This window comes from Danio rerio, chromosome 14 (genome assembly GCF_049306965.1).
Source record: "Danio rerio strain Tuebingen ecotype United States chromosome 14, GRCz12tu, whole genome shotgun sequence".
NCBI classification, from domain to species: domain Eukaryota; kingdom Metazoa; phylum Chordata; class Actinopteri; order Cypriniformes; family Danionidae; genus Danio; species Danio rerio.
Genome location: NC_133189.1, coordinates 49,343,673 through 49,487,851, shown reverse-complemented (window position 1 = coordinate 49,487,851; position 144,179 = coordinate 49,343,673). Strand labels below are relative to the sequence as shown.

The window sequence follows — 144,179 nt, the reverse complement described above, 5'->3', positions numbered from 1 at the left end:
GTGTATGAGGTTGCTCACCTTATTGTGTTGACAACACTAAAGAAACAGTAAGGTTGGGCTTCAGTTTCAGTCTGTTATACACGGTGGCTTCCTGAAGATAAATTACACATGTGAGACTTGACTTTGTCTACTATGTACCGTCCATACTGAATCTAATAAAGTGAGGGAGACTCCCCTACTTCCTGACTGCTCAAAGAAAAATACACTACCAATTAGCATGCAAAAATAATTAAACAATTTATTTTTAGTTGTGTTTGTGTGTATATGTCTTAGTTGGGTAACTCAATAAAATTTAAATAAATGTACCGTCTCTGTATACTTCTTAAATTTCTCTAAATAACCTCTAAATTCAACAGTTGAACTATATAGATTAAGATAGCTTACAACAAACCCTTTAAAAGAAAATCAGAAAATCCTTTTTACAATTCACTTTTTTTATTCACCCATATGACAATTTCTTAATTGGCAATTTAACAACTTGTAAACCCCAAAAGTGCTGAGACCAAAACATACACATTGTTACTCAATGTTTCAGCAGAATAAACACTTACATGAGCAGTCCCTTTAGCTGTTTACTCACAGTTTTACTCACAGTTCACATTGTTTTGTGGCCCACTTCACTCACCACAATTCACACTTTTAGTTCAGATGCAAAAATAAAATGAAAAAGAGAAAAATATCAGCCTCAAAAAATATTTAGGGTGCGTTGTCACGACGTAGGGTGCGTTGAAATACTAAGATGAGGAAATATCAGCCGTTGACTTCCAATTAATAAAATATATATATATATATATATATATATATATATATATATATATATATATATATATATATATATATATATATATATATATATATATATATATATATATTGACTCAGTCTCTTGAAATTTTCCAAATAAAAGTGTATATGAAAAAAATAAGCTTGAGATGAATCAAGGAGAGATGTCACTTAGATGACAGGGTATATAAAAAAAACTATTTGTAATATCAAATCTTCGTCGTTCTGTTTTACATCATTCTGCAGCCATTTCAGTCTCACATGCTCGATTACGAGCAAAAGGGTAGAAAAATAACACGTGAGCAGTGCTGTAGTTAGTCTCTGACACGATTTCTCACTAGCAAAAATGTAAGGATCGCAAAAGGCCAAACCAAACTAAAGACAGGCTGTAAACGTTTGCAAATTACAACGATATTTGCACTCAAAACGTACTCACGGCTTCAGTGGCATTCACTCTAACTAAATATAATGTATATATTACTACTAGGTATTGGATGATAACCAGTTTCAATGTTTACCGCGGTTTGGAAATGTCAAGGTATTAAAACCGCAAAAATGTTTTGTTATACCGTTTCTAAGGTATGTAGAGGGTTATTTTTAAGTGTTTGTGTTGCAAGGAAATCTGTGTTTTTAAAGTTAATGAATACAGTAGAAGACAATGGTTTTAATTATGTAGCCAGACATGTTTACTTTTCCAAAACATTGTAAAAGTTTCATAAAAATGTGATGTATTGTGTTAAATGGAGAAAAAAAATTGTTACTTTTACTAAGACATATTAAAATAGCATATTTCACAGCAGTAAACAATACCGTGATACCGTGCAGCCGTGATATTTTGATCCAAGGTTATCATACGGTCAGAAACGTACACTGGCCCATGCCTAATTATTATGATGTTAGGTCTCGGCTGTGTAATTAAAAATGGCATCTATTTTGTTTTTATTCTGCTGGCTTGTGCACGAACCAGTGACACTTCCCCATACACCAATAGCATTCAGCCGCATGTGTAGCTCTGCCTTTTGGTACCCTTTTGTTGTGCTAGGTACCTGTTCTAAAGGGTACCTAAAAAGTGGTACAGTACGGTTCCCAATTTGGTACCTTTTGACAGTGGAAACGGCCATAAAAGCGTACCAAACCGTACCACACAGTGGAAAGGGCAATTAATGTTCCACTAAGTGATGTTTTGTAAACAAATTTCGGGAGGAGCACGCGCAAAAGTTTCAGTATCAAATAAGTCATTGACAATTATTCTATTATCCAATCAGTTCTTGACCAAACCGCTATATATTTACCAAAGCTGTCTAACCTGCAGTATCTCAGGACTTTAGCATCCCTCCACCACCTCACCTCTTAAGCATTACATTCCCAGGGGGAGTGTTCTAGGGGCCGGGCTTGATACTTCGCTCGAATCCCAACTCCTCTCTATACCCTGGTAAGGGGAATAACATGAGTTGGGGTGTCTTCCCCGAGCTCAGAGCCCTCCTCCCAGTCAGTACACCAAATACGTCTTATTCTTAAACGTTTGCAAGTGTGAACTCAGGGGGAAAAATTTTTTTTGAATGAAGTATCCCTTTAATTAGTTAAAGAGCCTGATTTGTTTTGCTCAGAAAAGGAGACGGCGTGATGAGTGACATTTGGTCCAGCTATGTGCATTAGTACCAAATCTGTCTTGATGCATTTTCCTCAGCATGCACTGATGAATAGGTTAAAACGTCATGTGTAAGGGTTGGTGACTGCGTGCGTGCTTTCAGTATTAATAAATCCATACAGCCGATTCAAATAAGCCATCTCCCACCATCTGCATCATTCATCCCGGCTGGATTAATATTTCAGCACACTGTATAATATGCATTCATGAATTTGTCTTGAGAGAGGATTTAACTCCTCCATGCACAGGGAGAGGATAAGATGACTAGTAACTGCTGATTATGTGCATCCACGGCTGAATTAACAAGGGTCAAGAAGGAATGAAGGTCCAGCTTCCACATCCATCGTAGAGCAGCGAGAGCAAGGCGACAGAATAATGATTAAGAGCCAGAATCCCTCTCTTCGCTCACTCTGTTCCCTTGAGGCTGAGCTGAAACTAACTAGGACTGTCTGAGAGGAGGGAGGAGGGGCGGAAATATGAAGGATTAACATGGTGATCAGTAAATGAAGGAGAGAGAAAGAGAGAGATAGAAAGAGTAGAAAAAAACACTCTACTGACTTATTCATGAATGATGAAGCAGATTTTATGCACCATGTGTATGATCCGTTCATAAAAAAAAATTTAAAAAAAGGAAAATGGGAAAAAAACACTAGACCAGATTCTCCACACACAAACATGCATACACGCAATCCCTGCCAAACAGTCTCTTTCCCTATCATACAATATTATCAAGAATTAAAACGGACCAAGTCTAACAAAAAAATAAATAAATAAAAAATAATAATAAATCAATCTTATAATAGGCAAGGCATCACAAGTATTTAAATAAGCAGGATTCCTACGTATAAATCTATCTTACAGTAATTCTCTGAAAAAAGTAATAATAAATACATCATGATAATAATAATAATAATAATAATAATAATAATAATAATAAAAACACTGAAAATTTTATTTAACAAATATATAGATTTTCAAGATCAAAAATAAGATTCTAATACACACAATAATAATAATAATAATAATAATAATAATAATAATAATAATAATAATAATAATAACAACAACAACAACAACAACAACAACAATACTATAACATCTTATTTGTAAAATCTTGGGAGGACAAGGAGACGATTTTACATAGAAATCATGTTAAAACCTAATACTAAGTTTAAAAATGTTCTGTCATTTAGTGTCAAAATTATGTAAACATTAAACACTGCTTGTATTCTGACATGATCATACTATTTTCTTTTAAAGTTACTAAACGCTTCATATTTATGCACAAAATAAAATCATACAACCACAAAAGTGTAGAATTATTCAGTACGGTAAAGTAATTCAGCCATGTCTACATTATTCGGAAAGACCAACTAAACATTTTTTGATCCCCTCAAAGTTGCAAAAATATAAACTGCCAGAAAAAAGCTATTTTATTTGTAATTAAAAGGCAAATTCAAAGCAGAATATAGGCAAATTACCGGTTTGTAAACATAAAGATGCGCGTGCATCGAGGTTGCAGAAAAAAAAAAAAAAAAAAACGGGAGCGCGAGCATTTACAGTGAGGAAATGACATTGATGCGTTCCATGGTTTGTTGTTGTATTAAAGATAACTTATATTGATTACATATTATAGATATTATTTACATAATGCTCTAGCGTATTATAACAGCTTGACACCCAGTGATAAGCACAGTTATTTGGCAAAATTAACATTAAAGTGAGCCATGTTCCATGATTACCAGATTCAAAAGTTTGTAGTGCTAAAAACCGAGGTTCTGCCTAGCCAAAGACAAGGAATGAAGACGGAGCTATACAAGGCCTGGGTAATCATCAACAAGCAAAACAACTGTATTCTGACAGTGAACTGCACCTGTACGCAGGGTATGTCAACTTACATTTTTACATTTCATTCTAAGCATTCAGTGTCCAGTTTAATTCACCATTTTAACAGTTTTTTTTTTTTTTTATAATTATTTTTTCGGGGTTTTCACCTTTGTTTTTGACAGGACAGTAAAGAGAATTGACAGGAAAGCATGGGGAGCAGAGAGAGGGGAAGGATCGGCATAGGACCGCGAGGCGGAATCGACCCCAGGTCGCCGCGAGCACTGGAGTGCATGTGTCGACGCACTGACCACTACACCACTGGCGCTGACCATTTTTGCTGAAATCATTGCTGCAATCAAAAACAACTAATGCATCCGATTCAGCATAGCGTGAACTTACCTGATATAAAACGAGAACTGTCGAGCATTTTTAATTAGCTCCTCACTCCATTCAGCTCTTCTGATGGCTGTTAGCCGAAGACGTCTGTGGTTGGCATTAAAAGCAGTGTGGTGTACGCTAAAATTTAAGTTTTCTATTTTTAGACTTTCGATTTTGGCATTCTAACAACATGACATGTTTGCTATTGCAACCAGTCCTTTTTTGTGCAACCGTATATGCGGTTGAACCCCTCTGAAGTCATGTGTGACGTAGGTTGGTAGTTCCCCTATACAGTAATTATTAGTTTGCATATGTTTAATTGCTACTTGCTTACACGTCACAGTCCATCACAGCATCTGTTTCTAAAAAAAAGCATAACAACGGATCCTTCACGATGATTTGCAAGCCCATAAAGCCATCACATTTGAGACACAAACTAATAAAGTCAGTGATCACACTATGTGGCCGTTCCACACACACGGCTTTCATTACTGGGAGTGTAAATTGTCAATACGCGGTGGCTATTTCAGGAGGCTTGAACGAGGGATCACTAGAGGTACTGACAGATCTGACACATCCATCTTCAGATGTGTCAGGGTAAAAATAGCAAACCAGCGTGTCTGCGGGCACAGAAGATGCGACTGTCTGACACCAGCTCTACAGCCATTCTCTACACAAATAATGAACGTACTGTAACAAGAAGCACATTTCACTCTATTTCATAAGTTTGCATCATTTCAAACAGTAAAGTGCATCAGTTTGGTGGAACTAAAAAGAGAAGACGACTCACAAAACTGCCTTGCTTTTGGTCATTTATGCTTTTATTTGGTACAGAAGTATTTTCAAGGCGCTATACAGTATGCAGAGACCCCAATTAGGGACACTGGTGGTCTATTCAGACACATGATGAAATGTGAAGCAATGGACTGATATATTCCTGATAATGTTTTTCATTCTTTGATTAAAAGTAGGGCTGTGCAATATATCGAAATGATCATACCGCACATGCATATCACAATTTACATAGGGCTGCACACAATACTGGAAAAGTTTGCACTATTGTTGTTGAGTGCAATTTTTACTACTTATTACTACAATATAACTTATAGGGCTGGACGATATTGCAAAAAAAGTATCACGATATCATGTTTCATATCATTTGATATTGATATCGACTATTTTTAAACAATACATTTAGGAATATTTTCTAACCACTTTATTTTAATTTACCAACATTACTAGGGCAAACAGTTTAAGTGAAAAATGTAAATATATAAACAAAATATCTTTTTTGATTTTTGTAAACAAAATTTTTCTCTTTATAATAAAATAAACGTAAGTGTAAAGAGACTCTTACACGTGATAAATAAAATGTTACAAAGTGTGTGCAATGGTTAAGCGTAAATACTGAACAATCAAAGCAAACTTTAAAATGTGAATATTAATAATACAGTAAACCTCAAACTCTGTCAACAACACAAGTTATGATAATCCAATCTAAGCTTTCAAGTAAAGGAACCAACCATCATTATTCAAATACATACTGCAACAAATTGTTAAGTTGAAGGGGTGTTATCCCTACGTTAAAAAATCTTTCAGATGGGATGCTAGTGGCTGGGATGCACGAGAAAAGAAACCAAAAAGCCACTCTGGCGACATCCTTACATCCTTTTTTTATTTACAAACTCCTTGCTGCTATACGGCACTCATTTTCGCATTTGTTGTTATTCTGAACTGAAGTGACAAGTGCGAGTGCGTCGATTTTCTAGCCCATTTACAATGGACTATAGCACATCATACCAAAAATACCTTTTTTTTTTTTAAGATATTGACAATGGTACTCGGTCAATAAATATCGATACCGGATTTATTGCCCAACCCTAATAGCTAACTTGCAAAACAGTACTTTATCAGCAATAAGCTATTCATTTTAAAATAAGCAGATAATAGATATTTTTCTAAGCTAATTAAAAAAAAAAAACTAAAAGTCAAGGTTCAAACATTGGCTTTGGCATTTTCCTAGTAAAGGCCTCATCTGATTGCCCAGATTTAAAGAAACAATCTATGCATACAGCCCACAAATTCTTGGCACATAAATTAATGTAATTTATTGCACTTCTAAGCGATATCCATATCATGATCACAAACATTTTTGGGAAACTGTAAAGCCTAGAGCTGCACAATTAATCAAAAAAGGATCGCAATCTCGATTCGACCCCCTAGACCAGGGGTGTCAAACTTAATTCCTGGAGGGCTGAAGCCCAGCACAGTTTAGTTCCAACCCTGCTCCAACATACTTACCTGTAGGTTTCAAACAAGCCTGAAGGACTCAATTAGTTGGATCAGTCGTGTTTAATTAGGGTTGGAACTAAACTGTGCAGAGCTGCGGCCCTTTTGGAACCGAGTTTGACACCTGTGCCCATGACGATCTTAATCCAGCATTTCTACGATTCTGCCAATCATATTTTCAAGTTCAGGAGAGAACTAAAGACAGCTGAATGAGTCTTCACTGTTTCACACACGTTGCTCAGCGACATGGACACCTTTAAATTATGTTAAAAGACTCTTATACTGTATTTATAAGGTATTATTCACCTAAAAATTTCATTTTTGTCTTCATATAATGCTGTATTCGCGGCCGGGAAAATCACACGTGACATGAGCTGCTGACCTGCAGCCTATAGACACGCGCGCGTCTACTTTAGTGAACAGAACCTGCAAATGCTGGGAATAATAGTAATAAACTTGTAAATAATATTCAGTTTGTGGCACAGAGTGATCAAGTGCGAAGTATGAACAGCACTTAGCAGTGAAAATAAAACCGAAAGCGTGCACATCATTTAAATAATCATATCACATTAGAGTTAAGATTGCGACAAGCATTTAATACACTGTAAAAAATAAATCCGTAAAATTTATGGTAAAAAACGGCAGCTGTGGTTGCCAGTACTTTACCGCCAAAAACACGGTACAAACCGTAAAGGTAACTTCTAATGTTTGCGGTAAACTACCGTATTTAATTTATAGAGGTAATATGTCTGTATTTTGAATGACCAACATCTACACATCTTTTGTTACACAGTTAAACACGTTAGCACACCCACATGCAGGTGGTGATGAGTTACAAAATGAGCCAATGCTCATCACAATCAGAAAGCATTTCAGAAAAGAGTATCAGCTTATAGAAGGTGCTCAGTGTCGTTCACACAGCTACTAAACACCAGTATGGTAACACGCATAAAATTAAAGTCATGAAATAAACATTGTTTATCAACATTAGATGCAACATAAATCTCTAAATGTACATAACTGATGGGGAAACAACTAAAAAGATCCTTAGTAATGTCAACAAACAGCATAAAAAGTGATGTGCCATGCAGGGAATTCTGGGAAAGTCAATTTACGGTTATTCGCCATGTATATTAAGGAAACAAAGTTAACCAGATTACGGATTTGTACTGTAGCATTTTTACAGTTTTTTACCGTTAAAATCACGGCCAATTTTACAGTGTATGTTTTTTCTTTCATAGCGAACACACAGTTGTGCATGAAAATAAATATTTACAGTGTCAGTATAACTACTCTAGCCTATATAATGTTGATTTTACCAGTGAATTAAATGGTCTGATAATGTTCTCAATGACAGATTGCAAGCATAGGCCTATCTCAAACATAATTAAACATCAGAATTATTTTAAGTAGAATATAATTATTTATAGAAATCAGTAGACCTACACATAATATTAATATTGTTGTTTTACCATATGTTTGAGAAAAAACAATCTCATATTAAGCTTTATTTTACATCTACAGAATCGTGATCTTTTAGGCAAAAATAAAAAATTTGCGATTCTCATTTTAGCCCGAATCGTGCCGCTCTAGTGAAGCCCTATAGTTTGCAATAAATAAGCAAGTTAATACAGATGTATTTTTGTGTTACTATCATTAGCACGCCCTCTAAAAAGTCATTAATTTTCTTGTCGGCTTAGTCCCTTTATTAATCCGGGGTCGCCACAGCGGAATGAACCGCCAACTTATCCAGCAAGTTTTTATGCAACGGGTGCCCTTCCAGCCGCAACCCATCTCTGGGAAACTCTAAAAAGTCAATGCACTGCAATGATTTAGTGAACAGTAGAACGTGGCTGTTTCAGAAATTGTACTGCTGCTTTCTTTCCCTCAAATAACATGAAACATATCTGAAATAAATGCATTTTAGTAACACTTTATTTTAAGGTGTCCTTATTACACGTTTCAAACTAATCACCCAAACCATAAAAACACATTACTTTAAAGGAAAGCAATAACCGTAAAAAAAAGAAGTGCTGTTAAAGTAGCTAAACAGGTTACTGCTTCCTAAAACACACTTCACTATTTCATAAGAGTGAGATGCGTGACTGCTGATCCATATAAAGCGAGGTCAATGATTATCAGAGCAATCCCTGGTGCTTTGATAACCCAAACAGGTTGAGTGTGTGTGAATGAGTATGTCAGTGTGAATATTTAATAACAATACTGTGAATCACACTAATGGCTCCACTGAGAGACACGGAGAGATACATTCAGGAGGTTAGATGGGACACTCGCTGTACACTAGACAGTAGATTTAACACGACTTAGCAGCGCCATGGCAATAAAACACAAAGAAAAACAGTGTGCCTCGACCCCAACATACACACAAGCAGAAATAGACTCATAATAGACATCTAGCACAGTATAGTTGAGACATAGAATGTGCCTAGACTTTGATTACTGATTGGACAAAATTAAGTATTATAAACTACAAAAGTGGTGCACATGAATTTTAGAATTGTCCAATAAAATTAATAAAATAAAAATGTATAGTTCAATATTAAATATGTTATAATAATAATAATAATAATAATAATAATAACAATAATAATAAATCTAACAGTCAATCTCAAAGTATTACTCCCTTGTAGCATTAATGTTTTTAATTCTATTTCACATTTATTTCATATTATTAATTAAAAATTCATTCAGACGAAATAGTGTTAAAGAGCCCATATTATACATGAAATAGGGTCATATCTTGGTTGTAAGGGTCTCCAACAACAGTCTAATATGCATGCAAGGTCAAAAAACACTTTCATGGTCTTATAATCTGCATTTATTTTTACCTAATTATCCCAGCGACTCCCGTATGAATCGTCCAGTGATTCATTTGTTCCCAAACCCCTCCTTAGCGCGAAGCTAATCTGCGCTGATTGGACCGATGACAGTCTGTTGCGATTGGTCGACTGCCTTCAGTCAAGAGTGAAATGCCCAACAGCTAATCAGCAATATAAAAGTAATCACAGTTCATACACGCTCGATAGTGTAGGCGTGAATTTTAGCTGCCAGTGGGTCAATGTAAATACAGACGATGGACTTGAAAATACAGACGACTAACTATTTTGAGCAAAAACTTCAAAAACTGTCTAGGAGATTTTCTAGCTTGTCTCACTCTGCTCTTTTCACAGACACACACACACAAACACACATATTGCCCTCGTCCTTGCGCGCGCACACACACACACAAAACCACACACACGCACGCACGCACGCACGCACCTCCGGACGACAGCGCACACGCACACACGCACGCACACACTACCCTCGTCCACGGAGCTCCGTAAACAAAGCAGCACGCGTCGCGTTTTTAACATGACTTTGCACGCGATAAGACAATATAGCCAGTTAACCTGATACAGTACACGCGGTTAAAAGTAACAAAATCACAGCTAAATACATTTGCAAGCTAGAGTAAACGAGGCAACAACTTTAATCGCACGTACTTACACTTGAGAAATGAAGGAAGAAACCCATCCTGACGTCCATCAGTAAGTTACTCTTTACTGATCCTTCCTTTAACAAACGCCGATGACGTATTCTTTGTAGCATGTAGTTTCCAGAAGTTTCCAGTAGTTTCCAACTGCTTGGTTATAATGCTGAGGTTTCATCTTTGGGTAGAGACTCGATAATATCCATCTGCATTGTGACTTCAATCGACCGGCATGTTTGTGTGTGTGTGTGTGTGTCTGAGTTTCTATGTCAGAGGGCGGGGCCACAGGTTTCAAATCTGTGCGTGCACGTGAATAACTTGGTTTCGTTCGTACGTCATGGCGAAACACCTAATGACTCGGTATCAAGGCGACTCGTTTGAAGCACTATGAGTCGACTCTTTTATAGATGAATCAACCGTTTTAAACACTGTACTCTTACAGATTTAAGCCTTAGCTGGATACTTCACTTCACTTAGAGCTGTATTACACACTACATGGAGGGGAATTTTCAAAAACCCATAATATAGGCTCTTTAAGTTTTAAAAAAGGACATGTATGATAGGACAGTCACAATAATCAATATATTGACTTATCGTGCAATACATGAACATGACTTCAATCATTTTTGGTGGCGCAATATATAAAGTCCATCATATTTACATACAAATTAAATGCCTTCAACATTTTGGCTGAATGTGCAGCTTGTCACCTCATCTAATATCCATTGGAGGTGTCAGCGAGTTCAACTCTTTTACAAACAATGCTTACGAACAGGCGAAGACCAGGTGAATTTTCACATTTTCCTGAAAACTACGGACATGTTTAGGAGGTGTCCAAATGTCTGATTTGTAATGACATATAATCTGATCAGTGATATCATATCAGACCAGTTTTAGTCTGGTCTTTATTTGAATAACATATGTACTAATCAATAATATTGGTCATTAATGTACAACATCTGATCAATAATATCTGTAAAATACTATATTTTAAGTACTATATTAAATTTCTGGGTACTATATTTTACCCAGACATTTAAAAAGAGCATATTTTAGAGCTATAATCACAATAACGTGAAACTGTGATATTTTAATCCAAGGTTATCATACAGACAGAACCATATACCGACCCATGCCTAACTGGGGGTGGGGAGCTATAACTGCATTGCAGATCCTGGTTCTGGATCATAAAGGTTCACTGAAAGGGAGTTTGACAAGTTTTTTTCTGAGGTCTCAGCAGGCCTGCCCACTCCCAGCGGTGTGGGCTTCACTCTGTGATCTTTGCCTCCTAAATCCGAGAATCGTGCCACCTCCGCTTACCGACTGACGGACCACTACACAGATAAGACTGCTTTGGCAACCACCCCAGCCTGATCTGGCAGGCGCTCTGATGTACCCAAAGCAAAGAGAGACACATGGAGACTGAGGAGGAGGAGGAGGTGAAGATGGAGTAGGTGGAAGGGTGAAGCTGGGAACTGTTAGACAGGGTACGAGTGGATAAGGCCAAGTTCTGCCAAGGTGCCGCCCTGCCCGGTCACAAGCCAGCCTGATGCACTGCAGTGATTACAAAACAAAGCAACACACGCGCACACACATACACTGTGCCACAGAGCAAGGTCTGTGGAGAAAGTGAAACCGGTGCAAGCACCAATAAATAATGCAGTTCAAAACAGGTCTCTTGCTTTCATTCAAACTGGTACAGTGTAGGTCACGGGGCTGATGGGACATGCAGGCATATTGATCGTTTAGTGCTGGGAAGTGCTTGCACTGACGAACAGGATACTTTTCAAACACTGTAAGTGTGGCGGCAGGAGGCACGGCGTACTCCAACACCAAGGTTAAAACGGTTCAATTTCTAGAACGCTTTTTACCATGTAGGTTGTGCCAATGTAGCTTAACTTAGATGAACATAGCCATAACAATATTTAACAACACTTCAGCAAATCAGGCAGGCAGGATAATAGTGGTAATGCTGGAACTAAAGCTAAACTAAAACAGATTCAATTTTTTTTTATTTAGCTTAAATGTCACTGTTTTTACAGACAAATGCTTTTTTTATATAAACAAATTAAATAAATTATTAAATAAATAAAGCAAAATAAATCAATTAAAAGAATTAAATAAAAATTATAAAAATAAAAGTGAAAAATTAAACAATTAAAAAAGGTAAACAAGAAAAATGTGTATATTGATAAAAACCAAAATATTTAAAAAAAAATAACTAAAAAAAGAATGAATAAATTTAAATAAATAAGGAATAAAATACATTACTAGAAAAAAAATACATAAATAACTTAAATAAAAATAATAAATAAAATACTAAAAATAAATATCATATATAAAAATAATAAATGAAAATATTGATAATTAAATAACTAAAAAAAATGCATAAAAAAATAAATAAATAAAAACATAACGATAATTGAATAAATAAATATGTATATATGCATATAAATGCATAAAAAATGAAAAAATAAATAAATAAAAATAAATATTAGAATAAATAAAAGAATAAATAAAAAACAAAATGAAATTTAAAAACAAACAAAAATAAATATAAAAATTAATTAATGAATAAACATGAAAAGAATGAATAACAAAAATAATAAATAACTAAATAGATTATATAAAAAAAAACAAATAAAGAAAATAAATAAATAAATAAATAGAGCAGAATGAGAGCTGGGTTTTGGTCCAACAGAATTGATTACAGTCAAAAGCAGAGGAGAAAAAAGGCAATAATCCAGAGCCTAAAATTAAATTAATGTAGAGTGCACAACCTCTGCAGAGATCAAATCCAGACAACAGCCTGTGCTACTTTTCCCAACTAAATGTCCCCCGGTATCAACAAGTCAATGAAATGAGGAAGTACAATTGTTTAAATATCCTGACATGTCAATAAGCACACACCGTTTCTTGTCAGCCTGCTTTGACTGCAGATCAAACTCAAACACATGCGAGCCGGCAGATTCCTGACAAGGAAGGTCACTGGATGCATGACATTATATCCAGAATGCAGACAGACGAGCATAGAGAGCAAGAATGATCAATACACATCAGACTAAAAGCAACCGCCCTTGCAAATCTAAACAAATGAAACAAATGCATGAGTGGAAGTCTCTGCCTTACCCAAATACTGCAGGTGGATCACATCAGAGCCAGCAACTTGCTGATGCTGATTCATATTCCGTTCACTTCAGCCCTTCCCCTCCAAGTGCGAGACCGCTGTCCTGCACGGCTAAACCTACTAAAACACGAGTCAACAGAATTCGAGCGCGAGTTGTGAAGGAGCATTTCATTGGCTGGAGCTATTAAATGAACACACCCCCCCAGTGAACAAGTCAGTGTTTTAAATCAGAACAAGACTCTGAGCATTACTTAAAGGGGACAGTTTTTACAAGATGCAACGCAAGTCTCTGATGTGACTAAAGCGTGTATGTGAAGTAGAGCTGCACAATAAATCATTTCAGCATCGATATGGCAATGCGTGCTCTGCAACAGTTACATCGCAAGACATGTAATGTTGGGTCTAGGCATGGAATGAAAACGGTTTTCAACGTATACAGTCATTTGGAGAAGTCAAAATTTTCTGCTATAGCGTTCCTATTAGTGTTGGACGATATGGCACATATTTCGATATAAGTTATTAATGCTTCCAGATTTTAAAAGAGTATCCCAATAATGACTGAAGCCACAAAAATTTGAGGGTCTAATAAATGGCATAACTTTCACCTGATAAATTTTCAGTGGCCGAAACTTATCGTTTATCGACCCAGCCCTAGTTTAAGTGTTAAGAATTTTTTTTTTACACAATTTTTTATTTATTTTTTTCAGACAACAGTCTCTCCAGCAGAAAAAGATATCCAAAGATGCCAATTTAAATTGTAAAAATGCATTTTTTGCTAATTTAAACTGCATTTTTGCAATTAATGAAGACAGCAGGAGTCAAAGATTCATTTTAAATATTTGGCTTGACAAGTTTACAGTTCCAAAATATCTTAAATGTTTCTCAAAATAAAATATTTTGTGTGTTCAATGGGGAAATAAAGTTGTTGTTTTTCATCCAGACATTTAAAAAATATATTTTAGAGCAGTAATCACAATACTGTGAAACGTGATATTTTTTTATCCAAGGTTATCATAACTTCAGAATCATATATAAGCCCATGCCTAGTTAAGTCTGAATTACAAATGACCAGGAACTACAAAATTGTGTTTAGTTACTGTATTTATAAAAGTTTTGGGAAAAAAGTTCTCTTAATTTAAATTTTTTTTTGTTTCTCATCCAAATATCAACATTTCAAAACAAAAAAACAAGAATATCTTACATAACCCCCCTGACAGATAATTTTGCTTGTTTTAAGAGAAAAACTCTTAATTTTGCCTTATTTCTTAAGTTTTTAGTTCTTAAGTTATCTCAAGTTGAAAACAAAACAATATTTTACTTTAATCATTTTTAAATATTTGGACATCAAACAAGACAAAGTAAGAAATGCATTTTTTGCATTGTAATTATTTCATTTCTATACCTGAATACTGTTAAATAGTGCTCCCAGAAAGCAGAAAACTGTGAAATAGTGCAATTCAAGTTTTATGAAACTGTATTCATATTATAGTTTATAAAGTTCTGTGATATAAATATCAATATTTATATAGATGTTTTAAGGCTGTAAAATCCCTCACTACACTCTTTATACACTTTCCTCTAGCAGGCATTAACATTTTCACACTTTTCTCTTTTGTTATCACACTCATGTAACTTCTACCTTTAGCATGTCTAGAAGTCCAACTTTTTGCGCGATGGTTGGCATCTTCCTCTGCCTTTTAGGTGCGACTGCAGGTGCCTTTGGCGGTGCAGAATGTTTAATGGACAAACAAACAGCACTTCAGAGTAGGTATGGGGCAATAACTGTTCAAAAGTATATCGCGGTTTGGAAAAGTCAAGGTTTTAAAACCATCAAAATTTTCTGCTATACCATTCCTAAGGTAAGAGGAAGATTTTATTTAGGACAACAGTATTTCTAGCAGAAAAGATATCTAAAGATGCAGTTTTAAATTGTAAAAAAAATCTGTTTTTGAAACAAATGAAGACAGCAGAAGTCAATATTCATTTGAATTATTTAGCCTGACATATTTCCTGTTTTAAAATATTTTAGAAGTTTCTCAAAATAAAATATATTGTTTACAAAAGGGGAAATTGTTTTATTTTTTAACCAGACATTTAAAAAGAACATATTTTTTTATATCCAAGTTTATCATACCATCAGAATCTTATACCAGCCCATGCCTACTTCAGAGTCACACTGCTAGCGATCAAAGATTTATTTAAATTAGGATGCAGGACACAGCGCTGTAAAAAATCATGTCAGATTGCACAAAAAAAAAAAATCTGCGAGACCGCAAAAGGTGAACCGCGTTTTGGCAAGGGACCACTGTATCAGATTTTCCCAATTTCGTGCAGCCCTAATTTCAAGTTTCACCAGAAAAATACTATAAAAATAACCTTTTTTTTTATTTTTTATAAATAGCTTTTTAAAACTGCCCTTATGGAGGCTTGATACTAATTGTGCCATTTATAATACATATATACTTTAAATTTAAAGGAAATTGTGGTTTTTTCAAAACAGGGTGGAGCTACAAATGCTTATGTGTTAGAAACAAGATTAACATCCTATGCTAATGAGGAGATATCATCGCTAAGGGTCGGGGCTTTCCCTCTCTGATGACATGTACGAGGGAAAATGTCAAAGTGTTTCTAAAGACATTAAAGAAATAACATTCTTTTTTTTTACTATTAGCAGCAGGCTATATTTGCAGACTGGTGCCACAAAACTGTTTAAACACCCTATAAAAGTGATTTTTGCACAACAGGTCCTCTTTAATGAGTCATGAATGAGAATTAATTAACTGATATGCACAACACAAGGTTTTTCCAGCATGGAGAATTACAAGATGGCCCACCTCCATTATATTTTGTACATTTTAACATAAATCAGGCGCATATACGGATAACAACAGACCACAATTGATGCTCAAGCACATGTTGTTTATTCAATTAGAATTTGACCTTCGCCTTTTTTTTAATGATTTAAAAATGTGTTTGTTTCAAGTAGCAACAATTTCAACCAACTCTGCCTCATATTGAGTCAGGAAAAACCTTACAACACATGATATATTATCTGTCAAATATTTATGGCACAAAGACTCTATCTGGTACATTTACATAACGCAATTGTCATGAATCTTTGTACAGGTTCCTCATTTAAAACAAATCAGTTGAGTGAATGACTGAGTATCATGTTCAGGAGGTGACCAGGTTCAAAAGATCTGAATCACAGACCTTCCAATGGATAATTCATCGCAAAATGAAAACCATTTCATAAAAATGTCATTATGCAACAGAAAGCTCAAACATTTGCTTTCTTTAACAAACCGATAAGATCTCAAAGGGGACAAGAGTCACAGATACTATTTTGGCTTTGTCTGCATGTTTTTCACTCTGAGCACCTGTAGCTGATTTTCTGAATCACCAAGCACCAATGTTTTGCCTAAAATATATTTAATGTCAGAAGAAAGTCACATTGACATCTAAGATGGCTTTTTAAAAAAAAAAGATCCATCCCTTTAAGTATGCAGAAAGAATCATATTTAATACACTTGCTTAATTAACGCTTGACATCGTAGATGTGTGCACATACAACAAAAGGAGCATCATCTTCGTTGCAGAGCATAAACAACATGCAATGTAATGACCAGGAAGAAAACTGTTCATCAAAACAAGAGAAAACTAATCTGATATGAAACACAACGTTTGTTACAACGAGTCCTGGCCTACTTTTTATGATCACAAAGACCTTCATAATTACACAAACCATCCCGATTTACCCGAGCCATTATTGCATCCTTGTATTCAAGAAAAGGAGGATGACAACCAAAAGTGAAAGCTGATGACAGTCCAAATAGAAAACGATCTCCTAAAATGTCCCATTTTGCATCTCACGTTTACAAACACCCACATCCAAACACCAAACATTGCCACTGCCTAGAAAGCAATTGGGAAACAACTTATTAGCAACGGGGTGAAGCCCAAAGCTGCTGCAAGTGCTCTCGCAACAGTTGTCGAGGGCGAGAAAGAAACACATGTCAGGAAACTCGGGATGACAGGTTACAGATTGACACACATCCGACATTAAAAAACGCATTTTTACCGTCTGCTCGGGTCCGGAGATCCGACATAGTTCTCTGAACGGGCGGCATCGGTCCACCAGTCAGCCGAACGCTCAAAACTCCGCGTCGCGTTTCTCTTTTCAGCCGCCTAGGGATCTTAAGCGCCGGTGACCGTCACCAAAGTAGCTTTCCCACAACTCCCGTGATCGGTAACCATTCACTTAGAGTACGGATTCATTCTGTTGATGATGAATAAAAGTAGTTCCGCCCTCAATAACCCGCTCCAGCATCCGCGCGGGGAACAGCACGCCAAATCTCTCCAGCGCGCGCAGAAATCGATAAGCGCTTGAACACTGAATGTGCGCGACCTCTGCCGCTTCACAAATTGGACTGTACCAACTAAGAGCGCAGAGGGGGGGGCGAGTCTAAATTACGCACATAGACTAGTGGTTTAAATACTGAAAACGACAACGCTCTTTAATATACAATATTTGATTAATTTTTATTAAATTAATATCTCCGTATATAAAGAGTAAGATTTATAATATTCTAAATAGGAACTGCAATGAAATGAAATCCCCTAATTAGATGCGAGTGTGGAAAGGCCGTCTGGAGATTCCCTGCTGCAGTTACTCGCATTGTTTCGAAGCGGGATTGCAGAGACAATGACAGCCCACTGTTTCTTTATTTTAGGCCCTGAAGCGATCACGACTCTGCAATTGGCTCTCGTATTTCCCTTCAGCCGGAAAACATTATGGCTTCGCTGATGTGCTGAGGGTTTGCTCTCCTCAAGCCACATGTTGATGGACCGAAGGCTCCGCTGCGGTTTCTTCATCTTCCTCCTTTTGCTTCAGGCATGCTGATAATAATATTATAGCTGTTGCTATAATTAGATAAACGAATGACGTAAAAATTCTAAAGATCATTTAAATGGTTGCATTATTTTATCATAAAAATTAATGCATTTATAATATAACTACCTCAAACTGAAGTACTACCTCACATCCATTTTTCATTTTGCTGTATTGTAACAGTATGAGAACTAATCAAATTGAACCCACAATTAATAACATTTCAAATGTTATTTCCTATTCTACATCTGTCAACAAAGGTCGCTCAGTTGGCTAGAATTGCAGGCTTGTTATAAATATGCATTTTAGTAACTGTCATAAAACTCTGAAGTCTCACATCCATTATGTGGTACCTTAAGCGACAGTTCACCCAAACCTTTTTGAACTAAGGGTCCTAACTGAGTTTGACTATTGCTTGTAAATCAGATTCATGAAAGGAAATATTTGTGAAATATAAAAATTGCAGTGTGAAATGTTCAACCTAGGCTTAATCTGAATACGTACCCCTACATATTTTTCTGGAGAGCGCCAAATATGTCCCAGGAAGTACTTTTTTCTTTGCTGTTTTTGCTTTCGCAAATCACTAGATGTCACTGTGTATGCTTTTTGAGATCTCAAATTTCTCTCACGAGTGCCATTCGAGCCTGCTGTTCTCGCGGAAATCCCCCAGAGGCCGCAGTCGACTGACTGACTGACTGACTGACCGATCAACTGACCCAAGCTCCTCCTTCCCTAAAAGCACCGATTGATCAGTGCCCACCCACTTCACTAAACACAACCGACAGTGTCAATCCAGACAAAAAGAAAAAAAAAAAACTAACGCAGCAGCCTGGCTTTTACCACATTTTCAGATTTTACCACATGCTCACATTGTTATTTACTTCCCTGCTTTCTGGAACCGTTCTTCAGACTCAAATCCAGTCATCGCGGTCAACTCAGCTCAACGTCACAAGTCCGCCAATGTACACGGCGAGCCAATGGACATACTGGTAACAACGAGAAAGCTGTCCACATGAAGGTAAGCGGTCAGCTGGTAAGCTTGAAAATGAACAGCGCCAAACCCAGGGATGAGCAAAAATACATTAAAATGTATTTTAACAAATATGTTTTACAAAATAAACTACAAAATACAGCAGCCACAAATGTATCAAAATAAAATACTGTTTTTTTTATGGCAACACGGTGGCACAGTGGGTAGCACGTTCGCCTCACAGCAAGAAGGTCCCTGATTTAAGCCTTGGCTGGGTCAGTTGGCATTTCTGTGTGGAGTTTGCATGTTCTCCTTGTTGTTTCCCCTACAAGTCCAAATACGTGTGGTACAGGTGAATTGGGTATGCTAAAATTGACCGTAGTGTATGAGTGTGTGTGTGTTTCCCAGTGATGGATTGCGGCATCCGCTGCATAAAAAGTGTGCTGGATAAGTTGGCGGTTCATTTCGCTGTGGCGACCCCAGATTAATAAAGGGACTAAGCCGAAAAGAAAATGAATGAATGAAAGCTGTATTACAATCTTATTGTTTTGATGCTTGAAAGCTCCATTTTAACTTTGTCCCTTACATAAATACAGTGTTATTGCAGTTTATGTATTTTATTTGGAAAAAAAACTATAAAAACACAATATTAGTTATTCATATGACATGAAATGTTATCTAAAATCGATGTAAAAAACAATGTACAGTTGAAGTCAGAATTATTAGCCCCCCTTTAATTTTATTTTTTTTAAATATTGCCCAAACGACATTTAACAGAGCAACGAAATTTTCACAGTATGTCTGATAATATTTTTTCTTCTGGAGAAAGTCTTATTTGTTTTATTTTGGCTAGAATAAAAGCAGTTTTAATTTTTTTTATACATTTTAAGGTCAATATTATTTATTTATTATTTATTTTTTAATAATTAAGATATAATTTTCTCCTTAAATACTAATATTAAAAGTGACATTTTGGTTGCAAATATACATCATGTAAATATACAGAGTCAAAGCGTTTTCCATATTCCAAATGCATTGTTTATTCGGTTTTATCCCCCAAATGTTTGTCTGATGATTTTGATCAGCACAGACGGAGGGTTGGACATTGGTGCGTGTTCATGTTCAGAAAGCTGATCTATTAATATCTGTCTGTGAATGAGGAGCGCGTGTCTGTGTGTCTATCGAGAGCATGAGTCATTATTTCGACTGATATGTGCTCACAGATAAAGCTACGGCACACATAATCAAAGAGGCAGGCATCCTGTCACTGTTGCCTAGCAACCGTAGGAGCAATAGAGCCAAATCCCTGTGCAGGCGGGAGGATGCTGAAGAGAGAAGCTGAAAACCGATGGAAATGACTTGTTATTGTGGGTTACAGTTTTATAGATCACATATTGACATAATGCAATACAGCGTCTGCAATAAAATGAAATCTGTAATGCTTCGGTCTCCTTATAGACGTTTTCATCTTGACCATTTTGGCTGTCAATCAAAAAATACAACTGTTTTGGCAGTAATTTTAATGAAATGTTCATATTTCCAACATATAGGCTCATTCTGAAAATGTAGCCCCTATATATATTTATATAGATCATGAATTATGTAGCCAGAGGTACATTTCGTCTTTAAAACTAACGCTACGGGTCAGTATGACCAGGTATAGGCAGTATTTATGATACAAGTATTTCAAATACATATTTTAAATAAAAATAGTATTTTGTAATTTGGGGCGACGCGGTGGCGCAGTAGGTAGTGCTGTCGCCTCACAGCAAGAAGGTCGCTGGTCGAGCCTCGGCTGGGTCAGGGGTCGCCACAGCGGAATGAACCGCCAACTTATCCAGCATATGTTTTTACGCAGCGGATGCCCTTTCAGCTGCAACCCATCACTTGGAAACAACCATATACTCCTATTCACACACGTAGACTACAGCTAATTTAGATTACCCAATTCACCCATACCACATATCTTTAGAATGTGGAGGAAACCAGAGCGCCCGGGGGAAACCCATGCCAACACGGGAGAAAATGCAAACTACACACAGAAATGCCAAGTGACCCAGCCGAGGCTCGAACCAGTCACCTTCTTGCTGTGAGGCGACAGTGCTAACCACTGTGCCACCCCAAACCAAGATAATGCACCACTGCACCACCAGGCTGCGTAATACAGCTTAACATTACATTATTATTATTTTACAAAAATCATACATTTAACTTTGTTTAAAATCTTTACTAAAACCAGCTAAAACCAGGCTGGAAATGGCTGGAAAACAGCCAAGAATGGCCAAAACCCCTCTAAAACCAGGCTGGTCGACCAGCTAAAACCAGCTAACCATCCTTGGCTGGTCTAAGCTGTTTTTTTTTAGCAGGGGGGGCCGATCTGAATCGGATCAAATAAGGTCCAATCCCAATTTTACCCCTTAGCCCTTTCCCTTACCCCTTGTTTTGAGTGTTCACGTAAAGGAGTGTCCCAATTCTCTTTAGCTTGAAGGCATAGGGCTAAGGGGAAGGGGTAGATAGCTCTTCTAACAGAGATTTTTCAGGACCACACTCGAAACCAAGGGGTAAAAAATTTCCCAGAATACACCAGCCACAACAGCAGTATGGCTGAACCCGGAAGTCAGGAGATCTACAAATTAGTTTTTTTTTTTTTTTTTACAACAAACATGTTTTATTACATTTATAACTGTGCTCATGCTTAAAAACTTCTTCTTCTTCGGTCTTAGTCCCGTATGGTTGCTGGGTCGGCTCTTTGGAACAAGTCCTCCATTTTAGACCTGTCCATATGATAGCGACTTTTTTTACACATTCTGGCCGGCCTGTCGACTGGGCCTGTCACCCTCATACACTACAGACAATTTAGCCTACCCAATTCACCTGCAGCATGTCTTTGGACTGTGGGGGAAACCGGAGCACCCGGAGGAAACACACGCGAACGCAGGGAGAACATGCAAACTCCTTACAGAAATGCCAACTAAGCCGAGGTTCAAACCAGCGACCTTCTTGCAGTGAGGCGACAGCACTACCTACTGCGCCACTGCATCGCCCCTGTGTTCATGCTTAAAAACAAAATGCTAAATTTCTCCATTTTTAATCTTTAATAATAATTCCTGTATAGCAGTTCCACAACATTCTGACACTTATTGACACTGGAATACACTGTCAGAAAAGTCTAGTGGCTGAGAATGAGCTTTTTACAGTGTCTGCTATGATGTTAATGTTGTTTTTGGTTTGTTTATATTGATGAATATGTCCATTGTGTAAATATACAGTATAGTTATGATCTTAATGCCACATTAGATCGTTATGATAACATAATATATATGCCTTCAGTGATTTCCTGAAGATTCATTCATTCATTCATTTTCTTTTCGGCTTAGTCCCTTTATTAATCCCGGGTCGCCACAGCGGAATGAACCGCCAACTTATCCAGCAAGTTTTTACTCAGCGGATGCCCTTCCAGCCGCAACCCATCTCTGGGAAACATCCAAACACACACGCATTCACACACTACGGACAATTTAGCTTACCCAATTCACCTGTACTGCATGTCTTTGGACTGTGGGGGAAACCGGAGCACCCGGAGGAAATCCACGCGAAGGCAGGGAGAACTTGCAAACTCCACACAGAAACGCCAACTGAGCCGAGGTTCGAACCAGCGACCCAGCGATCGAACGACCTTCTTGCTGTGAGGTGACAGCACTACCTACTGAGCCACTGCCTCGCCATTTCATGAAGATAAATACCAAAAAATAAGACAACTGGAATAACTAAATCTGTCTGATCGCATATGAAGCAAGAGACTGCAATGACATCTGATGACGTGTGCAGGGGCTGTAGCGCTGTCCCATTTCTTCGGGATAAATTTTGGAGCCCTTCCCCTTCACCCTCAGTTTCAAAGGCCAAGGAGAAGGGGTAGGGCTACAAAAATAAAATTGGGATTGGGCCTAAATGTACAAGCTTACCCGTAACTGACAGGGCATCACCAAGCTGCTGCAAGAAAACATCTTCATATGATTTTCTTCATTGTTTGTAGCGTGAGCACTTACAGTTTGCTGCTGATAAGTGATACAACAAATCTATAGAGATCAATGGAAATCAGGCACCCAGAATGCATTGCGTTGCTTAAAACATGTTCCCAGGCTCTATTAGCCACTTGACAAAATGTAAAATAGTTACTTTTTTTCTCGTGAGATGAGGATGAAGGAAAATACAGAAGGCAGATAAATGAGTCATGATGTATGAATGCAGACACTGTTTTACTACACTGTAAAAAAAATCAGAATGTACTGGTATGTTCATGCCAAGATTTGTGCTCCCACAATGCAATGCGTAACAAAAAAAAACACCCCTAAAATTGAAATAAGGAAAGGTCCTTCAAAATGCTACAAAACTTCAGTCCTGTTTGCCATGAATCTACACAAAGACATCTTAAATAGGGTCTAGACGCCACTGTTCTGGAATCAGTGGTCAAAGGCCATTTCTGAGATAAAGAGCCTACAGAACGCTCTGCTCCTATCAGACCACACAAGATCTGGGTGTGATATCGACAGATGCTTTGTGTAAAGCTGTTCTGAAATGATATGAACTTTTACTGACTTACTGTAAATATATCAGTAAATCAGCAGTTTTCCGTAAGTTATTCGTGTTTATTTATGCTTTTGAATTGCATTATGGGAGCTTGATCTTTCCCACAACCTTGAAAAAGTGACTTATTAACATTTTTAATAGTTTAAAGTGATATATTGTCTGGATTGATGTTGTATATACTCTACAAACCATGGTAATAAACTGCCAGTACATTTCCTGTTATTTTACTCATTATTTCTCTATATATAGTGTCTTATTATTATTTCAAACCACTAAAATGTCTATAAAAGTCACTTTGTTAAACTGTAGAGTTAATTAACTGATTTTTTTTTACAGTGCGAGAAGAATGCTTATAGTATTATGTGGCTGCATGGACGCAGGCCCGGATTAAGAATTCAGGGGCTCCTGGGCACAATGTCTTGTAGGCCTCTTACCTGGCCACACCTTTATAGTTAAAATAAAAGATAAGATTAATATAAAAAATGTAAATAAAATTAATCTTTAATGTATTGTCTGCATTTTTTAAATAAATGATATACAGTACATACAGTTGAACTCTGTTAGCCCCATTAGCCCCCCTGAATTATTAGCCACACTGTTTATTTTTTCCCCAATTTCTGTTTAACATAGAGAAGATTTTCTTCAACACATTTCTAAACATGATAGTTTTAATAACTCATTTCTAATAACTGTTTTATTTTATTTTTGCCATGATGACAGTAAATAATATTTGACTAGATATTTTTCAAGACACTTCAATACAGCTTAAAGTGACATTTAAAGGCTTAACTAGGTTAATTAGGTTAACTTGGCAGGTTAGAGCAATTAGACAAGTTATTGTATATCGATGGTTTGCTCTGTAGGCAATAAAAAGAAAAATTAGCTTAAAGCGGCTAATAATTTTGTCTTTTAAATGTTTTTTTTTTAATTAATAACTTATTTTATTCTAGCTGAAATAAAACAAATAAAACTTTCCCCAGAAGAAAAAATATTATCAAGGCATACTGTGAAAATTCCCTTGCTCCTTTGAAAACAAAAATGTAAAGGGGGGCTAATAATTTTCACTTCAACTGTATATTTCTAGATTTAACTTATTTTTTAAGCATTTAAAGCATAATTTGAAAAAAAAATATTAATACTAATAAACTAGTGAAAATTAATGGTTTTTAGTATCCTTGTTCAAGTTCACTGAAGCAGTACTAAAAATGCTGATTTAAGGGTATTTGTAATGTATAACTTCTACAAACTTATAATGCATATGATTTGGATGTTACACCTCTCCAATCCAGTTCTATGAATCCTCAATAATACACACACTTATTAATGATTCTTGTCTTCCTCGTGATGAAGAGTAGGCCAAAATCTGATATGTAGTAAGGAAAAAAAGAAGAACGTGTTCATCAGACGCTGGATTCGAACTGGGTTCATGATCGATCACGCTGTCTGTTGCGCTCTTAAGTTATCTTGTCTCTGTCAATCAAACGGGGATAGGCATCAAACGCTTAACTAGCTTATTCTAAGGTGGGCTATTTGCACTTAGTCTAAATAGACACTCAGGCATTTTTACCCCCCTCGCAGGGGCCCCAATTGTGCACTAGCCCCTGGGCCTGTGCCCATAATGCCCATTGGTTAATCCGGCCCTGCATGGATGACATCAATATTTGAGTCCTGGACTACAGTAAAAAAGAGATCAGCCAATACTGCTGTGCGCTGACATATAGCACCAATGTACTCACGGCGACCCAAATTCGATTCCCGGCTCAAGGTCCTTTGCTGATGATCTTCCCCCCTCTCTGCTCCCAATACTTTCCTGTCTGAAATCTCTACTGTCCTATAATAATAAAGGTGAAAAAACCCTTAAAAAGAGATCAGTAGGATCAGTAACTGTTCTAGAATCAGCACCCGTCAGTCAACAGTTGAAATGCTAGAAACCGAAACCATCAGAACTGACGGATCTGAGGATTGTGGGATGAAATAAGACTGTTGGCCTTACATATATTGATAGAATCTAATTAAATTATTAAAATGCCATCCATGACAAACTATGCTTGTCTTAACATAATTATGCAGAGTGATGGACACTAAAGAATTTTTTTTAATAAAAAAAGCTATTAAATCTATCTTATCTAATAAAGATGCACTCATGAAATTGCTTCTGTTGTGTTGGGTCGAGCTGCTGCCGTCTTGGATGTGTACTGATTAGCAATGAGGTACACTGTAAAAAGTGCTAGCGCTGCTGATAAAACATGTTCAAAATATGCATCATTATGGCAATGTTATTTTCAATTGTTACAATACATGTTATAATAGCCAGCAGTGACATTTTAAATGTTACCAAAACAGATGTTCCAGTTACAAATAAAGCATCCCCCTTTATGAAAGTGCCAAACATTCATTCATTCACTTGTTTTCCTTCAGCTTAGTCTCTTTATTCGTCAGGGGTCACCACAGCGGAATGAACCATCAACTTATCCAGCATATGTTTTACACAGCGGATGCTCTTCCAGTCAGAACCTAATACTGGGAAACACCCATACACTCTCATTCACACACACACACACACACACACACACACACAAACACTACGGCTGATTTAGTTTATTCAATTCACCTATACCGCATGTCTTTGGACTGTGGGGTAAACTGGAGCACACAGAGGAAACCCACGACAACATGGTGAGAACATGCAAACTCCACACAGAAATGACGGTTTGCATGTTCTCCCGTGTTCGCGTGGGTTTCCTCTGGGTGCTCCAGTTTCCCTCACAGTCCAAAGACATGCGGTTACAAGTGAATTGAATAATAGTGTGTATGGGTGTTTCCCAGTTCTGGGTTACTGGTAAAAGTGGCTCCTTCTGTAAACATATGCTGGATAAGTTGGCGGATCATTCCGCTGTGGCGATCCCTGATGAATAAAGGGTCTGAGCTGAAGGAAAATGAATGAATGAATCTATTAGTAACTCAAAAAACTTTCCTGATAATACCTGCAACTATTAGAAAACTCGACTGAATCCATAAAATGAGGTAATTTGTATACAATATATGTTATTACAGATTACATTTTTGACTAATCAAGCAGCTTCCATCGTGTTACAGTCATTTTCAGAGAGAAGCTTTTAGGGTAAAGTTGAGATGGGATACAGCTGCGGATACTTCAATATAGCATTGTTTATGTGACACAGTACAACAATTATTCATATTTTATGTGATATAATGTCTTTTAATGGTTAATTTAATAAACAACATAAATAATACTCGTCATATTTACCGTTTCTGCGTTAATGTGATGATTGGGTTTAGAGAAAACGTTAATAAAAACAATAAGTATTTTCAAAAATAGTTCTCGTTAACATCCGGCCGCAGCTGTATCCCTTCACATTGGTCACATAATCAATCCAGCGTCCTTGAAAATCACGTTTATTTGGCTAGTTTTAAGACACTTATAGGTAAATGAATCAATGAGTATGAATTTTGCTTTATAAAAAAGTATATGTATTTGTATGAAAACGTACTAAAAATAGTAATGACGAAACAATCTGTCATTACCTGAGGACTGCTGTTATTCTGGGACGAGTGAGATGAGACTCTGCCCTCTGCTGGCGCTGGACCTTCAGTGAAACAACATCTTTTCAATCACACAAGAGTTATTAACCCATGTTTACCACTAATTTATCATTCATAAACTTTGGTAATCCTCTTATAAAACGGTGAACCACAGGTTATGAATAACTGTGAAGTTCATTCAATTAGTTGATTGGAGAATATGCATAAATCGCCTGAAATACTCCATTTAATCAGTGGGTTTAAGCCAAATGAATTCCTATAAACAGCATGGAACTTTATTAATCTGAATTGTTCATAACATGATGGGATGCTTGAGTCAATCGTCTCCGTGACTCTTTTTGTATAATGTTCAATATTATGCAACCAAATTTAAAATATTCAGAATTATCAAATGAACTAATGTGAATTTAAAAATATCTATTTCAAAAATGCTAAGTAGAATTTCCATGAGTTAGACATTGTTGATGCATTTACATTCTAGAGAAAACCTTGAACATGTACACACACTCATAAAAACAAACAAAATAAACAATAAAAGTAAACATTTTTTGCTTTTAGACACTGTCTGCAGGCCTTATATTCATTCATTTTCCTCCAGCTTAGTCTCTATTTCAGAGGTCACCACAGGGGAATGAACCGCCAACTATTCCAGCATATGTTTTATGCAGCAGATGCCCCTCCAGCCGCAACCTAGTACTGGGAAACACCTATACACTCTCACAGTCACACACATACATACATTACGGCCAGTTTAGTATATTCAATTCACCTATAGCACATGTATTTGGACTGTGGGGGAAACCGAAGCACCCGTTGGAAACCAAAGTGAACACGGGGAGAACATGCAAACTTCACACAGAAATGCCAACTGACCCAGCCGGGACTCGAACCAGCGACCTTTTTGCTGTGAGGCAACAGTGCTATCCACTGAGCCACCGTAACCAAAATAATGCATCAAAATGAATGTTTATTTTCTAATTGTTAACTTCATTGCAGAGACATTGATAATAAAGACAGCTTCATGAATATGGAATAGATTGTATATTTAAAATTGAAACTACAAAGAGCAATGATATCAAATAATTAAATGCCAAACCTAGCTGCTAACCATATTAACCAGTCTAACTGGTTGGTTAGCAATGTTCTTCCTTACCCAACAAGGATGTTGATCCAGGAACATTACAGTTTTTTTACAGACACATTTCTCAATACTTAGGTCACCTTTTGTAAAACTCTTCACACAATGAGCACAAAAGAAGTCTGTGTGGGCTAAACTGAGGGTCAGTTATTATTGTTTTGGCACAAAATGCATTCAATGATCTCCCAAATTTCTTGAATTATAATGCTAAAAATCTTTGTGCATACAGGACTCTTTGCACATGCTTGCGGACTGTTTTCAAAACTCATTCATGCATTTTCTTTTTGGCTTAGTTCCTCTATTAATAAGGGGTCGCTACTGCGGAATGAACATCCAACTTATCTAGCACATGTTTTACGCAGTGACTGCCTTCCAGCTGCAACCCATCACTGGGAAACATACATACACACTCATACACTACAACTTAGCCTACCCAATTCATTAGTACCGCATGTCACTGGACTGTGGGGGAAACCAAAGGAAACCCACGCGAACAAGGCAAACATGCAAAACTCCACACAGAAATGCCAACTGACCCAGCTGAGGCTCAAACCAGTGACCTTCTTGCTGTGAGGTGACAGTGCTACGGTAACTACAGCAACACAACGTCGCCGTTTTCAAAAATGTTAAACTTACGTTCAAAACAATAACATAATGCAAAACTGAATAAGACAGCAAAATTCAACAGCAATTATTTATTGAAACATATTTCAAATCCACAAAGTGAAGTTTATTCATAAACTAATTTCGAGAGGATCACGTGATTATGATTGAACACGGCTGGCTATGCATTAGCATGCATGATCCACCAATCAGGCCATTCCTAACCCACTATAAAGAGCCAGGGTGTTTTCACTACTGTCATTTTCGATTTGAAGAATCCCCCCTTCCACCCCTACCTCTTCACATTTCCCTCCATAGGGCGGCACGGTGGCCCAGTGGTTAGCACTGTTGCCTCACAGCAAGAACGCCACCGGTTCTAGTCCTTAACAGGCCGGTGGTCGTTTCTGTGCGTAGCTTTGCATGTTCTTCCCGTGCTCGCGTGGGTTTTCCCCGGGTCCTCCGGTTTCCTACCACATTTCAAAAACATGCACAACAAGTGAATTGATTAATCTAAACGTTGCACTACAGTCAATCTCTCACCCTGCAGCATATCTTTTCATAGCTTTTAATTTTTAGTCATCAGTATTATCAAGGGGGATGTGTCGAGATCTACCTGAACTCAAGGCTCCCCTCTCGCCCTGCAAACGGGAGGGAGCCCAGGGCTCAAGGACCTTTTGAGCTCAGGGCTCTTTCCCGGGACAGCATGCCAAACTTGCTTATAATCAATCATCAACTAAGTGTGAACTCTTGAAATTAAGTTTACAGTTTTTTCACAATTCACAAAACCACTCACCCAAACTGCAAAACACCTCATAGAGACAGTGAGAGTGTGTGTGCTCATGCGTTCACCAGTAGAAAGCAACAGGTAAGACCAGAAGTGCAAGGGTGTCCGAACTCGGTCCAGGAGAGCCAGTGTCCCTAAGAGTTTAGCTCCAACCCCAATCAAACACGCCTGAACCAGCGAATTAAGTTCTTACTAGATATACTAAAAATGTCCTGGCAGGTGTGTTAAAGCTAGTTGAAGATAAACTCTCCAGGACACCGGCCCCCGCGGACCGAGTTTGGACACCCCTGAAGTAGTGAATAAAGAACAAGTGTGTTTACCTCTATTGACCGAACTGTCTCTTTAAGAGCAGACGCGCACACCCTTGAGCTCTGATCACTGACAATCACACACTCTGACGTGACAGCATTTAGAGAAAGATCAGCCTGCTGGAGAGAAAACACACACACACACACACACACACACACACACACACACACACACACACACACACACACACATGCAGTGGTGTGATCTGAATTACAGATGAGGCACAGAAGTGCTTCAGCATTGATGACTGATGAGGGCACTGATCACAGACCTGCATCAGCACAGTCTTGAGGAAATGAATAAACAAATCTCTGAATAGGAGACGCCTGTACGGCCAGAACAGATGATTGATTGAACTCTAAAGTGAAATGCAGCCCAATATTAATCAGGCACCAGCAAATCAGTGGATGAACACACGGCAGTGACTGATTTAGCAGCAGGCTCTGAATTATGCTGAGACTTTGCACTTAATTTGAGATGCAGAAATGCAGAAAGCGTCAGATGTAATGCTCTGTTTAGTTCTAATTACTCCTTGATTTGCTTGAAAAATGACAGACCACAAAAAGGCCTTAAAGAGTACCAATTATGCAAAATTCACTTTTATAAGGGGTCTAACCACAGTTGTGTGGCAACAGGCTGTAAATGTAACCAGCTTCTAATGATAAAAATGTATTAATTCTATGTATTTTAATCACAATTGATAGTTTCTGGATGCAGATGCAGGCTGAGATTGCATCGCTCAGAGATGCAATATCAGACACAATGCACTCAATGGAGCTAGTGACATCACTGTGAGGGGTAGGGTTAGGTTAGGTGAGCACATTAAAAAAGCATTGCATGCATCTCAGTTTGCATCTGCACCGAGTCTGCGTTTTTCACTTTGTACGTGTCATCATAGGAAGAAAGCCCCGCCCATTAGTAACGAGCTCTTTGTCATTGATTTTGAATCTGGCGATATCCGATTGTTAAGTCGTGACGTGTCGGTGATGTATGGATTGCCAATGCAATCTCATGGCAATTCGTGACTTTTTGATTTAGTGGATAACTAGTATGATCTAATTCGTACAATTTAGTACGATTTGCTCATCACCCAATGAAGGTTGGGGTTAGGGGTGGGGTTGTATGCCACACCTCCTTTTTAAAATCCTACATTTTTGTACGACTTAACTCGTACGAATTTGTAAGAATTAGCGACTAAAATTTAAAATACTTACGTTTCCTTGTGAGATCAGGCTAGGATTACTGTTTGCGGGTCTAAGCAGCCACTCATTTGAATTGAGAAAATATTAGTTAATGACCACTGTTTAGTCCTATCACACATTAATTAACAAGTAAATTTTATATAAAATCATGGTGTACAGATCAGTCTCTGGATATGCCAAACATTTGAAATATTTGATTAGACACAAATGTGTATAGTGAGTAGCTCCGTCAAATAGATGATTTCAAAGCTAACTGACATGTCTGAAAAATATACAGAGGGGGTACTTGGACTAGTACACACTGAATACCGACCGAGAAAGGGACAGTCTATAAACACCTAGATTCATGTATAGATATTTAGCACATTTCTCTTAGCTGTGACATAAGATGTGTTCAAGTGACAAGCGGTTCAACACAAACGAGTCCTATTTATGGACCCTGTTTAGGGCCCTATAAAATATCTTGTATTTTTTCCAACAATACAAAATGACCTAAGTACAGCAAACAGACATTAAAGAGCAAAAATACTGCACACTCAGTTCATAATCAGTCTTTTTAGTGCATAATTAGTTAATTTGATGCAGCAAATTGACATTTTTTGCATGCTCCTGATGCTGTAAGTACATTGCCAAATAATTTTGAGTACAGTCTTGCTGGCTTACAATGGCCTTGTTGCACTAGAAATTTATGTTTTGTCATCATTTACTCACTATTCACTTATTCCAAAAGTTTTTTTCTGTTCAACAGAAAAGGAGATATTTTGATAAATGTTGGAAAACAGTAGCCACTGACTGCCACAAGTTTGCTTTTTGGTGTCAATAGGCACCAGTTTCCAGTTTGCGCTCAACAGAAGAGATTTGAAACCACTTTAGGGTGAGTACATTTTAAGTTTTGGGTGAACAATCTGTCTCCTGTTTTCAGAATAAAAGTCCCACATACATAGTACTGTAAGTTACATATACAATTAAAAATAACTAAAGGAGAAAACTAACATCTCACTAACAATGTGGCTTATCAAACACATCTTGATGTATGCAAATTAATAATCCCAGAGTAACATATCAGTTTGTGTATTGGCTAGAGATCTCCTCCTGATGTCTGGATGACATTAAAACATGACCCAAAGTCATGGAAATGCTGAAGGCATGCCCTGTGTCACGCAACAGTCTGCTTTGGGTTCTGATTGGCACTTTGTCCATCTGGGATTTACATGGAGTTTACATGAGAACAATGAAACAATGGTGTCTGAGGCTCACTGTATGCCCATTTCTATATACTGATCTCGTATTAATTGACTATGCCTAGGTATACCCAGATTTTCTTTATAGGATACCTTTAAGTTCACACATACAGTTGATGTCAGAATTATTAGCCCCCTGCTATTTTTTCCCCAATTTCTGTTTAATGGAGAGAACACTTTTCTAAACATAATAGTTTTAATAACTCATTTCTAATAACTGATTTATTTTATCTTTGCCATGATGACAGTAAATAATACTTTACTAGATATTTTTCAAGACACTTCTATACAGCCTAAAGTGACATTTAAAGGCTTAACTAGGTTAATTAGGTTAACTAGGCAGGTTAGAGCAATTAGGCAAGTTATTGTATAACGATGGTTTGTTCTGTAGAATATCGGAAAACAAAATGCTTAAAGACGCTAATAATTAATTATTTTGGTTTGTAAAAAATAAAAACTGCTTTTGTTTTAGCCGAAATAAAACAAGTAAGACTTTCTCCACAAGAAAAAATATTATCAGACATATTGTGAAAAAATCCTTGCTCTGTTAAACATCATTTGGGAAATTAAAAAATAAATAAAAGAAAATTCAAAGGAGGCGCTAATAATTCTGACTTCAACTGTATGTTGGATTTTCTATTGACATTCAGAAGGGTGCTTGACAGCGCCCCCTATTGGGCCACTTCATCCTCAATGACCTCTACTGCTTAGACCTCAATGAGGAGTTTTGAGCAAATTCTGACTATAAGTCAAACCGCCATTAATTCACAAGTATGTAGTCAGGCAAAGGGTACCATATGGGAGAGGGCCTTCTAAACACAACAGATTTGTGTGCATTAAAAACGTACAGCACATTTTAATGTCTATTTATAAGCTTAAAACCCTAAACCAATACATGAAAGCATGCAAATAACACATAAACATATCTGTAAAAACATATCTGTTCATTAACAGTTTCCACATTTTGTGATTCACAGGTGTTTTCTAGTAATTTAGGGTTGTAAATTGCATTGTGGGACGTTGATCTCTGCTCAGTTGACTTTTGATGTTGAAAAACAGTCTAACAAAGTGACTTTTATTGACATTTTAGTGAAATAATATAATGTAAAGCAGGCGATGCAGTGGTGCAGTAGGTAGCATGTTCGCCTCACAGCAAGAAGATCGCTGGGTCGCTGGTTCGATCCTCGGCACAGTTGACGTTTCTGTGTGGAGTTTGCATGTTCTCCCTGTGTTCGCGTGCGTTTCCTCCAGGTGCTCTGGTTTCCCCCACAGTCCAAAGACATGTGGTACAGGTGAATTGGGTAGGCTAAATTGTAGTGTGTGAATGAGTGTGTATTTTTCCCAGAGATGGGTAAAAACTTGCTGGATAAGTTGGCGGTTCATTCTGCTGTGGCAACCCCGGATTAATAAAGGGACTAAGCCGACAAGAAAATGAATGAATGGATATAATGTAAAAATATAGAGATAAATAAGTCTGTAAAATAAAAGCAAATGTGCTCGTTTATTACAAGGTTTTTGTACTGTAATATGCAACACCAACCCAGACATTACATCACTTTAGGCTATTAGAAATGTTAATAAAAGTCACATTTTCAAACTTTAAAATTTGTTGAAAGAAACATCAAGGTCTCATAATGCAGTTCAAAAGCATTAATAAGGAGAAAAAAAAACATGAATAACAAAATATGAAAAATTAATTTACGGATATTTCTTAGTGTCTATAAACAGTCAAAATAATGGCAACCATGCCATAAGACTTCCATTCTGCAGTGCTGCAGGCACAGAGCAGCTGATGTTACCTGCAGCCCCACTGGAGGGCGAATGGGTGCAAATGCCAGCAAACGACAGCTGAGCTCCATTTCCCCTCATGCTGTGTAGCACAGCAGGTGTGTGCATGCAGATCTAATGTAATCTTCTAAGTGGCTTCAAACGGCAGAACATTAGGAAAGATGCATAGGGAACCAGAAGCTCCAAAAATAGCAAGGAAAAGTCTCCATCTTGCTGACAAGAAAGCATAAAAGACTTTAACTCAAACAATTTTCAGCTTCAGATCAAAGCAATGTTAAATCAAATCAAACAAGTGCTCAGATTATAACTGTAAAAAAGCAGTTAGTACTTTAAAAAGTGAGTAAACACATTGCCTCACAAGCTTAAAAAAGTGAGTAAACCCTTTGTAACTTGGAACCATTAAGTTAATGATTTATAATTTTTATATTTATGGTTTACTCTATTTTTTTAATGTAAAGTAAAGAATTTTAGAGCAATGATGGGTTAACTCACTTTAGGTTGACTAATAGCTTTTTACAGTGCACTGCATACAATGCAGGGTTCCACACAATTCACTCATGTTGTCCCAACACAAATATATTAAGTTAGCTTTATATTTTTATATATATATATATATATATATATATATATATATATATATATATATATATATATATATATATATATATATATATAGAGAGAGAGAGTTTTTTTTTCAAATTTAAATGGATTGAACATAAAACAATTAAGTTGTCCTCCAAAAAACTTCAAGAATTGTGTTTAATCAGCTCACTTTAAGTAAGTTTTTTTTTTTGAAGCAGCAAAAATAACTAAATTGTATACATTTCAAGCTTTGGCAGTGTAAATATTGTACAGTCGTGCCAGTAAAGCAATTTTGAATTTAATAAACGACAACCATGACTTCTGAAGTGAGGGAGCTGCTTACAGTATATGTCTTTGCCTGAGTGTCATTGCAATAACACGTATACTGGTAAAAAAAAACAAAAAAACAATTAATCAATTAGACTGCATAAAACTAGATCTACAAAACTGATAAAAGTCAGTCAGTCAGTCAGTCTGTCAGTCAAACAGTCAGTCGACAGAGGCTTCTGGTGGATTTACGAGAGAACATCAGATGCGATAAATAAGTCAGTGAAGATTAAGTCAAGCGGTGGCGCAGTGTGTAGCACTGTCACCTCATAGCAAAAAGGTCGCTGATTCGAGCTTCAGCGGGGTTAGTTGGCATTTCTGTGAAGAGTTTGCATGTTTTCCCAGTGTTTGCATGTTCTCCCATTGTTCTCCCAGTCAACAAAACATGTTTGCATGTTCTCCCAATCTCCCAGGCGTGGGTTTCCTTCGGGTGCTCCAGTTTCCCCCACATGTCCAAAGACATGCACTACAGGTGAATGGAAGCTAAATTGTCCGTAGTGTATGAGTGTGAATAAGAGTGTATGGTTGTTTCCCAGTGATGGGTTGCAGCTGGAAGGGCATACGCTGTGTAAAAAAAACATATGCTGGATAAGTTCATTCTGATGTGGTGACCCCTGATTAATAAAGGGATTAAGCTGAAAATGAATGAATGAATGAATGAAGATTAAGTTAAAAAGAATAATACAAAAAAGATTAACAGGGCACATTTTAAAACCTGTATTTTTTCTGCTGTGGAACTTTACTGTATGTGTAGTTCTGGTTTTGAATAATTATACACAGTTGTATAATGGCATGGGTATACCTATTACAATGTTGAGGTGGTTTTTAAGACATGCCGTTTCCTCGTATTCAAAACTGTTTGAATCATAACGGGTATTTACGGGTATTAACGGGTATTTTTATATTCAAAACTTGGCACGTTCCCTACAGTATGAGGATTGGGTTTATAGTTAGGGTTAGGATAAGGTGATATAATAATACATAATGCCAATGGAGAACCCTCATAAACCACCATAACAAGTGTTTATGTGTGTGTGTGTGTGTGTATACAATGGAAACCAATGAGTTACATTTTGTTTGTTTCATACACACAGGTTTGGAATGTCATCTGTGTAAGTAAATGACAGAAGTTTGTCCTTTAACACCTAAAGCTTGCAAAGAACTTCCAGTCTATGAGTCAAGGCTAGAAAAAAATCTATGGTAAGATAAATTATTTAAAAACACTATCAGTTTCGTCATGGTCAGTGTTCTCGGTAGCCATGGCAAGTCCACATGCATTATTAACATGTGCAGGAACAGTGGTGGCGAAGCTGACGGTACTGCACAGATCAGCCTCTATCCGGCTCTGGGCTTCAAGGGAATTATGGAGCGATCCTGGGGCTAATCATGCTCAATGACAACAAACGGAGGGATTAAAAAAACAAATCACCTTTTTTATTTGGACCATGTAAGTCAACGCAATGGAGGAGTCTTTGCTGACACCGGAGGATGGGAAGAGGCAGAAGCGGGTGAGATTCCGGGTGGCCTCAGGAAACAGCGGGCGGGTTTTGAAGGAGATGTTTAAGGATGAAGGCCCGACTGACTCCCTGGATTCGGACTGCACCAGCAGCTCTGAGGCGGACCGGGCCAGCACTCCATCCACTAGCGGGGAGGCCAACGGACACCTGTGCGGACTCCTGGGCTCCGAGTTGGATGACAGTGGGAGTGAGCCTGATGATTTACTCATGTTTGCTGGAGGAAGAGACAAAGTGTTGCGCACCAAACGAGTCAATATCCTCAGTAAAAACGGGACGGTTCGAGGAGTCAAGCACAAAGTCAGCGCAGGCCAAATACTCTTTGATAACTTGGCTAAAAACAATGGGGTAAGTTATGTGAATTGTGAAAATCTTGAATATTTGCGCTGGCATGTTGTAACCAAACATTGGGTCAATTATATGTAGATTGTTGGTTAAAAAGGGTATAAAGCAAAAACCGAACCCAAAAAAATTAACATGGGTTTGCCTCAATCCTCAGTAAAAACAGGACAGTTCCAGTAGTTTAGAAAGTCAGTGCAGGCCAAATACTCTTTAATAACTTCGATAAAAAATGGGGTAAGTCACTTTTTCAAGCATTGTGAATATCTTTAATATTTGCATTGGCATGTCGTCACCCAATGTTGGGTCAAATATATGGAGAAAACCAATTGTTGGGTTAAAAAACAAAAATGAGCCCAATATTATGTTCGCCCCAATCCTCAGTAAAAATAGGTTGGTGTGAGGAGTCAAGGACAAAGTCAGCGAAGGGCAAATACTCTTTGATAACTTGGGGCAAGTCACTTTAGGGTTTTTCAAGCATCATAACAATCTTAAATATTTGCACTGGCATGTTTTAACCCAACACTGGGTCAAATATATGGAGAAAAACAATTGCATTAAAAAAAAAAGAATAAAAAAACAAAAAAATAAATAAAAACAAATAAACCCAACATTGCGTTTTGTCCTAATATTTAGTAAAAATGGGACAGTTTGAGGAAAAGATGAACAGTTGGGTCAAATATATGGAGAAAACCAATTGCTAAGTTAAATAGAGTATTAAAAACAACAACAACAACAACAAAAATCAACCCTATATTGGGTTTTCCCAACCCCCAGTAAAACAGGACATTTTTAGGAGTCAGCACAAAGTCAGCGCAAGCCAAACTCTTTGATAACTTGACCAAAAACAGTAAGTCACTTAGGGTTTTCAGGCAGCCTGAAAACCTTTAATATTTGCACTGGCATGTTGCAACAAAATGTTGGGTCAAATATATGGAGAAAAACAATCGTTGCGTTAAAAAGAGTTAAAAACAAAACAAACAAACAAAACGGGATGGCCTGAGGAGTCAAGCACAAAGTCAGTACAGGCCAAATACTCTTTGATAACTTGGCCAAAAACACTTAGGGTTTTCAAGTACTGTGAAAACCTTTAATATTTGCATATTTGCATTTTGTGAGCCAACATTGGGTCAAATATATGTAGAAAACCAATCTTTGGGTTAAAAAGAGGTTAAAAAAAAAAAACAAAAAAACAAACTAATCCTCAGTAAAAAAGGATGGTTCAAGGAGTCAAGCACAAAGTCAGCGCAGGCCAAATACTCTTTAGTATCTTTTAACAACTTTTAAAACAATGGGGTAAGTCACTTTAGGGTTTTTTTGAGAATCGTAACAATCTTTATTATTTGGATTGGCATTTTGTAACACAACGTTGGGTCATATATATGGAGAAAACCAATTGTTGGGTTAAAAAGAGTAAAAAAAAAACTACAAAAACATAAAACGAACCCAACAATAGGCTTGTCCCAATCCTCAGTAAAAAGGGACGGTTCAATAAGTCAAGCACAAAGTCATCGCAGGTCAAATACAGAATGGGGTTTTAACCACTTAGGGTTTTTCAAGCATTATGAAAACCTTTAATATTTTGTGAGCAAACGTTGGGTCAAATATATGAAAAAAAAAAACAATCATTGGGTTAAAAGAGTTAAAAAACAAAAACAAAATATGAACCCAATATTGAGTTTGTCTCAATCCTCAGTAAAATGGGATGGTTCAAGTAATCAAGCACAAAGTCAGCGGAGGTCAAATACTCTTTGATAACTTGGCTAAGAACAATGGGGTAAGTCACTTTAGGGTTTTTCAAGCCTCGCAACAATCTTTAATATTTGCACTGGCATGTTGCAACCGAACGTTGAGTCATATACATGGAGAAAACCAATTGTCGGGTTAAAAAGAGTAAAAAATGAACCCAACATTGGGTTTGTCCCAGTCCTTAGTAAAAACGGGACGGTTCGATGAGTTAAACACAAAGTCAGCGCAGGCCAAATACTATTTGATAACTTGGCTAAAAACAATGGGGTAAGTCACTTTAGAGGGTTTTCAAGCATTGTGAAAATCTTTAATCTTTGCACTGGCATGTTGTAACCCACATTAGGTCAAATATATAGTTAAAACTAACCCTAACCCTAACCCCCAGCCCCCCCCATTCATCATTATTATTTTTTTTTTTTAGATTTTGCCATCAGTGCATGATATGCATGTTATGCATGTTACTTTTCAACACAATCAACACAATCAGTCAGTCAAAAGCTTTGAGATGTCTCTCGTGTCCTCGGTAGGGTCAGAGTCTCTTTTTACAGAGTCTGTTCTCTTCTCTCAGGCATTGGCCAGACAATCGAGAAGTCCCACTGAGTGAGATCACTAAACAATTAAAGATTAATGGTGCATTTCTTTAAGTGTTTAGGCTGAGCTAATCATCTTAATGTATTCCCAGGACCTCTGTTTTGTAGTTCAGGACTAAAACAGTTGTTGAAAGTTTATTTCTGATATCAAAGGTAACTGTATACCTTTTTTTTTTAACAAAGGGTAAAAAGTAATGGGTGGGCTTTAAGAAACTCAATGAAAACTGCTTCCTTACATAACTAAATGTTAACGAGACAATGTTAATTAGTTAATGTATAGACAATCACTGAGCACAAATACGAACGCCAAATAAATATTTTTGTGGTCCAATATAAAACCTTGTTAGAAAGAAAAGTTTTCAACAAAGCAACCAGTTTCTTGTTATAAAATCTATCATTCTTGCATTGTCTCATAAAATGTTTCTGCTCACTCCAATTTACTCATAAATGCATTGAAATATAGTTTTCCCCTCCATAACATTATTTCGACCACACATTTTATTACGTTTTTGGGTCAGGGACTACATTTTTTGTGAAATTTTTTTGAGACATACAGTTGAAGACAGAATTATTAGTCCCCCTAATTATTAGTTTATTAGTTAGTTTATAGTTAAAAAATGTAAAACTGCTTTTATTCTAGCCTAAATAAAACAAATAAGACTTTCTGCAAAAGAAAAAAATATTATCAGACATACTGTGAAAATTTCCTTGCTCTGTTAAACATCATTTGGGAAATATTAAAGAAATAAAAATGAATGCAAGGAGGGGCTAATAATTCTGACTTCAACTGTAAGCATTCATAAAATATAATTTTTCATTACTATATTTACCCTTAGGCTAATTAAGCAACCAAACCAAGTATAACATTGTTTTTATAATGACAATACATAAACATCTCCAAGCTTAATTTAAAGGTTTATATAGACAAAGTCCACACAGTTGTAGACAGTTTTTAGTCTTGCGTAGTTTTAAGTTAAAAAATGTTTGATAGTCATTCGTTACATACAGAAAAAGCAACTTGTGTTAGATTCTTTCAATGGCAGTGAGAGTAAAAACACCTTTAATTACTTGTGAACTTGAAACTGACTTGACCTTGACACCAGGTGGGGTCAAGTTCCCCAGTTCTGAGAACAGGTTTAGCATCATCTGTTTGGGAATAACATTTTTGTAGTATATAATATTTAATTCAGACACTTTAACAGTCCTAATGTGTGTGCCCAAATGCATGCAAATTAATTATTAATTTATCAATGATTTACTAACTTTGAATTTAGAATTTATTTAACAGGGACAATGCTCATTAATAAACAGTAAAACTGTAAATAAGCCAGAGTTAGCCACAAGGGCTAATTTTCACCTGTTGCCCACTGCCAGGGGAAATGCAGTCTTAAACGATTTTTAAGATGTCAGATTGGCATTCATATTCCCATATTTTGACATCTGTATTCTGCCTTCTACTTAAATTTATACTTTAAAATAACCACTTGACACTTGTACACAATTAACTTTTAGAGTGTATTTGATAAAAAGGCATTTTCAAGCAAGAAAGAAATTGAAGAGAATTAAAAGAATGAAACTGTGCTTTAATTTTTTGACCATTTGAAATTGTGCCATATAAGTGTATTTTATATTATACCATGGTTTACACCATGGTTTAAAGTGTCAACAGTTTATATAAATATTGTCATTCATATTATTTAGAACAGCAATCATTTGATAAAATATTAAGATTGAGGATCATATTGCATGGCCCAAATTAATCCATCATCTTTGTCTCCACTATTTTAAAACACATGTGGTTTTGCCCATTTGTCAGTAAGACATATTTAAACATATATTATATGATCAGATTTGGTATGACTACTTATCATTTAATGTTTCTAATTTATGTCAGAATAAGTGTTTCCTTCTTGCTTAAATATATGTTACACTAAATAATTCAATCAAATTAATTCAAATCACAGGAGCAAAAAATTTATTTGTAATGCTTTCCAATTGTATAAAGTTACTTTTAACCATTTATAGAGTACTCTGGTTCTCATTGAAATACTCCTTGAAAAAGACCTGGGAATAATACTAGGGGTTATTACAAGACTTTTGAACTTTTATAAAAATTTTTATTACATAATCATTGTAATTTAAACGGTTAACAAGATCCTATAGTAACTTACTGGCAGCAGTTCACCAGTAACTTACTGTAAATCAATTACAGCAAAGATACTGTATTTACATTTGCAGCACCTTTTATCCACTTTATATGTATTTTCAGTATCTACTTTATCTTTACTGTAAAATATACAGTAATTTTCACAGTCAATTACTGGCAGCAGTTTGCCAGTAACTTTCTGTACTGTAAATCAATTACAGTAAAAATACAGTATTTTCATTTGTAGCACCGTTTATCTTGCTTTATATGTATTTTCAGTATCTATTTTATCTGTACTGTAAAACAGGGGTGTTCAAACTCGGTCCTTGAGGGCCAATGTCCTGCAAATTTTAGCTCCAACTTGCCTCAACACACCTGCAAGGATGTTTCTAGAAAGCCTTGTAAGAGCTTGATTAGCTGGCCCAGGTGAGTCTGTTTGCGATTGGAACTTATCTTTGCAGGACACCGGCAGTTTAGACATGCCTGCTGTAAAATGTACAATAATTTTGCACAGTAACTTACTGGCAGCAATTCACCAGTAACTTACTGTACTGTAAATCAATGACAACAAAAATACTGTATTTCTATTTACAGCACTGTTTATCCACTTATACGTTTTTTTTCAGAATCTGTTTTATCTTTACTGTAACATATACAGTAATTTTCATTGTGCAACTTTAAATACAGTGACATACTGCATAACTGTTCAACAGCATACTACAGTTACAGTTAAATACTGTGTAATTAAAAAAAATTGTTAGCAGTGCACCAGGATTTATGGTTCTTTCTCTGATAAAGTGTTAAAATCAACATCAATCAGATGTGGGCAATTATTATTATTAGTAGTACACTTATCCCTCAACCAGAAACATCTGAGTTGCATGTAAAATCGAATAAACTAAATTGTAAATGTTACAGTTGCATAAGACAGTTCCAGGTCCATCCTCTCATCTCACTTCTACATGTGTGAAGGTTGAGTCTATTTCTGTTCTTCGCAAAGAAAGAAAATAAAGCCCATTTTCACACTTCATGAGAGCTGCTTTTCTAAGAAAGCACTGAAGGTCAATCTCAAGAACACTGACTCACAAAATCAATACATGCAGTTCAGCTGCTGCCTCATATTACCTGCTGCAAACCCTGGACAAATACACACTTTGAAGACTAATCGTTTTGCTTTTCCCTTGCAGTTGAAACAGCATTTTTAAAAATCTGATAGTTTTTTTTTCCTCCAATTGTCAGAAAAAAAGAGCCTCTCCTGTCTAACACAAGTGTTTTCTTTGTGTCTCTCAGCCAGAATTGACTCTTGAGTTTGGCCGAATCGTCATCTACACTACCAGTTTTCGAGTGGTCAGGACTACATTCGAGCGGTGTGAGTTAGTCCGCAAGATCTTCCAGAACCACAGGGTGAAGTTCATGGAGAAGAACATTGCTTTGGACAGTGAATATGGGAAGGAGCTGGAGACTCGCTGCAAACGAGTGGGTGAACCTCCCTCGCTGCCTGTGGTCTTCATTGATGGACACTACCTAGGGGTCAGTGCTCAAACTATGCACTTGTCGTGACCTTTGCATTATTGTTTCTGGGTCCAAGCCTCTATTGATTTGAATAGAAAAGGCTTAATAGTCATTTATGGTCACTGTTTAGTCATAACACACATTACAGTCTTCGAAAATATGGCATATACAGGAATCGGAGAGTGAACTTCAATACCTTTTAAGAACTTTAAGACTCTTTCCATTACATTTTAAGACCTCATAGGCTTGAAACTTTAGGTTTCAACCGGTAACATTGCTGTTATTTATTGATGTATAAACTACACAGCACCTCAATAATCGCAGGTTAAATTCAGGAAAACTATAGCATACAACTATACATTGTACAATCAAGAATTATACAAAACGTTATTTTTTATTACTTTTTTTATTACTTTTTAAGGGCTTTAATTACTCTAAATAGTTTAAAAATGTTTTGGTACAGTTTAAGACCCCGCGTACCAGTGGCGGACTTAGGGCCTATTTACACTATGCCATCCGTACCGTGCCCAGGCCCGTTTCCCAGATCGTTTGAGAAGTGTGAGTGCGCTGAACTGGGCTCAAGCATTGTTAACTTGGGGGAGACAGGAGGGGGTGACAAGCGTGCTTTGGCCCAGTTTGAAGCAACTGTACTTAGTGTGAGTACGGCCTTAAGCAAAGGCAGTATGGGCAATCACCTATAGGGCGGCATCTTGCTTTGGGCGGCAAGAGGAGATGGTGCACATGTCCCGTAGTAAAAACACTGAGATATGATTTACTTTATGCAGGTGTATTAATTTAGAGTGGCAATCGCAGAACAAAGACGTTAAGGTCTATTTACATTTGTCGTCTTTTGCATGTGCAAGGTTGTTATTCTCTATATGCAACAAAAACAATGCTGCTGAAAGCAAACTGACGCATACGTGTAGAAAGCCTAAGACAACAGATAATTCTAAAAAACATTTATTTTTTTGTATTCTATAGAATTGTCATGATTAATATTCATGCAAAAGATTTAAGTGATCTTAGCATAACACTCCAGTTGTAACATTGTTTTCCAGTAACATTTAGAATTGATTTTTGTTATTTAATAAGTATTATAATATTATATAGCATATAATAATAATTTTATAATATTTATTGAAAAATAACTATTACAACTGGCGAGGCAGTGGCGCAGTAGGTAGTGCTGTCACCTCACAGCAAGAAGGTCGCTGGGTCAAACCTCGGCTCAGTTGGCGTTTTTGTGTGGAGTTTGCATGTTCTCCCTGCCTTCGCGTGGGTTTCCTCCGGTTTCCCCCACAGTCCAAAGACATGCGGTACAGGTGAATTGGGTAGGCTAAATTGTCCGTAGTGTATGAGTGTGTGTGTGGCTGTTTCCCAGAGATGGGTTGCGGCTGGAAGGGCATCCGATGTGTAAAAACTTGCTGGATAAGTTGGTGGTTCATTCCGCTGTGGCGACCTAGGATTAATAAAGGGACTAAGCTGACAAGAAAATGAATGAATGAATGAACTATTACAACTATTAATAGCTATATATAATTTTGGGAGGGGGTGGGGGTGGAAGGGGGTATGGAGTGGTTCGCCCAGGGTGCCATTTAAACTAGAACCGCAAATGCCGCGGACACCCTGTAAAAAAATCATGGTGTCATTACTGTCTCTGGACTTGCTTCATCTCAGACAGTGATAATTGAAAGATTTATAAAAGATGAATCATTGTCTGACTGACCATCTGTGATTAGGCATGGATGCAAACATTACAGCACACTTTGACTGTAGGCTATATTAGACTCCTTCTAGAATTTTTGGTCAATTTCAAGCACTTTACACTCATTTTCCATAAGCTGGAATGACATACAACAAATTTATAATTTATGTTGAACTGAAACAATTGTTAATATAAACTAATATAAAATGTCAGAGGGAACATTTGATTATGTTAGTTATTAGTTAACTTATTATTGAAAATTTAAAACCATAAAAGTTGACATTTTCCACCATATTGTACCTTAGCTCAAAATGCAAACCAGGTAGCTACACGCCATTGTTAGAAGTATTTTATGCATTTTCATCATATTATAGTTTTTTTTAAGTGAATGAAAAATTCACTGATATATCACAATAACAGAGTTGACGTAATTAATCTACTATCGCTGTATCCTAAACATTTTGTACAAATTTGCCGCCAGAAGAAGTGATATCACTTGGAGCCAGTCACATGCTTTTTTAATCAGTGCTTTACAGATAGTTATGCCATTTAAAACCTACTGCATTTAAAAAGGTTGACCAGCACAAATTGACAGAGACAAAAGGTATTTATTTTACTACTGGAATTACAAATAATTGAGAAAATAGCTGTTTTATAGAAATGTTTGACTAAAGACACCAAAAAGATAAAAATTAGACATAACAATTCCATGAAAATTGAAGCTGAATGCATGATTTAGTAGGTTGAGAGTCAAAAATAGGTATAATGGGAGTCTTAAAGGTAATTTTTCATGACCACTTTTTTTTTTTTTAGTTTCCTTTGTTTTATTATTCAAAATGGTTTCATTAAAGTTCTTGTTTTTGAAAAATATTAGTTTTTTTTTTTGGAGACTCAAAATGTACCAGCAATACTACAATAACCCTTTAGTACCATTTGCTGCATCCGATAAAGCGTTTGGACTCAGAAACCTGTGACATCAGATTTAATGAAGAATTGCTGCATAACCATTGCAAGATTCACCCAATACTCAAATCTGAATAATCTGATTTGCATGTTTTGCACATTCAGGGTGCAGAGAAAATACTCGCTATGAATGAATTAGGGGAGCTTCAGGATCTCCTCACCAAAATTGAGGTAAATGTTGAACATTTTACATCAGTGCACTGTAAACTAATAGCCTACATAGATGTATTTTTTAACCTTAGAAAGACACTGGTTGCTCAAATGAAGTATAAAAGATTAAATTTGGACTGGTATATTGTCAGTTTATTCTGTAAAGGAAAACAGAACCAGTTAGGATAAAGGTCCATCATTGCAGCACCTTAACACTTCACATCACACACATAAATATGTCAGCCATTATTATTATTTATATTACATTTCTGAATTTGAAAGACACTGAATTTTCTGGTTTCTCAAACATGTAGTAAAGTTAGTAATAATCTATAGTAATATAATAGTAATATGTACACTATGTACACTGGGAGCTTCTGTAGCCAAAACAAATTCCTTGTGTTTGTGAAGCACACTTGTGAACAAAACTGATTCTGATTATCTATAATTAATAGTAATAATCTAATGGTAATCAGTAAGTAATATGAATAATGAATTTATAATGTTTAATGTTTTGGCCAGTTTGTGGCTAATTTATATTAATGGGTACAATCTCATTCAGGTTGGAGGTAAAGCTTCATGCTAACTTATAATAATTTCTTGTCAAACATTTTATTATTTTTGTAAACTGTATAAATCCATAGTAAATGTCTCATTTACATTTTCCTGACATTGGGTTGATAGTTCACACATTTATTCCCATAAAAAATAGTCATACAAATTTAATTAAACAAGAAACTAAAGTCGAAAGTATTATTTATTTAAAACACTTCATCATCTTCTTACCATTTACACTGTATAAATCACCACTGTGTAGATACAGTTTCCAGAAACACTTGGTTGAATATTTACACATATGGTCCTATGAATAATTACAAATGCTTAATAACAATAAATTAAAAAACAAATAGAATATTTTATTTTTTAAACAATAAATTTAATAATAATAGCAAAAATAAAAACAATTTTAGTACAACACTTGGTTTATAAATTATGCTAGGCAATTTTATTTATATAGCACATTTCATATACAGTAGTAATACAAAATGCTTTACATAAATAAGAATAAAAGAAACATAACAGTCTGAGAAATAAAAACAACAATTAATAAAAATGATTAGTGCATATTTACATATATTAGAAAAGTATTTACATAAAATACATTTTACAATTCAAATTTCATATACACATTTTACATACAGTTGAAGTCAGAATTATTAGCCCCTTTGTTAATTTTTTCCCCCAATTTCTGTTTAATGGAGAGCAGATATTTTTTTCAACACATTTTTAAAAACAATAGTTTTAGTAACTCATTTCTAATCACAGATTTCTTTTATTTTTGCCATGAAGACAGTACATCATATTTCACTAGATATTTTTCAAGATAAAAGTATACAGCTTAAAGTAACATTTAAAGGCTTAACTAGGTAAATTAGGCAGGTTAGGGTGATTAGGCAAGTTATTGTATAACAATGGTTTGTTCTGTAAACATTCGAAAAAATATTGCTTAAGGGGACTAATAATATTGTAAAAACGTAAAATGTTTAAAAAGCCAAAATAAAACAAGACTTTTTTCAAAAGAACAAATATTATAGGAAATACTGTGAAAAAATTCTTGCTCTGTTAAATATAATTTGGGCAATATTTGAAATAAATAAAAAATATCACAAAAGCGTTAATAATTTTGACTTCAACTGTACATTGTAAACATGCAGAAGCAGTGTGTTCAGGTCAGGGTTTTATTCTCTGTGTCTGTGTGTGTGTTGGCAGAGGGTTCAGCACCTCGACACATGCCAGACGTGTGGAGGATTCGCCTTCGTCCCGTGTCCAATGTGCCATGGCAGCAAAATGTCTGTGTTTCGCAACTGCTTCACCGACTCCTTCAAAGCGCTGAAGTGCACAGCATGCAACGAGAACGGACTCCAGCCCTGCTCCAGCTGTTCTCACTAAGATCCTCTTCAAGTGCCTGCAAACCCCTTCTCAGCACCACCTCCACCCCATAAGCCATGTAGAAAACAAAGAACTGCAATTTGTGAATAAACTTTTTTTTATTTGGAAAACTCAATTGCGTGTCCACAGATGTAGTTTGTATCTTATTTGTTATGATTAATTATTACAGCGCAGGGTTTTTGTCACATGCCAACAGATGTCTGGCAACATTTCTCAGTCCGACAGCATGGACACTGTCTGTCACTGTAAATAAATACAGCAATTAATTAAATGAACTAGTGGTTCAGAGAGACATATCATCTTTCTGAGCCCTATGATCTCAGCATGAGCCAAAATTCAAAGTGTTATCTGGTGAACATCAGAGCAAGCAGAGCTGTTCCCGATAGAGAAAAGCTCAGGAGTGACTGCAAAAAATTTTATAAAAATAAATAAATAAATATACAAATAAAGGACAAATATGTGCATTTTTTTTAAATACATAATATCATATAAATATTAAAAAACAAATTATATGAATAATGGAAAATATGAATAATAACATTTTTAAACACAAATTCTCACTCTAAATGTCAGAACATGCTATAATGTTTAAAAATATAATAAAATGAAGAATTATTATTAATTTAAACAAAAATTGTTTAATAAACAATACCAGACTCATTTTAACAAAAATATTTTTACAAAATTAATAGGCTCAAATAAAATATTGAAATAAAAAATTATCTAAATCTACACAATTTAATTGTTTGTAAATATATAGTTAAAAAATTACAAATATGTAATAACTTCAAGAACGATAAAAGTATAAATATTAGTTTTATTCAAATTTTGCAATAAGTTTGATAGTAATGTTGTTTTTGTTGTTGTTAATGTAATTACATACATACATACACAACCACAATATATTTATATTTAATTAAATAATGTATAATATTAAAATTAAATATTTTGATTAAAAAAAACAATTACAAAAAACAAATGATAAATAAATTGATAGATAGATCGATAGATAGATAAATAGATCCATTCATTCATCCAACCAATCAGGGATTTCTAGTTATGTATAGTATTTAATTAATACATAATATCATCCAAATATTGAAAAAACTTAAATAAAAAAATAATAAATAATACTATAATTGTTTTAAAATGTAAATTATTTCCTAATTTAAATAAATGTAATAAAAAAATATTTGACTCATTCCAAATGTCAAAATTTTAGCAAAAATAATTTACAAAATAAATATGCTTAAATAAAATATTTAAATATACATAAATCTAAATCTACACAATTTCTTTGTATTATATTGCAAAAAATATGTAATAACTTTAGGAACGATAAGAATATAAATATTATTTTTATTCAAAATATGCAATAATTCTATAATAATGTTGTTTATGTTGTTGTTAATGTGTATACATACATACAAAACCACAACATATTTATATTTAATTAAATGATTTATAATAATTAAATAAAATATAATTATATAATAACAAACAACAATTGATAGATAGATCTTTGTACAGTATTTAATTAATACATAATATCATACAAATATTTAAAACAAACTTAATTAAATCAAACATTTATGAATTTTGTTTTTATCTTTTTAAATAAAAATTCTCTCTCAATGTCAAAACTTTAATATTAAGAATACTAGTATTGTTTTAAAATGTGTACATTACTTCCTTATTTAAACAAATATCATTTAAAAATAAATATTCGTCTCATTCCAAATGTCAAAATTTAAAAAAATAATAATATGAAATATTATTATATATAATAAAACATATATATAAAAACTTATATATAAAAAACATATATGCTTAAATAAAATATTTACATTTACATTCATATAAATCTACACAATTCATTTTTGTAAATATACAATTATATCCAAAAAATATATGTAATAGCTTCAAGAACGATAAGAATATAAATATTAGTTTTATTCAAAATATGTAGTTATATTCAAATTTTATTCAACGTTTTAACAAAAATAATTTTACAAAACAAATATGTTGAAATTAAGTATTTAAATAAAAAAATTATCTAAATCTGCACATTTTTATGGAAACGGAGTGGATATAATATAATTATAATAATAATATATTAATTTTAAGAATAATAAAAATATAAATATTAGTTTTATTCAATAAATTCTATAGAAATGTTGCTTATGATGTTGTAAATGTATATACATCCACAACTGCAATATATAATAGACTAAATAATGTATACTAATTAAATTAAATATGTTTGTGCATACAAATTGTACATGTATATTTATAAAAAAAAATTATAACAAAAACAAGTGATAGATAGACAGACAGACAGAGAGATAATGATTTCAAACACTTACTTTAGATTCATTCCATTCCAACCAATCAGGGATTTCTCGTTGGTTATAGTGTTTAATTATTCAAACATATGCAGGAATCAGATAGCCTGACATCAAAAGATGACCTAATGTCTGTATACGATATCGCTTTCCAGTTCAATTACAGGCCTGATTAACAAAGCTTCACATCTATTAATAATTGAAAGCGTGTAAATATGCATATCAATGAGAGAAAAATAATGTGCATGCGGTGGTCAGAAATCCTTCACAAGAGCCGGTCTGATATGGAAGTGTGTCTCTGTGCTTTCATAGCCCTGTACAATGCTGCTTGATTCTGGGTCTACAAGGCAGCATTGTAAAGAGGCTCAAAGCCAAGAGTAAATCATCTGTGCATGATGACTACTGAGGGCACAAAATCCACTGGCTGCGTCTCAAAATCTAGTGAACATCAGGCGCAGCCTCATAACGATGATGTCTAGGTTTTCCAGACACAGCCAATGTCACATTAAGGTTAGCCAAATGACAATACTGACAGGTAAATTAACAGAGACATAAAACTGAAGTACTGAATTAATAAAGAAGAGGATGTGGTTATTAGGAAAATGCAGATAGCGCCACCTATTGGCGTGTTTGTTATGACAAAACGTCGATAACAATAGAAAAAAAAAATCACACGAATATCAAATAGCTATCGACAGTCGATAAACAATTAAAACATGCTAACACGTGATATATCATAATAAAAATCGAATAAAACAATACTAGATTAATGTATTGATATATATATATAACAATATATATAGCAAATATCTGAAATATCGAAAGAAAAACGCTAATTTATCGTGTTTGTGGTTTAACAAACCAAAAGCAAGCTGATTAAAAACCGCGCGAAATACACAAAATCAGATATCACAGTAAGTTACCTCAGTGGACTCGGTGGTTTATTTAACGGTTATATTTTGAAGAATCTCATCGACAATGTCCGTTTTCCTCGCATTTTATCGAGTAAATATAATTTATATGAATAAAAGTTAAAACATTGTACCTCTTCGGCTGAAATGTGAGAGAGAAAAGCGCTGTGGATCCGCGGTGTCTCTACCTTTTCTTCATGATCACCATCACAGATGCGCCACACGTTCCTCATGTCCCTCCGCGGCGGTGACTCAATCCGCAGTGTGCACCCTACATAGACAGCATGAGCGGAAACGGTGTCAAACGCGTACAGATGTTGTCTAGCCAGGACGGTCACTAGATTTTGAGACGCGACTTATGTACAATGTCCCTGCTGCTTTAGATTCATCATGTACACTGAAATCACGGCTGCCATTGACCGTATAGACTCCTATATGATGCTAATTTTTGAGACGCAAATAAATACGGTTGTATTCATTTTTGAGAAAGCCTTTTATCGTTTAAGTGGAAGTTTATGAGCCAATTAACATCAAAAAGACAGAATTAATGATATTTTTCAAGGACATGGCAATTATTTTTATTTGAAGAAATGCACACTACATTTTTAGCATGTTTTCCACTAAAATGTAATTTAACACACCAAAAAATGTTGCATTTACAACACAAATCATTTGAGGATACATTAAAAGACTATATTTAAGTATTGTATGCATCTTCATGCAGCTTAAATACTAAAAAAATATAAAAATATGTAGCATAATTACATATTATTTGATAGATTTTTTCAAAGTACATCAGAAATGGTTAAAAACATATTTTACGCTGAAAGATGATGGGACGTTATTTCATAATTTCCCCCACGCATAGGTTATTTAAAACAAAAACACTTTATATTCATTCAATGCATCTGGAAAGTATTGATGGTGCTTCACTTTTTCCCACTTATTCCAAAATGAATTAAATTAATTTATTTCCTCAGAATTCTACACACAAATCCCCATAATGACAATGTGGAAAAAGATTTTCTGAAATTGTTGCAAATTTATTAAAAATAAAAAAACTGAAAAATCACATGTGCATCAGTATTCACAGCCTTTGCTCAATACTTTGTTGATGCACCTTTGACAGCAATTACAGCCTAAAGTGTTTTTGAATATAATGCCACAAGCTTGGCACACCTGTCTTTGGGAAAAGCTCTATCTGGTTGGATGGGAAGCGACAGTGTACAGCCATTTTCAGTGCTATCCAGAAATATTCAATAGGATTTAGGTCTGGTCCACTCAAGAACATTCACTGAGTTGTTGAGAAGCCACTCCATTAATATTTTGGTGGTGTGCTTTGGGTCATTGTCCTGCTGGAGATGAACCATCGCCTCACTTTGAGGTCAAGAGCACTCTGAAGCAGCATTTAGGATGTCCCTGTACATTGCTGCATTTATCTTTCCCTCTATCCTGACCCTTTAAGTTCTTGCAGCTGAAAAAAAAAATTCCCACAGCAAGATGCTGCCACCACCATGCTTCACTGTAGGGATGGTGTTAGCCTGGTAACGAGTGGTGCCTGGTTTTCTCCAAACGTAACGCCCGGCATTCACTCCCAAGAGTTCAACTTTAGTCTCACCAGAAGAGAGAATTTACTTTCTTATGGTCTAAGAGTCCTTCAGATGCCTTTTGGAAAATTCCAGGCAGCAAGTAGCTTCCGTCTGGCCACTCCACCATACAGGCCTGATTGGTGGATTGCTGCACAGATGGTTGTCCTTCTGTAAAGTTCACCTTTCTCCACAGAAGAACCCTGGAGCTCATCGGGTTATTGACTACCTTCTGACTAAGGCTCTTCTCCCCCGATTACTCAGCTTAGATGGCCGGCCAGCTCTAGGAAGAGTCCTGATAGCTCTAGGAAGAGTCTAGGAAGAGAGCAGCAGAAATTTTTCTGTAACCTTCCCCAGCCGTGTGCCTTGAGACAATCCTGTCTCGGAGGTCTACAGACAATTTCCTTTGTCTTCATGCTTGGTTTGTGCTTTGACATGCACTGTCAACCCTGGGACTTTATATAGACAGGTGCATGCCTTTACAAATCATTTCCAATCAACTGAATTTACCACAGTTGAACTTCAATTATGGGGTATCGTGTGTAGAATTTTAAGGAAATAAATGAATTTAATCTAGTTTGGAATAAGGCTGTAACAAAAAAATGTGGAAAAAGTGATGCGCTATGAATACTTTCCGGATGCACTGTACATTTCTTCATAACATAAGCAAAAAATAAATATTAAAACAATAAAAAAGACATTCAGTGGTGTAATAAATTAATTGCAATTTATTCATCCATCTTCTTCGGTATCTCCTGAGATCTCTCCAAATAGCAATCTGGCAATAAACATATTTAAAATATATAAGCCTTTTCCAAAACCATTATCAACTTCATTTTTGACCTTGAATGCGTTTCATCCAACCTGCATTAGAAACGACTGAGAGGAACTGAGCGAGTTTTAAAGCTCTGATCACATTACAATGTTAATTTAAAAACCTTTAACAGGCTAGATCTCAGCACAGGAGAGCACAAAACTACACAATGAACTGTCCGCATGTTTATACAGAGCATTTCAAAAGGATGAACGCTGCCTTTTTTCAAATATCAAAATCTAAGTGTTGTATCTTCACAGTCAGGAATTATTTACAATGGAAAAATAAGGGCTAGTGTTCACAAACTAGGCCTGTAACTCAACAATGCCAGCCCAGAATGTGTTTTTAGTGACTTTATACGAACACAAAAGGGTTTTTAGAGATCTACAAATGCCTTCAACATTCAGTCACACAAAAATACAACACAACCAGATGAGTAGCAACATAACCTTAGCTCAGGAAGGGTTTTAGAGACTTGCACTTGACACCATGTGAATCTTTAGGGCTAAATTTCTCTTTTTATGCAAGCAATGGGATATAATTTATCAATAGAGTTTAGAATACATGATAGTAGCACTACTTTATCCAAGTGTAAATTACAAATCAATCAGAAAAAGCTCAAATATTAATATAAAAATTAATTATTCGCAGTAGAATACAATTACTGTTCAATGTTTTCATAATTTCAATAAATAATCAAATCAGCTTATATTATTTAGTGATATCGGCATCATTTAAACATGCCATCATGTCTAAGCATCTGAAAGACATCTTAGTATTATAGGAAAAGTTCTAAAATCAACTAAACCTGCGCTTTCACGCAGCAGAATGAATCCTTTACCCTTCAAGTGAACTATTTCCAGACATCCTCTTCAGAAATAGTCTGGTGTTATGCAAGAACTCTTGTGAAATGCGAGTGTTTATGCTGCTCTGCTTGCAAAGAGCCAAATGAAATAAGACCGGTCCTTTAACAGTGCATGGACCTGATTTTAAAGCTCTGATGTTACAAACTACCACTGAACCAAATATCCAATGACTGCAAAATACAAGTTTTCCATGTATATGGAGTTTCATCTGTACCGGCTTTTAAGGTTTTGTTGTCTTATGTGCTGAAACCATGTACAGGACAGTGCTGGAGCGTGGGGTAGGTGTGATGTAAGACCTCAGCTGATTGGCCGGATGGAGAGAATGGGACAGGAAGGTTTGATTACTTCTTCAGCTCCATTCTTATTCTCACACTTCAATGACATTATAAAATCTCCAGGTCCACATGCCGAACCTCAGGATTGCGTTGCTGTTGGAAAAAGTAAGAGTAAGAGTCAGTAATGGGGAAATTAAAGAACTAATAAGCTCTAAAAGGATAGTTGAGCCAAACACTGCTAATACAATCATTCATTTTCCTTCGTGTTAGTCTCTATTTCAGAGGTCGCCACAGCGGAATAAACCGCCAACTATTCTGGCATATGTTTTACGCAGCGGATGCCCATCCAGCCGCAACCCAGTATTGGAAAACACCTATAAACATCAACCACACACACTCATACACTACAGTCAATTTAGCTTATTCAATTCACTTGTAGCACATGTCTCTGGAATGTGGGGGAAACTAGAGCATCCGGAGAACATGCAAACTCCATACAGAAATGACAACTGGCCCGGCCAGGACTCGAACCAGCGACCAGCTTGCTGTAAGGCGACAGGTGTTAACCATTGAGCCACTGTGCTGCCGACTACTAATACATTGATTAGGTTCTTTTCAGATTAGTCCCTTTATTAATCTGGAGTCGCCCCAGTGGAATGAACCGCCAACTTATCCAGCATATATTTTATGCAGCAGATGCCCTTCCAGTCGCAACCTATCACTGGGAAAACTACTAATACATACTAAACTAAGTTGTTTGGGAATGCCATGTATTATATGCCTTTTTAAAGAGCACAAATTCATTGTTGTAAATTTAAAAGAGATGACAAATAGGCTTAAACGCTGAACTTTGCTGCTGTACCAAAGTTATGCTTAAGCAAAGTTCTTTGGTTATTATGCCAGAATGAAAGCATAGTTCCTATATTGGCTTAGAAAATTGCAGCTTTTCATTTTCCGTTGGTCTTTGTACATGACGTAACAACAGCAGGGTTAAGCTTTAAATAGGAAAATTATCAAAATTATTATTTTTTTGAGCTAGATGGTAATGCGTTTCAATGTCAATGATCCATGCTAAGCTAAAAGTGCTCAACAAGAGCTGGGGATTGGCTGAATGGATACAGTAATGTATGGTAATATGGTACCAAAAAATGTTAATGGTCAGTGGTAAAACTCATCTCTTTGAATCTAGGGGACTTTTAAATTAAGCCTATTCCTTAAAGTGGGGTGTTCCTTTAAAGTGTGGTGCTTGCTGAAAATCATGTTGAATTCATTCTGACAACCAAACATCACACATGTCTAAAGAAAGTCACAGTGGTGAGTTTTATCAAAGGAGACTTTGAATCACAGTCTTATCAGATACCTTGAGTTCTTTCTCAAGTCGGTCCACTTCAGCTCCTAAGGTGTCAATAATGTTCTCTCCATGCTTTAGCATAAAGTTCTCCAGCTCCTCTGGTGTCTTGACCTGCTGAATTTCCTACAGGCCAAACATTAATAAGCGTAAATAGCAATGCAAACACTTGTTTTTCTTTTAAACTAGAACTCAATGCAAGGGTACATTAGAGAAACTAACACTGTTCTTACTGTTTGGTCGAAGCTGTGGCTTGTTAGTAAATTATATTGTAAGCACAAGAACACGATTTTATCAAATTATTAGAAGCTTGTGCCAGTGAAACCACCTTCTTGCATTTCAAACAAAGGCCAAAATGACAAATTCATTGAATGTCTGACTGAATCATCCATTCAAGTGATTTGTTCAAAATAGCTGACTCATTTAGAAAAAAGAAAGTGACTGTGGCCTTGTCCCGAATTGCACTCTTCATATGTGCTTTGCAGTTTTGTGAACTTACAATACTTCAGGAAATATTTTTCATAAAGTGATTAATAGGGATGTAACGGTATTGTAAATACCGCAATAGCAATTTTTTTTCAATATTACCAAAGTCGCATGACTCGATAAAACTATAGGTCTTCTGAGAAAATTTGCTCAGGCGAATGAAGCAAACGGGAGGTAGCGGAAACTACAACTCCCATCAGCCCAGGCGTGGCCATCATCCTTTGCGGTCTGGTGTCGCAACAGATCCAGTAATGCGGAAATGGAGTGTGCTGCTAGTAGCGGGGATGAAAAAGAGCTGGAAATGATCGAACCTAAAGCGGGTTTTAAATCGGATGTGTGGAAGCATTTTGGTTTGTCTCTAAAAAGATACGAGAAAGGAGAAAAGGTGACAGACAAAGAAAAAAAATGGTATGCAGGCACTGCCAGACTGTGGTGAAATACAAGTTGGGGAATATGACTAATAACAGTCATGGGGACTGCAGAATACAGCACACTTGTTAGATTGATGCAGACATTGACTTGTACCGCAAAGAGACCTCTATCTCACTCATGGCTTGTCCTCTCAAGTGGGGGAAAAACAATGCACAACGTTACCCACTGCTGTCAACCTGGGCCAAGTCATATCTCTGTCCCAGGAACCTCAGTCCCAAATGAGAGGTTTTTTTTTCTGTTGCAGGGGACATGCCCAGAGATCCGAGCTTTTACCAGATTATAGTTATATGATAATTTTCCTTAAAACCCATCTCTATCTAAGTGAGTGAGTGAGTGATTAAACGTTGAATGTGATGAGTTTTCAACAATACTAAATTAAAACTTTATTTTTTTACATGGTTTAATAAATTTTTTTTATTAAAATTGAAAAATTGAGGGTTCCTGTTTCAAAGCTTACTGATAGATGGCTAATTTTTATGTCATTGACACTTTTGGCACTTTTTTGGAGTATTTTCATTAGTTTTGTTTTTCCTGTAAATTATTCAATAAATACCGTACCGTGCCATTCATACCGAGGTATTACCGTACCGTGAAATTCTGATACCGTTACATCCCTAGTGATTAATGTAAAAAAAGTGATACATTTTGCAGACCCCTGCTCTAGATAGACCTGAAACCGACATTAGACTCATGTCAGATGATCTACATCAGATCTGAAGCCTCGCCCCACAGCACGTACGTTGAGGATCTGTTCAATGTCCTGCTTCTCCAGGTATGAGCGCGTCACCACCCGTCCATCAAAGTCCACCTCCGCCTTGAAGCGCACTTTGCTCAGCCCCATATCAGTGGCTTTGACATCATGAATCGCCCTGGAGACAAAATGACCTGCGGTGAGGACAACAAATCTAATTTCATCAAGACAAGGAAAACATTCAGCGATATAACGTCAAAGCCAGATTTTATTTCCAGAATGTAATGCTTGCCTGAATTTGACAAGCATTTGTACAGGGTGCTTCTGCTTTTCTGTTATGATCAGTAAGAAGGCAGCTTGTTGGCTGATTAAGCTTTTATTATGCAGACAGTGGAGGACACGTGCAGGACTGACCTGACAGCGGGGTCGTTTTCCAGAAACTCTGTGAGCTTCTGCATGTGCTCAGCCTGGATGGAGCGTCCCAGCAGAGCCTCAGTGTTGGTGTAGATGAGAAACGCAGAAACCGTTCCTAACAGAGTGCCTACACCGAGAGAGCCCAGACTATCATAATAGGGGTTACCTGCAAAGAGAAAGAGAGAGAGGATCAGTGCAGATGAGATTAGATGAAATTATAGTTTAATTCTTTAACTGACTGCTCTATCACATGGTTGACCATTTTTTGATTGTTTTAATTAATGACTGTTAAATTAATTTAAAGAATGAATGTTTTAAATAATGGTTTACACAAACAGCATTGTTGGTTTACAAATAAATCAAACAAATATAATACTGTCGCCACACTACACTTGATTTTGGTTTTATTGTGAAAAAAACAAACAAGAAAGCATGTTAAATGAGTATCTGAAATATTTCATGGCATACTTCAAAATAAAGAAGATTTAATATTCAAAAATGTTTCATTTTGATGATTTTTTAAAAATAAATTGGTCTCACACTTTATATTTTCTGATTTTCATAGTATATGTATTAATTCTGGTACTTTTACCATAAACCAACATATCAACCATTTAGTAGAGGCTGCAATTTTAGGAATTATGGGATGTGTTGAAAGAAATGTATTGAGTGTGTTAACTAGCATCATTAGGAGTTAAGACATGCAATGGGCAGTTAAAGGGTTGAAGTGAATTAAAACAGAAGATCAATTTTACAATGCAATTATATTGTACTTTTTTCATCGTTTTCCAATCAAATAAATTAAACCCTAATAAGAAGATTCTTGATTAAGAAGTAAATGCACATAGCTGACCCCAATTGGAATAAAGCAGTCTTTAAAAGCACAACAGAGACCTCTAGTGGTCCAGACAGAAAGTGGCATTTTTTCTTTTCATGTCCTGCTATGTAAAATAACACTGCAGTTTGTTTCATGGTTGATTACACTTCAATAGCACACAACTGTAGTAAGCGCCAGATAATAAACTGAGCTGAAACTGCCATCAGGGCTGTTCTCAAGCATGAAAGAAGGGTTACTGAATAGAGCATTATCCAGATCTTTACACAGATTTCCACGGAGCCATGAAAAACACACACCAAAAAAGTATCTTCTGGACCGGCATAGGTTTTTACTTTCTGAGTATGCAATTACAAGATGTGAAAAGAACTGCTTTTTCCAACAGACAAATCCTAAATGTTGATTAAAAGAAAATGAGAAATATCATCAAACAGGGTGCACATGTATGGTGACACTATACTGACATAAATAATGTGTCATTTATCATTTTATTCACAGGGGTTCTGTCTTTCTATAGAAATGCTTTGTGTCTCCCCCTATATCAGGAGTTTCATTTAGCTGATGATTAATAATAAATCGTGTTAGGCATGCTGTGCTGGGAGAGAGCCCTGAGCTCAAAATATCCTCGAGCCCGGGGCTCCCTCTCGTTTGAAGGGCAAGAAAAGAGTTTGAGCTCAGGTATGTCTTGAAAACTCCCCTGCTAGTGAACGTGTTAGGAATAGCTGAGATATAAAGGGTTTGTCTTTAGATGCTACTTTGGAGTAGTCAATTTACTTATGATGGACGGTGGGAGGAAACCAGGGAAGCCGGGAAAAATATGCAAACTTCACACAGAAATGCAGACTGGTCCGGTGGGGGCTTGAACCAGTGGGTTTTTTGCAGTGAGGCAACAGGGCCAACCACTGGGCTGACGTGGTGCCCAATCAAGAGAAGGGGAGAAGTTGGGGTAAAGGGGAGGCATATTCATCTGATGCAGGACCAGCCGTGATCAATCATAAGCATGTGATCCTCTTGAAATTATAAATAAATCACACTTAAACTGACAAGACTTTACAATACATGCAGATGTTTTGCTTGTTGTCAAAGTAACTGAGGCAGAAGCTCTAAAGGTTCCACCCTCTTCTAGAAAGGGTACAGTGCAGAGCAGCTGATTTGGATGTTTAAGAGACCCAAATCGCATAGTTATGCATTATTCTACTCCATTTTGCAAGTAGTGCACTTATTAAACCGTTAAAAACAAATATTGAATGTTGGACATTTGACGCATTCGCCAGCCACAGTTTTGCTCATGAAGAAGACAAAACAAAATTCTCCTACGCGTGTAATATACCGCCTTCAGATGGTCAATGCTGTTATACTCATGGCAGGTATTATTTGGTAATTTGGTTATTTATTTCACTGATTTGGCAACTGTCAACATCATCTGGGAAACGGTTTTAATTTCCGTTGGGTTAAAAAAAAAAGTTAGTGTTTCATTTTCCTATACTCTGCTGTTGAGTGTGTAAGTGCAAAGTTCATAAGTGCATAGTGTATAGTGTGCCATTTGGGATGCAGTGGATGTTTTTAAAATTAAAGGAAGTTTTAGCATTTTCAAATTGATTAAGCAGATCTCTCGATCTGGTTTGAGCCCTTTTAGCATAGCTTAGCATAAACTATTGAATTGGATTAGACCAGTAGCATGTTTCTCAAATTCAGTTTTGATAAATGGCTATAGCAGTTACCTAGTTGAATAGCTAGGGACTTTTTTCAGGTGCTGCAAAATAATATTGTGCCTGGTTTAGCCATGGTACAGCAGCAAAGTTCCTTGATTATTACGCCAGAATGATGCTGCGTTCACACTAGACGCGGCACGCGCGTCAAGCGCGAGTGATTTACATGTTAAGTCAATGCAAACGCGCGAATAGACATCCTGCGACGTGATACGCGCGAATGACGAGAATTGCGCGGTGCGCATGGCGCGAATGGCGTGGCGCGAATTGAGCGTTTGACGCGCTTAATGCACGTTTCGCGCAAATCACTCGAGTTCGAAAATCTGAACTTCAGCAGACATTCGCCTGTTGTCAAACTGGGCTGGGCTCAGTCAGAAGCACCATTGAAAACCTCCATCAGCCAGGTTCAGTTTCTGGAGGAGTCTATGAGCTTAAAGCTGCTGGATGCACCTCTGAAAGGATGTAGTGGACTCAGACACGGCTCTAAACGTATCGACGCTGTTTATCATCCTTCATAAAGCACATAAACACTGTTATTTTTGTCATAAAATCCATGTTAGCTCTTTGGCTATGAAGCTAGAGTCACCGGGCAGACAGAAGCCCTGCCCATCACGCGAATCCGCATCTGTTCTGAAGTGAATTTGACACGCGAATGAAGCGGGGTTTAACGCGTGAATGAAGCGGGGTTTGACGCGCGAATGAAGCGAGTAACCTTAAATGTTCACGCGGCTATTTACGCACGTTCCGCGTCTGGTGTGAACACAGAATGAGAGTATAGTTCCTAGCCATATAGACCTCATAAAAACCTAGCCATATAGACCTTAAAAAACCATTCAATTTTCTGTTGATTTTAGTACACAATGTAACTACAGAAGAGTCAAGTTTTAAACATAAATATTATTAAAGCTCTTTTTTAATTGCTAATGGTCTGATCCAATTCAATGATTTATGCTAAGCTAAGCTAAAAGTGCTCCAGCAAGGCCCAGAGATTGGCTTAATGGACTTAAAAATGGTAAAACTTAAATGTTTAACTCTAGGGAAATTGGAAAATTAGCCTATTTTCAAAAAAAAAGTGGCGTGTTCCTTTAAAAAGAAACATGGTATAATAAAAATGCAATACCTGTAAGAGATGTGAGTCCCATACATCCAGCTGCCAACACCACCCCAAGCACAGCAGCAGCGTCCTCCAACAGGACCACATTAGTGCTGGGGTCTCGACTTTGCATTACTGTCACATACAAACAAGCAAGCATGATCAACTGGTCGTCTCCAAACTACAATTACAATCAAATACTGTAACAGTATAGGCTGATAGAAGGTACTTACCGTACTCGTAAAAGGACAAGCCTTGTGTACGTGCACTCTTCTTGATCTCATTAATGGCCACTAACAGTGTAGCTTTAAGTAAATCAGCAGACAGATGATGTTAGTGATGTGTCAGACACATTTGTGAATGCTAATGAAAATTCGGAAGAAAAAACAAATCTCACCTCCTTCAGATACCAGAGATCCTGCTAAAATACAATATGCCTGAAAAATAATATATACACATCTAATAAATACACAAGGATTGTTTTTTAAAGATGTTGTAACTTTAATTCAGAAGTAATGTATTAAATTGGTCAAAAGTTACAGCAAATTTATTTATAATTAAAAAAAAAACTATAGTATGAAAAGTTGCAGTTCTTTTGAAATGTCTAATGAACAAAGAAATCTAAAAAAACAAAACGTAATAAAGTATAAAAATATACCTTCACAGCAACAACACAGTGATTATAAAGAACAAATATTTATTGAGCACCAAATTAGTATATTAGAATAACTTAATGGAGAATCACGAGACACTGAAAACTAAAGTAATGGCAAGAAAAAAAAACTATTTAAAAGAGACATTCTGCAAGAGTAATAATAAAAGTGCAATTAAAAAAATAAATATTTTTAGAATATTGGAGTTTTTATTTTCAAATCAAATAAAAGCAGGGATTAATAATTGAGGCAACGAGGCTTATCCATGCCTTTATCACATCACGTCTAGATTTCTGTAAATCACTTTTTGAGGGTGTACCAACAAATTCTCTCAGAAGATTACAGTATATATTAAAAATTCTTCTGCACGGGTTCTGACACACACTTTATCACGTCACCATTTTACTCCTGTACTTCAACAACTACACTGGCTTCCTATTAAGTCACGGATTGATTTTAAGGCTTTTACCCTTTAAAGCAGGGCATGGGCTAGCACCTGGTTACATTTGTGATTGACTCTCTTGACACCTGGTGACTCTCATCACTTCAGCCTGCAGTCTTTGTTCGGCATTGGGAGTTACCCTGTATCAGCAACGCTGTAAACTCAAGACCATGGGTGGTAGGGCTTTCTCATACAGTGCGCCTAAGCTGCGTGATGCACTACTCAGCAGCATTAGAAATGCTGCATCTCTGGACTGTTTTAAGAAACGTCTTTAGACTCCCCTTTTTAGCACTGCTTTTAACTCTGTTATTAATTTATTATTCTATCTTAAGGTTGATATTTTTATTGTTTTGTTGTATCTTTTTATTGTAGTGCTGTTTCTGCTATTGTTAGTATTTTGCCCTTTAGCACTTTGAGTCTAATGCCCCGTTTACACTGTCAGGTCTTGATGCCCAATTCCGATTTGTTGCCTATAGCTGATTTTTTTGCCTGTCCATTTACACGTTCTTTTAACTGATATATCTGATATCTGATTCATGTGTTTACACTTTCCATACAATTTACAACGTCATACATGCGTAAAGGGAGGTTCTAGCATTTGCAGCACACTAGCCACAATGGAAGAAATTGTCTTGCTTTTAGCTCTGCGAAATATGTAAAGTTCGCCCAACTTTAAAATGATTTTGAGGTGGAGGAGGAGGCAAAAGGGCCATCATCGCAGCTTGCACCTATGGTTTATAAATGGTGTCCTCCACCATTCAGAGGAAATTGTGGGTAGGAGAGAGATTTCCGGTCTGGTGGGAAAAAAATAGTGGACTGGTCACTTTCGTTCTCCATGTTTCCTCTGTTATTGTTGTTTACCATGTTGGCGTCTCCACACACACACACTCTCCTCCTTCTACATCATTAAACTGCGGAGAGGTACCACATAGTCGCAAGTTTAATGATGTACAAAATGAAATGCCTCAATAAATCCGATCTGCCTGTTTTCATGATAGTCGCATTGTCACATCTGATTTATATCTGATTTGTTTCCACATATGAAGGAGGCCTGAAAACAAACTCTGAATATCAAAATGCATGCGTTTTTTTGGGGTTTACACAGTTATAGAACAGATCCGATGTGTCACATATAAGCAAAAACCAGAATTGAGTCACATTTAACTGGCAGTGTAAACAGGGCCTAAGAAAAGCGCATTACAAATAAAATGTATTATTATATTATTAAAAATAACTTATCAATACCAGTTTTTTTTGTGTGGTTGTGTACCATCAGATTTCACAAGATTTTGCAAGTTCTAACCGAACACTACTAACCCAGAGCAGTGATTCTATTGGCTGAGGATGCAGGAGTCCCATAATACCATGATACCAAGACAAGCCAGCACCCATCATGAAGATGCCCACTCCGCTGATGAGAGAGGCGATGTAGCGCATGTTGGAGAAGCCGTACCTATAATAAGAGAGGACAGCAGGTTTAGGGAGAGAAGGAGGGTTCAGTTTGTATAAAGGATCAATCTATATGAGCTATACATACGGATGGATGGCATCTGGGTTGCGGACAGACTGACTGATGCCAAGTGCAAGAAGAGCCTGTAGGGGAGAGACATATCGTATGTTTACATGGACACCAATTCTCTGATTTTAATATGGTTAAGTAAATACTCTGATTAAGAGTCTACCATGTAAACACTGATTTTTGATTACCTTAATCTGACTAAAGTCATAATCGAACTAAACAAAAATCGAAATAAGACATGCGGAGTGTGCCGATATTAATTGTATTATTAATGGCAGTACAACCATGTTAACACTGTAATCAAACTATTACTGTTTTGTAATATTTTCACTACATTTCGCGACAGGACGATAGCTGCAAGCAGAGATTGCAAATATTTGGTGTAAATGAGAAAAGGATGACTATGCTTTCATCCAGTACCTTGAGTTTGTCGTGGGGGGATGAACGAAAAGTTAGTGAATGAAAAGCCAGAAGTGGCTGTTGGTTGAGAATTTGTATCCGTCATCATCTGCTTGCACGCATGGAGTGAGAAATTAACTGCAGTTGAACTTGTCGCAAAATTAAAAACTAAACACTTAAAATCACATATAATGCCATGATGAACATGAACTGTTGTGTGAAACGTCTGAGAAAACTACCGTTGAATGGTGACGTAACGATGTTAATTGAACTATTAATTACAACATATAAAATGGGAACATGACAGGAACATTTAAAAAGAAACTCATTTAAACACTATCATATTATTGTTTTATTCAGATTAAGACAAATAATTAGATTACTGATGTCCACATAAACATAGTCATAGTGTAAGAGACTAAATAATTTTAAAGTCAGAGTGAACCGGAAGTTGCAGAAACTTTCATTTCATTATGTTAATGCTCTTCCAACTGTAATGGAATATTGTGTAGGGGTGGGGCTTTCTTTTGCACATCATTCCCTCATAGCAAACTAATGATAAGAGAGGGTATTAATATGCAGTTGCTATGGAAGACTTCAGATTGTCAACAGAAAGACGCCACTCAAAATACAGAGGCAAAAGGTCAGACTCTGATTAAAGATTATCAAAACAAGCATTTTTTTTGTAGATTAACTTGTATGGATTCAATATTAACCTTAAGAATAACAACATGAGCTAGCAAAATTAACATTGTAAATTTTGATGTCATGCAGACTTAAAAGGGGTGGTCCACTACAATATCATATTGTAAACTTTAGTTGATGTGTAATGTAGCTGTGCAAATATATACAACATATCTAATGCCCCATTCACACGGGGCTTCAGCGTCAATGCTTGACAGAGGGCGTGTCTGAAGTTGGGGCTGTTGCGATCATCATAGCAGCATCAGCCAATGATTTTAGTCAGCAAAAGGGCACTATCAGAGCTGGTGTATTTGCATACAGTGATCTGATTGGCTGACGCTTCCGTCGGCGCTTGAAAAGTTGAGCAAGTCCCAACTTTTGCAGCGAGCAACGCCTCTGAAATGGCGCCGATGGATCCACAATGCAATTCGGCAATGCCTGATGTCACCCATTCAAAGTGAATGGGAAGCGTTGAAGCTGACGCCCTGTTTGAATGGGGCCTAAATGTAAGATGCTCAAAGTTCAATGCAAAGGGAGACATTGGCTTTTAAAGAGTTAGCTTAGCAATGCCTACAGCAAACAAAGTTTGAGGACTACAAAAAACAAAACAAAAAAACAACCGGGTTAAGGATGTCATAAACCCTTCAGGTAACGAGCATACACTCCACGCAGCGAAGGGCATGGCCAGATAGGCTGTATTGTTTTAGCAGAGACACTTCCTGGTGACATGGAGCCAATCTGGGAATCACAGACCATTAGCACATGTTAGCTAACCAATCAGAGCCTCTAGAGGGCGGGCTTTCAGAGAAACTAGGAAATATGATTGTCGTTTTCATGTTCACAGAGTATATAATCGAAGTAAGATATATGGAAAAATAACGCGATTTTTCACAAGTGAAGCATGAGCACATATTGCTTTGCATCTTATAAACACAACCAAGCCTTAAAAATACACTCTTGACCACCCCTTACACATGTCTATACATATTTAATTGTGACAACACTAACATGAATGGCACCTCACCTGATTGCAGGTATCAGCCAACGAGTGGATGGCTTCAGAAAACATACTGGCAGATCCTGTATAAACCCACGCCAACAGCTTGAAGAAAAAATTCAGTCCATTTCTGGAGATGACAAAATTTGAATTGTATAATTATATTTTAAACTAATATATACATATTAGTGTTCAAAAAGTGGGGTCAGTAAGTTACATTTACTAAATGAACGCATTTATCCAAAAAAGATGCAATAATAATTTTTTTTTACTGTTCTATTTAGATAATGCTTTTGTTATAATCTTTCTGTTATGCAAAGACTGAAAAAAATTCACAAATAATAATAAGAAAAGTTGAGCTCATCATATCAGAATGATTCCTGGGGTCCGTTCTTCGTACCTCGCTTAAATGAAAATTTGGCACATCCTGGATCTTTTAATCTTGATAACTGATCTCTCGCTAATTTGGTTCTTCAAACAAGTTCGCGAATCAGATTAGAATGTCTGGATGAACTGATCTGAGATCGCTGCGTGTGTTGTGAAGGACAGATCTATCGATCCTTGAAATCATGATCAGCAATGCAACGATTGGCTGGCGGCACAGCAGCGTAATGACATCATCTGATTAATATTCAATTAACCATGTAAGCAAAATTACATCAAATGAGTAGTAAACAGTTTGTTAAATATGACACGCAATAACTATCCACATTTGTTGTGAGCTGCAGGCTTTACACTTTCATGTGTCAAGTGTATTCATCATGTATTTCAATGCAAATCAATGTATTTAGTTCTACATTTAGAAAAGATTTTCTTTATAATAGTATCCGTTTTTTTAATCGGATGTTTACGAAAGTATTTTGATACTGGTAAAGGCGTCTGCAACTTTGAAACTGTGAAGCATAATCACTGGCATATTAACTGTCAAAACATGTTTATGACTGCATTAATGTATTATCGCTTTTAAAAAAATTTTTTTTATTATACACAATTTGTACTAAAGCGATCTAAAAAGTTCATATCAATAAGTTTTCTCTTTGCACCACCAGTTGGCAGTCATTGTACTTTCATTTTGAGAGTGCAGATTGCATAAGTTTTATAAATATGTATAACTTTATTTATTTTATTAATAACTATAACTCTATATACATAGTTTAAAAATATTTACCATTTTCCCAAGTGTATATAACTACTACTGTAAGAAAATATCAGAATTCAGAACATACTTTCTGTATTATCTTTACTTGAACTGACCCGATCTAATCCTGTTTATATGAATTGAACCTGCTCCCGATCAGGCTTGATCTACCAGAACTGTTGCCATGACAACAACTCTCGGATCAGCTTTGAAGAACGAAACAATCTTAGATCGTGTCAAATCGTCAATATCCAAATCCAGCTAACTGAGTAATCCACGTACGAAGTAGGACCCCTGAACGATTCTAAAAATTGTATTTATGATTTTTAAATATTTAAACAAAAGCAAATCTAAGTAAGTTGTAATAATATTTTCACAATATTACTCTGCTTTTGATCCAATAAACAGCTTTAAAGAGCATCAGAAACATCTAAAAAACTTTCCAACCTCGAATTCTGGTAGTGTACACATTATATGGTCTAATGTAGAAGACATAGATCTGATTGTTTAAAGGCTAGCAGTCCGTCAAAGGCCAGCAGTCAGACCTTATGTGAGAGCACATGCCTTATAACTCAATATCTTTAATTTAATAGAGGGATAACATGCAGTTGAGTTTTCTTTTCTGCATAGAAGTCATACGTTTCCTATTAAAGTAAGTCTTTAATTGATAGACATGTAGCAAACTTGATGCTTACATGCATATAGCTACCATCACCACTTTTCCCGGTCCTTGCAGAAATGTCGCCCTCTTTCTAGACCGAGGCTACAAGGCACACACAACAACAAAAACGCACTTAGTGTACACGTTTTGAGGTAAAATAAAAGCAACACAATCATGCAAAACAAATTTTTAAAATATTTTTTAAAAAAAGACAGGCATACAGAAGCTGAGGAATATCCTGAATCATGAAGACTGGTTACACCCATCAGCTGGTAACAGAACAAAACAATCATGTTGACAAGCTTACACTTGTCCTTACCTTTGTGTTTCCCCAAAAGTCTTTGTACTCCTTCAACAGCTTCTGATTTCTGAATATGTCTTTTGAGTGAAAAGACAAACTGTTATTTATTAAGTCAACATGAAGACTGCAGAATAAACAGACAATGCAGAAATGAGGAGGGAATTTCATACTTTCTTGGTACTCTCTTTCCACCTCTTTCCTCTGATCTCTCTCTCGAGCAAGTGCCTCTTGACTTCCCCATACCTCCAGTGCTCTAAATAATAAAAATACAGAAAAAAATGCTTAAGAATTCCTTATAAGTGCTTTTACGTGATGCCATAAATGATCAAAAAATTTAGTGTTAATTTATTTAGTCATTTATGCTTATAAAGTCAGCCATAACGTGATAGAAATGCAGTTAATAATACAGTTAACATACAGTTTACAGTAATGTTATGACATTTTATTAGAATTTAAAATATAACTATATTCCTGTGGCAAGCTGTAATATCATGATCACATGATCCGACAGAAATTATTCAGGTTTGGCTATAAAAAAAAACACTTTTTATTAGCGCTTCAATTTATTTATTTTTTTTAGATAAAGGTCAGAAGAACTGCATTTTTTGGAGTAGAAATCTGTAATAAATTAAATTTGTGATCCTTTTAGTGTGTAAAGACAGTTGTATATACTTCGCTTCCACATCTGATCGCAGAAACACGGTGAATGCTTCAGTGTCATCATGGGGACTACGCCGACGGATTTTCCTAAGATGCTCTAGGTCACTTTAAAAACACAAGAACACACAGATTTACATCATGTTGGAAGGCTTGCAAACAAAGCCACAGTGAACTACAAGTCTCAGCGTTCTTATACCTGGGTTTGAGGCAGAACTCATTCATAGCTCTAACAGCGGTGATGAAATTATTCTGGGTATATTTGAGGCCATATTCTCTTTTCTTCAGGACGGCCCGTACTGAGAACACAACATGAAGTGTTAGTTAAATTAAACAGAACCACAATATATATTCTAACTGTATGTGTGAAAAGCAAGAATGCACTACCTTTCACTTGAATGCTCTCTGCCTTCGTCAGACCTTGTGGTTTGGAACCTCAAATGTAAAAAAAAAATAAAAAAAAATAAAAAAAATAAAAAACATTTACAATTTTTTTTAGGGAAGCAAGAAAAAATGACCACACATATGCATCAGTAATAAAGCAGAGCATGTTTGTTTTCTTATCTTATGGGCTTACATTGTATTTAGTAGCCCCAAAACCAACCCTCAGAGAACAAGTGCCAGTGATTAGATACTAATAAAAACATGCTCCAGACAATATATAATCATTTTTAATTAGGAAGGATCAGAAAACAATGTCCTAATAAGTGAGTTGTTTTCACATTTCACTATATAAGGGAGCACATTTGAGCCCTCACAAGTATAGCTAAACCAGTACACACACATACACATGTTGGTATTGTTGGTTTATGAGTTCTCTCTGTAGCTGTAATGTATTTTATACTGTAAAAAAAACATTTAATATTAAGGCTAATACCCCTATCCCTAAACTCGACCTTCAGGAAACATGTGACAAAATTTGAATGTAAAAAAACCCAGTTAAGTATGATTTTGAAATGTAAAAAAAAAATTAAATCACAAGGGACATAAGGCATGTCCTTGTAAACCACTCTAATAGAGTACAACTTGGGTTGTTTTAATATTTCACTATACAAGTACAACTAAGCCCTCACAAATATAGCTAAACCAGAGCACACACATATTGGTATTGGTGATTTGCAAGGACTCTGAATAGCTGTAATGTATTTTATACTGTAAAAAAACACTTTAAGTTATTATGTTAAGGTTAATAACCCTATCCCTAAACTCGACCTTCAGGAAACCTGTGACAAAATTTTAATGTGAAACGACTTCGTTAAGAATGATTCTTTATTATTTTTAAAGCATTTTGAAATCAAAGGGACACAAGGCATGTCCTTGTAATCTATTCTAATAGAGTACAACTTGGGTTGTTTTCATATTTCACTATACAAGTACAACTAAGCCCTCACAAATATAGCTAAAGCAGTACACACACACACAAACATTTTTATTGGTGGTTTGCAAGAACCCTGCATAGGTGTACTGTAAACAGTAAAAAACACTTATTATAAGGCCCTGCTTCTAAACCCTACCTTCAGGAAACCTGTGGCAAAATCTGAATGTGAAATGTGAAAAACACCAAAACACATTTTTTGAGCTGTTGACAGTTTTATATGTGTCCCACACTGCTAAAAAACACTATTAGGACACCTATTTTTCACTAAAAAGTGTAAATTGGTTGTTTTTGCGTTATTTCAAGCAAATTCGTACTTCCGGTTTGAAGCGAATTTTTGAAGCTGCGTCACGGTCATGACATAATAGCGTTGTATTCCAGCGTGCAGACTGGGCGTGACCTCTCCCGGAGGTGAATTAATTATTTATGAATAAGTAATTAATTCAAAACGAATTGATTATTTGTAGCTTACCATTTCAACTACCTGACCCGCATGGTCTTTGTTTTATCCATTTACAAATCATAAATAAATAGAAATAAGTTGCACACAAATTACCACCTGTCAATCACTTTTTCCGTGGAAGGTTGATCGGTAAAAAAGGTGCCCAACCAACAGTATCTGAGGTTTTCACTAAAATTATTAAGTACAAGTGTGAAAGTAAAAGACTGAAGCAGTGTACTGATGCTGTGACACGTTATCTGATAGATTCACAAGGCCAAAGAGTCGTCAGATAGAGACAAGATCAATTAAATATTACGTTTAACAACTATAGTGAGACGCGATCCAGCGGTACATTCTTGATAAACTGTCCGATGTGCACTGCTCTCTGAAGCTACGAGAGCATGACAGTGTGTGTGGCTGTGTGTGTGTGTGTGTGTTTGTGTGTGTGTGTGTGTGTATGTGGTCACATGATGTGCATTTCAGCGCATAAAGGGCTGTTCAGAAATGCTAGGTAAAACACGGTGTGGATGTGGATCCTTTTCGTTTTAAAATGGCAATTTAATACTAAGACGTATTAGTGTAAACGAGGCCTAAGTGTGTATTTTTCACGAGCAAGTTTGCGACGGGGGCGGGGCGGAGAATCAGCGATGCTGGCTCAGCATCGTGTTGTCTATTGGCCATTGGCGAAGGACGATGGCATCGTCTATTGGCCCAACCCTATTGGTATTAATACGGGCTTTGCTCTCTCGCACTCTCTCTCCTAATCAGAAGGGAGATGAATAATGAATAATAATATTAATATTTTAACATTCTTGTTTTTTATAAGAAAATAAGATGAGATTGCACTAATTTAGTTTTTTTTTTAATGTAATCTTTTACTTAATTTGCATACTTTCTTAAATTTGTTCTCCACAGTACCGAAAATGGTATTAAATATCGATCTTTTTCAATGAAATTCCCCTACTGTGACAACACTAATGCAAAGTCAATGTGAATAAAGGCATTATCACCAGCTCCTTTTGCAGCAGGTTGTGCAGCTTGTGCTTTCTCAGTAGTCTTTGGTTCTTCGGGTCTGGTTGGAGATCCATCTTTACCACTTCCTGATGTTGAGCAATTCTGGACCTGTGTCCATGTTAAGGAAGTGACCCTGAAATCCGGAAAGCTAAACCAGAGTTTGTGCACACCTCCTCTACTTTGCCAACCTATTAAGAATCAGAGAATCATTTGTGCATCTGGTTTAGAAGTATTGAATTAAAATAAACTTTTTTCACACGACAGATGGAAATCATAGTGCGTGAAGTGCTTACCAAAACAGGGCTTTGAAATTTTGGAGGATCTCTGAGACAGAGGGGCTCGTTGTTGCAGGTAGACCCGGCAGAGGACTTGCCATGGTCTGTGGGCCAGACAGGGGAACATCCTCTCTGTGTCAAGTCCAGGAGACACACACTGAATTCTGCTGGACATTTACAATATACTGTATTAGGAAAATCAGACTGCACTGAAGCTTATTACAGGAGTCACGTTAACTGGTCATGTGACTGTCCACACTGTCGGCTGACTAATCACATTTCTTCCAAGTACAAAAATACATCTACTCTGCAGAAATAAGCCACAATTTAACTTCAATCAATCGTTACATTGTTCTATCAATCCATCATTCTATCTATCTATGAATCAATGTAACATTTTTTTCTTTCTGTCTGTCTGTCTAATTTATTCATCCTATCTGTTTATCCATCCTTCCATCTAAATACCAATGTAACAATTAATCATATCTATCTACCATCTATGAATGACTGTAACAATTTATTCTTTCTATCTATCTATCTATCTATCTATCTATCTATCTATCTATCTATCTATCTATCTATCAATTCATTCATCCTATCTATCCATCCATCCATCGTTACTTGGTAAATAATTTGGTTAGATCTGTCTGTCTGCCTCTGTCATTCTTCTATCTATCTATGTATTCTATCTATTCATTTATCCTATCTATCCATCTTTAGTTGGTTGATAAATAGCAAACTATTTGGTTAGATACTGTATGTATGTCTGTTTTTCTGTCTCTGTCATTATCTATCTATCTATCTATCTATCTATCTATCTATCTATCTATCTATCTATCTATCTATCTATCTATCTATCTATCTATCCTAAATATTCATAAATGCATCCATAACATCATATTGGTCAGCTAATAAGCAAACTAAGAAAATATCTCTGTACAGTAAAATAATCATAATAACATCAAATTTCATCTCAATTAATGTATTTATTACGACAACAGGCAAACCCAGTTTTGACAGTATGAACACTTGTTTGTTTTTTAGACCATGATAAGCTTAGAATTAGCATTCAATGGTCATTATAAGGCTTTAAATCCCTCCACTTCGTCCCAGGACCAGACAGGATGTGTCTAAACGAGGGACTGCTTTATTTTCAATTTACAATCAGATTAAGCGAAAACTGCCGCTCCGTAAACAACACACTGCTAACTGTGTCTGACTGCAGCCGGTGTCTTTCAGTTAGCCTAGCCTGACAAGCTACAGCTTAGCAAGATGCTACAGATGAATGAGTATTAACATACACTATATATATGAAGGATGAAATAAATGAAGCTTAGTTATTCTTTACCTTCATGAAGCTCAGTCCATTGTTCACGGGTGGTCGACAGCTAACTCAACAGTCGATATCGAGTAGCACCAACAAAAAGTAGTTTAGATGAACAGCTCGCGAGATTGCGAGTCAACGAACGAGAGAGCGTCACCGCGTCTGCAGACACGCTAAACAGCCTGATAGTGGAGGAGCCCCTCACTGGAGATGCTCAGGATTTAAAAATAGCTCACGTTCTTAATTTTACAAAAACAAACAAACAACAACAAAAAAATTAATATTAATAATAGATGGTAGTAATAATAATAATAATGAAAGGAAAAAAAAATATGTATCACTATGAATAAAAAAATCCCACATGCGCAAAAACATAATTATAAGCGCGTAGATAAACCTAATTATGCACTAAAATGGTCTCTTGGTGCCAAAAGTAATACCTGTATTGCTTGTACTATACTTTTATCTGTTGTATTTACATAGTAATTGGCTTTTGTTGCTGAAAATATTAAATAAATAAATTAAATTATAAACAAATAAATAATGATTTACATAAAAAAAGATAAACCTATTTTTTTATTTAAAAAAAACGAAATAAAAATTATATTAGTGTAAGTTTTTGTGGATAATTAGAACTAAAACTATTTCTGGTACTTAAAATTAAATAAAAGTCAACTGAAAAATAATTGTAAAGAAAATCTTGATGTCAAGAAGTTATATTTATTTTTATTTTGATTGAATTTGATGTACTAAACTATAACCAAAATAAAGTAAATACAAAAAACTATGTACACATTTACTAAATATATACCAAAAACTTGTATACTGCATATACATAAACATATAACAAAAACATAATAAAAGAAAGACACAAAGACAGCAAAATACAAAATAGAATATTTATAAATAAAATATAAATATTATAATGTTTATTTAATTTGGGATTACTTAGGTTTATTAGTTTACTACTCGTTTATCGGTCTAAAATATGTAAATGGCTTTTATGGTCTTGGGGACACGAACAAAACATTGGAAAAAAAGTCATCTCAAATGCCTTTTCTTTAATCCCATTCAGAAAAGTTTTCCAGCTCTTGAAGCCACTGCTCCTCCACCTTCAAAAACATAAAAAAAAAACAGTTCAGACATGCACACAACACACATATTTTTTGACAGAGCTGGGCTACAGATTAAATGTGCGTTTTACAGCATTTAATATACAGTTGAATTCACAAATATTAGCCCCAGGACTTGGAGTTATAGTGTTCACTTTATTTTTGATCACTATATTTCCTAAAAGATGGTTAAAGATGCAGTATGTAAGTTTGACAACCAGTGGTTTAACTAGATATTGCATTCCTGGATCAAAACAAACGCAAGTGCAGGTTGCCAGATTGAGGACCAAAAAACAAGTCAGACGACAGAGTTATTAAACTATTATGATTAGAAATGTGTTGAAAAAAAACTTCTCTGGTTTTATGCTGATTTCATACTCTAAATCCTTCAATTCTGTTCCATTAAACAAAAATTGGGGAAAAATATACAGGGTGCTAATAATTCTGACTTAAACTGTAGCTATAGATGTATCAACCTGTTCATTTATCAGTTTAACTGAGGGTTTGTCTTCAGTCATTCTGGCTTGTTGAATCTGAGGAAGATGGACAAGAGAAAAGGGACTTTTCTGGAAGTCTGATGTCTCATTTGTGTCTGAATCTTCAGAGAACGGCTCTGTGCATTGCCTCTTCTCAGAGATGAAACTTGAAGATTCAAGATCGCAGTGAATCCTCTTAGAAGACAGTAATGGGGGATTTTCAAATGCTGGAAAACATAAATCAAAACACAATAATCTCAGACAACTATAAATGATGTGTGTGCTGCTTTAATGTCAATAGCTGCCGAAAGACTTGAATTAGGAAGACAAATTTTCATTCATTCATTCATTTTCCCTCGGCTTAGTCTCTAATTTCTCAGAGGTCGCCACAGCGGAATGAACTATTCCAGCAAACGTTTTACGCAGCGGATACCCTTTCAGCTGCAACCCAGTACTGGGACACACATATAGACTCATTCACACCATTGCCAATTTAGTTTATCCACTTCACCTATAACGCATGTCTTTGGACTGTGGGGGAAATCAGAGCACTCGGAGGAAACCCATGCCAACATGGGGAGAACATGCAAACTCCACACATAAATGCCAACTGGCCTAGCTGGGACTCGAACCAGTGACCTTGTGTCTTGCTGTGAGGTGACAGTGTTAACCACTAAGCCACCGTGTCACCCAGTAACTGTAGTATGCTGAATTATTGACACATGAACATTAAATTAATATAATAATATTAACTATTCCTTGAACTAATTAAAACTTACCCTCTTCCAAGATGTCAGGACTCCTTTTTTGAGAGCAAACAGCCTGTGTCACCTTCTAAACACATTACAATCACAAACATTCAGTAAGAAGGTTAACTGATGAATGCAGAAATGAAAGAAACACTTGTGAAAGCACCTTTTCTTTTCTACACTTGGTCCTTGGAGTAAATCGCCCATCCACAATGCTTTGAAGAGACTGTCGCAGTGATGTCTGTAACTCACAGGTGCTCTTGACCTAAAACAAACCCATTTTTTTAAACAAATGTCACAAGTTTCAAAAGCACCTCCTTAAGAATAAGTGAAATGACACATAAAAGTGTGTGTTTTTGGAGCCAGTATGAATTATAGCCATATAACATACCCTCATGCTATCAACGCAGGCTGTTCGAAACTCTCCATTGCTGCTGCCGGCAATGATACTGTTCACTGAGCTCAAGACAATGGGTATGGTAGAATTCAACCTTTGCCTGCCCTTAAGGACACACAGAAAAGACGCATGCTTCAGTGCTGTTTAAACAATGACTAATAGCTGTGGTGTCACAATTGCTCCATTTAGACTACTGTTCAAAACTTGGGGTCGCAAAGCCTTTTAAGGGTTTTGGAAGAAATATTTTATGCTCACCAAAGGCTTGTGAGAAAAGAAGGTGGTAAAAATACATTAAAACAGTAATACTGTAAAATATTATCACAGTTCATTTTAAAACATGTTATCAGTATGTTAAAACATGTTAGCATTGTGCTTAATCATGCTAGTAACCTTATAAAGCTTGCTAGCATTGTTTTAAATCATGTCTCATTGTTTTAAATCAGGTTATTAGTGTATTAAATTCATGTAAGAAACATTAACAAGATAACATCTATCTATCTATCTATCTATCTATCTATCTATCTATCTATCTATCTATCTATCTATCTATCTATCTATCTATCTATCTATCTATCTATCTATCTATCTATCTATCCATCCATCCATCCATCCATCCATCCATCCATCCATCCATCCATCCATCCATCCATCCATCCATCCATCCATCCATCCATGTCTTGTTCTGAGATGTTATCATTATTTATTTATTTATTTATTTTTCTGGATTCTTTGATAAATTAAAAGTTAAAAAGAACCATTTTTGTGACCCTGTGGCAAAAAAATCTGTCTTATATTGCACATTGTGTCGGTCAAAAACGAGAGATATTTCCTTTTATGCCAAAAATCATTAGGATAATAATGAAGACATACCATGTGTAATATTGAAGACATTAAAAATTTACTGAAAACATATTAAAGCCTAATTTTTGATAAACAATATGCATTGCTAAAAACTTAATTTGGACAACTTTAAAGGTGAATTTGTTTTAGTCTTTTCTTTTTGGCACACTCAGATTGCACACTTTCAAATACTTTAAAATATCTCAGCCAGATTTTATCCTAGCTGAAAAGCTTATTCATTCAGCTTTCAGATCATGTATAAATCTCAATCTTACAAAAATGACCCTTATGACTGATTTTATAGTCCAAGGTTACAATTATTAACAGCTAAATGTGCTATTATTAGGCAGCTAGCATTATATATGTCTTTACTGTCAATTTAATGCATGCTTGCCACATGAAAATACTAAATTCACACTTCTGAACAGCAGTGTAGTAAACTCAATGACAACAACAACAAAAACAAATCTTACTGCATGTCTTTTCTGAAATCTCTTCAGTGTTTTTTTCATGGTAGACTGAAGAGTCGCCCTCAGTTGATCTTCGTTGTACCAAAGAATTGCATCCAAGTGTCTCTCAAAAACCTCCTCGCTGCCTGACACATCCAAAAAGAATATATTTAAACCATTAAATGGATTATTCATACAAAAATACAAACTTTGTCACCATTCGCTCATTCTCTTCACTCTTTTCTTGAAACCCAAACATATAAAAAAAAAAATTTGACCTCAGTAGTTTTTTTTCTATCGTGCATGTTTACAACCAACTTTCTTCAAAACATCATCTTTTGTATGAAGAAACTTATGAGGGTTTGGAGCTTCTTGAGGGCATAAATAGTAAGTAAATTTTAATTTGTCGTGAACAAACATGCGGCAGACTTTTTATTTAAGTACGATGACAAATTTCCAACTGAAATGCAATATTGGGTAGCGGGTTGGGGTTAGATTTTTGTGCTCGTCCTCTCATCAGCAATTTAACAGTTGGAGGGGAGTGGCTAAGCATATTTCACCCAATCCGTCAAACTGACATAATCAGAGAAGGACTGCCGTTTCAGAGTGGAAGCAAATGGTTACATTTTCCAAACAGTTTTGTTCACTGGATTAACACAGATTAATTGTTTACCCTAAAGGGCACACATTATTCCCCTTTTTACAAGATGTAACACAAGTTTCTAATGTCCCAAGAGTGTGTATGTGAAGTTTCAGCTTACAATATTTACAAATAATGGTTTATAACTCTGTGAAACTGGCGAAGCAGTGGCGCAGTAGGTAGGGCTGTCGCCTCACAGCAAGAAGGTCGCTGGTTCGCACCTCGGCTCAGTTGGAGTTTCTGTGTGGAGTTTGCATGTTCTCCCTGCCTTCGCGTGGGTTTCCTCCGGGTGCTCCGGTTTCCACCACAGTCCAAAGACATGTGGTACAGGTGAATTGGGTAGGCTAAATTGTCTGTAGTGTATGAGTGTGTGTGTGAATGTGTGTGTGGATGTTTCCCAGAGATGGGTTGCGGCTGGAAGGGCATCCGCTGTGTAAAAAACTTGCTGGAAAAGTTGGCGGTTCATTCTGCTGTGGCGACCCCGGATTAATAAAGGGACTAAGCCGACAAGAAAATGAATGAATGAATGAACTCTTTAAAAACTGACCCTATTAGGCTTTGGATCAAAGGGTGCTTCTTGGTGACTGTTGCTTTAAATTCAAATGAGATTGTGATCTTTTTAGAGGAGCGCTACAAACATCTATGTCTCAGCATATTGGCAGATTCAAAACAGGACTAACATCCTCTATGAAAAATGTCAAAAGAAGTGGCTCAGAGCAATTATGTGGAGACTAGTGTTTTTTCATTTGTGCATCCAAAACTCCACATTTATAATGCTTCTTAGTCACTGAAATTATCTTCAGCAGGTACTGTGTAAAAACTCTAATGGCAGACGGCTGCTTCTCACTCAGAGCTGTCTATGCTAATGATGGAGAGATTGTCACTAATGGGTGGGGTTTTCCCCCTCTGATGGCACAGGGAGAATGTCAAAGTGCTTTTGCAGACTAATAAATAGAAATAATTCATTTTTAACATTAAAATGCTGAATATAGTCACACACTCTTACCACACAACTGTGTTTAAACCCCTTATAAATGTGATTTTTGCAAAATAGTTAAAACTAACAATGTGTTCTAGCAAAATAAACATTGTAAATTCTTAAGTTCATGGGGACTTTAAGACAAATCTAAATACATCTATGTAACAGAGCAATCAAAAGGGGCTCACTTATGAAGTCTGTGATCTGGGAGCGGAAGGGGTCCGTGTACTGAGCAAAAATGAACACAGTTAGAGTCTGTTCTACAGCGTGACTGCATTCTGGCTCATTGTTCTGTTGTACAGCATCCCAACATCGTGGTTCCTGACTGCGTTTGATTTCAACTGAGAATTCTACATCTGAACACAGAGAGCCTGTAAAGAAATACATAATTAAATGATATATACACTGTCTGAACAACTCTAGCCTCAAATCCAATGTGATTTGTAGCACATTATGCTTTGCAGCAAGGCTGCCATCCATAAAATTACAACACAGTGAGAGAACTTGCTCTCAGCAACCCCAATTTCTTCCCATTTAGACCTGTCATTTACCCTGGATGTTTTGTGATTCTTTACAGCAGACTTTGGAAAGGCCGAGATCCGCCCAGGACAGTGAAGTAGCCAAACTCTGGAGGAAACTCATCTGTGCTTGTTGCATTAGAGGCAGGCCACATGGACTATACACTAATATGTGTGATGACTGTTAAGTAAACCAATATTTTAACTTTTTTTTATAATAATACAGCAAATAACACCACTCATAAGACTACTACTGTAACCATATGCATTTTTGGTGCCACAATGTTTTTTTTTTTTTTTAAGTTCCTTGTTTTGTTTAAAAGGCACCTATTTTACCCCTTTCTCTGGATTTAAGATAAGTCTTTTGTGTCTCCAGAATGTGTCTGTAAGGTTTCAGCTCAAAACACCCATCAGATTATTTATTATAGCTTTCAGAAAGTTGGAATGTTCTGCTTTAAACACTATGTAGCTGTTTTTGTTGCTTGTGCCTTTAATACTAGTTCTCCCTGCCCACTGTTCCCACGTGCCTGTCAGAGTGTGCCTCAATCTCCGCCTTGGCTGTGGCGGATAACAGACAGACATGAAGAAAGCAGATCTCACGTAACGTTTGTGAGAAATACTATGAAGTATGAAGTTTCCCAATGATTATTTGATGTATTTGTTGTGGAGTTAATTTAAGCTTTTCTGCGATGAGTCACACACAACATTGTTACAAAGTTTACGCACAGACACAGCGTGCAAGTTAACTTTGCAATATATAATATTTGCACAGCAAATATGACAGGATACACTGTTGTATGGATATCCGTTATGTTAATGTACAAAATAAACCTGATTTATCGTCCACAAACTGGGATTGAAGCATCTTCTTTTATAATTGTACTGACATGCGGCTGTGCTGATAAAGACGAAAAAACAACAACGCTGTAATTCATTACAAACATGCACTGTTTTAAAAACGTTTTAAACTCGTAAAACTCATTCTTGATTTGAAAATAATTGATGATCATAGAGAGCTGAACAGATCTTTTAATCCCAGTTGCTTTGCCCATGTCCTGTCAAGTTGATATGATTATATGCTGTACTATGGAGACACGTTGCGGTACTCCTACGTCACGCTGCAGTCGGCCTCAAAATGTGAGGGATTAAGATCCTATTTTAACATCAGGAAATTTTAAAAAAGAGACTTATTGTCTTTATATCACCCCAATATGACTGTGGACACACTATACCTACACACAGTTCTGTCCAAACAGCTTACAAAAGATTATTTTCCATCATAGGTGCCCTTTAAGTTCTAAAATATATTTATATAATTATATTAGGCCAAAACACTTTCATTTTCCAAACAATTTACACACTGTGGCATCAGTTCTTGAAACAGTTGGTTCAAGGATCAGCTCACTCTAAACCCTGTCCTCTGAGTGTCGCTCTACTCTGATTGGTCAATGTTAGAAACAAATGTTTATTCCCATATCTCAGCTCTAGAAGCTTCTTCAGCACTTGTAAACGCAGTGATATGAACAGCAATTATTGTGTTGGCTCTACAGCATCAATTTGAGTCCTCATCCTCTGGAGGTTTGTTTTTTTCAGCAAAGAAAACAACATCTAATTGACATATCGACAACACAAACCAAACTTTTCCAGGCCTCAATACAACCACAATGTTTGATGCTCAATGCCGATGACTACAGACACCCAATTAAGTACATTTATTAAGTACGCATTCATTCATTTTCTTTTCAGCTTAGTCCTTTTATTATTCAGGGGTTGTCACAGCGGAATGAACCGCCAACTTCTCCAGCATATGTTTTACGCAGTGCATGCCCTTTTAGCTGCAACCCATCACTAGGAAACACCCATGCACTCTCATTCACACACATACACTACGGACAATTTAGCTAACCCAATTTACCTATAGCACATGTCTTTGGACGGGAAACCTACACCAACACAGGGAGAACATACAAACTCCACACAGAAATGCCAACTGACCCAGTCGAGGCTTGAACCAGCGACCTTCTTGGTGTGAGGCGACACCGCCCCGCCCCATGTCATTAAGTAAACGTGTTAAATATGTAGGCTTGTGAAACTTTGCACACCTTTCACTACTAGAAGTTATCTGAAAAAGCATAATAGCTGTACATTTGAATGACAGGCGACGCAGTGGCACAGGAGTGCTGTTGCCTCACAGCAAGAAGGTCGCTGGTTCGAGCCTCGGCTGGGTCAGTTAGTGTTTCTGTGTGGAGTTTGCATGTTCTCCCTGCGTTCGTGTAGGTTTCCTCTGGGTGCTCAGGTTTCCCCCACAGTCCAAAGACATGCGGTATAGGTGAATTGGGTAGGCTAAATTGTCCATAGTGTATGAGTGTGAATGAGTGTGTGTGGATGTTTCCCAGAGATGGGTTGCGGCTGGATGGGCATCCGCTGTGTAAAACATATGCTGGATAAGTTGGAGGTTCATTCTGCTGTGGCGACCCTAGATTAATAAAAGGACTAAGCCAAAAAGAAAATGAATGAATAATTTTGAATGACAAACAGTATGAAAAGGATATCCGTATGCATGAGAGGTGAGTGGGCCAGTTGGCATACTGATCCATACAGGGTGCAAGTGTTGCCATGGTAACTACACTCATTTCTCCATACAGTCCAGCCTCTATTGTGTCCGTGGGGAGCACAAAGCTCAGCGGGTCTCCCAATTCCTGATGAATTTCTGGACAGGATTGCAGACTCCATTTGGAGAGCAGACTCCTTCAAAATCACAGAAAGACAATAATCATGACAACTGTCATTGAGGTTGAGTTGTACTGTTTAATACAGCATTGCAGAAACTGACTGTCTGTATGAAGCAGTGTCCATAGAAATGTTGTAATCCATCACTGAAACTTTACTTTTCTCACCACTGTAAAGGAAAAAATAAAGACTATCACACAAAATGTATTTTTAAATAAAACAAAAAAAATAATGAAATAATAATAAGCAAAGTAAAATAAAAATATATGTATTACTGATGTTTTTATTATTTACACTATTACTCAAAAGCTTGAATGTGAACACAAGTCCTTATTTTTATTTCAGCTAATAATTTAATTAAGATGCAAGACCTGAATATGTGCTTGTGTGTCACTGAATCTGTCTTAATCTCAAAGATGATCTTCACCTAAAATAAACAAAACCAGAGCAGTTTTCAATCATGATTAATTAAAAAAATTAAATAAGCAATAGTATTATTATGAAAATACACCCTTATAAAACATTACTTAACTTAAGGGTAATGGTTTTGGCTTATTTCAATGTAATTAAAAATAAATGTCAATGGTTTCACCTGTGCATTAACCAGACTGAGTCTGTGCAGAAACCTCTGGATCTTCATCTGTTCAGCCTCCACTGACTGACTAGAAGTGTTTCCGACCTTTTAGAAAAGGCCAGTTATTCATACTATATGCCTACCGGTAATATGACGAGCGCAATATTTCTTCAGTATGAGAATAAGACACAAACTAATTGTTAAACACAAATTTCATATGATTACCCAGGCACTTACATAGCAAGAAAAGCTGAAAAACAAACGTCCAAAATTGTCAATAAATGTCTGAAGCTCTTCCTGATGACCAGACCTACAAGGTGAGACCTGCAAAGACAGCCTTTCCAAAGCCTCTGAAAAAGAATAACAACCAATGAGAAGCTGAATCTATTCACAGCTGTGTATACGGTATGTGAAACTGGACCACAAATCCATTTAAAAATCTATAAAAACACACCATTAATTTATTATGCTGAATGAGTATATTTTGGGCAATAGTCAAAAACACATTGTATGGGTCAAAATGATAGAATTGTATTTTATGGCAAAAATCATATTATTAAGTAAATAACATATATGAATATTATAAAAAAAATATAAAAAAGGTAAATTAACTATTGTAAATAGATCAAAATTCTATTATTCATTACTAATGTGCACTTCATTTAGACCAGTGGTCTCAAAGTTAATTCCTAGAGGGCCACAGCTCTGCAATGTTTAGCTCCAACCAGCTGCAACTCACACCAGCTTAATAGTTCCGAACAGTCTTATGCTGCATTCACACCAGACGCAGAAGAAGCGCCAAGTGTGAGATTTAGGGCCTACTCACACTATGCCATCCGTACCGTGCCCAGGCCCGTTTCCCGGATCATTTGAGAAGTGTAAGTGCGCTGAATCGGGCTCAAGCATGGTTCACTTGGCCGGCCCTGGCCCGGTTGGAAGAGGTGTGCCTGAGCGCGGTTCACTTGGGCTTTGGCACGGTACGCTTGTGTGTGAGTGCAAAATGCGCCAAAGCCCGAAACTGAAAGCGAGACGTGACTTTTAAGGGGCTGTTTCATATGGATTTATTAATCATTCTTACTGTTCAGTGAACGCAAACTGCCGTAGTTTATTAAAGACGAGAACTCCTCACAGCACGACAGCTGCGCGGCTTCAGCAGACCTCCTCATTCCTGCAGCACGAGGGCTTTATGACTGTTTATGAGCGCCAAAAGTGGTGGATCTGTTGGGCGAAATATCTGACTGCGTGTCACCGCATCCCTAAGGACTGTTTGGCGAAATATTTGACTGCATGTCACTGCATAACAAACGACTGAAACGATATAATTAGAGAAATCTCCACTGTGCTACTGAGTGAGAGAGCGCTTCTCACTGAACAGCGCAGCAGCGATGACGTAAGCGTGCCGAGGCCTATTTGTGGTGTGAGTGCGGGCCGTCGGGGGAGACGGGAGACGGGACAAGCGTGCTTTGGCCCGGTTGGAGGCAACTGTACCTAATGTGAGTACGGCCTTACATGTCAAGTCAATCCAAAGGCACGTATAGACATACTGCGGCATGAATGGTGCGGTGCGAATTGAGCGTTTTGCACGTTTAACGCACTTAATGCGCGTTACTCGAGTTCGAAAATCTGAACTTCAGCAGACATTCGCGCCGCGTTAACCAATCATGAGCTTGCTCTTGTGGGGGCATGATTATGACGTAGCGCCAACCGGTTGTTGGTGTCCCGGGGGAAAATCCTCCTGCTGACACAGACAACAGTTGATCAAACTGGGCTCGGCTTAGTCGGAAGCACCGCTGAATGCTTCCATCTACCAGGTACAGTTTCTGGAGGAATTTATGAGCTCACAGAGCTGGGTGCACCTCTAAAAGGATCTAGTGGACTCAGACATGACTCCAAATGAATCAACGCTGTTTTTCAAGGTTCATAAAGCACAAAAACACAGATATTCTCTCAATAAAATCCATGTTAGCCATTTAGCAACGAAGCTACAGTCACCACCAGGCAGACAGAAGCCCTGCCCATCATGCAAATACGTGTCTGTTCTGAAGTGAATTTGACGCGCGAATGAAGCAGATTTTGACACGCGAATGAAGCAAGTAAGCTCATATGTTTACGCGTCTATTTACACACGAATATCGTGATTTATCCACGCGTTCCGCGTCTGGTGTAAACACATTAGTTGGATCAGATGTGTTTGATTAGGGTTGGAGCAAAACTGTGCAGAGCTGCAGCCCTCCAGGAATTGAGTTTAAGACCTTTGATTTATACAAGGGGTGCCGGGAGGGTCGATGTCCCACATGGTTAAGCTCTAACTTCCTTCACCACACCTTCCTGGAAGTTTCTAGAATACCTAGAAAGAGCTTATTGAGCTGGTTCAGCTCATAAACTGTAAAAATAGGGTTCAGTTGTGTTTAATTAGGTTATGAACTAAAATATGCAGGACACCGGCCCTCCAGGACTGAGTTTGGACACCCCTGATTTAGACCCTCAGATTCCAGATTTGTAATAGTGTTCAGCCAAGTATTGACTCATGCTAAGAAACATCATTCATTCAGCTTCCATATTATATACAAATCTCAATTTCCAAAAATGTACACTTATGACTGGTTTTGTGGTCTACTAAGAATACACTCACCGTTCAAAGCAGGCTTGGAAAGTTTCTTACACCAAGTACCAGCAGCAGATACTGTAAACAACAAATTGAGGTAAAATTGGTTTTATATTCACACATTATGACTTTCACCTTTTCACGATTTCAGAAAAGTATTCTCTGCAAATTAGGGAAATCATATTAGGGGCGACAGAGTGACTCAGTGGTTAGCACTGTCGCCTCACAGCAAAAAGGTTGCTGGTTTAAGTCCCGGCTGTCATTTCTGTGCAGAGTTTGCATGTTCTTCCTGTGTTGGCATGGGTTTCCTCTGGGTGCTCCAGTTTCCCCCACAGTCCAAAGACATACGCTATAGGTGAATTGGCCATATTTATGTGGTTGAATGAGTTTTTATGGATGTTTCTTAGTACTGGGTTGCAGCTGGAAGGACATCCGCTGTGTAAAACATATGCTGGATAAGTTAGCGGTTCATTCCGCTGTGGTGACTCCTGATGAATAATGGGATAAAGCCAAAGAAAAACGAATGAATGAAATCATATTAGCAGCCAATGGAGTACAACATTCACAGTCAAATAAATAATAATAATGTTAAATAATAATAATAAAGTCTTACTACATACTTAATTCATAGTCTCAAGCCATACTTACATGTGATTACAGGCCATTGATATTCAAAGTATCATAGTAAACAATATAGGCAGTGTCTGGGTTTTGGCCATTTCCAGGCTGGTTTCCAGCCATTTCCAGCCTGGTCTTAGCTGGTCAGACTGGAAAATGACCAGCTAAATCCAGGTAAAACCAGCTTGACCAGCCTGGTTTAAGCTGGACATAGCTGGTTTTGGCTGGGCTCCCAGCCTGGCTAGGCTGGTCACGCTGGTTTTAGCTGGTCATCTCCCAGCCTGACCAGCTAAAACCAGGCTGGAAATGGCCAAAACCCCTCTAAAACCAGCCTGGTCGACCAGCTAAAACCAGCCAACCAGCCTAGGCTGGTTTAAGATGTTTTTTTCAGTAGGGACAAGTTGTCACTGAACGAATTTGTGAATATAAAACAAACTTTACCTGACAGCACGTGTCATGATACATGTAATATAAATACAAACAATTTAAGTCACTCAAAAAGCTTACAGAACGTACTAATGTCTAGTAACGTTAAGTAAAGTTTGACTGTAGTGTCTTCGTGTTTTACCGGTTAAAGTCGCAGGTGATTCACGCAGAGCTCTCACGACAACCAGCAGTCCACCTGACCGTTTGCACTGTCCACATTCCCGCTGCACTAAAGCAAACAAACACCTCAAAACCTACAAAAAAATCAGTTAAAAAAGTAATATGTTCAGTATATTCACAGAAGTGTTTGCGTATAATATACAGTCACAGTAACGTAAAGCGACACAAAGGCCGAATAAAACATTTTCAGAAAACCAATCAAATAATCAAACAAACAAAAAATAAATAAAACACATAAGGAACTTATAAAGAATCCCACGTCAATAATACCTGTCGTAAACCACAATACATTTGTATTTTTAATCAAAATATCATCCTTCAGAAAGCAAACTTGTACTTGTGCTGCCCACCCGATCCACTAGATGGCGCTAAAGCCTGCTGAACGGGACTCTTTACAGCCCACTGTCATGCACTTTTTTTAGTGCTTCCCAGTTCCCACATTGTAAATAGGGAAGTCTATCTGTGTTTCTGCGAAGTATTATCTACATTTATTCAATTAACGTTAATCAGTCGTTTTACTTTAATCGTGCAGGATGAGCGCGCACCAGATGCTGAAAGTGTTCGTCACGAGACGCATTCCGCAGGAGGGCATGAAAATACTCCAAAAAGCCAGCATGTACGGCGATTTATACAGTATTTTATGCAATAATATGTCTATTTTGTGTGTTTACAATGTTTGAGATTCTCTTCTTGGAGTGTTAATGAGGTCAGGTAGCCGCGCTGTTTATTTTTAGCAGGTGAACATAAACCCCTTCCTTTAAATTATTGTACAGTAGAAATGTCAAATGGTCACACTATTATGTAATAAGACTTATTGAACACTTGGATATTTTAGGAAAACATGCATAACTTGTTTTAAATTACTGAAATGACATTGCACAAACTATTTAACTATGAGCACATTTTACAGTTTTTTTTTACATTTAACAGACTTGTCCAAATCTACTTACAATTGAGATTGAGGTACATTTGGTTTTATATTCACACATTCGGACTTTCTCTAATATTATTAATTTCGTTTTCATACAAGTATTCTTTGCAAATTCTAAACAGTGAAATCATATGAGCAAACAATGTCTATCAAAGTACAACCATGTTCACAGTCAAATATATAGTGCTAATGTTGTTTTAAAGTCATTATTTACATGTGATTTCAGACTGAATATCAAAGTACCATGGTAAACAATATAGGAAGCATGTCACAAGTTGTTACTGAATAAATGTGTGACTATAAAATCAGCTTTACCTCAATACAATTGAGGAGGCATTCAGCGATTCAACAAGAAGAGACAATGCACACAAGAAGCGCTCCTTATACAAAGGAACTGTTTTACTTAGAGTATTAAGTGCTCGAGTTAGGAGGAGGGAGTGTTTATTTTATTCTATTGGGTTGTATTTATTGTTTTAGAGCGAGAGAGAGAGTTTGACAGGTGGTATGTCCAGCCCACGCATCTGCATGAAGCACACATGTCTTATATATTTTTTATTATTATATTATTTATTTTCTTGCAATGTTTTATTCTCCGGAATGTTAATAATACAATAGTAACGAAACACTTCTGCATGTATAGTTACTAAATATCACATTATGGTATGCATGGTCTTACACACTTATTTAACTGTGCATTTGAACTCATTTTAAATAGCTGAAAAGATCCCGCATAAACTTTTGTATAAGGCATTTGTTAATGTTTTGCATTTAATATTATATATTTATATGTTTCTTACTCGGTTCCCTTTTATGTGCAGGTGTGATTTGTCACTGTGGGACTCTGATGAGCCTGTGCCCCGGGCTGAGCTCCTGAAGGGGGTGGCAGGTGCTCATGGACTCATCTGTTTACTTTCTGACAAAATTGATACCGAGGTTTTGGATGCAGCGGGTAAGGTAAACTTCAGGGGAATGTACCATATAGCTGGATTAGCTGGCTATCGAGTTAAGTTTCAGTTTAGTTTCCACCAGGATGCGAATTACAGGGGGGTTCAGAGGGTGATTGATTTCTCGAGAAGGGCATAAACAGAGGTTGGAACCAGCTCCAAGGGAGTGGGCCCTGAGTTTCAAGTGGGCTGTACAAACCTGGAGTTTTTATTTATTTAAAGTTTTGTACATGACATTAGTCCAATATTGGGATTTATGAATGTCTATACCTACCTCAACCCTAAACCCAACTTCACAGTAACCTGTTGTGCTTTATCAACGTCTACTCCACCTACACCACCTAAACCCAACGTACTTGTGGCATAAGTCCCTCCCACTTGGAGGTCACCCAACCCACTTGCAGTGTAATCCCTCCCACTTGGAGGTCTCCATGCTGCAGCGATACCCCTAATTAATGCTTGATCCCCCTGAAGGGCTTCAAAACAATGGACCATTTTTAAGATTTTTTACAATCCTATTTGTGTAACTTACATATGTTTCATTAATAAATTAAATGTAATTTCAAAAGATTCATAAACGTGATTTACTGAAGCATTACACAACACTGTAAACTTGAAAAAGTAATGTTCATTCATTCATTTTCTTGTCAGCTTAGTCCCTATAAGTTGGCGGAATGAACCGTTTTTTTACGCAGCCGCAACCCATCTTTGGGAAGCATCCACACAGACATTCACACACACACTCATACACTATGGACAATTTAACCTACCCAATTCACCTGTACCGCATGTCTTTAGACTGTGGGGGAAACCGGAGCACCCGGAGGAAACCCACACGAAGGCAGGGAGAACATGCAAACTCCACACAGAAACGCCAACTGAGCCGAGGTTCGAACCAGTGACCCAGCGACCTTCTTGCTGTGAGGCGACAGCACTACCTACTGCGCCACTGCCTCGCCCTGAAAAAGTAATGTGCAATGTATAATTCCCACCGTGGTTTTCACCAGTTCTGGATTTTAGGCACTAGAGATGCGCGGATGGGCTATTATTTCATCCGCAACCGCATCACAAAACTCATCATCCGTCCGCCATCCATCCGCACTAACATTTTTGACCAATTTTTAAAACCGCACCCGCCCGCCATCTGCTGACTGAGCTCTTTATTTGAATGGCTTATTCCTTTTTATTATTAAATGAATGTTTCTTTATTGATTATTAGAAAATAGAGAATGACTTTAATGACATGCAGTTAATTCAAACGTGCAAGTCAATGGAGCTCAGCTCTCCACAAATGGCTCTGCAGCGAGCACCACTTGGGGGTCAATGCAGAATTAATTGACGCTTTGAAGTGACGCTAAACAATACGAGGACGTGTCGTTTCACTTGATTCAATTCCTCGGTCCTTGAGTCTTTTCCTTGCGTCCTTCCCTCGCATCCTATAGGGGTGGAAAGACGAGGAAAGAAAGCAAGGAAGGGAAACAAGGATGCACAAATAAGAAATGAGAAGCACCCCTATAAAGCTCTCAGAATATCAGCAGTGAACTCCGTCTCCAATTGGCACAGGGACAAAAATAAATAAATAGCCTAAATTAAACGCACTGTACTATACAATTTTTTACTATTATTGTAGCCTAATAGAAAACGCATTTTGACACATCATTTCAACATTCAGACGAGAGCGCCTGGCCTCAATGCGCCCTGCTGCGCTGAAGGAGCGCTCGCTCGCAGCACTTGTTGCTAAAATGCATAGAATTCTCTTGGCAAGGATCTGTAGTCGTGGGAATGACTGGCCTTGTTTCTCCTAAAAGGAAAGTAGATTTTCCTCTGCTGATCCGTCTATACGGAAGTTTGTAAAGGAATACTTCTGTACTTCATCCAAAATTAGTGTATCCGATTCCTCCTCTCATTCTTTGAAGTCAGTCCTAGGCTTTTTCGTTGGTGCGCCAGCTATGTGTACAAAAACAGTACAACCGCCCACCACCCGCCCAAATTTAATTAAAATTTTATTTGTCGTCACGTCATCCGCCCGATCCGCGGTTTATCCGCGGATTCCGCGGCTGTAACCGCCATCCGCGCATCTCTATTAGGCACTATGAAAGTAGCTCAGCACATCTTGTTTGGCAGAGTGATTAAAGTCAAGCAACCTTCTTGTTACCTAAAAACAAATATTGGTGCAAACTAAACTAAAACTTAACTAGCTAGCCAGCTAATCCAGCTTCATGGTACAGGTATTCCAATACTTAAAGGTAATTTACAAATGAAATAACATTGTGATATCTTCCCTATTAAACACATCCAGGGCCCAACCTGAAAGTGATCAGCACTCTCTCCGTGGGATTTGACCACCTCGCTATTGATGAGATCAAGAAACGGTGAGTATGTCTTTCAGTAAGCCATCAGACTTTTAGAAAAAGAGCAGTGGGTGTCTTATGGTTGGTTGCGTTGTACAATTTAAATGCATGTGCTCTCTCTTTCTTGGTCTCAGAGGAATACGAGTTGGCTACACTCCTGATGTTTTGACGGACGCCACTGCTGAGCTGACGGTGGCTCTCCTTTTGGCCACTGCCCGACGGCTTCCTGAAGGTGTAGAGGAAGTAAAAAAGTCAGTCGTCGATGCCTTTTCTGCTCGTGTGATATATCAGTTTTGTTGGGAGCGTTTTCAAGTTTATTTAACAAAATGTTGATAATGTTAAAGGTCCCATGAAATTAAAATAAATTTTTTTTTAGATGTATCAATATTGTTAGTTTTTAAGATGTCTATGAGCTAGTGTGCACCAAAACTGTGACAAGATTTGTGTTTAAAAGGTTTAAAACTGTTATAAACATTTAAGGCTTGCAGTTTGTTACTTTCGTCTAAATAGATCAATGGTTTTATTCACGTCACCCCATACTAGTTTCTCATGAAATGTTGACCAATCAAATGCACTCTAGTATCTGGCCTGCCTCCTTCAAGATGCTTCACATTTGATGTGCTTGATCTCAACCTCTCTCTCTGGCAAAGTGGTGATAAAAAACTGTATTGGCTATTTTTTTTAAAAGGGGAGGAGCTACTCTGTCGCACCCTCTCTTTATGTATTGGTCGAGATTGTCAAACATTGAATAAAAATACATATTTGGATAAGTTGGCGGTTCATTCCGTTGTGGTGATCCCTGATTAATAATGGGACTAATCCGAAAAGAAAATTAATGAATGGATTTCTGAGGACTTCACAGGACTTTTAAATTAATTTGAAAATTATTTTTTTGTAATGAATGGATTTTGTTATAAATAACTTATCTGTGATTTTCTTTTGGTTCGTGACAATCTTTTGTAAAAAAATATTTTCCCTCCAACATTTATCTTTTCTGATCAACGAGGTTGGGATCTTGTCAATCACGCAAGATGCACGAGTTATGAGTTGAGTGCATTAATGCTGACCACTTTTTTCATTTCCAAATTATGTTTTACAGTATTTACGTTTTTTTTTTTTTAATTGCAGTTGAACTCAAAATTATTAGACCTCATGTGATTTTTTTTTTCTTTCTTTTTCGGATATTTCCCAAGTTATGTTTAATAGAGCAATGAATTTTTTACAGTATTTTTTAATATATTTTTTTTCTTCTGGGGAAAGTCTTATTTGATTTATTTTTACTAGAATAAAAGCAGTTTTTGAGTTTTTAAAACATTTTAAGGTCAATATTATTAGCCTCCTTAAGTAATATTTTTTGGTCTACAAAACAAACCATCATTACAATGACTTGCTTAATTACTTTAACTCGCTTAATTAAACTAGTTAACCCTTTAAATGTCACTTTAAGCTGAATACTAGTTTCTTGAAAATATCAAGCAAAATAATTAAATTAAATTCAATTCAGCTTTATTTGTATAGCGCTTTTACAATATAGATTTTGTCAAAGATGCTTCACATAAATGGTCATAGTAACTGGAACAGTGTGGTTCAGTTTTTAGTGTTTAAGTTCAGTTCAGTTTAGCTCAGTTCAGTGTGGTTTGAAGTCATTATTGAGAGTCCAAACACTGAAGAGCAAATATATCGATGCCTAGCACTACCAATCCTGAACCATGCGAGCCAGTGGCGACAGCAGAGAGGGAAAAAAAACTTCACCTGATGGGAGTGAAGAAAAAAAAACCTTGAGAGAACCAGACTCAGTTGTTTATATTATTAATATATTTATATTGTTAATATTATGTACTCTCATCATGACAAAGGTAAAAGTAATCAGTTATTAGAAATGAGTTATTAGAACTATAATGTTTAGAAATGTGTTGAAAAAAAAATCTTTCTGTTAAACAGAAATTGGGGAAAAATATACAGGGGGGCTAATAATTCTGACTTCCACTACTGTATATCACAATAGGGACGAAAAAAGAGTCAACTTCCATTTTATGTTGACTTCATGTCAAGCCTATGAATTAGAGCTTTAATGTATTACTTAAGATATTAAAGACTCTTTAATATCTCATTTGTGCAATTATTTAATATAAATAATTTCCCCGTCCCTCTCAGTGGTGGCTGGAGCACATGGAAGCCTCTGTGGCTGTGCGGTTATGGTCTTTCGGGCAGCACTGTTGGGGTGATTGGACTGGGACGCATAGGTACAGTACATAGATTTTTCCCCTCTTCAGTATAATTAATAAACAACCTATGCATCTGCTGTGTTACAGACACCATCTGTTGTTGTTTTCACTTAAGTGAAATAAATAGTGCAAACCAGTCACTTCCCACTGGATCACCTTGTTACAATATGCATTGTGATCTTTCAGCATAAACAAAGACGTCACCTACTGTATGTTGTTAAACAATGTTAATGAAAAGTTTTCAGGAAGACCTTATCATTATAGTGAAAACTATGAACTATTAATAAAACAATTTGCATTATGGATTCTCAGTTTGCTTTATGATTTATAGGTTTGGCCATTGCAAGGAGACTGAAACCTTTTGGAGTGAAGAAACTTTTGTACACGGGCAGAAAACCCAAACCTGAAGCTGAAGAGGTTGATGGAGAATATGGTAGGAAGAGAAGCTGCTTTCTCTCTCTCAATTATTTATTCTTTCATTTTCTTTTCGGCATAGTCCCTTTATTAATCCGGGGTCGCCACAGCTGAATGAACCGCCAACTTATCCAGCATATGTTTTACGCAGCGGATGCCCTTTCAGCCACAACCTATCACTGGGAAACATTCATGCACACTCATTGACACTATAAACATTTTAGCTTACCTAATTCACCTATACCATGTTTTTGAACTTGTAGGGGAAACCGGAGCACCCTGAGGAAACCCACGCGAACATGGGGAGAACATGCAAACTCCACAAAGAAATGCCAAAAGACCCAGCCGGGGCTCGAACCAGTGACCTTCTTTCTGTGAGGCGATTGAGCTACCCATTGTGCCACAGTGCTGCCCTCTCTAAATTAAATTTAAAATGTTCAATCTTGCTTTATTGACATGTCAAACGGATGACAAAGAGGGCCCTATCATACACCCGGCGCAAGGCGCGGCGCAATACTCTTTTGCTACTTTTAGCTAAGTGCAAGGTTCATTTTGAGGTGTTGCGCCACGCTGTTTAAATAGCAAATGCATTTGCGCTTAAATGTGCGCCCATAGGCGTTCTGGTCTAAAAAAGCAGGCGTGTTTTGGCGCGTTGCTATTTTGAGAAACTAAATAGTCTGATCTTTAGACCAGAACAAAGTCGGTCTATTGTCTGGCGCAAAGTGCGCCTGGCTTACACACTACAAACAAGATGCAGAGCAATACGCAAATATCTTTACATATGAAAAATATATAATATCTTAAGGATATATATATATATATATATATATATATATATATATATATAAGGATATATTCATGATATAAATATAAATGATTAAAATTTTACAAAACATATTAATTTCTATCCTACATGAAGATTTAAAAACCACTGCCTTACTTTCTTCATCTCGGGAGGCTTTTTCAGGTTATTTATAACAATTTGCTTTTGTATAATGTTGTTATTATTAGCAGTATTATTTATTATATCCATATTTATATTTGTTTTATTAAAAACAAGCTTAGATTTGTCCACCTGTCAAATTTTAGACCATATGGCGCATGGCAGGTGTATTTGGAAATAACTCAGGGTTTTGAACACACTTCGTTAATATTGTTCATTTATTAGTTTGCTAGAAATTAGAATTGAATTTAGAAATAGTTTTGAGACAAATCTTTGCGCTTAACAAACGAAATTAATTATTTATAGGCTAACTGATGTCTGTGCGTAAAGGTTTCCCTATCCATGATAGCAAAAGCGAAAGTGAACTTACTTTACGTCAAAATGCGCTTATGGCGCGACGCAGCTGGCTCTTAAAGGGAATGGGAGATGAGACTCTAATTGGTTTATTCTCAAAACACACCTATAACTCATTAAGAAAATAAACTCAACCCTTTTAGACCATGGGCCATGGCGCAAAGCAGATTTTCCCGTCCGTAAATTAGCAAAAATGCATTCTGACACGCCCTGAACCGTTTGCGCCCTGCGTTTTGCGCTCTGCGCATGGACCATCAAAATAGAGCCCAGAATTTGCGATGTTTACATTAAAACAGATCATATGAAAACAAATCACATAGTAATGATTAACAGTATACAAGAGTCAGGGTGGTTAAGTGGTTAGTACTGTTGCCCTACTGCGCTGGTTCGAGTCCCGGCGGGACCAGCTAGCATTTCTGTGTGGAGTTTGCATGTTCTCCCCGTGTTTGAATGGGTTTCCTCCGGGTACTAAGCGCTTAAGTCCAGCATCTTCACGTTGGCACACTGTCTTGACTAGTGCGGGTGAATGACATTTGTGCTGGGAGCGCTTTACAAATGTGGCGGCGTTATTGACGCATGCTCAGGGTCTGTATGCAATATCTAGTGTATATATGTCTATGGTCAACAATAAGAAGAGCTTGAAGGCGAAACAAGCATTGCAGGCTTTGTTTACTGCAGCAAGTTGACATGTCAACTGTTTTAAACCATTCATGAGCACTGCGTTTGGTGTTTTTAGCTGCAAAGATGCTTAATGCATGAATGTCTTCTAAATCTGCGCATGAGGAGAACGTTTTGCTGTGAAAACTGGTCAAGTTTAAACACTCGCACAAATGCTCCCAAATATATTTTGAGGTCGCATAGATAAAATTTGAGGTGCAATTTCGAGCCCTGGTAAACATGTTGGACTAGACCATTTTGAGAGGATGTGTTATGATTTTATGTTGACCATCTTCTCTCCATCTTTCAGTGCCTTTAGACACTCTGGTGAGAGAGAGCGATTTTGTGGTCGTTTCCTGTTCTTTGACTCCTGACACTCAAGGCCTTTGTGACAAAACCTTCTTTGGGAAGATGAAGAAAACATCAGTGTTTATCAACAGTAGCAGGTATACCACAACAGTGAAACTTGCTTGATTATTTAAGGCTTTTCACACAGATGATTAGCAGATCACATTTGATGGGTTATGCTTTTTAATAAAAGTTTTGTACTTAGTTGTAAAAGCAGGGCTTTTGGATCGTTTCTTTCAACAATGACTTCCAAGAATGAACAATGGACTGGCAAAGCCTGTATTCTCTCTCTTTCTCTAGGGGAGCCGTTGTGAATCAAGAGGACTTGTTTGAAGCCCTCAGCAGTGGTCAGATTGCAGCAGCGGGGCTTGATGTCACAAGCCCTGAACCGCTGCCAACTAACCATCCATTGCTGACGCTTAAAAACTGTGGTGAGTAAAATTTGCTTTTTAACCTTTGTGTGCTGTTCTAATTAACCACCATTTCATTATGTTTGCGGCTGTTTTTGCCCCATTTACTTCAAATTGTAAGCCATGACAGCATATAATTTTGCATTCTTGATTGTTGGTGGCACTACATCGCCATTTTGTCATGATCACATGACCTAGTTGTCAATTGCATCGCTTCACTCCCATTTATGAATTCCCTCGTGGTGCATCATGAAATAGCGTAGCCAATTGGATGCGCACTTCAGAATCTTGCTGGAAGTAGTTGGTCATCGGGGTACTTCTATGAATTCCGACATACTACTCGGCTCACATACTGTCTTTAGCGTACTATATAGTATGGAAGTATGCGATTTAAGATGCAGCCATTGTGTTCACGTGCTCAACAGAAATGACTGTGATTGGCCGTGAAGGTTCAGTTCACCAAACTCACCACTGTCAAAGAGCATCCGCTTGTTAAGTGGTGACGTGTTTGTGACGTATGTAATACTGTTTCCGGGTCCAAGCTGCCATTCATTTGAGTGGAGAAATCATTCGTTTATGATCACGTTTTATTCCTATCACACATTAAAGTTCATTTTACATAAAGTCATAGTGTACACAACAATCTCTGGGCTTGCTGCATAACAAATACCAAAAATTTTACAATTAATAAAAAATTAATCACTTTCTGGCCATCGGATATCAGGCATGGACATATATACTGCCATCATGATTTTCGAAAGCATTAAATCGCTTTGTAAACATTTATTATTACCATTTTATGAGTCTCCCCATTCAGTTGAATAGAGCACTTGGACCCGGAAGCCGCTTCGCGCGACGTCACACTTAACAAGTGGATAGAATCACCAAGAGGTGACATTTTAGTGCGATTTTGGGAAACAGCCACAAGATGCCGCTAGTGTCACACGGTGGCCATTTTGGAATGAAAATTCCAGTAGAACAACAGCATATTGTAAGTCTGTAAAATAAACTATTTAAAGTGCTGATGATTGTGAGAGTAAGTGTTGTATTGTCGTCTTTCAGGTTGTATATCAACTTTAATGTGCTTTTTAAATAAATAAATAAAAAAAACAAAGCAGCTGCTTGCCATCGCGACAGCAATAAGATTCAATGGACGGCTGATCGCTTTTACTTTAAAATGGCGGAATCGCGCGGCCGTTGCTGGGCACTGCTGTTGCACTCCAGTGTCCCAATATCTGTATTTACACTCACTCAGTAAACAGTGGTGAGTTTGGTGATGACCTTCACGGCCAATCACTGACATTTCTGTTGAGCATGTGAACATAAATGACAAATCAGTGCTGTTTCAGATCGCGCTCAACAGCGTTTAAATGGCAACAGGAAATAGACATTTTTAAAATTCCAGTATCGATTGGTACCGAATTGTTCCTTTGCTAAGCCACACCTGAAAACTGCCACACACCAACCATAGCTACATGCAGGAGGTCTGTCAAGCTTTTGAATAAAGGAAACAAGCCAAAGCGTTGTGCATATGGATTGTGCAAATCTGATACCCAGTATCTTTAAAATTTGAACAGAGTTTCAGAATTTTTTTCCCTTTCCAAAGTCTAAAACCCAAAGGGAAAAATGCCAGCTTGGATCAAGCTGTGTGAGGGGTCGTAAAAGAAGCACAATTCAGTCATATTTCCATCTGTTTCAAGCTATGAATATTAGGATTACAAATCAACAAAACTAAACAGAGATATGGTCACAATTAGCACTTGCAATCAATATACTTCACCTGTTTCTCAGTCATTTATAATCTCCATGTCTATGTCAAAGCTACAATTCACTGATGTTTTCGTCCGTCTTTTGGTCATTGGTGACGGTGTTAAAGCGGGTTAGTGTCTGCTTTTCTATTTGATGTTGGATTAATATTTGCTGGTAGGGAAAATCTATTTGTTCACTTGTGCTATTTATACTTTGATTTGCATTTCAATTTATTTATTTCCACTTAACTGCAAATTAGAATAGAAACGGTATAAAAAGCACACAAACATGCTGACAGTTATAGCTACTGTACATTGTTATGGGTAAATGATGCTAACATTTGGCTCAAATCCATCAATTTCCCCTTTCTGGCCTTTTCTTTCTATGAATGAATTGTGTAGAAGCACTGCCCATGCGTGTTTCCTCGCCGGTTAGTAACGCTATATTTCATTGCACAACAGTAGTCCATCATGCTTTTAGTTTTTATCTAAAAAAAAAAAAATAAATTCAGGGTTTGATTAGTTATAAGATTATTTTTAAATTTGACCCTTTCTGCTGTGTATGAACTAAGCTGTTGAATGGTCAGCGTTTTAGGCGGCTAGGCTAACCTAGCTTCAATTTTGATTTTCTAATTTTCTAACCAGTTGCATTTTATGCTGTGAATTTACCCCTGTAGGGCATACTGCAGTCCTTTTTTGTCTGGCTTTCTCGGATATCTCACCTGTTCGCCAAAATGACTAATTAGGTCCCTGGGAACATATACCGGCGTTTACATATTATAATAGATGGCCAGGCACGAAAGCTTGACAGGCATAACAACAGTAAAGCTATGGTCACAGTAGAGTTTGTGTGTGCGAAATTCTGTCGTGCGGTGCTGCGAAAAGGGGCGGGAATAAACAAGATTATTAAGCATTAAAAAAAGCGAGCGATTGCTCTATAATTTAAATTTCTGTCCAGAGAGGCAATGTTTTGATCCTCGGTTGGTCTCACGCAGTCAAATGATGCGATTTCGCAGGTCAGAATTCACCAAGCTTGAACTTTGCACCGCAGCAACCTGCGAAACTCGACGCATGACCCTGCGTTTCCAGAATTGCAGGGTCGCAGGGTCATGCGTCAAGTTTCGAGCTTGGTGAACTCTGACCTGCGAAATCCCATCATTTGATTGCGTGAGACCAATCGAGGATCAAAACATGAACTCTCTGGACAGAAATTTAAATTATAGAGCAATCGCTCACTTTTTTAATGCCTAATAATCTTGTCTAATCCTGCCCCTTTTCGCAGCGCCGCACGACAATATCGGACACACAAACTCGTGTGACCGTAGCTTCACTCAGTGGAAAGGGTCATAAGGATAACGGGGCTTAGCGAAGGGTCAATTTCAGTATCGTGACAACCCTAGACTGCATAAATACATTTACTGTGGTCTGAGAGCTGAGCTGCTTATTTTTATTTTCTCAAACATATCAAGGTAAGTGCACAAAAGTCTCTCTCAAACGCATTATTCTCCATATAACCATATCATTTTACACCAGAAACAAAGCTATTTTTTTTGCACTGCAACTGATGATCAACAGTAAAAATGTAAAATTGTACCTCTTCCCAACAGGGAAAACCAGCAACAATCAAGAATGCATGATTATATGGTGTCATGACTTTGTAATAATAAAAAAACTTTAAATGGAAGACAATGGGGCAAAAACAGCCACGAACATAACGAAAGGGTAGTACATTTCCCAGTGTTTCAGAGTTTCAATTTTCAAAGCATTTTCCCAAAATATGTCTCATAATGAGAGTAGTCACCAAAAAAAACTCCATTTGCTGAAACACAGAGAAAGCTGTGGCCCAATTAAGACGCAAAATCATCCCAGAGTGGACGAAAACATCCCCAACAGCACACAAGGGTTATATCTCACTTCTACATTGTAAATGCACCTCAGAGAAGCGATCTGTCTTCAGTCTTTACCATTGAAAACCTTGATGTTATTTTGTCTTGCAGTGGTTCTTCCTCACATCGGCAGTGCCACTTACTCTACCCGCGGTGTTATGAGTGAACTGACGGCAAACAACTTACTGGCAGGCCTGACGGGCTCTGAAATGCCCAGCGAGCTGAAAATGTAGCAATCTAACTCGTGCCTTACACTGACAGAAAACCAGTCTAACCTAACAACTGAATGCACTACATTTACCATGAGATTAGATGGGATAAAACATGTATTAGATTAGGTTTATTGGATAACCTCATTCCAACACAATGATTTAATACACTCATTTGCTCTAACTGTGAAATTCGAGATTCATTCAACACTCAACTGTCCTTATACACTCCATGATGCTGATTAAAGATGCTGAAGAATGAATGATACAGAACAATAAAGGATTTACTGAAAAGTCTGTATTTGGTAGTTGAGTCATGAATACAATGAAAACAAAGAAAGGTACAATTTCTGCAGTGCATTAACAGAGTGTATAGTATCCTCGAGACACATGATTTTGGAAATACTACTGTCAATATAAATGGCTGAAAGGATTTATTGCTTGGGTCACTGTGAACTTAAAATTCTTGTAGACATCACCTGTTTTTAATGGAGTTTGGATGAGGACAAATCACCCAGGGAAATAAAAAAATTTAATTAGCGACTACACAAATTGACCACATCTCTTTGTGGACTGCCGATGTAATCGATTCTGTGCAGCATCGTCCCAGTCCCGCATGCTCTTCTGTACAGGGAATGTTTTCGCCCATGGGTGAAGCTTCATATGCTGTCCAGCTTCTTCAAAACATAGGGTGCTGAAATAAAAGGAATTTATTTAGTAATTAAAAGCAAGTGGGCTTCAAAAATGTGTCATGAATGATATTTAAAGCTGGTACAAAAAATATGAATACATGTATGTTAATATGCTATTACAACAAGATTAATACCTCAAGGTAAAGGTGATTTTATATTCGCACATTCCTTCATTTGTGAACAGTGACAATTTCTCACTGTTCTTTTAAATATTGGGTCTGAAATAGATTTTTAAAACAACATAAGAATTATCTAATTGACTGAGTAATGCTATGCATTTGAACATAAAACCGATGTTCACCTCTTTCATTTAATTTTGAGTGTATTAGGGCCTACTCACACTATGCCATCCGTACCGTGCCCAGGCCCGTTTCCCGGATCGTTTGAGAAGTGTGAGTGCGCTGAATCGAGCTCAAGCACGGTTCACTTGGCCGGCCCTGGCCCGGTTGGAAGAGGTGTGCCTGAGCGCGGTTCACTTGGGCTTTTGCGCGGTACACTTGTGGTGTGAGTGCAAAGCCCGAAACTGAAAGCGAGACGTGACTTTTAAGGGGCTGTTTCATATGGGTTTATTAATCATTCTTACTGTTCAGTGAACGCAAACTGCCGTAGTTTATGAAATACGCAAACCCCTCACTGCATGACAGCTGCGCACCTTCAGCAGACCTCCTCATTCCTGCAGCACGAGGGCTTTATGATTGTTTATGAGTGCTAAAAGTGGTGGATCTGTTCGGCGAAATATCTGACTGCGTGTCACCACATCCCTAAGGACTGTTCGGCTAAATATTTGACTGCATGTCACTGCATAACAAACGACTGAAACGATATAACTAGAGAAATCTCCACTGTGCTGCTGAGTGAGAGAGCGCTTCTCACTGAACAGCGCAGCAGGGATGACGCAAGCGTGCCGAGGCCCGATTGTGGTGTGAGTGCGGGCTGTCGAGGGAGACGGGAGGGGGGACAAGCGTGCTTTGGCCCAGTTCGAGACAACTGTACATAGTGTGAGTACGGCCTTAATCAACCATGTTACACCTGTGGTGTTTCCGGTCAAAAGTGACTGCCATAGGAAATGAATGGGTATCCAGACTATTTATCCATCAGAAAGAAAACATCTCCATAAACATTATTCCAAGTCACTGACTGACACATTTCAGACCGAATGCCTTTTGCAGATAAGCATCTCTATTCTGTGTCGATCCTCCAGCCTGGTCTCATAAGGAAATGTAACTATTTTACATTTGTCAGTTTAGTGTCCAATTCGTACATACAGCAGCTGATAGGTCCACTGTATAGTAATGAAGAGGAAAGATGTAAGCCTTATGTCACAACTTACGCAACACAAGTACTTATTAATCAAAAACTTCTAATGCAGTTTTTACAATGAGAATTGAAAAGTTCAATAGAAAAAAATATTTCTGATAAATTCTGCTAAAAAAAAACTAACACCATTTTAAAATATTAAGAGGTTGAATAATCATTGTACAGAGATAAGGGCATCTTACTGGCCACATTTTCTAACAAACATTGTGTACTTTACCATGTCAGTTTAATGGTGAAGGGATTGATCCAATAGGTCTATTAATGGAAGATTTGTATAAAAAAAAAAAAATTTTAATGCTTTTTTTTTTAAAAAATACAAAATACTGTATTTTATTTTGATACACGTTATGACTGCTTTATTCTGTAGCTTATTTTCATCCACATATTTAGGTATTCTATTTTAAAATATATTTCTTTATTTCTTTCTCTTGAAAGAAAGAAAGAAAGAAAGAATCTTGTGTCTTTTTACTTTCTTTCAGCCAATCTCTTGGTCAAGTAGGAGCACTTTTACCTTAGCGTCAATTATTTTATTGGATTAGATCATAACCATCTCGCTCAAAAATGACCAAAGTATAACTTACTGTATATACCCTCATTCACTATTCCCTACATTAGTACACTAATGTAATCCAACTGAAGGACTGAATGAAAATTCCAGCACTCTGCACACAGGAAAGGATATTGTTTTGTTTGTACTTTGCCGGTTGATAAATCATTCAGATGGATTAAAGAGTCAATTTTTTTGGTCAGACCCTGTGATAGTGATTTTAGCGAGCTGTCTATTGGTAATGAAACAAAGTTTTTCGATTTCGGTCATCTATTGTTCATTTTGTAATACATATTTAGTGCCTACTTGTATTTACCACAGTTATTGTATGTCTATTGTATGTCTATATAAATTCATGTTAAACACTACTTTAAGACATTGTTCATAGCTAAAGAATCTTGAGTAAAAATTAAGAAGGTTAAGAAAGTCAAAATGTGCTAATGTAAAACCATATTTATCTTAATGTGTCATTCAACGATTTAAAAGGTGTGGCACACTTGCATATTTAATCAAAATGAGGTAAACAGTAAAAATATGCTAATTATACAATACCATTCAAATCTTTGACATTTTAATTCTTTCATTAACGAGAAGTGATACATCACGGCTACTAAAATATGTCTGTTCTTGAAAAGAAATGTTCTTTAGGCTCAAATATACGTAATAACTATACAGATTTTGAATTCATTATGAGTGCTAGAGGTGACCTCTGTCATTCATCATCTACATATAGACCAAATTCATCCATTTATGTTGAAAAGACATATTACTCATGATTTAACGCGGTCCCAAGACAAACTCTATGAATATAAATGACAATCAAAATTTAAAGACGACACACGTGACATTTAATCTAACCCAAGACATGCATGAAGCGTCTGGAATACTCACTGACTCGCAGAAGCGCAACGTAAATCAAAAAGTTGCGAACAGACGTAATGACATCTTCACGCATTTTCTTCTTCATCTCCTCCGGGTCCATTTTCGGCCCGAGTCCCTCTAGTTTAAACATTTTTCAGCTTGAATGAAGGGTTTTTTGTGGTTGAAATGATCTCTTCAAGCCACTCTCTGTCCTAAAGGCATGCGAAAAGGGAAATACGTCACATCGGAGCTGCCTCTAGGACCCCCGCTTTTTCCCTACTAAGTTGTGCCTGATATTAAATCGGGTATTCTTACGATCAGTTTGTTATTAACAACAACGCATTATTTTCATAATAACATATTATAACATGGCAATGCGTTAAATATAAACTTCTTTCACACATTGTATGAAAATTGTTAATAATAGTGTTATTTTAATCAGGCAATATCAAAAAGAGCACATCTAGTCACGGCTCATTGTTTTGGTTTTGTTGCGCGCTTGTTGTGAATCTCTTGTCGCTGTGTAACAAGACAGCAAAACTGAAGACTTTATAACGCGCTGGTTTTATTTCCTTAAGACATATTTTATCACAGATATTGTGGCATCCATTTTTAAATGTTCAAATATCGTTGTAGCTGCACGTAATATACATTTGATTTACACACAAGTCCATTGAGTACTGAATGAATGATGGACCCCAGTGGACTTATGTCCAGTAACGCTTGTCTGAAATGGGTTCATGGATTCAGTGAAACGTCGCCGACGTGTTTACCCAGTAAACGTAAACGAAATGATGCCAGTACACTAAATGGCAATGAAGGAGACGCTGCTAATGGTTTTCCCTCCAAAGAAAACTTGAGGAAACGTAGGTATTGCTCTCTCAGCTGAGCTTTTGAACGGGTCATTACTTTTAGATGTTTTTTTTTTAGTTTGGTTTTGAGTTTAAGCTTTATATTTAAATATTTAACCAGTAAAGACATACTAACATCTATATCTAGCCATACTCCGAAGCTAAAATCTTTAACATAAACACTAATATTAATCATTTCTTTGGCTTGTAATTGTGAAGAATTTGCAAAGCATATAGTCAGGGCTGCACATCTGACATTTTGATACTTTGTTTTGCTGCAATATACCTTGGCGATATGCATATAAATTCACCAGATGATTTGAATAGGTCTATTTAAAAATATTTATTTTTCTATGCAGTGGATCTGCATAAAATATTATAAATTAAAAGAAAAAATAAACAGTGCTTTATGGTTTTCAGGGCTATCTAATAATCAAACGTAAAATAACATGTTCATCATTGAATAAATAACTTTAAAAATAACAACATTGAAGCACTCTTGCCTCACAGCAAAAAGGTTGCTGGGTCAGTTGGCATTTCTGTGTAGAGTTTGCATGTTCTCCCCCTGTTGGCGTGGGTTTCCTCTGGGTGCTCCGGTTTCCCCCACAAGTCCAAATACATGTGGTGCAGGTCTATGTGTGTGAATGAGAGTGTATGGATGTTTCCCAGTGAAGGGTTGCAGCTGAAAGAGCATTCCGCTGCGTTAAACATATGCTGGATAAGTCGGTGGTTCATTCTGCTGTGGCGTCCCAGATTAATAAAGGGACTTAGCTGAAAAGAAAATGAATGAATGAATAATAATATTTAATAGTAGTATATTCTATTGCAGATCTACACATTGAGATATCGATGTTCAAACATTAAATTGTTTAGCCTTACATATAGGCCTATATGTTTGTTTATAAACAGATTCAGTTGAAGGCAAAATTATTACCAGCCCTCCTATGAAAAATTAATTAATTTTCAAATATTTACCGAGTGCTGTTTTACGTAAAGATTTTTTTCAATGTATTTTTAAAAACTAATTTTTTAAAACGAATTCCTTTGGTCTTTGTCATGATAACAGTACAGCATATTGCACCATTTTGTTTAATATCCTACTTGTATTCGGTGCAAAGTGCAATTTTTATGGCTTAACTAAGTTATTGGCAAGTCATTGGTCAACGCACGTCAAGATTTTGCCAAGTACAATGCAATCCTGGATTAACATCTTGATCCTGGAACATAATTATTGTTTGAAAATGTAATATATACCTATTCCCTACACCCCAAAACCCAACCAATACTGTAAATTATTCCCAAAATCAGAGGGAATAGTTGGATAACAATCATTTAAAAATGCATAAACCAAACCATAAGCTTAAACTTAGCATAAACTGTAAACATATCTCTTAATTCTGATTAGAAATGTTGTTCCAGGATCAACAAAGAGCAGGGGTGGCCAACCCTGTTCCTGCAGTCACCTTCCTGCAGATTTCAGTTGCTACCCATATCAAATACACCTGAACCAATTAATTAGGACATGAAATCTGCAGGAAGGTGGCTCTCCAGGAACGGGGTTGGCCACCCCTGACATAGATGATAATCCAGAAACACGTCCTACTTGATGAAATCCAGTTGGCGTTGGTCAACAGTGGGTTGTTCTGTAGCCATCGGAAAAGAAAATCCTTTAAGGGGGCTAATGATATTGACCTCAGCAGTTTTACATTATTTCAATATTTATTTTTTTCTAGCCATCTAAAAGAAATAAGTCTCCAGATGTAAAATATAATAGGAAAATACTATACAAATGATTGCTCCGTTAAAAATTCACCAGTTAAATAATTGAAAAAGAGTTAAAATTGCTATTATTTCTCTCACCTTTAGGTGGTTTTGTCTTGATTGATGGCCAGAGAGGTGTGTATCAGTCGGAGAGCTGGCAGCCCAACGGCAGCACTCTATACCTGCCTGTGAATGGCACTTTATTGGCCAACATCGAAAAATATGATCAGATCAGCTTCGAGCAGGGCTGCTTCTGCATCGGCAATGCAGCAGGCGGATTTCAACAGAAAGTCCAGGGTAAGCCCCTTATTAGTTTATTTCCATAACATGAGTGATATATTTTCATAAGTAGTAGCTCTAGTGGGTGAATTTTCCACTAATATGTATACACGCTCTTTTTTGTTGTTGTTGTTTTTAGGTCAAACCATCCACTGCTGGCGATATAGTGAGCGTGAGCGAAAGCTTTTCATTGCACTGTCGTACCTGTTTACAAACTTAGAAGTGAGTTCATTGTTAAATACTACAGTAAATATTTCCTCCATTTTAGTGTGATTTGTGCCTTCATAACAATAAACTGTCTTTTATTCCCCATGTTTTTGTAGGTGTTTCAGGAAGTTGTCAGCACTCTTGATTGTCTCTGACGATACAGAGTTGCCTAAAAAGCTCAAACCTATCTTGTTGCTGTTTAGTACAGCCTGTATATTGAATACTGTATTACATATCATGACATACAGTATGTGCCTTTTCAACACATCAGTGCTGTTACAGACTGACATGTTCTGTGGACAATGAAAGATATCTGCCATGATATTATAAAGTGTAGTTAGTTAATCCACAGTGTTATATTTCTTTAATGAGGCTACTGATTTGTTTTGCCTCTCAGCCTCAGTTATCCAACACTGAATCAAAACATAACATTAAAAAACTGTATTCTACTTATAAAATGTAAAGCTTGTTGCTGATTTTATATGACATATTTGTACTGTATATCATTTACAATAAGGTTTCATTGGCTTAAAGGATAGTTCACCGTATTAATAAAATTTAATTAGCCGTTACATACACAATGTAGGTGACGTTTTCTTCAGTATTAAAGATATTTGTAGCTGAATCTGTGGTCAACATATGCAAGTCAGCAGCTAACACTTTGAGAGGCAAAACAGTATAGAGGCAAAACAAAACCTGACAGTAGCCCCTTTCACACAGTGATACCGGTAAATATCCGGAAAATTTCCGGAACGACTTTACCGGTATATTCAAAAAAGCGCTGTTCACACAGGCGAGGACGTTACGGAAATTTTCCGGAAAAGAGCATTCACACATCCATTCCAAAATACCGGTAAATTCTGACATCATTCACCACAAATGAGCTTTAAACGGCTGCGCTTGTATTTGTAAACATTTGACTAAATTACAAACTCTGTGGATGATCAATATTGTAAACAACTTTCACTGGATCATATTCGCATGTCGAGATGTTCATAATATGTGCGTGTGCTGACGCTCACAGGCTGTTTCATGGGCACACGCAAAGCTTGAAGGTAAACAAACAACGGCTTATCATAAGCATCTTATCGATGATTATTTGCACAGTTGGCATTAAGAAGAACATATAAACGTTATCTGACTAACTTCTAGCAGCTAAATGTGTCTGGAAAAATATTCAAAGGCTTTTATTCTCACAAACCGCGCGGACGTAAATGCGTCTGACTGTTGTGATTGGCTAAAGCAGACGTCTCACGTCAGCACGTTCTAGACATGCACGAGCTTATTCCGGAAATCTTCCTTCTGCGTTCACACAGCGCAGCATTCCGGCAAATTGCCGGTAATGTTACAACTTCTCTTTCCGGAAAATAGCCAGAACGAATTTACCGGTATTTTCAAAAAGGACCTGTTCACACATACAACCTTTCCGGAAAATTGCCGGTAATTTTCCGGAAAGGTCTGTATGTGTGAAAGGGGCTATTGTTTCAATTATTTACCACAGTGTAATCTCAGTGTATCATCAGGAGCCACGCACACACACAAACTCACTTTCAAATGTTTGGGTGAACTAACCCTTACACATCAGTTAATTAGTTAACTAATGATAAACAATCCACATTCAGCATTAATTAATATTGGATAATATACATTTTTAAATGTGATCATCTGCATAACTAAGAAATCTTGAAATAAATGCACACAGCAAACAGTTTGTTAATAAACTAAAATAATGCCTTGTTCAGTTATTGATTAATTGAATGAAACCTTATTGTAAAGTTTACCAGTGTTTGTAATGCTAAATTGCTAGTCTTGTATGTTACTGCTTCATACTTGTTTTATATATTTCTTTTTTAAATACATTTTTTTTACATTAAAAAGGACAATTTCAGCCTTTTACTTTTGTGCAGTGAGCTTTATTTATTTTTCTAACAGGGTGTCCGCGTAAAATTTTGAGAAAACTTTGAGACAATTAAGGCCCTTAAAGGTATAAAAGTCTTAATTGCGTTTTTACGAGGTTTTCAAGTGTTGTCCAAAGTTTTTGACTTCAAAAAAGCATAAATATATTTATTATCTTCCTAATATTACAATGGTGTGCTCGTTCCAAGCGATTGCTTCTGGCCAGGCGGGTCCGGCCAAGCTCCTCCATCCGGGTGATGTTACGTCATTTGTGACAAACGCAGAAAAAAGATGTGAAGCTCTCCACATGTTGCGTAACCATATCAAAACAGACGGCAAAATGGGAAAATGTAAGTTTGCATACTCCTGGTTGAAGAAAGACGAGTTTGAACAGTGGCTGAAGCCTGTCGCTGAAAACAACCTTGTGATTTACTCTTTCAAGCTTTGTATCTCCTGCGCTTCTGTTGCATGGTTGTGCTCCATTAATTTATTTAACTAAAGCTGTTTATTAACAATTGTTTATTAAATTAAAGGTTTGATCCTGATTAGTACTTGAAGTGGCGATGAGGTCTTAAAATATTCTGAGAAAGTCTTTAAAAGGTATTGAAATTATCATTAGGATTCCTGCATATACTAAACTCAACGTTTCTTCAAGTAAATGAAGAAAGTGACGAAAATTGGAAATATCTTGCACATATGGTATATCTTGCACCAACCATTGCACATATGTCTTGAAAAATGCTATTTGAAATACAGAAATACATTGCCATTTAGCATATTATATTTCAAAATGAATTTTGCTACTTATATGCTTCCACAACCAAAGTCCAAAGAGACTACCAAAGACTCTTTAAAGCAAGTCATTTCACTCGGCGGACATCTTTAAAAACACCTCTCGGGCAGTATGCTCGGGCATTCTGTTTAAATGGGGAAACATCAAATTCTCCAAATCTACTTGCGCTTTCGATTCCATTTTATATTACGAATAACAATTAAACAACAACCGTCTCTTTAGTTTCATTTCTAAATGTTCGTTTCTGGACTGATGATTCTCCTGGGGTGTGGCTCGGACCAGAAGTGAGTTTCTGCAGTTTTTATGTGATTCAAAGGTTTAGAAATGAAACTAAAGAGACTGTTGTTGTTTAGTTTTACTGGTGATTCCTAATGCGAAATTTAATCGTAGGCTTGGCAAACAGTTTTGGAGAATTTAATGTTTCCCCATTCAAACAGAATGCCCGAAAGGAGTTTCAAAGATGGCTGCCGAGGGAAAAGACTTGCCTTAAAGGGACTTTGATATTGTTAGACTCCCAAGAAAACTCAAATAGAGTTATTCCAAATCATCTTATCGAATATTAATAAAAAAAATTGCACACTCCATTTTTTCCAATATCGTACACTCCTCCATACATTCGTTTCATACACAGCTTTCCATTGATCATTCATTACAGAGATCCTGTATGAGTCAGAATTAAGACTGGTTTATTTTTTTCTCCATGAGTTTTTATGAATGTAATACGTAAGACAGATTTTAACCTATTATTCCTTTTCAAACATCAGGCTTCACTTCTCATAATGCCATTTAAAACTGTATTATAAATTATACAGTGTGCACAACGGCTATTAATGTTTCCAGTCTTTTACAGAATTGCTCAGATTTAAGGGTAATTCTGAGAAAATAAGCGTGTTAGTGTTAAAAGAAGCAAACTGATGGTGAATGTTAGTGTTATTATGGCTCAGAGATAGGTTATAAAGACAGCTGGTGCTGAGATTCACTGCAGTTTGATGCAAGGAGAGCTTTTTGGCACCAGTCTAAATGATTCGTTACTTTAAATGAAACAGTTTAAATAAAAACAGCACCGTGCCAAAGATGAAGATGAGCTTTGAGTGAACTATGCTGAATTTAAATTAATTTTAGAACTCATAACAATGATTTTGGAAACCCTTTTAAATGTGTTCATCAGTGTTTAATTATGTGATGAGCTGCGATTTAAAAATGTTAATAGGTCATAAAGAAATAAAGATTACTGGTGTATTTTTACATATATTTTGAAAAATAAAAATAGAACTTGGGTGTCACGGTGGCGCAGTGGGTAGAACAATCGCCTCACAGCAAGAAAGTCACTGGTTCAAGCCTCCTTGGGTCAGTATGTTCTCCCACCGTGTACCTTTTTTCTGAGAGTGTAGCTAGATGAGCTTTAAGCGAACTAAGTTGGATTTTAATTAATTTTAAGAGCTCATAATAATGATTTGCAAACCACTTGGACTGATTCAGTATAAAATGTGTTAATTTGTGCATAATATCAATATATTTAACATTTTAATAATCTTTAATGTGTTAAACTGTAATAAAAATGTAAATAGGTAATAAAGAAATATAGATTATTGGGCTATTTCTTATTTATATTTAGAAAATAAAAAATAGTACACTGAAAAAAAAAGAAATTATAAACTATTTATATGGGCTGAATTTAAACAAACTAATTAAATGTATTAAGGTTCAACTTAATTTGTTTGTTTAAATTTAGCCCAAATAAATTCTTTGCAAACACTTACCTTAATTTTTTTTTTTTGTAAATCCAATAATATTTTTTTCAGTGTATTAAATGAATCTTTAATTTGTTTAAAAAAATTATTTGGTGTTAATTTTTACAATTAAAATGATAATTTAGTGGTCTTCTATAATTGCACCAAAGCTAGTTGCAATTTATTTTAGTTAAATAAACAGTAAATAAAAAAATGTATAATAATTAAAAACTTTAATTTAAATGTAATAATTTAAATTTAAACAATAATACACAATACTATTATACAAATTGTTTAATTTATCAGTGAAGTTGTTTTTAAAAAATTCTTATATAACTCTTTTCTTATTTATTATTAATATTATTTTATAAGTGAAAATGATTTCATTTCCTTATTCCTCAAACGTTAGATCTTATCAAGTTAATTAACTAGATTTTTTTAATTTTTAAAGAAAATGAGAGAAGTTTTGAACATGCAAAATAAAAAAAAGCTTTCACATTATGGTGAAATGAGATCTGAAGCAAGTGTGTTTTCACTCTCTGAACACTAGACTGCAGCACAACACAAGACATTTTTCCCATGATTCTGTGACAGAGAGGTTTACCTGAACACAGGGGCGGACTGGGACAAAAAAAATCAGCCCTGGCACTGCAGCCACACCAACCCACATACCACATTGACACAGCCTCACCCACAGACATGCACATTTACTTCTTATATTGGTGTGCAGGTGGTGAAATAATATGAGCAGTGCCATATGTAATAGATATTTAAACATTTAATGTATGTGACTGGAACAAAAACAACCCATTTTTAACAAATTTGTACATACATTCATTTCATCCATTTATTTTCTTTTCAGCTTAGTCCCTTCATTAATCTGGGATCACCACAACAAAATGAACCACCAACTTATCCAGCATATGTTTTGGAAAACACCCACACACATATACAACAGATAATTTAGCCTACCCATTTCACCTATAGCACACGCCTTTGGACTTGTCGGGGGAAACCAGAGCACCAGGAAGAAACCCACGCAAACAGAGGGAGAACATGCAAACTCCTCACAGAAATGCCAACTGACCCAGCCGAGGCTCAAACCAGCGACCTTCTTGTTCTGAGGCTACAGCGCTACCCACTGCGCCCCCTTTCGAGAATATTTCAGGTAATTTTTTGCATTTCGCAGCGTCTAATTCTTTTTTTTTTTTTTTTTTTTTTTTTTTTGCTTTTTCTGAGCTTTTCTGCACCGCCGGTTCATTTTTTACGGTCCATCTTTGACAATTAGCTTGTGTTTTTACCTACTGCTTGTTTGACATTCCTGTCAGATTTTGATTACGTCCGCGTAACCTCTGATAAGGTCGGATTGGGTCGGCCCATCTTGAAACCAGCTGACCGTTACTGATAGGGCCAAATGCTTTTCACAATTTTCACATATTGCAAGCAGTGGCGTAGTGCAAAATGCGGAGGCCTCCATGCAGGGATCACTGACTGAGGAGCAATCACAAACCTAAAGCGGCGAGAGCGTCAAAGTTGCCAGAAGTCATTCATTTTTATTGAGACCCGGCGGCGAGTCGCAGCGCGGCGCGTCTTCTCCTGTGTGGGCGTCGAGGAGAGTTGAAATCAAGTCAACTTTATGGTATGAGCTATGACGCGGTGCGGCCGCAATCAGAATGAAGTAGTCCACCGCTTGAGAGGAGTTCAGAGAACACAGACCTGTGAACTTTGGTTCCGACCACAGTTGTTCCCAAGAGTTTGATTATTGCGGTTGCTGGATTTTCAATTATTGAAAATCGCGACGACGTGGGGTCTCCTAATTACGTGCGGGCCCGTCCGCTACGCCACTGATTGCAAGAGATAAAAGCTGCCTGCATGTAAAAACAATACTTAAGCATTTAAAAATGACATACTTTAGAGCAGTAATCACAATATGGTGAAACCGTGTTTTTTTTCCAAGTTTATCATTAGCAGCATCCCAAACCGCATACTTATGCACTATTCTACGCCATTTTGTAGTATAAATAGTGTAAGTAGTATGTTCACACTGAAAACTCAAAAATTTTTAAGTGCACTTTAATTACCTGGATGATGCACATATTCAGCCGCTAAAATGAATTGTGTAATGCTGGACACTTCAAGCACTCAATGACAGCAGGTTTACTTACGTAGCGGAAGGAACGGAGCTATCGGGCGCAAATGTTGGATAACTTTGGCTGTTTCTCAATATGCGTTCTTCAGCGGTCTTGCGTCCTCGTGTTCTCGTGCAACGTCATCATCAGCTGCCTAAGTTCAGTTCCAAAACTCAAGACCGCAGGTACGGAGGACGCGTGAAACTTCCCGGATGTGATCTTGATATCGAGGACGCAACGATGCAGACTTGAGCACCGAACTCGCTCTGGAAGTCCTAGAAGTCATTGTGACTGGAGGTGGGAAGATCAGCATTTTATTAAGATTTATTTTTAAAGTTCAGAGATATAACTTATTTACCTCAGGAGTTTCCCTAAATGAAACGGTGAAAGTAAACATTAACATGAATATCTTAATAAAGGAATAAACACATTAAGGGTTGTTTGTTTGTTGAAATTCGTATTAAAATTTGTTTTATTTATATTGTGCAGAGTATATTTATAATGTTTTTATGCAAAATATATCCTTTGAAGAGGGGGAAAACAATAAATCGTTGTATGAGTGCTGTAATGTTTAAATAATTTCCATTTAAAATGCGTGAAGGTCACGTGACCATCAGGAAGAACGCAGCATCTCATTTCTCAAAGGACGCGTTCTCTGCCCTCGCGGTCTTCTAAGTACTTTCTTTCGAGGACACCTGGCAAGACCGGTCTCCACAAGAATGCAAGTCCGTTTTCTGCGATCTTGGAATTGAGAAACAGCCTTTATTTATTTTGGATGGTGAATGCGGTTATACTCACGACAGGTATTATTTGATAATTCGGTCGTTTATTCAGTGGCGTAGCAGACGGGCCCGCAGGGCACGCACCGCGGGGGGGCCCCGCGTGATTAGGGGGCCCGCGTCGTCGCGATTTTCAATAATTGAAAATCCACCAGCGACCGCAATAATCAAACTCTTGGGAACAACTGTGGTCGGAACTAAAGTTCACAGGTCTGTGTTCTCTGAACACCTCTCAAGCGGTGGACTACTTCATTCTGATTGCTTGCCGCCAATGTTGCCGACTTAGCGACTTTGTCACTAGATTTAGCGACTTTTAAGACCCCTCTAGCGACAAATCTAGCGACTTTTTTGTGTGTTATTTTTAGACTGTCGTTTGTCCATACTGTACCGTCCCTACTCTTCTCAACGAGCTGCGTGTGATGCCGCCGGCCCCTCCCCCGCCTCACAGCACTGACAGGTGGCCCAGTCAGTCCTCGTACAGCAGCCTCTCCCACCTGCAGCCCGAGAGCAGATCCCCCTCTGCGTATCGACGACAAATGATTTAGCACAGGCAGTGTGAAGGTATTTCCCTTGTACAGTCTAACCGATCCACTTCTACTTTATTTTAACAATTTAATTGGACCGTTTATTCTTTTCTTGTTCACAATCACAGATATTTTAGTGACAGTTTCTGAACTTGTCTGAGTTTATTACATATGAGAGATTACTGCATATTCACTACACATCTATAATGAAATACTGTATTCAAACAGCAATAAATTTAGTTAAATAAACATGTTTATATAAAGTGTAGTGCAATTATAAATACCCCTTTATTAACCATAGGCTGTTAAACAAACAGAAACGGTAAAACGTGATGACGTAAGTGATATGCAAATTGACGTCTCCCCCCCCCCCCCCCCTTCATCAGGGGGCCCCGTCAGCGATCCCTGCAGGGGGGCCTCCGCATTTTGCGCTTATTTCACTGATTTGGCGACCGTCAAACGTCATTAGGGAAATGGTTTGAATTTCCGCTTAGTAAAAAAGAAAACATTAGTGTGCCATTTGGGACGACACTACATACATATACTATCCTGTTGAGTGTGTAAATGCATAAGTACATAGCGCATGAGTGCATAGTGTATAGTGTGCCATTTGGGATGCAGCTATACTGTCAGACTCTTGTACCGGCTCAAGCCTACTGAACGCACCTGGATTTCTCCTTTCCTAACGGAGAATCTGATTAAACGAGACCCGGTCGGCTCTGACAGATACCGAGTGCTGGTGTGGTGATGAGAAAATGAGCTCTTTATCACAGCCTGAGAAAGTGAGTCAGCACATTTACAACCGATGAGATTTGCTCATTTCTTAAGCCTCCACAGACTCACCAAACAAACTCAAGATTGTGCATTTAAACATTCGACGAGGGTACGTTTCGTTAAATGGAGATGTAAATCATTTTGAATTTAACTTGCCTATTTATCCAGCTAATACGCCATTAAAGAGGATATTGCTATTGCGATAATGGCAATTATTATGATAATGGCTTGTGCGTTTATGGCAGGCTTCTCCAACATGCGTTTATGGTTTCTCAGATTGCCGGCTCGCGCTTTGGTTAGTTACACATATGGGAATACTGCTTATTTCTGCTCTCATTTGTCCTCAACTTGAACTCTGTGATTTAAAAAAGTAGTGTATGAAAACTTGTGGTTGTCTTATGAACATGTCGGTCACATTTTGAATATTAAATTGAGATTCCCAGTATACCAGTTTATTGGACTATACCACTTCTGCCAACCAAAGAAAGGAAAAAGTTAACCTATTCATAAGAATGCAACCCAATTCGAATGATTAAATGGGCATTATCAGTGGTTATGAGCTGATAGATATGGGCCAGTAGGGGCCTTCTGAGCCTACTGGTAGGCTCAGAAAGCTGTTATCATCCATCCACAAGGTTAATCAGCTATACTAATAGAGAAGCCTCCAGATTCAGATCTGTTTTTACATTACTGTGACGGTTGAGTTTGCAATTGGGGTAGGGGTACTGTAGATGTAGGATTTGTGCTTTTCAATCACATAAAACACAGCTTTTTCATTTAAAAAATAATCATTTCTTAATAAAAAGTGTGCAGTCTCAGTGAATCAGCTATGTCGGTGGCGCTGATCAATCTACAATAATTTAGTGGCAGCATTTTATTTTTAAATTATTTATTTAGTTATCGAAATATTGTGAAAGTAGAAGTAGATTTAAATGAATAATATCAACAACTAAATCATATTGGGGTGGCCACAGTATGGCGGCACATCAATGCCAAAATGAATCGAGCGCAGCAGTGATGGTTAAGCGCGAGGAGAAGTGAACCGCGAGCAGATTACAGACCTACAAACGAGGTAACTACAGCTCGCAAGCGCACATGCGATATTGACGAGTGCACTTCTCTCTGCTTGCTCGCTCGCGCAAAACTTTTTGGATTTTTATCTGTCCTGGGGTGGGACTTGGTTTACTCTAAGGCTATTGGTTATTCACCATTTCTGGAAGTTAGCCGGGATTTGACGCAGGTTATGATGATCCACATTTGATCTGTATTGTATGGAAAGCTAGTTTCTACATTAAATAAAAAAGGAGATATATCTTATCATAATGTCATAAACCAGGCTTTATGCTGTTGGTTACTCACCATTTCCGCAAGTTGGCCGGGATTTGACGTAGGTTATGAGGATCCACATTTGATCTGTATTGTATGGAAAGCTAGTTTCCCCATTAAAGAGCCCATATTGTGGGTTTTTGAAAATTCCCCTCCATGTAGTTTGTAACACAGCTCTAAGTGAAGTGAAGTATCCAGCTAAGGCTTAAATCTGTAAGAGTTCAGTGTTTAAAACTGTTGATTCATCTATAAAAGAGTCGACTCATAGTGCTTCAAACGAGTCACCTTGATACCGATTCATTAGGTGTTTCGCCATGACGTACAAACGAAACCAAGTTATTCACGTGCACGCGCAAACCCGGGAGATTTCAAACCTAAGGCCCCGCCCTCTGACGCAGAAACCCAGACACACACAGACACACACACACACACACACACACACACACACACACACACACACACAAAAACACACACACAAACATGCCAGTCGATTGAAGTCACACTGCAGATGGATATATTAAGTCTCTACCCAAAGATGAAACCTCAGCATTATAGCCAAGCAGTTGGAAACTACTGGAAACTTCTGGAAACTACATGCTACAAAGAATACGTCATCAGCGTTTGTTAAAGGAAGGATCAGTAAAGAGTGACTTACTGATGGACGTCAGGATGGATTTTTCTTCCTCCATTTCTCAAGTGTAAGTACGTGCGATTAAAGTTGCCTCGTTGACTCTAGCTTGCAAATGTATTTAGTTGTGATTTGTTACTTGTAACCGCGTGTACTGTATCAGGTTAACTGGCTATATTCTCTTATCGCGTGCAAAGTCACGTTAAAAACGCGACGCGTGCTGCTTTGTTAACGGAGCTCCGTGGATGAGGAGTAGTGTGTGTGTCTGTGTGTGCGCGCGCTGTCGTCCGGAGGTGTGTGTGTGTTTGTGTGTTTGTGTATGTGTGTGTGTGTGTGTGTGTGTGCGCGCGTTGTCGTCCGGAGCAGGGTTAAGTGCGTGCGTGTGTTTGTGCAATATGTGTGTGTGTGTGTGTCTGTGAAAAGAGCAGAGTGAGAAGCTAGGAGATCTCCTCAACTGTTTTTGGAGTTTTTGCTCAATAAAATAGTTAGTCGTCTGTATTTTCAAGTCCATAGTCTGTATTTACATTGACCCACTGGCAGCTAAACTCCATGCCTACACTATCGAGCGTGTATGAACTGTGATTACTTTTATATTGCTGATTAGCTGTTGTGCATTTTACTCTCTGACTGAACGTAGTCGACCAATCGCAACAGGCTGTCATTGGTCCAATCAGCGCAGATTAGCTTCGTGCTAAGGAGGGGTTTGGGAACAAATGAATCACTGGACGATTCATACAGGAGTCGCTGGGATAATTAGGTAAAAATAAATGCAGATTAAAAGACCATGAAAGTGTTTTTTGACCTTGCATGCATATTAAACTGTTGTTGGAGACCCTTACAACCAAGATATGACCCTATTTCATGTATAATATGGGCTCTTTAAATAAAAATATAAAGGAGATATATCTTATCATAATGGCATAAACCAGGCTTAACGCTGTTGGTTACTCACCATTTCTGGAAGTTAGCCGGGAAGTTCCCCTGTAGCTTCCTCGTGTGTAGGTGGTCTGTAATCTGCTCGCGGTTCACTTCTTCCTGCGCGTAAACATCACTGCTGCGCTCGATTAATTTTGCCATTGATTTGCCACCATACTACAGAGGTGGCCAGAATTTACACAAGGGTGGCAGTGGCCCTGGCCACCCCTTGGGGGCGCCCCTGCTCACGTAGTCATGTGATGTGATTTCACAGGTTAGAGTTCACCAAGCTATAACTTTGCAATGCAGTGAATTGTGAAACGGGGGTGAGGCAGTGGCGCAGTAGGTAGTGCTGTCGCCTCACAGCAAGAAGGTCTCTGGGTTGCTGGTTCAAACCTCGGCTCAGTTATTGTTTTTGTGTAGAGTTTGCATGTTCTCCCTGCCTTCGCGTGGTTTTCCTTCGGGTGCTCCGGTTTCCCCCACAGTCCAAAGACATGCGGTACAAGTAAATTGGGTAGGCTAAATTGTCCGTAGTGTATGAGTGTGTGTGTGAATGTGTGTGTGGATGTTTTCCAGAGATGGGTTGCGGCTGGAAGGGCATCCGCTGAGTAAAAAAACTTGCTGGATAAGTTGGCGGTTCATTCCGCTGTGGTGACCCCGGATTAATAAAGGGACTAAGCCGACAAGAAAACGAATGAATTGTGAAACTTGTTGCAGGAGCTTGTGTTTCCAGTCTGACGCATTTGTTTGTGTATGAATGAAATTCTATGGAGCAAAAAGTGCAGTGTGACTACGGTTTTACAAGTACTGTACACACACACACACACACACACAAAAGTAAGGAGAGCTAATCATTTTGACTTCAGCTTAACTGTATATAAACTTAATTGATTAAATGTACAGAAATTGTACTATATCGTGACATATATCGATACCAGGATATGAGATGACTTCGGAATATAATATTTTTAGTCATATTGCTCAGCCCTACCCAAAATTAGCAGGCAGTTGTAAGAGGCTCAGTCTGACATCAGATCAGTGCTTACAGGCATCTGTGCTTGTCTAGCCGGAGCCAGCTGTCCTGTGTTATGATTGAGATCGCACCGGCACCTCATCTCTGCCAGACTAGTGGTGTTTGGCGCTCGCCATCAGCCATTATCCAAGACCCTGCAGCTCCTCCATGCACTGCTGCACAAACGCAGGGTAACTGCCATCTGCTGAAAATCCTGTCACAGTCAGAATCTTTTAACCAGTCATTGCATCGGCCAGGGAATAGATTGCTGCACGGTTAGAGCTGGATGCTTGTGGATGATGATTATGGTTAGGAATGAAAGGGCAAAGGAGGGTGGCTAATCCAGACGTATAATTACTCTACAGCACCTCTATACAACAGCTCCAACCTTTCATGCTGTAAGCTGCTGAACAATAAATTAAAAAATTAAAAATGACTTATGAGTAACTGATAAAAAGCAGTTTAGTATATAGGTGGAAGTCAAAACTTCAAGAAAACAATCATTCATTTGTGTTGTGTTTTATTTTCATTTGTTTTATTCCTTTATTCTTCATGTTTTATTTATTCATATGATCCTTAGTCATTCATCATCTCATCTCATTTTCTTGTCGGCTTAGTCCCTTTATTAATCCGGGGTCGCCACAGCGGAATGAACCGCCAACCTATCCAGCAAGTTTTTACGGAACGGATGCCCTTCCAGCTGCAACCCATCTCTGGGAAACCTTAGTCATTCATATTTTATCATTTTGTTGATCATTAGTTAATGATTTGATTATTATTGATTATTATTACGTGTCATGTTTTATATTTTATTATAACTATTTTCCTGTAATCATTGCTTTATTATTTCACATGTTGTTATAATCTTATGACTGTGTGGATTCAAGTGACACTTGTTTTCAAGAGTAAGAGATAAGAGAATGTCTCCATTTCAAAGTCTGTATTGTCTCTGGACAATGTTGTGAAGCAGTAATTTTCCATTGTTGCTTGTGGTATAATAACACTTGTTGGTTTTATCATGGTCAGACGAACTGTGAGCATTGAATCATACGCAACTAAAATTATTCAATAAACTCTGCTCTTCCTTTATCATCATTACTTCATCTCCTGCTTCTGCTCCTCTCTAGCTTTCTCAGTCAACTCCTATATTGATAGGAGATTGTTCATTCAGTTGAATACTAGTTAAGAGGTTTGGGTATTGGACGGCTCTGCTGGCTTGTGGTCTGGATACCCAAAGAAACGATTTTATGACAGGATTTTTCCACAGTATTTCCTATAATTTTTTTTCTTCTGGAGAAAGTCTTATTTGCTTTATTTCAGCTAGATTAAAAGCAGTTTTTAATAATAGTAATAATAAAAAAAAACCTTAAGGTCAATATTATTAGCCTCCTTAAGCAATATTTTATTTCGATTGCCTACAGAAGAAACCATCGCTATTCAATGACTTGCCTAATTATTCTAACTTGCCTAATAAACCTAGTTAATTCAATGACTTGCCTAATTATCCTAACTTTCCTAATTAACCTAGTTAATTCTTTAAATTGCACCTTAAGCTGAATATCTTAGAAATACTAGTAAAATATTCTGCAATGTGGTCATGACAAACATAAAAGAAATCAGTTATTAAAAATGCGTTATTAAAACTATTATGTTCAGTAATGTGTTACAAAAAACTTTTTCCTTTTAAAAGAAATTGGGGAAAAATATAGAGGGCGCTAATAATTCAGGAGGGCTAATAATTCTGAATTAAACTGTGATTCATATAAAATTCTGTACAATGGTGTATGGTTGAAGACTGATTATTTATTTATTTCTCACTAAGGGTGCATTTATTCAAAAATCACAGCAATACTTCTATAATTTAAATGAATTGTTTTAAAAACCAAATAATAAACTGTATTTAATAATTTGTATTACATAATAATCTTTATTTTAATAAATCTTAAACCCTATTGGTCCCCCACAATGGTCATCACATGTCAGGTCGTGTTTTTTTTTTTGGCTTCCATGCAGAGCATATAACCAAATTTAAAGTCTGTTGTCCATGAAATTAGACTTTTGCCATCCAATCAAACGGCAGTAATGTTGTATGCTGTTTTAATTTGATAAAAAAAGGCATTTTAGTGAAAGTGGCTCCACCTCCAACAAACATTTTTACATAAACAATAATTAAAAACATAGTTCAGCTAAAAAAAAATAAAAAAGAAAATTTACTCACTTTTTACTCACCCTCAAGTGGTTCCAAACATTTATGCACTTATTTCTTTTGCTGAATACACAAAAAAATATATATTGAAGAAAGCTAAAAACCTGTAACCATCAACTTCTATAGTAGGAACTAATATGGATGGTTACAGGTGTTATGTTAATCAGTGATCTAGCAGCTGCAGATTGCTAACGGACTACAAATCCGCCATTTATGGACTACAAGATCCAGTCATACACAACACACACACAACCGGTCTCTAATCCTGACTGATTACATTCTCACAGCCGGAGGATCATTATGAACTGATTACATGGACTTTAAATACACACACACACTTCATGACTGAGTCTCGTTAAACTCTATAGTGAACATTACATTTTCCTTGCCTTGCCTTCTGTGTTTTTTGAACCTTGCTTTGTTTTGTTTGTTTTACCCTGTCTGCTTCCTGCCTTTCGACCACCCGCCTGTTATATGACCACGACTCTTTAATTGCTTGTATACATCTGTTTGCTCCTGTGTTGACTGTTGCTTGCCTGACCATATCTGTTCAGTAAATCATGCGTTTGGATCCGCACTCCCTTTGTCCAGCGTCACTGTTGCAACAGGATTTCAGCTTTCTTCAAAATATCTTCTTTTGTTTTCAACAGAAGACAAAAAGTAAAACAGGTTTGGAACGAGTGAAGGGGGAGTAAAAAATAAAAAAGGATTTTCAGATTTGGGTGAACTATCCCTTAAACTTTAATTTTATATGGAACTTGAGGGTGGCATGGTGGCTCAGTGGTTAGCACGTTCGCCTCACAGCAAGAAGGTTGCTGGTTCGAGTCTCGGCTGTGCCAGTTGACATTTCTGTGTGGAATTTGCATGTTCTCCCTATGTTGGTGCAACCCCTCCTAGTTCGTATGTTTTTTAATAATGATCACGCGGAAGCAGTTTACCTGAACAAATTTACTTTATAGTGTTCTCCGAAAGAAAACAGGGCTCCACACAGACAATAAGTGTACCAGGTCTGGTCACCAAAAAAAATCACTCTCCACAGCTTTTGAACAACAAGTGAACTGACAAAATGGCTGGCTGACTCCACCCATTATACCCTCTTTCTCACCTGTAGGTGTCTATGTTTCCCCATGATGTATTACTCAGTTTAACAGTGAACATAGGATTTTGATTTAATTGGAACAGATATTTTTAACAAAAACAAGCATTTTGACACCATTCATACTTAATTTACAGTTTCATTTTTTCCCCCGTTACATTGGCATGGGTTTCCTAAGGGGTCCTCCGGTTTCCCCCCACAGTCCAAAGACATGCGCTTCAAGTGAATTGAATGAACTAAATTGGCCATAGTGTGCAAGAATGCAAGAGTGTATGGGTGTTTCCCAGTACTAGGTTGCATCTGGAAGAGCATCCGCTGTGTAAAACATATGCTGGAATATTTGACGGTTCATTCCACTGTGGCGACTTCTGATAAATCAGAGACTAAGCTGAAAGAAAAGGGATCGAATATGATATCAAACTTGATATACTGACACCAGGAAATATTCCTGTACTGATTTTAGTCCATCTAACCGAACAGATCGACAGATGTGCACTCATACAGTGTATACAAGAGATAAACATCACTTTACATTTACACACTAGTCCAAAATGCATTTAAGCGTCTACATATGCTCTGTCTATTTTCACGCTCCCAAGGACTGCTTTGAACAGATTCACTTGTATTCATAACACATTTGAAGCGGCTTGTCGGATACGATAACAGTTATCACACATTTCCAAAGGCTTCCCAAAAGGTGTGTGACACAAAAAGAGATACTTTCTGAACGATTGTGCGAGTGTATGGTAGAAAGCGCCTTGTGGAAGTTTCCTCTAGGGGAGGCATTTTCACCCTCAATAAGTCATAATTCAAACATTATGTGCGTTAGTGATGATAAGAGCATGTCAACAGAGGTCGAAAGAGCTCTTGGTCACGCATTCACCTGGCTCTGTATAAATTCCTGGACAGGAGGAAGATACGGATATGATATGAATGAACGAGGGCTTTAGAGATAGAGAGAAAGAGAGAGCCTGCAGCCTGCAGACATGTTTATGCAAAAACATCACAACATGGTGTGACTAGTTTGCGTTTTTCTCCTCTGTAGGTTAGGGAAAGGTTTTGCCGTGCCCTTTGGCTAACTGTCATATTCAAACGTTTCCCAAAAGATTTGAAAGGGGGGGAATCCTGCTTGCACTATGCTTTCTCTTGACAGCTGTCTCCAAGTTTTGCTATCATTGTGCTACAGGATATTCCACTTGACACTTAAAAGTGACGTGCTAACAGAAAAGACTGGCGAAGCAACAGCATTAGACCTGTCGGTTGAAGAAATATTCTAGGTTTGCTGGAAGTTTTGCTCAGTCTCTACATTTATGGTATACTTTTGTTTACGGGTTACAGTGAGGCACTTATAATGGAAGTTAATGGAGGCTAGCAGTAAATGTAAATATATATTCATTAGACTATGTGAAATCAGACTAAAACCATTAGCTACATTCAGTGGTGTGAAGTAACAAATTACAAATAATGCAATTTATTGCAAATTTCATTAAAATGTGTACTTTTACTTTCTCTTGAGTACATTTTTAGTGCTGTATCAGTACTTTTAGGGGAGCGCGGGGCTCAAAGTAACTCAGGGTTAAATGTAACTGTTTTAAGTTATTTGTTCAGGGTTAACCATGGCATGCTTCCGAGGTTTTCACCTCACAGTGTCGGCAAACGTCTTCCTTCCAATTATTGAAAAGGTTTGGCAAAATTTGGACGAGAAACACATTCATTCATTTATTTTCTTGTCGGCTTAGTCCCTTTATTAATCTGGGGTCGCCACAGCGGAATGAACCACCAACTTATCCAGCAAGTTTTTACGCAGCGGATGCCCTTCCAGCCGCAACCCATCTCTGGCCAAGCAAGAGCTGATTGTGTGGGCCAGATCTGGGCCAAAGAAATTTTGCTAAATGGGATGCCATAGAGCCAAGGTTCTCAACAGGTGGCCCAGGGGCCACATCCGGCCCGTTGTTCTTTCAAATGTGGCCCGCAGCTGCAATGTTGACAAAACAAATAGGTGTATGAAATGAAATGAATATTAATAAAATTTGTAATTAAACATGTATAATTTCACAACCTATCACAAGATTACCGTAACTGCATTTGAGGCCATTTGAGTACAGTGAACTCATTGTCATGTTCAAAAACCAGTGTGAAATGATTCACGCTTTATGACATGCTTGTTATCCTGCTGGAAGTAGCCATCACAAGATGGATACACTGTGGTCATGAAGGGATGGACATGGTCAGCAACAATTCTCAGGCAGGGTGTGGCGTTGATACAATGCTCAATTGGTACTAATGGGCCCAAAGTGTGCCAAGAAAATATTCCCCACACCATTACATTACCACCAACAGCCTGAACCATTGAGACAAGACAGAATGGATCCATGCTTTCATGTTGTTGACGCCAAATTCTGACCCTACCAGCCAAATGTCGCTGCAGAAATCAATATTTATCAGATCAGGCAACACTTTTCCAATCTTCTATTGTCCAATGTTGGTGAGCCAGTGCGAATTGTAGCCTCAGGCCCCGTTTACACTAGTGCGTATTAGTTTTAAAACGGCGTTTTAGAATGAAAACGATCCGCATCCACACTCGCGTTTTACCCAGCGTTTCTGAACTGCTCTCCGTCCACACCAAAACGCTGAAAACGCACATCACGTGACCACACACACACACTTTGGCAATCGCTGGAGCCCATCTACCCAGATGAGAGCTCTGCTAGTCGGACTTCTCATCAAGCATCTCCCGCTGGATCTAATCTAACTATATTTATTAAACGTGATATTTCATTCATCTTGTTGTCTTTATCTAACGACATATTCCCTGACTTTGGTCACTGGAATCTATTACTTGTTCTCAGGTAACGTGTTTTTGCAAAGATAAGTTAATGATTAATGTAAGCACGTAGCCTACATTCTGTATATTGACTGATCGCTTGCCTTTATTTCCTATAATGTATAAACTTATTGTATGTTATACTTTTATAATGGCCATTATCGATTATTAAAACTGATATTCAGCAAAAGAGAGGGTGTGTTTCGTATTTTCACTGAAATTGAAAGGAGGCAGTTCGGCTCCGTTTTGTTATAAATATGCACACAGTGAAGATGACGCTCATGCAGCACGACGCCTCAACATTTCTGCTGTCTAAGTTGCTAATATTAAAATGAAAATAGGCAGTTCCTTAAATCATGTTTACATTTTATTGTTGAGAAAGTGAAACAACGTAGCCAAGGTGATGTGAATGAAGTTATAAAGTAACTGTTACACTGTTCCCTGTGAAGATTGACGCGTGGCCTCGGTATGTTTTCCATATCAAACTGAGAAGAAGAGATGCAGCCTTGATCAAACTTGCGAAGTCTGAACTTACACGGAGAAGATTCAGGACTGAACTGTGTGTTAGGCTACTTAATATTGAGGAAAAGCCCCAATCAGAGAGGCGAATGTCTGCAGCCCCGCCTCCGTTTTCAGATGTCTCCGTCTTTCCCCATCCACACTGAGACGGAGCAGCAGCGTTTTAGAATGAAAACGGCCTCTCCAGCGTTTTCGAAACGCTCCGTTTTCGGCGCACGAGAACTCCGGCGTAGTGTGGACGGATGGCGTAACCGTAGCAAAACTTATGCGTTTTCAAACTAAAACGCATTAGTGTAAACGGGGCCTCAGTTTCCTGTTCTTAGCTTACAGGAGTAACACCCCGTGTGGTCTTCTGATGCTGTAGCCCATTTTGCCTCAAGGTTGGACGTGTTGTGTGTTCAGAGATGCTCTTCTGCATACCTTGGTTGTAACGAGTGCTTATTTAAGTTACTGGTGCCTTTCTGTCAGCTGTAAACCTTCTCTGTAAACCCTTGAGATGGTTGTGTGTGAAAATCCCAGTAGATCAGCGGTTTCTGAAATACTCAGAGTAGCCTATCTGGCAAAAACAACCATGCCACAGTCAAAGTAATTTAAATGACCTTTCTTCCTCATACTGATGCTCGGTTTGAACTGCAGCAGATCGTCTTGACCATGTCAACATGCCTAAATGCATTAAGTTTGCTGCCATGTGATTGGCTGATTAGAAATTTGCATTAACGAGCAGTTAGACAGGTGTACCTAATTAAGAGGCCGATGAGTGTAAGAGCATAATAAAGTGATAAGCTTAACATTTGTTCCATTCACCTCCATTTGTAAATGCCTCGTTTTTTTGCCATTTTATTTCAGTAAAAGCTGTATAAGTCAGATTTACTCTTTTGTATCAAGCCTAGTTGACCATATAGCACATAAATGTGGTCAATCAGTTTGAACCTGGGAATATTGCAATCAAAGATCCATCACTGACCAAGTCGAGCATGTATACAAGTAATTTGGCAGAGAAGTGACACAACACATTAAGCCATCTGTCTCTCGATTATGTCCATTTCTCGCTGATTGTCCAAATGTGGCTCGCTCAATTTGTGGAAGATTAGCAAAACTGCAGTAATCTTTCCGATAAACTCTCTCTTTTCCCCCTTCTCGCCATCATCTCTCCTTTTGTCATTAATTATGCCAGAGCTCTTGTGAGTGGTAACAGCCAGCGGAGATATAATAAAGAACTGTTATCACTTTTTCATTACGCTCCAAATCAGGCCTCCCGGTCAGCGGCTGCGGGATAACAGATTGGGCCGTGTAATATTAGGCCATGGCTGTGGACAGATAGTGGCCTGGGGTTGGATCTGATACACTATAGGTTATCAGAGTGATCAGGTTAAAGCTGTGAGATTGGTCACTCATTGGCAGGGATGCTGGTTCACTGAGGGTATCGCATCCACAGCAATTATAGTCAAAAGGTTTCGCTTTATCAGGGTGAATTGTGTGCATGGGTGATATCTTTTATTCATTCAAATGATTCTGTTCGACTACCATTGTTTTGTAACACATGGATGGGTCAAGAGTGGCATAGTGGCTCAGTGGTTAGCACTGTCGCCTCACAGCACTGGTTTGAGTCGCATCTTGGCCAGTTGGCATTTCTGTGTGGAGTTTGCATGTTCTCCCTGTGTTGGCATGGGTTTCCTCCGGGCGCTCCAGTTTCCCCACAAAACTGGAATAGAAACCAATACCATTGACTTCCATAGTATTTGTTTAACTATGGAAGTCAATTGTTACTCGTTTCTAACATTCGTCAGTATACACTACCTGACTAAAGTCTTGTCATCGATCTCAGTTGTAAGAGCAACAAATAATAACTTGACTTCTAGTTGATAATTTGGAAAAGTGGCAGAAGGTCGATTTTTCTGATGAATCGTCTGTTGAACTGTATTCCAATCATCACAAATACTGCAGAAGACCTACTGGAACCCACATGGACCCAAGATTCTCAGAGAAATCAGTCAAGTTTGGTGAAGAAAAAAATCATGGTTTGGGGTTACATTCAGTATGGGGGCATGCGAGAGATCTGCAGAGTGGATGGCAACATCAATAACCTGGGGTATCAAGACATTTGTGCTGCTTTTTACATTACAAACCACATGAGAGGGCAAATTCTTCAGCAGGATAGCGCTCCGTCTCATACTTAAGCTTCCACTACAAAGTTCCTGAAAGCAAAGAAGGTGCTCCAGGATTGGCTAGCCCAGTCACCAGATATGAACATTATTGAGCATGTCTGGGGTAGGATGAAGAAGGAGGCACTGAAGATGAATCCAAAGAATCTTGATGAACTCTGGGAGTCCTGCAAGAAGCTTTCTTTGCCATTCCAGATGACTTTATGCATAATAATTTGAGTCATTGCTGAGATGTATGGATGCAGTCCTCCAAGCTCATGAGAGTCAAACACAATATTCATTCTTTTTCCACTGCAACATGACTTTATATTATATACCGTACATTATTTCTGTTAAGTGACAAGACTTTTGTCTAAGCAAAGTCAGACCTTACTGTCCTAATTTATTAAAAATCAAAGCCTGATCATATTTTATTTTGGTAAAATAACTTAATGTAGAGGCCTTTGCCTTTCAGATAAGCCACTTCTGATACCAAATGATCAACTAGAAGTCAAGATATTATTTGTTGTTTCTTAAACTTGGATAGGTGATAAGACTTGTCAGGTAGTGTATCTTCTTTCGTGTTAAACAGAAGAAAGAAACTCATTAAGGTATGGATATATTTTTTTGGGAGAACAATCCCTTTAATATTTCCAAAAATGACCCTAGTGAGATTAAACATTCAAATGAAAAACATTACAATTAAAATTGACATCAAAATGTTCGGGGAAAGGAAGCTTCCACTTTGCCCTAAGATTTTTTTTTAAAAAGGTATAGAACCATTAAAATGTGTACGTTTTGTATAGTGTATGTAAAGAGCAACTTTAAGTGTAAAATTCATTTTAATAATTAGGTTGTATTAGCGTCATAAAACCATTCCAAAACATATTAAGCATTATGTTACAGTTTTGGAAGTGAATTTTGTTGTACAAGTTTGCATATTGACAAACCATTGCAGCAAGAAATCCTTTTATTATCCTTTTAATCTCACAGTTTGCTTTTAATGCAAATTTAACTATTTCTATTAATAATTTTCTTCTTTAATTTATATATATATATGTGTGTGTGTGTGTTTGTGTGTGTGTGTGTATACACTACAGCCTATTTAGTTCATCCAATTCACCTTTAGCACATGTCTTTGGACTGTGAATGAAACTGGAGCACCAGGAGGAAACCCATGGCAACACGTGGAGAACATGCAAACTCCACACAGAAATGCCAAGTGGCCTAGCCGGGACTCGAACCAGCGACCTTCTTGCTGTGAAATGACAGTACTAACCACTGAGCCACCGTGCCACGCCAATGTAAGTTCATTCATTTTCTTTTCGGCTTAGTCCCTATATTAATCAAGAGTCGCCACGGTGGCACGAATCACCAACTTATCCAGCACATGTTTTACACAGTGGATGCCCTTCCAGCTACAACCCATCACTGGGAAATATCCATACACCCATTCACACACATACACTAGAGAATTTAGCTTACCTTATTCACCTGTACCGCATGTCTTTGGACTTGTGGGGTAAACCGGAGCACCCGGAGGAAACCCACGCGAACACGAGAACATGCAAACTCCACACAGAAACGCCATCTAACCCAGCTGGAACTCAAACCAGTGAAGTTCTTGCTGTAAGGTGACAGTACTAACCACTAAGCCACCATGCAGCCCAATATAAGTTATCAACATTAATTATTAAACTTACAGTTATCCTTAACTGACATTGCGTCCTCATCCTGTTTGGCATTAAGGTTTTCACATTTTTTTTAATTGGACAAGAATGTGTAGACAAAAGGCAGAAATTAGTTTTACTTTTTGATATTCACTTCAGTAATACCTCTGAAAATATAATCATTAAGACTATAATACCAGCTCTTGTCGCAAAGTGAATACATCAAACCAGCCACAGTCAAGATGACAAATATTAAGACTAAGCTTAACAAATGGTGATTAAGAAGCCGTTTGATGCCACCATCTTACATTTTGACGTACGTCCTCACACATTTTAAAATCTTTTGATGAGTCATTCTCATAATAATACTGTCATGCATATCTTTAGTTTCAAAGTGGGCTTTTTGAAAGAATTAAAAGATGCAGATGCACACACACACTATCGCACACACAGTCCTAATATGCACCCTTTGTATTTATTTATTCATATATTTAACTTTGGATTAGTCCCCTTTTTAAAGGTCACCACAGAAGAATGAACCACCAACTAGCATATGTTTAACACAGCGGATAGCCTTCCAGCTGCAACCCAGTATTGGGAAACAACCATACACATTCACACACACTCAAACACTACAGACAATTTAGCTTTCTCAATTCACCTATATGGCACATGTCTTTGGACTTGTAGGAAAAGCAGAGCACTCGAAGGAGACCAACACAAACACTGGGAGAATATGCAAATTCTACACAGAAATGCCAACTGGCCCAGCCAGGGCTCGAACCAGCGACCTTCAAGGTGTCGCTCAAACAAAGATGTATAAATACATTAATACATGTATTGTAGTTTGTTCATGCTAGTAAACATTACAATTAACTGTTAACTACATTAAATGATTAAATTATGGATAATAATATAAAGTGTCACCAAAAAAACTTTAGGTAAAAAAAGTGTGTTAACGCATGCAATTAATTTAAAATATTTAACGCGTTAAAAAAATTAACGCATTTTTAAAAATTGTTTTATTATTATTAGAATATGCAAAAAGGTACAAAAATAGGAATCATACAAATACAAGGAAACATCAACAAAAAACAAAAACAAAGCAACAAAACAAAAACAAAAACAAAACAAAAACAACAACAATATAGTCAGGTACTGGTATGTGCATGTGTGCGTGTGTGTGCGTCTGTGTGCGTGCATGTAAAGTTAACTTGGTGCACAGGTCAGAGTACATACATAAGGAACAAAAACAATCAATAAATGAACGCATTTAACGCAGTTGCAGTTTTTTTAATTTCATGTTGCGTCAATAGAGGCTGCTTTGGACGGCAGAATAGTGAGGGCAGTGTCCGCAAACTCTTCGGTTCTCATTTTCATCTGCGACACCCACCCTCTCCCTCCTGGTCCTCACTTTCATCCGCGAACCAGTCACTTTCTTTTTCACTTTCGGGTTGAGGGCAGCATGATAGCCGTTCGCCTAAAGCACCAGTTCAGCTTGCTGCGGCCCTGTGTATGTACTATATAATGTGCAAAGGAATATGGATAAGACTAAGGAAGTGCTTTTAGAGGAAAGTTTAAAACAATTTATGTTACATCACCCTGCTATCCAGCGCCCTGCTATCTAGAGTTTCATCTAATTTCGGGTGTTTCCTGTTTAAGCTTTCAACTTTAACTGCAGTTCAGCAGTTCACTTTCATTCAGCAACCTATTGTTCATGCCCTAGGACAATTATTGGATGACAATATGAAGTAAAGACTGCTGGAAGAGTTTTGTTATAATGGAATTTCCCCATTTCATGACTTGGGTGGTCTTTCAAGGTAATCAAAAATCGCTGCTTACATGGTAGACTCTTAATCAGAGTATTATCTCAATCATAAAATAGGAGTATTGGTGTTGTCCATGTAAATGTACTCAGTGAAAGTGCCAGATGATGTCGCAAGATGTCAAAGACAGCCCATTCCTCTGTCTTTAAGTTGATTCCATGCGCCCTCAAATGTTTCATTAAGTTTGACGTGTTTCCCCCCCTACATGCAACTTTTGTAAAGCGTCTGCTTCACGTTGCTGTGTGAGAATCCTTGCTTGTAAAATACAGCCATTCTTCAAAATGCTTAGTTTAAGCAAATTTGATGAACACGATCGTGCGTGTTGATGAATCTGAAGGGAGTTGCTAACCGGGTGCGATGTACTGCACGCGTTGCCTCTCTCTCTCACAACAAGAGCAAACGTTTGATATAGCTGACGGTTTCCAAAGTCTCTTTAGGGCAATCTATATGTATTCTATAGTCGTTGCGGTGTCCGTATCCCTCAAAGCGGTTAAGAATTAAATGTTTAGAGATGTTGTGGCCAAAGTCCCTGTAAGAAGTCTATAGTCTTTGATACATGCCTTTGATGTACCCCTTTGACACATTGTCCCCCGATAATATCAATATACTGTCTTAGCAACTGGCTAAATGTTAAGGAGGACTAAGCAAAATTGTTTCTACTTTATAATTAATGTTCTCAACTCACAATACAACTTTACAATGAGTACAATTGTTTATATTCAATACTTTATTATTATTATCATTTTCCATATTTTCAATGCCTGTATTTTGGATTTTGCAATTTCGTTTGTTATTGGCATATTGAAATTTAAATGGCGCTTACATGCCTGTGTTTTCATTTATGTAATAAATATGACTTTTCACGATTAATCATGAATAATTCCAAAAAATGAATAAAAATGTGATTAATTAGTTTTTTTTTTTATTCAATTGACAGCCCTAATATTTTTTTCGCTTTTTGGACAAAAGCTTCATCTGATTTGACTGCTGGACTGTTCCATGATTGGAGGTGGAGGGAAAGATTAGCATGGATGTAATAATTATATTACAATTCGATTTGTTAGACTCTCATTATATAAAATATGATAGACACTATGTTCCAGTATATCACTTAAAAATTTCCATAGTTTTTTCAACATAGGCTCATTCTGAAATCATAGCTCTATATACAATTCTGGAAATCGTGATATATGTAGCCAGAAGTACATATGGCTGCATTACGTCTTTAAAATAAAGGCTACAGGGTGGTATGGCACCACTCCTTTTTGTGCTTACCAGCTGACCACTTTTAAAAGCACTATTGGTTGGGTTAAGGGAAGAAGGAGGGTGGGTCAGTCGATCGGTCAGTCAGTCATTCAGTCAGTCAACAGCAACCTCTTGTGGATTTACACAAGAACAGCAAGCACGAATGGTATTAGCAAGAGAAATTTGAGATCTGAAAAAGTGTACACAGTGGCCTTTGGTGGATTCAAGAAAACAAAAGCTGCAAAAAATGTAGGTATAATGTACGTAGGTATAAAGTACTAGAGACCCAGACTTAAGTAAAAGTACAAGTCTATCAAAAAAGTAGAAGTTGAAGTGCTCTTTAAGCACCATACTTAAGTGGAAGTACTAAAGTATTCAACATTTTTTGTACTTAAATATTGCAAGTAATTTATTTCAAAATTTACTACTCAAATACTGAAATTAAAAGAACAAGTATTGTGTAATTTAGTTATTTAAGAAAGCAGTCAAAAGACATCATATTGTTTTGTTCATTTTTATTTCATTTTTTTTGGGGACACGTGATTAAGCAGAACAAAAAAGAAACATGGCTTACCATTTATATGAACTAGGAGAATGTTTTTCTCTCGCTCTTGAACCACAGATCTGACAGATTATAACAGCTTTAACACACACCTTTCAAAGTTGTGTCAAAAACACTTCGTAATCCACTCAAAACGCTATTGAAACCCGTTTTCGAATCGCAAATAACCAGTTGTAAACACTGTAAACGGAAGTTCTAAACATTCTACCGGAAGACGCTGGTTGCTATGTTGCCCTCCATGCAGTTGCCAAGAAAAAGGTCTATAATTTTAATGTGTAGGGGTGTGAATCTACACTAGTCTCACCGTTTGGTTACGATTATCATGCTATCGACTCGGTTCAATTCGATATCTCAGTGCATCTCGGTGCCTTGATGATGCTTTCCATACATAAAAAAACATTTTCTTCACAACACAATTTTTTTTATTAAAATCTATAAATATACAGATATTTAAATATTATTTGTAATACAATTTTGTTCTTTAATACAGCAGTAAGATATATGAACTGTACCCTTAATTTCACTTGGTCGAATAAAACACTTTCTGAATGTGTCAAACAAAACTCCAACACATGCACAGAAGACAGCATGAGCATATATAGCAAAAAACTAATGTTAATATTATCCCGCTTGCTTTTTGAGAGTTGGGAAACGATTTCTTAAACCCCAATGACTGGTCATTGTTTTCACCTGCTCAACAGAAAGGGCTGTGGTTGGCTTTAGAAATCCAAGCGCTGTTCACTGATTATGGGAAAACAGCAGCACTTACAGTCTATATGTACAAAATACACGGTTATCACAGGTAATCCATAATAGAGACAGTGGAGAAAACTCGCACCACAGGCACGCTCATTTCTGGATCCACAAGTATCGCTTTAACAGCTGAGAGGAGAGGAAAAGTTATCTCACAAACATGCCAGCAGGTCAAATGTCCAAAGTGAGAGAGAGAGAGAGAGAGAGAGAGAGAGAGAGAGAGTTTTACAGCATTTCTCTGTAGTAATGAAATAGTGGCTTGTGTGCTGTGCCGCCTTCATTGTAATAAGAGCGGTATTTACTCCCCCTCGCCTCCTTCACCATAGTATTCTACTGCGACATTTCACATAGGAGATAAATGACGTCAGTTCGTCATAACTGGTTATGATCTATCACTGAACCAATATCAATAATTTTGACACCCCTAGTACGAGTAACGATGCAGCACATGAATAAAAGATTTAAACTCATCGAAAATATGCACTGAAGTAAAAGTGAAAGTAAGAGAAAAAAAACAATACTCCAGTAGAGAACAGATACAGCCTTTTAGTACTTAAGTACAGAAGTGAAGTAGTTCTACTTTGTTACTATACATCTCTGATGGTACATTTTCAGAATGAATGAGCCTGGGTTGTTGTTGTTTTAATAACAAATTTCCAAGCTGCTTACCTTGCTTATTAAATAAATCCACCCTGCTTACAGCTAGGACTTCCTATAGATGTAGGACTTCCAATAGATGTAATAATTTTCAAACTGTATAAAAGCAATCTGCATTTTTACATTTTCAGTATTCATTCTGTTTGATTTAGGAGCTATTTGCCTCATGAGGTCCAAAAAAAGTCCCCACATGGTCAACATTTACACACAAAGACCATTTTGAAACATCTATAGAAGCCAAGCAGGATTGTTACCTTGCAGATTGCCAGGACACCAATCAAAAAGATGAAAGAGACAAAGAAATATTACCATCTGTATCAGCACTGGTGGTGACACAGTCTATTTCAGAGAATGGCTGACAAATTAAACCGCAGCTTCTAGCTTTTTCTTATTTGACTCACTGGCTAACAACACACACTACGTGCTTGTAAATAACAGATGCCGCATTAGTTATAGTCAGTGTGTCTGAGCATATGGATGATGTAGAAAATGGAGTGCCTGTCAGTAGTTGTAGATAAGTGCACACGCTGGTAAAAACGACGTCTCTTTCATGCAACATCTGCAGCTGTCTTTGTCTATTTACAGGAAATCAAAAAGGAATCTGCTTTAAATTAGCATACTCAAAACTTTCGTGAACGCAAACAGGTACATAATGTCAAAGCGAACATTACAGAGAGGCGAAAAAAAAAGGCTTTTTACTTAAGGAAATTAAAACAAGGAGACTAAAAGATAACAAATCCTTGAATTGGCCATTATGCTCAGCCAAGAGTGGTGCTGGGATGCCAGCTTGTTTTTTAAGTTATCGATCCAGAATATCAAAGCTGTATTGTGGCTCTGCTTTTCTCCTGGAAAACAGCTCTATGTGCTTTTCCTCTTGCCCGGCTCTTCATTTTCAATTAATTTTCAATCAGCAGTGTGAGAAGTGCCACACTTTGCCTCCTTTGAAAAAGATTTTCTGTTTGCATGTCTGTGGAGTTTAGCTACTGGTTATTCATTCATTCATTTTCCTTCTGCTTAGTCCCTTTATTTATCAGGGGTTGCCACAGCGGAATGAACCGCCAACTTATCCAGCATATGTTTTACAAAGTGGATACCCTTCCGGCTGCAACTGAGTACTAGGAAACATCCAGACACACTAATTCACTTACATACACTACGGCCAAATTAGTTTATTCAATTCATCTATAGCGTATGTCTTTGGGCCAACCTAAGCTCATTCTGGAAACAAAGCCCTGTGGACGTTTCTGGAGACTGCGATGTACGTGGCCATAGGTACGTATGGCCACGTTTTTTTTTTTTTTGAGTGAACGCTATGGGGCGGTGTAACGCCGCTCCTCCTCTTCGTGCTTGCCGGCTGAAGGCTCACCTCTGTGTGGAGGGGTTTCCCACCGAAACCAGTTTGTCTGCTTAGCTCGCAGTGTTACGTTGGCGGAGCGGAGGCCGAGAGGAGAAGGAGCCGGCCACGGCGATGACCGGGATCGAGTCTGTGGAAGAGCAGTTCCAGAAATCAGGTAAGATGAAAAACAGAATCCAAAAAATAAAAGCGAACGAGTTCGCGATGGGGCGAGAACGCGTCGAGATCCGAAAAACGCGGTCAAAATCGGACAAGGTCTTTTACTTCTTTTTTTGGATGGCTTTTGCAAATCGTCGCTTGGGTTTAGGGAAGGAAGAGGAGGGCAGCTGGGTCAGCCGATTGGCCGGCCGCCCAGTCGGTCGTTCAGTTAGTCAGTTGGATGGACGGACGGACGCTCTACAGCGGCCTCCGGCGGCTTTTCACGTGAGAACAGTGCGGGCGCAAACGGCGCGCGCTCTCGAGAGGCGTTCGAGACATGAAAAAGCACGCACAGTGGCCTCTCGCAGATTCGCGAAAACAAAAACTGCTCAAATATGTACCTCCCGGGACGTATTTCATGGTCTCCAGAAACGTCTGCAGAGCTACGGTTCCACAATGAGCCCGGTTTGCTTTGGGCTGTGGGGGAAACCAGAACTCCAAGGCGAATACAGGGAGAACATGCAGACTCCACTGGTCCAGCCGGGGCTTGAACCTGTGACCTTCTTGCTGTGAGGCGACAGCACTAACCACTGAACCACCGTGTCTCAGTAGCTACTAGTTAGCAGATTGTTATTCATTCATCTTCTTGTCAGCTTAGTCCCTTTATAAATCAGGGGTCACCACAGTGGGATGAACCGCCAACTTATCCAGCATATGAGTTACGCAGCAGATGCCCTTACAGCTGCAACCCAACACTGGGAAACACCCATACACTCTCATTCAAACACATACACTATGGACAACTTAGTTTACCCAATTCAAAAACTAAAAAAAAACACATGTACATAAGTATTTACAGCTTTTGCTGTGAAGCTCTAAATTAAGCTCAGCTACATTCTGTTTCCATTGGTCATTCTTAAGATGTTTCAGCAGGTCATTTGTAGTTCACCTTTGGTCAATTCAGTTGACTGCTCATGATTTGAAAATGCATACACCTGTCTATATAAGCTCCCAGGGGAAGGTGACAGAAAATTTTCTGCTAGTTAGTTAGTTGGTTATATAGCACATTGTTTACAACACAATGTTGCCCAAAGTGCTGTACACAATACTAAAAATAAAATCTACATCACATACATAACAATTAAAACATAAGGCAAACCCCTCAACATTAAAAAGGCTCAAACACTAAGGAACAAAGATAGAGTTTCAAACGCTTTTTAAAAACAGATAGATTTGGAGCATTTCTGATGTGGGGTGGAAGCCCGTTGCAGACTTTTGGGGCGATAACAGCAAAAACGAGATCCCCTCTTCGCTTACACCAGGACCATGGTACAGAAAGAATAAATTCATCAGAAGACCTCAGTGACCTACCAGGAGTATATACATGTAGGAGGTCTGCTTTGCTGCTCTGAAAAGTCCAATGAGCACAGTGGCCTCCATCATCCGTAAGTGAAAGATGTTTGAAACCACCAGCACTCTTCCTAGAGCTGGCCGGCCATCTAAACTGAGTGATCTGGGGAGAAGTGCCTAAGTCAGGGAGGTGATTAATAACCCGATGGTCACTCTATCTGAGCTACAGCGCTCTTCTATGGAGAGAGGAGAACCTTACAGAAGGACAACCATCTGTGCAGCAATCCACCAATCTGGCCTGTATGGTAGAGTGGCCAGACGGAAGCTACTCCCCACCTGGAATTTACCAAAAGGGTTCTGAAAGACTCTCAGACCATAAGAAACTAAATTCTCTGGTCTGATGAGACTAAAATAGAACTCTTTGGAGTGAATGCCAGGTGTTGTATTTGGAAAAAATCCAGGCATCGCTTATCACCAGACTTACACAATCCCTACAGTGAAGCATGGTGGTGGCAGCATCATGCTGTTGGGATGTTTTTCAGCAGCAGGAACTGGAAGACTAGTCAGGATAGAGGAAAAGATGAATGCAGCAATGTACAGAGACATCCTGAATGAAAACCTGCTTCAGAGTGATCTTGACCTCACACTAGGGGACGATTCATCTTCCAGCAGGACAATGACCCAAATCCCACCACCTAAATATCAATGGAGTGGCTTCACAAAAACTTGTTGAATGTCCTTCAGTGGCCAAGACAGAACCCAGACCTAAATCCTATTGAACATCTCTGGAGAAATCTGAAAATAGCTTTACACCATAGCTTCCCATCCAACCTGATAGAGCTTGAGTGGTACTGCAAAAATTCCCAAAGACAACTGTGCCAAGCTTGTGGCATCATATTTAAAAAGACTTGAAGCTATAATTACTGCCAAAGTGCATCAACAAAGTATTGAGCAAAGGCTGTGAATACTGATGTACATGTGATTTTTCAGTTTTTTTAATTTTTATTTTTAATCAATTTGCAACAATTTAAAAAAATCTTTTTCACATTGCCATTAAGGGCTATTGTGTGTCGAATTCTGAGGAAATAAATGAATTTAATCTTTTTTGGAATAAGGCTGTAACAAACAAATGTGGAAAAAGTGAAACACTATGAACACTTTCCAGATGCACTGCAATACGCTTAGACCACAGTTTTTTAGCTGTGGGGGAAACCGGAGCACCCAGAGAAAACCCACGCCAACACGAGCAGAACATGAAAACTCCACGTAGAAATGCCAACTGGGATTCGAACCAGCAACCTTCTTGCTGTGAGGCAACAGTTCTAACCACTGAGCCACCATGCTGGCCTATGAATCAAATAATAAATTCGTTTCATGGAGCTATTACTACATATATTTTGGACGCAACAGCCTGACCTTAACAACACAGTAACTCTTCGTGTCATGCAATCACTGTACAAATCTCCCGCACACACAGAGCATTGTGGCGGTCGTAAGGTTTTGTTAACCAGTGTCCACTAGATGGAGGTGTTCCATGATCTGGTATTCTTCTAAAGTTTTGAACAGGTGCGGTATTTTGCCGTGATTGACGTTTGGACCAGGTGTGGAGTGTTAGCCTGGTTTATACTTCTGCATCTAGTGACCGGCGTAACTCACAGTGCAGGCAACGTGTTCAGCTGTGCATTTATACTTCTGTGCGCTGTCTCTGTTGGTCTGCATTAACACTTCAGTAACGCTAGTTGGCAGTGTGGTGTAAATGTTCCTCTGTGTCGAGTTTCTTCGCTTCTGTTTTACTTTTCTGAACACTTCCTGGATGTACAAGTGACTCAAACTCGCTCATTTCGAGGCAGGAACCGGCAGACGTGCAACAACTTTAACCATGAGGTAAACACAAAACAAAACTTTCCATCCGGAGCTCCTTCACGGGACTCCACACTTGTAAACAATCGCTCGCGCCAATCGCGCGGCTCTCTGTCCCGCCCAGACTCGTCGGCGCTACCAAGCCGACCAATCACAGAGCTTGCGCTACGTGTTGTTGCGACGTGTAGTTACATTTTTTGAGAGGTGCACGTCAGCGATGCCACGGCGAAGGGCTATGCGTCAGCGCCGTTGCATACGCCGGCGCTTGACGCAGAAGTATAAATCAGCCTTTACCTGTGATGTGCGTTTGGATAAAAACCAAGAGAACAGGACTGCGGGTGTTCACCCTTCCCTCTTCAGCTTTGGATATTTTTTGTTTTCTTTTCTTTATATTCATGTATCATTTCACTTAATTTTTGATTAAATATATTTAAGTTGATTTGATTTTCTGGTTTGGATCTTTATTTGGTTTTGTTGCTACTTTCTTGAGCCAGGAGGTTGTAACAGCATCGTTTAAATTCCTCATTAATAAGGCTAGGTTTCAGTAAGGGCATCGCTGTAGAAATAACTGCATGCATCACAGCAGCTCACAGGGTTTTGAAGACAGCACATCCTGATGTGCAACATTAGTCATTAGTAACTATGTCATATCCTTGATTACTTGAAATATGAAATCTCATTTAGCCTTTCTACAGCCCTACAAGTCAAGACAGATGGAGGCTGTCGAAATTGCGAAAAAAGGTATTTTGCCCTGTGAAAATGATTATCCATTCCGGACGTCAGGTTTTTCTTCTTGGCGTTAAATCTGCAGTGTTTCGAATGAATTCACGAGTGCAGAAAATGAAAAGCACATCCATTTTAAGAGAGCTCAGATTAGCATTGCGCTGGGCTATTACTGGGACCGCTAGGAATTTCTCCTGCACAAGTTTCCCTCCTTCATCTGCTGCACTTGTGGAGCCTGGCAGCATGCAACAATAATGAAGGCAGCACCTGCTATGAATTCATTCATAGATCATCGGCTTCCTTTATTAATGCGTAAAGACTTACTGGGCGGCCGGCGCACCTCCACATCCAGCCCCTCTGATTAATGTTTCTCCTGAAAACGGCATCAGTTAGGAAAGGCGCTATCTGGTATTTGTCTTTACAAGATGGTATCGACTTTTGTGAGCCCATGCAGAAAATGAACTGTCATGTACGCAAGCGGTCACGAAATGAACGCCATTAATACCTCTGGACTAGCGTGGACAGAGGCGGCCGACCTCCGCCTGGAGTGTTGGCAAAATAAGCACGTCTGTCTGGCTCTGTGATGAGGGACTGCTGACATCCATTCAGTCACATCAGAGGAATGGCTGTAATAAGAGCCACTATCAGCACTTTTCTTAGAAAAACATATTAGAATGGGCTTGAAGTGGAGAGATGATACAACAAGCCGTTGCATCGTGCGTTAGTGAAGCTAATGATATTATTATCAGCACAGGCACAAGCGATACTGATGCTTCCATGCCATGCAATGAGCGCCGCTGATGTCTGGCTTTTAACAGGCGCATAAATTGAGATCAACATGCAAACAAAAGCATCTCATAGGAGCAAATACTCCTACCACTGCAATATTTTGCTGTCAACGCTAAAGAAGTTTTTCAAGCCGAGTTATCAAAGTGAATTTGTTCATTTGTTGTATCAGTTGGAAAATATTTAGTGTGACACAATTCTAATGCCCTGCATCTAAACTCAACTTAATTTGAACATCATAATTAAATTCAATCCAAATAAATTGTTTACAACCACTTAAATATTTATTTTTTAAATCCAAGGAATCATCTTTGAATCATTTTCTTCAGTGTGGGGTAAAAAAGTATGGGGTCCACATTTCTTTTTCAAAAAGAAAAAAAAAAGACATTTCAATTGTAAATCTAAAGACAACAACAAAAAGCAAACAATTATATAATAAATCAATGACACAGTTTTTAATTAAAAATAAAATTAATAAGCAATTATATATTGAATAAATTAAATCAAGATGAAATTTGAAAATTATTAAATGATTATAAATAGCAAAATAAATATAAATATACTCGATAATAAATTAATTTAATAATAAATAAATTAAATTTTAATAAATTAACATTATATAACATTATATAACATTCAAACAACTACATGTATTTATATATATATATATATATATATATATATATATATATATATATATATATATATATATATATATATATATATATATATTTATATACAATATATATTTATATACATGTATTACAACAAATTTGTATCAAAATAAAAAATGTTAATAAACCATGCCAAATAACTTAATATGATTTAAATATTTGTAATTTTAAAAATATAACTATATTTATTATTTGTTTTATTATTATTATTCAGCCAACCGGGATGATGTGGTGGCACAGTGGGTAGCACATTCGCCTCACAGCAAGAAGGTTGCTGGTTCGAGCCTCGGCTGTGGCAGTGTCAGTTGCCATTTCTGTGTGAAGTTTGCCTGTTCTCCCTGTACTGGTGTGGATTTCCTCCAGGTGCTCTGGTTTGCCCCACAAATCGAAAGATGTGGTACAGGTAAATTGAGTATGCTAAAATTGACTGTAGTGTATGAATGTGTGTGAATGAATTTGTATGGATGTTTCCCAGTGATGGGTTGAGGCTGGAAGGGAAGGCTGCGTAAAACATATGCTGGATAAGTTGGAGGTAAATTTCGCTGTGGGGACCCAAGATTTATAAAGGGACTAAGCCAAAAATAAAATAAATAAATAAATAAATATTAACTAAACCATAGGGATGCAATTAAGGTTGTCCCTTGCAAAACAAATTATTTTTGGGGTTCTGTGGAATCTAAAAGACTGAAAATCTCTACTTACAGTGAACTATTAAAAATCTACAAAATTTAAAATTTATATATATATATACACACACACACACACGCACACGCACACACACACACACACACACACACACAATTATATTAAAATAAATATTAAATAACCTAATAGTCACAGATACATGTAAAATACAGTGGGCAAAATAAGTATTGAACCCATTTTTTTCAGAAAACATATTTCTAAAGGACCTGTTGACTTGAAATTTTCCCTGGGTGTGGGTAACAACCAACGAAATCAATATACGCAAAGAAAACAAATTTAATTAGCTTACAAATTAAGTTATGTATAATAAAATAAAAATGAAGGAGGGAAAAAGTATTAAACATATGAAGAAAGGGAGGTGTAGAAAGGTAGCGAAAGCTCAGACAGCAGCTGAAATCTCTCAGTAGTTCTTCAGCAACCCTCTGCCCTTCATCATTATAAATTTATTTTCACACTTCAGTCTAACATCTACATGAGCTGGAGGATGAAAATGAAACCAGGGTGGACTCTTCAGCAGGACAATGATCTAAAACACAGCAAAGAAAACTCACTAATTCTTTCAGAGAAAGAAAATAAAGCTGTAGAATGGCACAGCCAATCACCTGACTTAAATCCAAAAGAAAATACAATTAAAGATCAGATTTGATAAATGACATTCACAGAACCATCAAGATTTTTACACTTTGTTGACGTCTGTGAAAAAAAAAATCCCTCCTGAGCAATTCATGTGACTCTCCATATGAGAGGCATTTTTAATCTGCCATCACCAGTATTAAACACATTGCAGTAGTTGCTTTGCTATATTTTTATGTTTGTATTGTTTAGGTTGTCCAAAATCTGGTTCAATTCCACATCAACAGCTTTTTTAGAATATTCTTTTCCCAGAAAAAAAAAAACACAACTTGTTGAATACTTTTTTCCCCTCTGTATAAGCCTAAATGGATGATTATTTACGAAGCTTTTGGAAAATGCAGCTCTGCATGTTTAATAGTGTTTGCAAGAAACCCAAAGGAAAGACATGCATCTTTTTAAAGAACCATAATATTAGATTAATGTTCTAATTAAAAGAGTATTCTGTTGAAGATCACAGTTCAATTTTAAAGACTTATCACCTTGAGAAAGTGAACTCTGCATCAATCTAGCTGTTAGAACCTGCTCTAACCCTGCATCCCATTTAGAATATGGCTTATAAATTGTAACAACAAAACATGATGCACACAATTTGCCATCTGCGCTCCCTGTAAAAAGATAAGTTTTATGGTAATTTCCAGCCATTTGTTGGTGCAGTGCACAGCAACATGATGCAATTTCCTGCACAGAGGAAAAGGCTAAATAACTTTTGCATGCTTTTTTCTTTTTTTTCACAAAGTCATAGTCGATATTAACCCAGACATACTTTAATTTAACCTCCAGGGACTAACAACAACCGTGATGCACTTCTTGACTTCCAGTGAAGATTGACTGTGTTCGATTAATTCTGGCCAGGATGTTTCTCAGAGCCCTTCAGTCAGCATTTGATGTAT

The 144,179-nt window shown here is 37.4% G+C and overlaps 7 protein-coding genes across 16 annotated transcripts in view; 3 read left to right on the top strand and 4 right to left on the bottom strand.

Annotated features, from left to right (window-relative positions):
• Positions 1-17,939, bottom strand: part of atp8a1 (ATPase phospholipid transporting 8A1) — a 332,848-nt gene extending 314,909 nt beyond the window's left edge. For all 8 annotated transcript variants that reach the window (XR_012389972.1, XM_073922212.1, XM_073922214.1 and 5 more), the window contains exon 1: positions 17,625-17,939. Coding sequence is in view for 7 of the 8 variants with exons in the window: in XM_073922212.1 (XP_073778313.1) it covers positions 17,625-17,673 (49 nt within the window). In the remaining variant the exon portion in view is untranslated. The remainder of the gene's footprint in view (positions 1-17,624) is intronic.
• A 13,534-nt stretch (positions 17,940-31,473) lies between these two features.
• On the top strand, positions 31,474-48,262 carry grxcr1a (glutaredoxin and cysteine rich domain containing 1 a). 2 transcript variants are annotated; one of them, XM_073922207.1, is made up of 5 exons: positions 31,474-32,465; positions 36,624-37,391; positions 43,158-43,397; positions 46,153-46,218; positions 47,968-48,262. In XM_073922207.1, the coding sequence occupies exons 2-5, from the start codon at positions 36,990-36,992 to the stop codon at positions 48,145-48,147; spliced, it is 888 nt and encodes a 295-aa protein (XP_073778308.1). In that variant the 5' UTR covers positions 31,474-32,465; positions 36,624-36,989; the 3' UTR covers positions 48,148-48,262. The 2 variants fall into 2 exon arrangements, with proteins under 2 accessions (XP_073778308.1, XP_073778310.1); XM_073922209.1 differs by lacking the exon at positions 31,474-32,465 and having other exon boundaries at positions 35,420-37,391.
• A 5,435-nt stretch (positions 48,263-53,697) lies between these two features.
• slc30a9 (solute carrier family 30 member 9) lies at positions 53,698-73,956 on the bottom strand. The gene is made up of 19 exons (NM_001008575.1): positions 73,858-73,956; positions 72,528-72,676; positions 72,231-72,422; positions 69,791-69,838; positions 69,603-69,702; positions 69,419-69,511; positions 68,917-68,999; positions 68,765-68,823; positions 68,480-68,547; positions 66,674-66,776; positions 64,585-64,640; positions 64,365-64,500; positions 62,350-62,389; positions 62,186-62,257; positions 61,980-62,087; positions 58,316-58,481; positions 57,950-58,079; positions 56,305-56,418; positions 53,698-55,097 (listed from the first exon to the last, which is right to left on the bottom strand). The coding sequence occupies exons 2-19, from the start codon at positions 72,634-72,636 to the stop codon at positions 55,053-55,055; spliced, it is 1,722 nt and encodes a 573-aa protein (NP_001008575.1). The 5' UTR covers positions 72,637-72,676; positions 73,858-73,956; the 3' UTR covers positions 53,698-55,052.
• A 927-nt stretch (positions 73,957-74,883) lies between these two features.
• Positions 74,884-83,385, bottom strand: zgc:195212. Its single transcript, NM_001135145.1, has 12 exons — positions 83,316-83,385; positions 83,095-83,150; positions 82,827-82,892; positions 82,546-82,741; positions 80,027-80,165; positions 79,664-79,846; positions 77,881-78,002; positions 76,562-76,672; positions 76,337-76,435; positions 76,201-76,255; positions 75,422-75,648; positions 74,884-74,945 (listed from the first exon to the last, which is right to left on the bottom strand). The coding sequence occupies exons 1-12, from the start codon at positions 83,361-83,363 to the stop codon at positions 74,895-74,897; spliced, it is 1,353 nt and encodes a 450-aa protein (NP_001128617.1). The 5' UTR covers positions 83,364-83,385; the 3' UTR covers positions 74,884-74,894.
• A 4,155-nt stretch (positions 83,386-87,540) lies between these two features.
• On the top strand, positions 87,541-100,830 carry grhpra (glyoxylate reductase/hydroxypyruvate reductase a). Its single transcript, NM_001020525.1, is given in 9 exon segments — positions 87,541-87,742; positions 88,876-89,006; positions 91,301-91,373; positions 91,487-91,603; positions 93,507-93,595; positions 93,909-94,010; positions 96,256-96,391; positions 96,594-96,724; positions 100,449-100,830. Coding segments are annotated over 9 exon segments (984 nt in total). The 5' UTR covers positions 87,541-87,659; the 3' UTR covers positions 100,571-100,830.
• Positions 100,827-104,228, bottom strand: tomm5 (translocase of outer mitochondrial membrane 5 homolog (yeast)). Its single transcript, NM_001166115.2, has 2 exons — positions 103,994-104,228; positions 100,827-101,240 (listed from the first exon to the last, which is right to left on the bottom strand). Exons 1-2 carry the CDS (start codon positions 104,112-104,114, stop codon positions 101,206-101,208), a joined length of 156 nt encoding a protein of 51 aa, NP_001159587.1. The 5' UTR covers positions 104,115-104,228; the 3' UTR covers positions 100,827-101,205.
• Positions 104,229-104,453: 225 nt separating this feature from the next.
• On the top strand, positions 104,454-108,957 carry si:dkey-109l4.3. 2 transcript variants are annotated; one of them, XR_012389528.1, is made up of 5 exons: positions 104,454-104,829; positions 106,681-106,872; positions 106,994-107,076; positions 107,178-107,763; positions 108,535-108,957. XR_012389528.1 is itself a non-coding variant. In NM_001044886.1 (4 exons), exons 1-4 carry the CDS (start codon positions 104,652-104,654, stop codon positions 107,214-107,216), a joined length of 492 nt encoding a protein of 163 aa, NP_001038351.1. In that variant the 5' UTR covers positions 104,468-104,651; the 3' UTR covers positions 107,217-107,476. The 2 variants fall into 2 exon arrangements, 1 of the variants encoding a protein (NP_001038351.1); NM_001044886.1 differs by lacking the exon at positions 108,535-108,957 and having other exon boundaries at positions 104,468-104,829; positions 107,178-107,476.
• Positions 108,958-144,179: the final 35,222 nt, after the last annotated feature.

Excerpts from the sequence above, each read along its gene's own strand:
- grxcr1a (XM_073922207.1), top strand. The coding sequence starts at position 36,990 with ATGGAGGAGTCTTTGCTGACACCGGAGGATGGGAAGAGGCAGAAGCGG. Across the intron at positions 37,392-43,157 it reads ACTTGGCTAAAAACAATGGG|CCAGAATTGACTCTTGAGTT; the intron begins GTAAGTTATGTG and ends TGTGTCTCTCAG. Across the intron at positions 43,398-46,152 it reads TTGATGGACACTACCTAGGG|GGTGCAGAGAAAATACTCGC; the intron begins GTCAGTGCTCAA and ends TTGCACATTCAG.
- slc30a9 (NM_001008575.1), bottom strand. The coding sequence starts at position 72,636 with ATGTTCCCCTGTCTGGCCCACAGACCATGGCAAGTCCTCTGCCGGGTC. Across the intron at positions 68,824-68,916 it reads GGAAAGAGAGTACCAAGAAA|ACATATTCAGAAATCAGAAG; the intron begins GTATGAAATTCC and ends TTCACTCAAAAG. Across the intron at positions 56,419-57,949 it reads ACATTGAACAGATCCTCAAC|GAAATTCAGCAGGTCAAGAC; the intron begins GTACGTGCTGTG and ends TTTGGCCTGTAG.
- zgc:195212 (NM_001135145.1), bottom strand. The coding sequence starts at position 83,363 with ATGAAGATCCAGAGGTTTCTGCACAGACTCAGTCTGGTTAATGCACAG. Across the intron at positions 79,847-80,026 it reads AGAATCACAAAACATCCAGG|GCTCTCTGTGTTCAGATGTA; the intron begins GTAAATGACAGG and ends ATTTCTTTACAG. Across the intron at positions 78,003-79,663 it reads CCAGATCACAGACTTCATAA|GCAGCGAGGAGGTTTTTGAG; the intron begins GTGAGCCCCTTT and ends TGGATGTGTCAG.
- tomm5 (NM_001166115.2), bottom strand. The coding sequence starts at position 104,114 with ATGTTTAAACTAGAGGGACTCGGGCCGAAAATGGACCCGGAGGAGATG. Across the intron at positions 101,241-103,993 it reads CGTTGCGCTTCTGCGAGTCA|CACCCTATGTTTTGAAGAAG; the intron begins GTGAGTATTCCA and ends CTTTTATTTCAG.
- si:dkey-109l4.3 (NM_001044886.1), top strand. The coding sequence starts at position 104,652 with ATGATGGACCCCAGTGGACTTATGTCCAGTAACGCTTGTCTGAAATGG. Across the intron at positions 104,830-106,680 it reads CAAAGAAAACTTGAGGAAAC|GTGGTTTTGTCTTGATTGAT; the intron begins GTAGGTATTGCT and ends TCTCACCTTTAG. Across the intron at positions 106,873-106,993 it reads ATTTCAACAGAAAGTCCAGG|GTCAAACCATCCACTGCTGG; the intron begins GTAAGCCCCTTA and ends TGTTGTTTTTAG.